Raw genomic sequence first — 144,179 nt, 5'->3', positions numbered from 1 at the left:
GTATGTTTGGTTTGTATGTTAGTAAGTTTGGTTTGTATGCTAGATACGTTTGGTTTGTATGTAAGTATGTTTGGTTTGTATGTTAGTATGTTTGGTTTGTATGCTAGATACGTTTGGTTTGTATGTAAGTATGTTTGGTTTGTATGTTAGTATGTTTGGTTTGTATGCTAGATACGTTTGGTTTGTATGTAAGTATGTTTGGTTTGTATGTTCGTATGTTTGGTTTGTATGTTAGTATGTTTGGTTTGTATGTTAGTATGTTTGGTTTGTATGTGAGCATGTTTGGTTTGTATGTGAGCATGTTTGGTTTGTATGTGAGTATGTTTGGTTTGTATGTTAGTATGTTTGGTTTGTATGCTAGGTATGTTTGGTTTGTATGTGCGTATGTTTGGTTTTTCATCCTTGTGTAATAAACCAAGAAATTGTTGGAGGTGTTTTGCTACTAGAAATTCCAATCTGCTTGAATTTCTAATGTTCTCTATGTGTCGCAATACGGGATTAGAAGACATCTTACAGGAATAAATCACAATGACACTCAAGAGAAGTTGAAAATTATAACTGAAAGAAATGTGTCAATAACGGATTTTCGTCAACCATCAACTTAAAGTTCAACTATTTTCTGATGGGACTCATCTATACGTAATCGTTATGTAGCAATACAAATGACTTCTTTCAGATCAATATGATATTTTCGTCCATCATGAACGGCTCGGACGGGCTTCTAGATCTGCACGTGTATCCTGCTGCAGTCGTATATCCGGGGGTATTGTCAACGTTTTGTGATGACAATTAAACTTAACATATCAAACCATATGCTAATTATATATTTAACATTTCTATGTTACTTTTGCTACACAGTCGAAACTTGCTATGTCGAATTCTTTTATCTCGAATTTCTGGTTCTGTCTTACTTTTTTCGAATGCGTTTGGTTTAGTTGTCCATGTTTGTGTTTAGTTTATATCGAACGTGCGTTATCTCGAAGTATTTCCCGAAGTCCAAACTATTTCGATATAGCGAGTTTCGACTGTATAACTAAAAAAAGTCTTTGATTCCAGTTTCAGTTAAACTACCCCTGGTCGGAGCTTCACCACGACGGTACAAATCTAAACTTCGGGCCAGCCTCTAGTGGCAATTTGCAGTATGTGGTCAACAGTGGTATTATCCAAGCGCAGTGGGACTTTGCAATCGTGGTTACTGGGTATGTTTTGTTCGCGATATTGCCACATCACAGTTGTATTTTATAGTCGTGGTCACTGGATATGATTGGTTTGCGATATTGTCACAACGCAGTTGGATTTTTGCCATCGCTGCTACTGGGTATGTTTGATAAGCGATATTATCACAGCGCAGTGGGAATTTGTAATCGTGGTAACTGGGTAGGTCTGATTAGCGATAATATCACAGCGCAGTGTGAATTTGTAATCGTGGTAACTGGGTAGGTCTGATTAGCGATAATATCACAGCGCAGTGGGAATTTGTAATCGTGGTAACTGGGTAGGTCTGATTAGCGATATTATCACAGGGCAGTGGGAATTTGTAATCGTGGTAACTGGGTAGGTCTGATTAGCGATAATATCACAGCGCAGTGGGACAGTGGGCCATCGCTGTTACTGGGTATGTGCCGGTATTCATCAAAGATCTTAAATCATTTCTTACCTTATATCGATTTACTAAATTTTCAAATTTAAAGTAAAGTACAAGTGTTTTTAACAAAAATATATGTTTATTACATAAAACTAAAGCGTTTTATGCATTACTAAGTTATTATATCATATGACTTATAAGACACCTAATTAGGACATGGCTTGAATAAGGGAATGACTTAAGATCTTATATGAATACCTGCCCACTTTTTAATGTCTACATCTATTTACAACTTTCATACACTTTATTATAAATGAAGCTCCATTTTATTCAGTCAACTCCTTTGTGAACGTGTCCGACTGAATTGACAATGCAAAATGAAGTTTGATTTAAAAACGCTCCTCCATCTTAAGTGTTTGTTAAGGGGTCCCGTGTGACAGTGCTATACACTGCTGCACATTTAAGAACCAGGGTAGCTCTAACAAGGGTTACATTCTGTTTTTGCACTATGCTCCAAAACCTAATACCCGAATGGGCCTTGCTCGAGTGCGAGTATATTAAATAAACTCACACACACACACACGCACGCACGCACGCACGTACGTACGTGCTTGTTTTATCGCGCTGTCGAAATACAGGCAAGTGTAAACGACACTATTTCAAAAGCAAATACCCGTTTCAGTACTAGATAAATTCTGTGAAATATTCAGGTTTATATATACTTGACTAATAATAAGAACATCTTTTTTTAGTAAAATAGCAAATTTAAGTTTAAAATACGGAATACAATTTGTAAAAGAATTTGAAGAATCATGGTACGTACGTATATATTTCAGATTCCGGTTGAACAAGCGCTTTGGATCGCCCCAAGGTTTTGTAAAAGGTAAGACATCAAGATTTGTTTTAAAATATATATATGTGCCTTTTTAGCTCATGTGTTTTTCGAAGCAAACTGTTGTGGTACTGTTGATAGACTTGGTCGGTGACGTCATCATAGCCTTGGTGTAGGTGACGTCAACATAGTGCAACAAGTTTAACCCTAGTCATAATACAATCCCCGTTCCTTATATTCAAATATTTACATTAACACTTCATTCCTTAACGATGGTTGTTGTTTATCAATTTCACATTATTTCTGTATCAAGTGCAATGGCATTTCCCATCGAAATCGCGTGCATTTGTTCTATACTTCTGTCCTGTCATTGGGCGCAATAATACTAATGGGCGGGGCATATTTACTACGGAACTATTTTTTTCAATGAAATCTTAGTAAGATTATTGGCAACATGCAAAACTGTAATCTGCAGTAAAGCAGTTAAAACAAAATAAGCAACGATAATTTGATTGATTTTAATGTAGATGATTTCATGATGGATGGAACAGTTGAAAAAATATTAAATGACAATGATGACGACTTATTTCGGAATTGGGAATTGACATTTGGTAAAAATAAAGCATCTGACAAAACATGAAATCGAGAAAATGAAACAATAACATATTGTAGTGCACCCAGCAACGTCCAGAAGAAAGAGCTCAGTTCAAAACTAAGTCTTCTCGCATCCTCTGGCTTTCCTTCCGCGAAAGTTCACGTTACCCCACCCACCGCCACTGTCGTTTCATCCAAATTGAATGTTAACTTCCAAAGAAATGACAATGCACTTGCTGATTTGTCCAACACCGTATTCCAACATGATTCATACACCAACTGTTTCTTCAAAATAACGCTTAACAAGTAAATTGACTGGAATTTCTCTCCAATTTTAAAACTCGTGACTAAACAAACGCTAGTATCGCGTATTATCGCGAGATATAATGAGAACTTTGTAGGTTGCGATATTTTTGTTGTTTTCTTGTTATTGTTAATTTTTCATAACTCAAGTTGTATTTTTCTAGTTGTAATACAGTTATAATAGGTATTTTTAATATACTTGACCTTGAAAATATAGAAAATAAACATATAAATAAGGAACTATTTTATCTGCGCATTCATTTGGCATAGTTCAAATTGCTAAACAGCCCCATTGCATACCATACCCCAATAAAATGCAACATGTCGAATTTTAATCCTTAATTGAACCCTAGTACGCATGTTGCCGAAGACAATATATTGCAAGGAACCAAGGCCAATAGCGTTTAGAATACAACCTATATTTACTGCCAATGAAATTGCAGATAGGCAATCATTACGAATTAGGTTCAATCATAAAGAATTTCAACTTTTGCGGGTCCGCCCACTGCCACTCATCCGATACACAATCCCTTTTTCACATTTTGTGCTGACAATGCGTCAGCTAATGAGGTTGTATTCTAAGTCAGTTAAATGACCTGAATTAAAATCTAAATGATTAAGAAGAGCTCGTTCGCATAGCTCACTCCGCCTATTCATAATGATTAAGATTGTAATTCATGCCATCTAACTATAACTTATACTTGTATAAGTATGCCCTTCCTTTGATGAAAAAAGAAAGACGATCGTAGGCGTTGGCTCTGCAGCCCCCTTTGTAATCCCAAATGTAGAACACTATCACATATAAACAATATAACGAATACTTGTTAGTTCAACATATCATATTGTTACTGTACGCCATTCATTTCGCGGTACGCTCGCATTGAATATCGATCATATCTTTTGCAGGTTTTACGTTCGACGACGTAGTATGTACGTCGTCCGAAACGCGGTACGCTTTGATTGAGTATCGGGAGACGAATCCTGCTCGTCTAGCGAGTCATCTTCTAGGACACGCGTATGTAGTTCGTTATTTTAAGGGCCTTCCACAGTGCATAAGTGGGTGGAGAAGGCCAAAAATTAAGTCGTTCCAAATGTACATGCTTTATTTAGTTTTGAGGAACAACCTACATAGGGAGTAAAACGTACATCATTTGTGACATGTTCTGAGGTATTTGCATTATTCCGGAAAAGTATGTCGACAATATAACTATGTTTTTGTGTCAAAATGCCAAAGACTACATAATTGTTTTTGTGTCAAAATGCCAAAGACTACATAATCAACAATGTCTTGTAAGTTCTTGGTGATATCTTTTTAAATAAGATAGATATTCAATAAAATAATGAAAAATAAAGGATTGAATTCATTTCCTGGTTACAAACATGCAAATATCTGAAATGAATGCATTGGCAAATTTGGAGTATACTGCCTTCTGATTGGACAAAATATAATATTGACTACTAATGCGTATTCTTGGTTATACTGCATTGCAATATCGCCCTTGTTTGATGCCCTGGCTGTATTTGCAGGTTAGGAGCAACTCATGACGGAAACAACAACGCATGCGCAGACGATACAAACGTGATGTCAAGCTCGTATTTTGCGGCCACCTCTGCTACTGTCGCAACATTTCTGAAGTTTTCCAAATGTAGCGCTGTTGACATAAACAATCACCTACTATCGTGAGTTATTTAGTATTTATAGTACAAATTGATACAAGGTAATAAGGAAGAATAAACAATGTCACTTACTTGATGTCAAGTATTCAGACCATGAATTAGAAAGTGTTAACCGAAAAAAACTACAGTTAAGGGAACCAATCGGAAAAAAATCGGCCATTTTCCATCGAAACAACCTCAGATGTATGGACCCTTTACAATGTCAGAATTATTGACATTTAATTACGCTGCAAGTAGATCGCGTAGTGATTTCAAAATGGCTTAGTTCGACTACAGTTGTTAACGTTCTTTGCTACAAAGAATTGACATTCAAAATAGTCACCTGTCTGACACTTTACATAATATATATATACAACGTATAGACAGACACCATCTTTGAAGGCATCGCCGCCATTTTATTTTTACGAACTACTTTACTAATGCACCGGCATACACACGAGGCTTGTCGTATGGCGGAGATGGCCGAGGTGTTTCGGTTGAGAAGTGATCGTAGAATAGATGTTGTTAAATACAATTTGGACCATTAGCGGCATTTGTCTGACTTTATTCATCTCACATACCCCGTGTTATTATTTATAGACAGCATGTGTCATGTATTGCAAATATTTTTTCTACTATTTTAATAATTACATGTAAGAATGGCATTGAATTTTTAGGTGTTCGTTTGGTGATTTATAGAAGTTTGTAACGGATATTACAACAACATATTAATATGTTTTCAGTGGGTATTTAAGATATTTCATTTTTTCAATAACAAAACATGATTAGGACCTATTCATAGATTGATTGTTTGTTCGCCCCACTGGCGCGTGCGGGTTTACTTAATAGTTATTTTGAGTTCCAACTATTAAATGATTATGAATCACATTTGAAGTTCAAATATTAATTTGCTTACTGTTTGCAGACAACCTGACTGTCTGGGAAGTACAAATAGTGGATTTACGGACGAGGAGTTCGTGGAGTTCTACTGTGGTGGACGTCCTGGAGGGTACACCGCGTCCCTGGACCTCCAGTGTCAAAGACTTACACAATACACTGGCAGTGTGGCGTGCGATGTAAGAACTATTTTATGTGTTCAATTTCTTTTATTGAAGAATAATACGTTTAAATGTTCAAAGTCCCTATGATGTGTATAAACTAGTACTTATGTGGTTGTACCAAATTAAAATAAATACGTGTCGTCTGTGCTTTGTGGCTATTGTAAGTTTGGGCCCATACCGACTTGCATACCTAGCATGGGTGTCACTACACAAATGTCTTGTGCAACTCAAAATTGGTTATCTTTTTCATATTCGTACATTTGTATGATTAATAAAAAAAGCTCTTTGCGTGGTAATAACATGTTAATATCGGTTCACACAGGTTATCACATACAAGCGCGACATTTCATTTATAGACTCTACTTAAGAATTTAAAGGTCATTTTTTCGTAGAATGTGCTCAGGTTTCTAAACATATGAGAGAGATATTGATTTAAATATTTATGTCATTCAAATGATATTTGTATCGTTTTACTCGGCGGAATCGGGCTTTAAAATTAAGTTTTTAGGCTCCTGCTCGTTTCTGGAATTAAATTTAGTGTGGCAAAGACACCGGATTGTAACACTATATGTTTCTGTCTTAAAATGTTTGATTTCTCATCCATACTGTTGTTTTTCCAGAACGCGACAGCAACAAGCTGCTACAAGGCCGGGATAGTGAGATGCACTAACAGTGAGGATACTTGTGGTCAAACACTGGACTTCGTCTGGTCAGGCACACCCTGTGGAACAGGAAAGGTGGGTAAAAGTAAAGGCGGGTTGTAGCAACCTCCCACGCAGTGATCTCCCCTTACATACAGAATAGATCTATGTTACCATGAGCGAGTATAACAGGAAAACAGCTATAAAAAAACTAAACAATCCTTCTTTCTTTTTTATACTTTTATATATTTTTATTTATCAAGTTTTAATTATTCAAGGTGCATTGAGGTTAAAACAGAAGAAAAAACAAACATTTAAAATTAATTAAATAAAATAAAAAACAGCAATGTTCATGTGATTGGTAGTGGTTATTGTGCTATAAGAGAAGACGCCCTGTTTGGAGTTAGGGTCGAAGGAGCGAGTTTTACCGTTTGTATATGTAAACTATAACTTTGTGTTGCTAATTTGTAAGCATGCCAGCTGTTATCTTAAGAGCGCTACGTATAATGTTCTTAGAAATTGTTTAAAATACAAGCAGTATCCACTTCGAGTCAGAATTGTTACGTCCATTTTCTGATTCTAGATCTGCTATCAAGGCCAGTGTGTCGACACGTTCAACTTATGCACAAAATCTACGACAACTACGACTATGTCTTCAACTACAACGATGGCATCTACTACGAGTGCGACAACTCCCAGTACTACAACATCGCCGACAACATTCCCGACAACACCAACTTCGCCAACATCGACAACCTCCATCACAACAACCACTACGACAACATCGACAACGTCAACAACAGGTTCCACTACGTCGTTTCAGACAACTGATCCTACGAAACAGACGACAGCAACAACAGCGACATCAACGACGACAGCACCACCTGTATCATGTAGCTGCTGTAGCTTTCGTCTCGATAAATCAAGGAAACGAAAGTGTTGTAAGCGGAAAAGGAAGAGGTTCAATGTCACTTGCAATTGTTGTGGTTCGTTAAAGAAAACTTCGACAACCCCTACAGCGCCCACGGCAACAACAACTGTGTCAACAACGACGGCTTCCTTTACGTCGCCATCGACTACTGATCCAGCGGAACAGACAACAACAACATCACCGACACAAATGACAACGTCGAAAGCATCATCCGCAGGATGTAGCTGTTGTAGCTTCCTTCCGGATAAGGGGAAGAAAGGGTGTTGTGAACGAAAAAGGAAGAGGTTAAAGGTCGATTGCTATTGTTGTGGTTCGTTAAGGGGCGAGTTTCCACCATCAACCACGGTAGAAAATATAACTGCGTAAGAATCTTAAGAGTGTGAACCTGTAGCTAAACTTATGTGTACTTTGGCAAAACCAGACATTTAAGTAGTTATAGTGAAGTGTTTTTTTTAATTACAGATGTTCCTGGATTAGTCGAAAAGCAACATTTTGCATCGAACCGAAGACTTTAAACGACGATAACTTTACAATTTCTGTCGTCGGGGTTTGTTCTGAAAGTGCTATATTTCGTTGGCGTTTACGTTTTTTTGATCATATTTGTGTTGATGAATCCATCGAAAAATGGTTGTCGAAACTCATAGCAATAAACTAAGCCCATCATCTCGATCATGCTTTCTAGTAGAACTCAGTAGAAAGTTTCTACTGAGTTTGTGAACGTTGTCGATATTCTTGTTTCATTTATGATATCACATAATACTGGCGTTTAGGAAATATAGAGAATAATTGTTCGTTTCATTGTTAGATCGCATTATTGGTATACTTAAGATCAGAGGCAGAGCAGCAACAAGGGGGAGCACGTAGTGGATATTCTATTACCCATCATTACATTCAAGAAAAGCATAGCCCTTTCAATATTTATTTCATTTTTATTATCTTTATCTTATGTTTGGGAAATAATGGGCAAGGCTCGGACGAAATGTCGGTAAAATATCAACGGTTCTGTCACGGTATATCTATGATCAGATCCAACCAATCTATATAAATACCACAAATTGTCCATTAAATGTTATTTGAGAGTTGCCAATCGCCGAGCAACGAATATGCTGAGAAAGCGGTATACTACTCCCTCTGAATACTTAGCTGCTAGGTATGATTGCTATTTAATCGTCAGAGCCTTACCAGTGAAAAAAAACACAACACAAACCAACATCGAAATAATGGAATGTTAAAAAAAACAACAACAAATTAACACAATAGGTTTGCAGCACATCTAGTATTGACATCATCAGCTGGACTTCGGCGTGAGGTGGAAAGCCTAATGGTTAGCGAGATGTGCAGAACGATTGGATCGTAACCTCGAGTCAATCTCCGGATTTACTGAAAATATATATAGGAAGCAAGCAGAACACATGTATCGAAACCAGTATCATTCATAAAGTATATATGCCTGTATGTAGACGAAGTTTGGGGTTTTGGGAGGGTGGGAAGAATAAAACAAAAAATAATAGAGCTGCAAAAGGCTGACCTTTCTCATACGATGGTCGGAGCAAAGAGGCCTGTATAACCATGTGCTTTGTAGAGGGCGCGCACTGCGGCCAATCAGATCAGTATAATATGTTACGTCATGCAATTGCTCGCAATATGGTTATAGAGCACCATTAATTAAATGCATTACAAAGATACCAATAACGAAAGTTATCCTTAAAGGAATAACTTGAATTATTGGTATACTTAAGATCAGAGGCAGAGCAGCAACAAGGGGGAGCACGTAGTGGATATTCTATTACCCATCGTTACATTCAAGAAAAGCATAGCCCTTTCATTATTTATTTCATTTTTATTATCTTTATCTTATGTTTGGGAAATAATGGGCAAGGCTCGGACGAAATGTCGGTAAAATATCAACGGTTCTGTCACGGTATATCTATGATCAGATCCAACCAATCTATATAAATACCACAAATTGTCCATTAAATGTTATTTGAGAGTTGCCAATCGCCAATGAGAGGCTGAGGTAGCGGAAGCCGATCTGCCCAAAAAAAAAACACGCAGAAAATAATAAACCTAAATGAGATGGTCAAATATTTTGGATTTTTATATTTTCAATTTTTTTTTTTTTTTTTTGGCTTGGCAACACGAAATGTTACAAAAAAGAACTTGCAGTTATCAAATGCGCCAATCAATGTGTTATGCACATAATAAAATGACTTTATGACGGCTTTTCCAAGACGAGCATAGCAATTAGCAAACATATATGAATATATGATAGCATATATGAATCTAATTTACGTTATGAAGCATTTTGTAAGATTTAAGGCTGAATTTCGCATTTCTATTATGTGCCAATCGTTATCATACATTGCAATTCGTGAGCAAGGGCCGGACCAATGTAGCCTCAGGAAAGTTTTACTAAATGTTTCACCTGCCAATAATGTGGTTGGTGTTTTCATGGTAAAGCGATATATACGCAGTAATATTATTTATAACATATACAAATGTAGCGTTCAATGGGTGTTGTTGCAATACATAGCATGGCAAACATAGCATAGCGTACTGAATTTCGCATTTCTGTTTTACACCCATCTTCATCACATATTGCAAAGAGCTAAGGCCGGGCCAAAGTAGCCTTAGAATTTTTTTAGTAAATGTGTCACCTGCCAATAATTTGGTTGGCGTTTTCATGGCGACGCGATAGATTTGCAGCAATATGATTTATTACATATACAAATATAGCGAATAGTGGTTGTTGTTGCATAGCATAGCATAGCAAACATAGCATAGCGTACTGAATTTCGCATTTCTGTTTTACACCCATCTTCATCATATATTGCAAAGAGCTAAAGCCGGGCCAAAGTAGCTTTAGAATTTATTTAGTAAATGTGTCACCTGCCAATAATTTGGTTGGCGTTTTCATGGCGACGCGATAGATTTGCAGCAATATGATTTATTACATATACAAATATAGCGAATAGTGGTTGTTGTTGCATAGCATAGCATGACAAACCTAGCATAGCGTATATAATGACAATTCAAGTCTTGAAGCTTTCCGGCATGCAAACATAGCATTGCATTCTGAATTTAGCATTTCTGCTTTATACCCAACTTCATCATATATTGCAAAGAGCTAAGGCACTGCTAATGTAGCGTCAGAAAAGTTATAAGTTTTAATTTGGTTGGCGTTTTCATGGCGACGCGATAGATTTGCAGCAATATGATTTATTACTTATACAAATATATCGTACATTGGTTGTTGACATAGCATAGCACGACAAACCTTGCATAGTGTATATAGTGACAATACAAGTCTTGAAGCGTTTCGGCCTTAATAATTACCATTGTATATATGTAGTTAAAACAACTAGTATTTTATTGATTTCAAATCTGTTTTTTGCATGATTATTATTGTGTTTGTTTCTTGCACAAAAGTGTTTCAATACAAGGCACTTTAAAGTAAAATAATTCAATCATGGCTATAGTATAAATATATGAAGCTGGCGTCACAGTAAGTAATTTGCAACACGCAATATAATGTACTACGTAGTTGATGATATATGTCTATAAGTTGGTACATGGTAAAATTCCCAGGAAGAAATTCCGATTGATTTTAAAAATAGGTTTGTTTCTTACTAAATGGTTACAAATATACTTGAGTACTGTCCGTTCTTAAACAGCATATTAATGATCTTGATCTGTAGTTGGATGCCGTTGATTTGTCTTGAATTCGGAGTATTTCTTAATATAAAGTGGCTTATTTCAATCTCGTTCAGCTGCTTTTTTACATCTAGATTACTGAATTTATCGGTTATATCTGGTTCTGTTATTTTGGAATTGCTAACAGTTTCAGCAGACCATAATTCGAACGGAGGTAACCCCACTTCATTTAATTTTGTCAATTGTTAAATTATGCCAAATATTCATTAGGGGCTTATCTTCATCGGTAAATAATAAATAATTTGAGATATTTTGTCGTAATTGTCAAAGTGATTTTATTATATCTAGTTAAGACATTTCATTCAAAGTACCGACTATTACTAATCGTGAGGAAATTTCAAGGGCTCTTTATAGGCTGGTTTCAAATATGTCCCGAAATGTTATCCCACCAGAGAAGATGTTTTTCAGTTTAGTCTAAAACTTCATTTGAAAGCTGGGTTTCAGTAAAACATGATACATGTATATTAATCTCCTTTTTGTTCATTAATGCATTAATGTCTTTTAGTTTATTTCGTATACTGCGAATATTTTGAACCACTTCCTTCTTCAGATATCGGCCAAGGATCCTGTACAACTCGTTAAAACGATAAATAATATAGTAACGAACATATACTTATGGATACCTAATATCGACAAAGTACTGTCTACCCAATAAGTTCTTCTACTAAAATACGTTTCTTTGAAGTCACTCGAGATTTGTATAAAAGAAATAATTAGAAAAAACTGTTGAAACAAGACAATTTGGTCAACAATACGCACAGCTTTTTGACAACGATTTAAGATAGATAAATTAATAAAGGAATGAATAGGTAGAAAACAAGTAATAAACTAGTCATAAATAAACTAAATATCAGATATGTAGTGTTGCATTATCATAGATGTATAACGATTTAAAGACACTCGTAATTTGATGAAGACATAATTAGTCCATCTACATAATTATTTAGATACCATGACAAGTATTTTAGGAGCAGAACATTTATCATATCGACAATTTTCAAACAGCTTACATTTGTGATTAATATGAAAAGTACAACAGTGCTATTCTCTAAAAAAAAAGACAAATCATGTCAATACCAACTTTTAAAGTTTTAGGAACATTAACATGTGTGGGTTTGTCTAAACCTTTGAAAAATGTTGAATCCTTTTTTAATGAACCATCTGTTAACACCCTCAGTTTACCCCAACTGTTCTGATTTTGAAATTTAAAAAGATCGTGCAAATCGCTTTTTACAAGTTTTGTTAGGTAGTTCGTGTTTTGACAAAAACAATGAGAAAGTGTATCAGATGTCAAGATGGATTAACTGGAATGTGCATATCGATTATAACTTTAAGTTCAATACAGACACATATATACATGAATAATAATAAATAACTGTACTTTGCGTATGTACGTTGATATTGAAACGGTGCCGGGTTGTTTACATAATTGTTTACAACAAGAATGATACTAGATATTCAATATTATTTATAGTGTGGTATGTTATTACTTAACCAAAGAAGAGTTTAAAGTGTGCTATATTGCAAATAAACTCTTTCTTGGATAACATTAAATGACGGATATATATTAACAAACTGGACTATATATAAAAAGGTAATTTTTCATTATTATTGTAAAATACGAGTTAACACTATATGCTTTAGTACGCAGATCACTGACCTAACAATATGGTTTCATCGTATCATAATTACATATTTAATTCTTGTATTAACGAGTGAATATGCTGGACTAATATAACACAGTCATTGGTGTTTCTACATAAGAGTCACTCGACACTAGCTGTTAAACTGAGTTACAAATCAAGCACGTAGTTGCAATGATATCGTGTGCACTGTTTAAAAATAAACTAATTGCATTTTTGGGCAAGGTTCTCGCTAATTATTTGCTGATGACTGATTCATAATCGATTTTTGAGAAGCCCCAAGCCGAATGTCTCTGCCATTTCAAGTATATCTTGCGTTATATCTGGATGGGTAACTAAAAAGATAGCCGCGTAATTAAAGATAGCGTCAGTCGATGACCCTTGAGGGGATATTTTAATGATTGACGGACATTATTTTGTTTTCATTAAACGCTACGTAGCATAATTGGCACATTAAAACAGAAACAAAGATAAACATTTAATACACTTAAAACAATGGAGGAATAAATAAGTTCATTTTGTTAAAGTCTAGAATTTGAAGCAAAAGAGCTACTACCAGTACGCGAAAAAAATACACTTTCTGTACTAAAATTCAATTGCATGATGACTCGTAATAAAGTATTTATTATCGCTGACTATAAGATAAAAGTGCCACTATAAAACTAAATTATGTATTTGCCAGATTGTTAAAGATGAAATTCAAAACAAATAAAAATAAAACAAAAAATAATAGAGCTGCAAAAGGCTGACCTTTCTCATACGATGGTCGGAGCAAAGAGGCCTGTATAACCATGTGCTTTGTAGAGGGCGCGCACTGCGGCCAATCAGATCAGTATAATATGTTACGTCATGCAATTGCTCGCAATATGGTTATAGAGCACCATTAATTAAATGCATTACAAAGATACCAATAACGAAAGTTATCCTTAAAGGAATAACTTGAATTATATTTTACCCATATGCAGCAGTTGCGTTGACATGACCCACCCTATGGCCACACCCCTCCTTAAAAATCAATCAAGTTTTATATTCTCTCTTTTTAAGCGGCATAGACTCTCCTTTGTTTCATTTGAAATGGTAAAGAAAAAGAAAAGTTATCTTTGTTTTAAGTCTTCAATTTAAGAAAACTGTTGCCTTCCGATGAAGCATAACTATATGACGTCATTTATCACGTGGTATATACACACACTGAGGAAGGAACAGCACGATGCGCCTAGAAATTAACAAGGCAAACAGAGAGTGACCTCTGCTAAAATATACCATTGGAAACTAATCAGGCCCCTCGGTTTTACACGATCCTAGTATACGGCAGGTTCTTGAACGACCAGACAGAACAGCGAGGCACCAGTTGACCAATGAGAAACAAGGAAAGCGACAGCAACAGGACAGCGTAGAAGACATGTATAGCGTTTAGTAAAGTTAAGTCAGTGTTCAAGGACTTTAAGGGGAAATTAACAATAAAATAAGATTAACCTGAAAAAGAAGGGTTTGGTCAATAATAATTTCATTTGCTACACACATTAAAAACTGCCAATAATAGAATGAAAACTACCGGGACTAATCGTCACCTTAGTGTAAGAACTCAATATCTGCTTCTATTTCTATATGCAGTAATTGAGTTATTGCACTAAGGTGACGTAATCTAGCCTATTACTTAATGGTTGCCTATCTGCAATTTCATTGGCTGTAAATGTAGGTTCTATTCTAAGTAGTTTTAATTTTACATTGACTATATTTAATTTAGTCATATAAGTATGTTTGTCAACATTATGTACTCAACGACATTTTGCCTTGATGTTTTTGTAAATAAACTATGAAAAAATACCTCCAAGGGCAAATTATTTTCTAATTAAAATAACAATTATTATAAAGCGATATTGGCGACGCAGTAACACGACATTCTGACCTTATCCAATAGACTTACAGAGCACTGTTAATTGGCCGATGCATATCTTTAAAATCGTCATAAATTGGATAAACAACAATGATAAAATAACAAATAATGTCAACATGTTTTAAAAAGGCTAACATTGTTTCACCATTAACACTTAAACAATCTTAGAATTTCACTTACTCTAAATGCAAACTATATTATTTTCGATGCCTTTTTCGCGCCTGTTTGTGATAATTTTTGTCTCGTTTTTGAAGCTATGTGACTCAAAGGACGGATTCATGGGTGAGTTTTCCTTCAGTTGTTGACCATCGTTCGTAAGCCCGGTAATTCTGTTTACACAATACTTGTTCCATGTAAAAATAACTGAAAAAGTGCTAAACTTTATGTACTAATTGAATACAGGAGATAACTGCCCTCCCAATAAAATGGCATGCTACAAGGAGATATTTCTGTTATAAGTTCAATCATTGCGTATACAGGGGTTTTGTTACGAAATATAGAAAAGAACGACGCTATTTCATTGGCTAAGGCTCCAAAGAGGTCCCATTCGGTACTAAGGAAACTGCGTCATGTATTATTTATAATTACGAGATAAGTGTACTTGGGATAAGAGTGTACCGGGGAATACTGTACCGGTGGTATAATGCACCGTGGGTAACAGTGTACCGGGATATAGTGTACCGGGGGTATAGTATACCGGGTGTAAAATTGTACCGGGGATATAATGTACCGGGGGCTTAGTGTTCCGGGGGTAATAATGTACCGGGGAAAATAGGGTACCGAGAGTTTAGTGAACAGGGGTTAATAGTGTACCGGGGGGAATAAATAGTGTACGGGGGATAAAGTGTACTGTAGATAAAATTGTACCGGAGGTATTCGATGAAGGTTTCACAGTGCTTCAAAACAAGTTTAGAGGACCTAAACACAAAATCACAAAATAATTTGTCTCTTTTAGATTCTGTTTTCAACAAGCAATATACATGTGTCCTTTTATACTTGTGATTCTGTTTACAGAGCTTAGCATATTTTACGAAAAAAGGATTTTTATCAGAGTTCGGATTAAATAGCATTTACATTTTAACGCAAAAAAAGGTAACACGATTAGTAATTATACTATTTTTAGGTTTAATCACTGCTGCTGGAATCGATACAAAACCATATCTGAAAGTGTGATAAAACTGTTGAATTTTCTTTTTAGATATTTACCAAATATAATGTGTATCTGCCTTACATTTTCACTTCACAAAACTTGCATTTAAGATTTTATATTGGCGATGATTCATTTCCAAACGACAACTAATAGATACGAATTAAAACTGAATTTTGTAAAACCAAGCCTGCGAATATTCATTTTCCCATGGCATTGCTTACACATTCTAGAATTTTTTGTCTCATTTTTAGCAGCAATTAATTAAAATGGAGCTCCAATTTAATTATGCTTCAACATTTAAAAAAACATCTTGTTCACCTTTTAATAAATTCTTCTTTTTTTTCGATTTCTGACCCCATAAAAGCAGCACTCTCACAGATTTACCGTTTTGACAACTTTTTAATGATATTGTCTTGGATTGAGCCATTTTTCGCGTAAATATCTGCAAACCAGTGATATAAGACTGCTGACAAAAGATCAGATCGCAGTTTTTCAAATTTCCGTTCGAAAAATAATGTTTTATGGCAAAAAGCGGTTTACAGTTAACGGTTTATGAAAAATGCAAAAAAAACAAACATCAATGTATGAACTTAAAAGAAACTATGCTATTTGATCTCTTATATCACTGGTTTCCATGCATTTTCCCATAAATTGGCTCATTCTAAGACAAAAAATAAATAAACAATGTCAAAACGATCCATCTGTGAGAGTGCACCTTTTCAAACAAGTATCTTGTTCACATTTTAAACAATTATGTTTGTTCTCGATTTCTTACCCTATAAAACATGACTAATTCCCCTTAAACACGAGTTCATTTCATAACTGCTGTTATTGATATTAGTAATTGATTCCAGGGACACCTCGAGCATTCTCTATTCAACCAATCAACCCTCACATCCGATTCAGCAGTACCAGCTCCATTCCAAAGGAGCTTGATTATACAATTGAAGTCGAAAATGGCGGGAAAACCAACGTTCATTTAGTGCGGAACACAAGACAAGAGATCCCGCAGGCTTTTATACAACACCAAGACGGAACTCTTATACAGCAGCACTTGCCACACCAGGTTAAATTAAATTAAATAGTTATTGTAAACTTCTTTAAGCTATTGCGATTATGAGATTATAACATTTTCGCGCCTAATTTTACGGACAGTCAACACTAGCAGCCCCAGGGGAGGGGGGTGCATCTGGCGCACCCCCCCCCTCTCCCTAAAATCGCCGTAGATTACTTTTTAATTCATTTAGAAAACGAGTAATCTAATACGCCAAAAATGCACTAATTCGGATTTGATATTGTTTAAATTTTCTTGGGAGAGTAACCCAAAACCCCTGTGTCAACACTTCAATTTCGATTCTGAGGGAGGGGCGTTGGGCAAATATTTACGCCCTTAAGTTACGCCCCCTCTAATATCAAAAACTTGATCCGCCCCTGGCCATTAGTGGCGTACCAAGGCAACCTCAAGAACTCCCCAGCATTTTTCATCAAAATGGCAACGGCTTAAATATCAAAATCAGTAATAAAAAAGAGGGCTAAGATTTGTTAATACTTGTAACTTATTTGTTAAAAGATTGTCGTAATTCTAAAGATTGTTGGCGTATTGAATTCTTGGATGTGGTTCTTTTGTCTGTATTCTTAACACTCTTCCTTGGACGCTCCTTACGCTTACACCCCGTTTAAAATATTGAAACTATACTATAGAAAGGCCTTAACATATCGATGGCTCGCGTATTTGTACGTGCGTTAAATTAAAAATAATTGGTTTTATCATGTGACACCCTTGACATCACATGATGGTCATTAAAGGATTTCATTGGATATATTTAGCGAAGAGCTTGTCAGTCAAGAGTTTATAAAGACAAAGATTTTGAACAAGGACAACCCCTCCTCTGGTGTTTGGTAAACAAGGTGCTTAAGTTCTTTTTCGGACAGTATATTACCCATGCCCGACAAGCTTGACCTAGGTCAAAGTATATTGATCCTCTTTTATAAGTATACAATATACCAGAAATATCTTAAATTTGGATGTTTCTGTCCATCTTAAAGGGATTCGCAGATGTTTTTGGACCAAAATTAGTTTTCCAAGAAATGCATATGAAAACAATCTTCTTTTATCATTATTTACTCTATGATATCGAAAAAGCAAAATCAAATATAATTAAAGCATATATTTTTATTTGGTATTTGTTGGATAGCGAACCAACTCCGGTAAAGTCAAGCAAAAATAGAAAACCGATGCCAACACCCTTAGGCCATAAAGACTTTTAAAAACAGAAATAGATAGATAAACCTTTCAACAATAAATTGATAACATCACGAAATAATGTCAATCCACCATTTACACAACAACGAAATCGTTGAAAGCCATATTAAGGAACGCAATAGAAAATTGTGCTCTTCAAGGCGATATTTGAGCAAATATCCACATTTGTTTAGTTTAAGCACTCATAATGTATTGCTACACTTTATTTCGAAATAAAAAGTGCATTTTACAAACAATGAGTGAGTCCCGTTTAGAATGTCTACCTAGCATTGGAACGTTCGGGAGGTAATTGTTTCAGTGTTGCATTGATATGAATGTGAAAAAAGTTATATATCTTCCCCGTTTAATATTTAATGTCATCCATTTCATTCATTCCACTAAGGGCGTTTTTGTTGATACCAAACTAGTTTTACTCTTGGCTTCAAGGGTTTAAGTGGTTTGGAAACCTTTTTCGAAAGATTTTGTCGAAGTAAAATGTATGATATTTTGTACAGCTTTAACAACATTATGGAGCACTGTATGTAGCCATTATTTCAAAATTTCTTCAAAGAAATGATACCGTAGATGGTCGCATGCATGTTTTTAAATAAATGGTGTTTTAACATGTCCGCCATGGTTTTGTTTTTCAAAGATAGTTTTGGGATGCAACGAACCGAAGAAACCGCAGGTTAAAACGATAAAACTGGTTTTATTGTAGTTAATGAAACCAATATAAAACCAAAACTAAATTATTACCAACAAAGAACACCCAGCCTAGTATACAATTTATGAACTACCCAATACAAATGTTATTTCTTGTTGATATTCTCAAAATAACTTTCAGAATGTTACGTTTTACACTGATGTAAATGGTCTTGCGGCTGCAGCCTGTATGCTTTCTTCAGACGGTCATGTGATATTTTCCAACGCCGTGGTTCAAACTTCCGGCGAGACATGCGTGATTGGTGAAGCTTCTGGTTTTGCCGACTGCATTCCAGATACCGGATACAGTGTCGCAGATATTGTCGGTATGCTAGTGTAGCCCAAGCATGCGAATATCTATTTTTCATTGTTGTTTAAAAAAAATATTTGGCTTTCAATAAATATCATATTATTTTTTATCATTTACAACATTAATGGAAACACGTGCCTTTTTGTTTTAAGTTGAGCGAAGCGTGAACACTTCGGACGGCGGGCGCTACAGGCGACAGACGTCAATCGAGAAATACGTAGAGCTTGCTTTCCTCCTAGACGCTAAAATCACTAGCATGTATGTCACCCCATGTTTAAATATTATAACATGTCGATATAACTATTTCCATTTTGAACAATACATTTGGATGCTACCAGCCACTAGCGGATACAGTGGGCGCACTCGGCGACCCCCAGGGGAAAAAGTTATATAATACGTCCAAAAAGTACCATTTTGGACTAGAATAATTTAATTTTCCCTTGGTGCATGTGCAATTAAATAAGAAGGAAGGAACTATTTAAAGGCCTATTTTAATCCTTCTATAAGTGACACCCCACCCCGCCCCAAAACCTTCAAAACAACCGTGTATAGCAAACAACCTCTGTGTATTGATCTTAATGTAATTGTCTAATTGTCTTATCAGATCTCTGATCTGAGAATCCTGCTGTGCAATTTTGGAGGTTTTATATTAGAAATGGACCCTAAATGGCCCTGAGCCAATAAACAAATACACAGGAAATTGGCCTATACTGTGACATTAGTGAAATTAGCAGGAGATGCACAGCAGGGGATTGTCATGCCAAACATTCATTAAACTAGGCTTTAAAGATGCTGTTCACGAATCTGAGTCCATTGCTGAATTTTATACCGCTACAATTATAGCCCACCTATAATATATTTCACGTTTTACTTTCTATAGATTTTATGCCCGACACCCGAGTGATAACGCGGCGGCCGAAGCGGAGATGGTTGTTGTGTTCACTCTGATTGCAAATGAGGTACATGTATATGCTTACAACACTTTACATTGTGGATCCGACAGCTTTGTACACTCTCACAGATTGACCGTTTTGACATTTTTTTGTCTTGGAATGTTTGCGCAAATGTCTGGAAACAGGTGATCAGATCGCAGTTTTTTCATATTAACGTTCGAAAATTGTTGTTTTTATGGCTAAAAGCTATACCAACGCCAGCGGCGTAGCTAGACCTCTATTCATGTGGATTCATAATTGTGCTATGGGTTTCCTGGGGCATGCTCCCTCGGAAAATTTTGAAGACCATGGTGCAATCTGACGCATTCTGTGCGTTCTGAGGTGCTTTATTTAGAACTGGAAAATGAACATACTGCAACTTTGGCTGATCTTTTTTGTCAGTCATGAGGATTCAGCCGCTTACTACCGTATGGGCAGATACGCACCTGAACGCTGTTGGTAAAAAATATTTTTCCAAACAATTGAGATATGTTCTATTATGAGTAATTTTATATGACTGAATTGACTCACTGATGATTTCAAAATCAGCTGATTCTGAGACAAAAAATAATTGAAAAGTAAAAAAATGTCAATCTGTGAGAGTGCAGCTTTAATAAATATATTGACAAAAACAACAAAACTTATCATTTAATGATTTTCATGAGCTAAGACATTCGATTTGCGGACAATTTTTACATATCATTTGTATAATTTTTTATGATCTCGTCAATTCTACACTGACACTGTTTTGCAGATGAATGTTATATTTTCGTCCATCAAGACCGCATCCGGAAACCTTCTAGATATGTATGTGTATCCTTCCGCTGTCATCTTCCCGGGGGTAGGGACCTATTTTCTCTATATATACACATTTTAAAGCAGTTTTCATTTTTCAAAATTGCCGCTAATTTTCAACAAATCATTACTAACATCAAAATCTACATCAAAAGAGATTTGAATATGTTTGTGACGTAGAAATTTCATTGAAAGAACGATCCCGTCACTAAATACTGTCATACTTATGCACCAGTCAATTGTAACCACGCCCCCCATGTCCCCGCTATTCGCCGGACCTAGGGGCCGTGGTTACAATTGACTGGTGCATTACATATATGTTTTACTGGGATTTTTTTTTCTGTTTCAGTACCAGTTAAATTACCCTTGGTCGGAATCTTACAACGATGGTACGGACCTCAATTTTGAGTGGGACGCTTATGATAATTTGCTGTTTGTGGTCAACAGTGGTATCATAACACAGCAATGGGACTTCGCTATCGCGGTGACTGGGTAAGAGTTGTTTTCGGGTTATATTTTTGGATCCAGGAGTCTGTCTGCCTTTTATGTTACATTTTAAGCATGGCATACACAGTTTGTGTATACAAAGGGATAAATTACGTCATATATGCTACGTCAGAAGGAAACATTTTAATTAAAATGAACACTTAAAACAAATATCACTTTTTTTTTATTCGCTTTCGTTTTAAAGCTGCATTCTCACAGATTTACCATTTTAACAACTTTTTAATTTTTTGTCTTGGAAAGAGCATTTTTGCGTAAATATCTGCAAACAAATAATATAAGATTGCTGACAAAAAAACAGATCGTAGATTTTCACATTTCCGTTCGAAAATTAATGTTTTATGGTTTAAACCGTTGAAAATCCGGTGCCAGTGGTTTCAAACTAAAAAAAAACATTCCCGTGTTTAAGTTAATTTGTGTGTGCACTACTTCATCTTTGTCCCAGCATTTACCAATAATTGCAAAATTAAAACTACTTCAAATGTTTAGATATTACGTGTTTAAATTATTTTGCTTGTTTTTGTTTGTACAATATTAATTGTATCGCTATCTCACTTTTAATCAAAATTTTATTCAATACTATAATTATTTTCAGGTTTCGGATCAAACTGTTCGGATCTGCCACATATACCAAAGGTGAGGTTTTTTTCATGTCATCGACAATAATTTAATTATATTTATGCTTAATGTTTATCAGATGGTCATCCGGTAACTTGTATTTGTCATTTAAACATTTAGCGAAACATATGATTATAACGTCATATGGCCGAGAATTGTAGCCCATTTATTTACTCCTAATAATAATAATATTACTAACTTCACACGTTGTTGTTTTTGTGAATCCTTATACATTTCATAAAAATGAATTTCAGACAAAACCCCAGAAAGAACATACAAGCTTTATAAACTTTTAAGGTTCCGAAAAAAATATTTTAATCACGTGATTTAACTCCTCTACTATTTGTTTACTTGGCCAAATTTCAATTGACTGGCGTACTTACGAACTGTGACGTCGTTTTAGAAAATGAGTTGCGCATTCAACATGTTCAAGCTACCAGCAAACCCATTTGTTTTATATTTCATGAAAATTTTAAGCTAGATTATAAATAACATTTACTCAAAATGTTTTTTATTCAAAGATGCAATCACGTTCTTAAAATATTTTGAAAAACTGTAAACGTTTGTACTACCTGGAACTCTAAAACATCGTTATAGGCCTAGTTTAAGCCATCTTTACGTGACCCCCACCCCCTACCCCCCCCCCCCAGACCTGAGTATTCTGCTGTGCAGTTTTGGAGGTTTTATTATAGAAATGGTCCCTAAAATGCCCTGAGCCAGTAAACAAATACACAGGACATTGACCCACAGATGCACAGCAGGGGATTATCATACCAAACATTTTTTAAACTAGGCCTTGAATACGATTTTTGAAAGCTGGAGAGCTTATCTATTGAATAACCCGGAAGTATCCCTTTTTAACCTTTCAGCCAAGTAACAAGATTACAACAAGACTCGAACGTCACAAGTGTTTGGACATTTACAGGGGAATTCGTTGTGGTGTCTTTCTAAAAAATCGAGTTCAAATTTTACTGTCTTTGCAGGCTTCACGTTCCAAGACGTGGTTTGTAAGTCGGTCAACACTCGCTTCGCTCTGATGGAGTACCGGGAGACGAATCCCGCCCGCTTAGCGAGCCATCTCCTAGGACATGCGTGAGTATTGATTATCCCCCCGCGCGCGCATAGCGAGCCATCTCCTAGGATATGCGTGGGTATTGACCCCCCCCCCCGCGCGCATAGCGAGCTACTCCTAGGATATGCGTGGGTATTGATCCCCCGCGCGCGCATAGCGAGCTATCTCCTACGATATGCGTGAGTATTGATTCCGCCCCCCCCCCCGCGCGCATAGCGAGCCATCTCCTAGGATATGCGTGGGTATTGATCCCCCCCGCGCGCGCATAGCGAGCCATCTCCTAGGATATGCGTGGGTATTGATCCCCCCGTGCGCGCATAGCGAGCAATCTCCTAGGAAATGCGTGGGTATTGATCCCCCCCCCCCCGCGCGCATAGCGAGCCATCTCCTAGGATATGCGTGGGTATTGATCCCCCGCGCGCGCATAGCGAGCCATCTCCTAGGATATGCGTGGGTATTGATCTCCCCACGCGCGCATAGCGAGCTATCTACTAGGATATGCGTGAGTATTGATTCCGCCCCCCCCCCCCCCCGCGCGCATAGCAAGCCTTTTCCAAGGGAGACGAACCTCGCCGGTTAAGCAAGCTATCTCGCAAGAAACGCGTGAGTAGTGATTTAATAAATTACGGGAGACGAACCCGCCCACAAAGCGAGCCATCGCCTAGGAAACGCGGGAGTAGTGTTTTAATAAAGAACAGGGTTATGTTTTGAAAGTTCGACTAATTGGCTTGTTCCTGTAGTTGCCATTGTAAAACACGTATATCTATAGCCTGTTTTCATTTGCAGGCTGGGAGCAGTACATGATGGTGACAACAACACATGCGCAGACAACACATTTATAATGGCTAGCTCGTATTTCTCCGCAACATCGTCTTCCGCAACAACTTTCCTCAGCTTTTCCAGCTGCAGCGCTTTAGCCATTAACACGTACCTTCAGTCGTAAGTAGTGTCGTTGAGTCAGAAAAGTATACGGTCAGCTTTGGGGGTTGATCCAGGGTCACCCTGCTTGCATGCCATGCACTATGTTTAGCTTATCGGTCCGGAAAACTTACACAGACTTCGACCCTGACATTAGCTTATCCCAAAGTTTACATCCATTTCGAACTGAGTTTACTGTTGAACAAAATTTCAAATTAACAATCAATTGATGAATATCGCTATCGTCAAATAATCGGTACCCGGAAATTCTCTTCATAAGGCCTCTGTCAATGAAGAAAGTACATTATAAATAAGACAAACCCATAATTTGCAGACAAGCGGACTGCACGGGCAGCGGTAATGGATTTTCGGAAGAGGATTTCTTGGAGTTTTACTGTGGCGGACTTCCAGGAAAGTACAACGCCTCCCTGGACCTTCAGTGTCAGAGCTATACTCATAACTACGCCAGTGTGGCCTGTGATGTAAGGAACTTATATACTTGCAGATAAATGACGAAAACACGATTGAATTCCAATTCACGATTTGGTTGATCCTGTAGTAAAAATAAATGTACATGGACGGATTTATTTACGATTTTTGATACGGAAAATCCGTCACGACGTTAGGGATTAGAATAATCCAGTATTGAACGTCTAGTATAATTTTATACTATTTGATTTGGTGCGTATTTTTTCGTGTTTACCACTTAATTTTCGCGATAATTATCTAGCTATCTAGTTCATATTACGTTAACCAGTAAGTGTGGTACTTATTTTGTGGAATTCGCAAACCATAACTAGATAACCTGTTAAAGTTGTACAGCTAAAAAAGGTAATAGGTGGCAGTTCTGGGCACTTTCAAGCCTGGTTTTAGTATTTTGATATTTATCTTACCAAAAAGGTAACACGAATATTAACTAGATAGCTAGATAATTATCCCGAAAATTAAGTGGTTAACACGAAACAATCCGCGAACATTAAAAGGTTATCTTACGGCAGTTATATGCGCCACAACTTGATCCTCTAAATTCATTTCGAGAAGTTCTCATCTATTTTCTTATTGTTCTGCAGAATGCGACTATAGCAAGTTGCTACGAGGCTGGGGTAGTGCGATGTACCAGCAGCGGGGGAGCTTGTGATCAGACACTCGACTCTGTTTGGTCAGGCACAACTTGTGATACTGGAAAAGTAGGGAAGTTTTACGTTCTCATCGTTAGACCTTGTTTCTTTTTTTTGTGTGAAAGTGACACTCATATTCAAGATCAATACATAAACATGTATAACACAAATAACATTTTGAGTGACAAACCTTCAACTACTTACTAATGCATTCATGGAACATATTAATTACTGATAACAAGATTGTAGCCGTGTATTTAATAGCTGAAAACGCAAAAATATTAAATGATTGGTGAATGCTAAAATATTTACTGTGATCAACTATCACCTCATAAGGTAGAAATACCGTGTTTTCTGCACATTTCTTTTAAATCAAACACAGTTTCCTTCATAAGAACCATTTTCGACATTTATTAATCCTTTTTGGTAAATTAAAACAATTGTGTTAAATATGGTAAATCTTATTTGGGAGTCATAGAGCATCTTTAAAGATCCATCAATAGGGCCATTGCCGTGTGCCCTTAAACAGGGACTATTTTTTTTAATTTTCGACTACTTGGCTTGTCCCATCATGTTTATTGTATTATAGAAGTTATTTTTACCTAAATTCCATATCAGAAACAAAATCTTAGACTGCTTCACCTCAAGAGCAAATTGAACATTTCAGATCTGTTATAAAGGCAGTTGCGTAGATAGTTTTTCACTTTGTACAACAACCTCGACAACTTCGACTTCGACTACAACGTCCACTACTTCAACTACAACATCCACTACTTCGACTACAACATCCACTACTTCGACTACAACATCTACTACTTCAACTACAACATCAACTACAACTTCGACTACAACATCGACAACTTCATCTACAACATCTACTTCATCAACGACAACTTCAACGACACCAACAACAACATCATCGACATCAACAACGACGACAGAAATGCCACTTGCACCATGTAACTGTTGCTTCTTTCTTCCAAATAAGAGTAAGAAAAGAAACTGTTGTGCACGAAAAAGGAAGAAGTTCAAGGCGGACTGTTACTGTTGTGGTTCATTAAGAGGTGTTTATCCACCATCGAGAGTTTAATATTTGGACCGTTCGGAACACCTCGGCCATTTCCATCGAAAACAACCTCGGATGTATATGGACGGTTTACAGTGTCAGAAATCTATACAGTTTAACTACTAAACTGAAACTACTACGCGATCTACTTCCAGCGTAGTTAAATGTTAAGATTTCTGACATTGTAAACCGTCCATATACATCCGGCACCAATTTCTCGAAAGTTCTTAAGCGTAACCATTTTAAGTAGCTTATTTCATTTATCCAAAGTTCTTACTTCACCATGATTTTATAAAATATAAATTGATATATCATGATTATCATAGACATAGTTTCATTTAAATTGCAAAAACTCTTCAGAATGTAAATATAACACAAATTAAAGATGATAATATTCAGGTATGACCTCAACCTTTGAAACAATACTGTGAATGTTGTAATAGGTAATCCCTTCACATGCTGATGTTCTACAATTGTTTGAATTTTGATTGACAAAGTTACAGCTGAGACACAAATTATTACTTTGAAATCACTATTGAGTTCCATTGCCCTAAACTTTAATATGTGCGCACAAATTCTGTATATGACACAACATCCCATGACGTTATACAATTTTGTGAAGTTTGATTTAAATCTAAATTATATTGAAAAAGCTACATTCAATACACAAACTATAACTATGAAATCCCTACTGGGCGCCATTTGTAACTGTGACCTTGACCTTTAAAACAAGAGCCTGAATTCAAGACACATCCGCACAGTCATGCTCAGCACCACAACTTTATGAAGTTTGATCTGATTAATAGTGACAAAGATACAGCTGAGACAACAATAAATACTGCGAAATTCCTAGAAAGTTCCATTGACCTTTAAGTGTGACCCTGACCTTCAATTTTAAATCATTAATGCAATTATGTGACACACTTTCTCAGGTTTGTCTAAAATTCTTCAAAATTTGATGAAAATCTGATATATATATATCGAGGGCTCAACGCAATAGTGTCGTAACTCCATTTTTTTTCACAAAATGATGTTTTTGCATTTTTCACATGCTTTAACAGTTATAAAAATATTTTGATGGGGGAGTTGTTAATAGTTATGATGCTGATGTGGTTGTTGGCAATTCTGTTGATGGGATTGATGTAAATAGTTATGATGCTGATGGTGTTGATGGCAATGATGTTGATGGGGGAGGTGTTAAAGGTTATGATGCTGATGTGGTTGTTGGCAATTCTGTTGATGGGATTGATGTAAATAGTTATGATGCTGATGGTGTTGATGGCAATGATGTTGATGGGGGAGGTGTTAAAGGTTATGATGCTGATGTGGTTGTTGGCAATTCTGTTGATGGGATTGATGTAAATAGTTATGATGCTGATGGTGTTGATGGCAATGATGTTGATGGGGGAGGTGTTAAAGGTTATGATGCTGATGTGGTTGTTGGCAATTCTGTTGATGGGATTGATGTAAATAGTTATGATGCTGATGGTGTTGATGGCAGTGATGTTGATGGGGGAGGTGTTAAAGGTTATGATGCTGATGTGGTTGATGGCAATTCTGTTGATGGGATTGATGTAAATAGTTATGATGCTGATGTGGTTGTTGGCAATTCTGTTGATGGGATTGATGTAAATAGTTATGATGCTGATGGTGTTGATGGCAATGATGTTGATGGGGGAGGTGTTAAAGGTTATGATGCTGATGTGGTTGTTGGCAATTCTGTTGATGGGATTGATGTAAATAGTTATGATGCTGATGTGGTTGATGGCAATGATGTAAAGGGGGGAGATGTTAATGGTTATGATGCTGATGTGGTTGATGGCAATGATGTAAAGGGGGGAGATGTTAATGGTTATGATGCTGATGTGGTTGATGGCAATGATGTTGATGGGGGAGATGTAAATGGTTATGATGCTGATGTGGTTGTTGGCAATTCTGTTGATGGGATTGATGTAAATAGTTATGATGCTGATGTGGTTGATGGCAATGATGTAAAGGGGGAGATGTTAATGGTTATGATGCTGATGTGGTTGATGGCAATGATGTTGATGGGGGAGATGTAAATGGTTATGATGTTGATGTGGTTGTTGGCAATGCTGTTGATGGGATTGATGTAAATAGTTATGATGCTGATGTGGTTGATGGCAATGATGTAAAGGGGGGAGATGTTAATGGTTATGATGCTGATGTGGTTGATGGAAATGATGTTGATGGGGAAGATGGTAATGATCATGATGCTGATGTGGTTGATGGCAATGCTGTTGATGGGGAAATATGTTAATGGTTATGATGCTGACGTGTTTGGTGGGAATGCTGTTTATGGGGTTGATGGCAATGATGTTGATGGGGGGAGATGTTAATGGTTATGATGCTGATGTGGTCAATGGCAATGATGTTGAAGGGGGAGGTGATAATGGTCATGATTCTGATGGTGTTGATGGCAATGATGTTGAAGGGGGAGGTGATAATGGTTATGAAACTGATGTGGTTGGTAGCAATGCTGTTGATGGGGGAAATGTTAATGATTATGATGCTAATGTAGTTGATGGCATTATGCAGTTGCTGGGGAAATATGTTAATGGTTATGATGCTGATGTGGTTGGTGGGAATGCTGTTGATGGGGTTGATGGCAATGATGATGATGGGGGAGGTGTTAATGGTTATGATGCTGATGTGGTTGATGGCAATGATGTTGATTGGGGAGATGTTAATGGTTATGATGCTGATGTGGTGGTTGGTTGCAATGCTGTTGATGGGGGTGATGTTAATTATTTTGATGCTGATTGGGGTGATGGCAATGATGCTGATATTGATGATGATGGTGATCTTTCTGAGGAAGATGATGATATACCGTTGATTTATCTTGTTGACAAAGGGGAAATTTCATTAATTAATGAAAGTCAAAGCCCAATTTAAAAACCAACCAATGTAATAAACAGATTTATTAAGGTCGTTCATAACGCAGATCATTCCAGATGTCCACCACCCCTTTTTCCTCCTACTCCCACGTACATGACACTGCAGTGTCAAAGTTCAGGGTAGCCATCGCAAATAAGAAAACTTGATTGTTTTGTATTGATGCTTAAAACACATGCATTCAACACATTGTATAGTCTGAAAATAGTTTTTCAAAGTCATCCGAAAAAAAATGTGAAATTGTTTTTCTTGTTTTACTTGGTGTAATGCTGCTTTGACTAAAACATATTTTCTGGCAATGACCTAAAGTGTTTTTGAACCAGTTGAGTAGAGCTCATAGGACAAGTGAACGTGTGTATATTAATAAGAACTTTCCCTTTATGGAAACAAACCAAATATTTGAAAACAATATTGTCATTATTAGATTCCTTTGAAGGTCATTTTTATGATATTTTCAAAAACATTTTTGCTGATTTTTTTAAAAGATATTTTATTGGACAGTCAGATGGAATTATCAAGAAATTTGCCAATTTTTGTCAGTTATGTGGAAATGATTGTTATAAAGTAAAGCATATAAAATGAAAGTATTTTAAAATTGAATGACAGTATTGAAAGTGTGCTTAGCTTTGCGAAAATGATGTTAATTAGAGCTGCTTTTGAATTTATCTTTAAATCATGTATCTATTCTTTGTTAAAGCTTAAAATAAACATTGTTGTTAAATTTGAAATACAGGATGAACAAAATCTTGTTGTGAAAATTAAATACTTGAGTGATTAAATGTTTAAAAGTAATACAGTCATGATGTGTTATTTCCTGATTTATGCTTCATTGTTTTATGGCTCAAAGAGTCTGACCCTTTCCCATTATTTAAGTGTAAAGTTAGACCTCTATTCAACTCAAATAACGAGCATTTTCAATCATGATGCACTACGGGTTGTAATAATTATCATAATTATATAAAAGTTGTCCATTAGCGTTTAGTTATTAACCATATTTCTCATTGATAATGACAAAAATAAAAGTGCTACAGTGTTGCATAAATATATTTTCTCAAATTGAAATAATATCAGGTGGAAAACTGTCGTAAGTCAAGTTACGACACTGTTGCATAAATATATTCTTTGATGAAATCTGACTTTTGAGGTGGAAAACTGTAGTAAGTCAAATTTTCATCAAATTCATCTTTTGTGTTCAATGTTTGAAGATAATATATTTTTTGGTTTAAAACTATCATACAGTACAACATTGTTATGTTCAAATACTTTAAATATATCCAACACAAATAAATTAAGAAAGTTTTTTCCTTCTCCTGAACAATTTTGAAAAATTGAGTTACGACAGTATTGCGTTGACCCCTCGATATATTAAAAAAATTACAGCTGAGACACAAATTAATACAATGAAATCCATATAAAGCTCCATTGACCCCGACCTTTGAAATGAAATCATAAATGCTATTATGTGGCACACTTTCCCAGGTTTCTCTACAATTCTTTAAAGTTTGATAAAAATCTGAAAAATATCTAAAAAGTTGCAACTGCGACACAAATTAAAGTAATAGCTAAAAGGTTTGTGTTTTAATTCTTTCAATTCACTTTTGCACTGAGGAGATTCAAATCATATAATAGGTGGTGATTCATTCTGAATCAGAGAGTCCACCGTTCAAACCCTTACTCGGTGCCTCTGCAATGATAGTACTGGTTAAAGCCCAGGAATGGTGAATGGTTCTTTATCACATGTACATAGCCTGTTTTAAACACTGTACATACGTTCATCGCCAATAAGCTCTACAGAGCCAGTGGCGTAGCTACATATAGGCCTTGTAGGCTTGGGCCTACAACTTCTTTGAAAAATGACAAAATTTAAATAACCCAAAAATGCAATAAAACTAATAGCTACTCAAACACTTTCAACAACTGAAAAATTGTATATAACGTTATTATAACCAAAGCAAGTTATATCAACTACGTGCAGGGAGTATTGCTTGATTTTATTGTAATCATTGCATATATAATTAAGTTTGTGTAATTTACATATAAAATGGATGTAATTGTGCCTGTTGTTTTCTCCTGAAATCCTGAAATGCTCCCAAACTGCACTATTTTGCTTCTATTTAATAAAGAAATCTTGGGGGGGGGGGGGGGGGGGTCCACAAACTCACCTAGAACCATCGGGCCTACAAGATTTTTTAGGCCCCTGAGAGCTTATGTTACATGTTCTTGATTGTCAATGATTGCGACGTAAACATTTTAACAATATTTAAATAATAACAAAACTTGCTGATTGTATTTATTTGAAATATTATGAAAATCACATAATGAATACACAGACATATGGAATAGATAGTGGTATAAAATATCTCTTACCATATTAGCAAAACATAGCTTAAATCAATTTTAAATGGCGTTTAAGTATACATAATATATCTTTGAAATATATGCACACTTATAAATCTTTTCAGCATTACAACCTAATGTATACAATATAATTTAAGTAGATACAAGGTATATATGATAGTACCTGTTCAACTTTTAAAAAAGTATTTCAAACTTAAAAGTAAAATGAAATGTCTTTTGATCAACATAATCAATGCTTACAAAGCACATTAGCATCAAATAAATCCTAGGACATTTACATGAACACATTTAAACCACACAAATTTAACCTTTTGTTGAACATATTATGGTTGAAAAAAAATGAATAGAGATGGCGTTTTTGTTTTTACAAAAATACTATTTTCTCATTTAGTTTTAATACAGAAGTGGACGAAGCAAACATTCATTTTTTCAAACAAGAAATACTTGGAATGCCAAGGTTAAATAGTTATCGCATTTTAAAGTTATTTCAAACTTTAATTTTGTTAAAAGGTAATATATTAAGTACTGGTCTATTGCAGCTTTAAAGCTGCACTCTCACAGATTGAACAACTTTTTAATTTGTTGTCTTGGAACGAGCCAATTTTTGCGAAAATCCATGGAAACCATGCAGTTATATAAGACTGCTGACAAAAAAATAGATTGCAGATTTTTATATTTAAGTTCAAAAATTGATGTCTTATGCATTTTTCTTAAACCATTAGTAACGGTTTAAGCCATAAAACATTAATTTTCGAACGGAAATATCAAAATCTGCGATCTGATCTTTTGTCAGCAATTTTATAACATTGGTTTGAAGATATTTATGCAAAAAAATGCTCTTTCCAAGATAATTTTTTTTTAAAAAGTTGTAAAAATGGCCAATCTGTGAGAGTGCAGCTTTAACATTTTTATCATTCAGACTTTCTATTCCAGAATTCTTAGATGGTAATAAAAAGCAGCCTGTTATTATCATTATTTTTAAAAATAATAATATTTTTTTTATTATTAAAAAAAATTAGTCACAGTAAACCTGTCAAATAAAACATCAATTTTGTGTGGCCTAAGCATAAAACACTGTTGTAGCATCACTGTAATTGCATAGGTGAATAGCAGGTAATAATATGGTAAAGATACAACATTATGTACACAATATATAATACACAATATTTACATTAATGAATTAAATATGAAAAAGCTTACTGGCATGACATTTTTTATTTTGTTTTGGGGGCAATCTTTCCAATGCTCGAATGATAACTTTTAAAAATTAACATTTCTGAGTATTTGTTATAACTTTTCAGAAACAAAGGGCTTATTTGGTCAGTCAGGTAAAGTTAATTTGATTTTGTAGGTAAACTTTTCAGGGATGTGATTGATCTGGCAAAAAATGTGCTGAAGCAATTTCGGCGACCGGTTTTGGAGGCTTTTTGGACCCACAGCGGGGGTCATAGGAGTTGCAGCATCCTGCCACAGAAACAAAACAGGCTTTTTTAGAATCCCTTTTGATTGCTCTCTTGACTTCAAATGTGAATCAAACTGGAGTGTCGATACTTACAAAAAATAAAGTAACAACCAAAAAGCAACCGCATCCAGTTAACCTTTTTTAATCATATAAAAAAGATATTATTTCAATTTCATTTATTTTTATTTATTTTTTAGGGGGGCTGGGGGCTGGGGGAAGTCTCTGGAGCCATAAGTTCTGTGGAACCACAATTGCACTGACAAATCACATCCCTGCATTTTAATTTGATTCCCAACCTGTACCTAAAATTAAACTGAATTTCTTAGTCTCACAATATTTTATTGTACGATTATTCCTAAGATGCCCCCTTATACTTTGCAATAGTTGAATGACTACAAAAAACAGTTTGGTGCATTAGCTTTCAAGTGATTTAATATTTAATACAATTGTTAGCAAAAAGCTTAAGTTTTTAAAACTGTTGCAACAACATATATTATTACTTGGTACTTATGTTAACATATTGATTTAATTTTTTTTTCAAACTCATACATTTCTTAAAGCTGCACTCTCACAGATTGACCATTTTAACAACTTTTTTTTATTTTTTGTCTTGGAAAGAGCAATTTTTTGCAAAAAAATCTGCAAACCAATGACATAGGATTGCTGCCAACAATCAGATGGTAGATTTTCATATTTCTGTCCGAAAATTAATGTTTTATGGCTTAAACCGTTACTATGATAAATTTTTGAACTTATATATATATATATATATATAAATTTTGTCAGCAGTCTTTTATAACTGGTTTCCATGGATTTTCCCAAAAATTGGCTCGTTCCAAGAAAAAAAGAAAAGAAGTCAAAACGTTCAATCTGTGAGAGTGCAGCTTTAAACGATTTTGTTACTAATATTACAATGTAATACTTTAGCAACTTCTCAAAATGTTAACGATTTAGCCCAAATGTTATACTGTTATTGTAACAGCTCTTTGTATATAGTGTGTAATGTATGTTCTATAAAATAAATGAGTTTTCACGAACTGGCAATTCAAAATAATAAAGAAAAAATCTCAAAATGAATGAACTGGCATTATATATGTGGAACATTACATATATCGGTTTGAATCCTGTCACAAATCAAGTAGGCCAGCAATCTTACTTAAAACAATGTTTACAATGTATCAATGGCCTCCCTTCCAAATGCCGAAGCTACATTTTTACATCACTAAAATCACAATAGCAAGCTGCATCTTACTGCAAAATGCCGAGTAAATAGTCCGATGAGAAAATGGAGCTACATCATGTGATCAAAATGTGGAGCAATGATTGGACATCTCACAGAGAAGCAAAAATGCAGAACCTTCAGAAATTGTAACCACAAAAATTGTAACTACAGCATTTTTTAAAAAAAATGTGTGATCAAATTATCAAATTTAAATACTAACAACGGATTTTGTAGCTTCGACAATTGAAAGTGAGGCCATCGATATTCTTCCTTCTGATCAATTTTGTAAATCATAACTTTATATAAAATATTCTCAATACAAGAAGCTCTGTGTATTCCAAATCTTTTAAAAATCTTCATTTTATGATTTTTTGACACATATTGCAATGAACTGGGCCGTATTCAATACGATCCTTGTTCTTAGACACGCCTTAGTGAATCCATTCAGTTCATTGGCCAGTTATTTAAACTGACCAATCAAAAAACTTCTAATCTTAAAATAAAGTGAAATCTAAGGTGGTGACTGCATAAATACAGCCCCTGGTAGATTCTTTCATTCTCTGACCTAAAATGACTAACAATCTTATCTGCGCATTCGCTGAATGGGCAAGGCCCGAGTGCGAGTATAAATAAGCTTCAACACCTCCCTTCTTTGATTTGGTAGTGGCAAAGAAGTTTATAAATATTCGAACATAGTTTTAAATAAATGTGCAAAATTATAGCCATAGTTTAACAAGTAGCTATCATGTCCCATTTTATACAAAATCTCTCTAGCCCAAATTTCTCAAAATATTTTAAGGGCCCAAATTTCTCAAAATAATGTAAGCATATAACACATTGAAGGCTACAATAGACACACTTTCACATACTGCTAATCTTCACTTATGGGCCAAATTTATCCAAATCACTTGCGTAAACTTGATTTAATAAACCAAATAATTTTCATCATGACAATCTTAAAAAGATCATCCTTTAAAAGTCTCAAAAATAACTGAAAAGGGAAAACTACATGACTTGTACCAAAACAATAAAAAAGAGCTTAGATGTCTTCTCTTTTAAGGGAAAGAAGATTATTTACGACTTAAAAAAACAGAGGGGTGTTAAAGAAAATTTTATATAGTTTTATTTTTTTGCATATACATATTAAGGCAGAAATAAAATGTTAAGTTTTTCATGCACCGCCGCATTCCTGATATGTGTTTATGTTTTTAAGGAATGCTATTATTTGCGTAATAAAATTATACCGAAAGTTGGCTGTAGGTGCATTGCATCTTTGGTACTTTAACAAATATTTTGTCATATAATATAAAGGTAATTGTAGATGTTATTTAATTGTAATTTAATTATTTTATAGTAAGTAGGCAAGGAAAAAAATGATGGAATGAAACCTCCCTCATATGATTTTCAAAAAGGAGCTTATGAAAACTAAAATGATTTTTGGGGGGTACTTAAACTAATGTTCAAATAATTTACTTGTACATGTATAAGATAAGGATAAATAAATGAATTAATGCATATATATTTAAACATCTGATAATTATGATATATTATACATTTTTGTGTATAATCTTGTAAAAAATACACGACTACCAACATATTGCAACTCGTGAAAAGATATGAAATAAATAATCAATAATAACTATAAAATCCTACAAAAAGTCCTTAAAATGAGAATAATATAAAACTTACTTTACAGAAATACTGAGACATAGGTGCAGTTCAGGCTTTTATGAGCCCTGCACGCAACTTTTCTGATCATAATTAATATGACTCTAATTTTGTAGTTTAATTTTACAACCACCTTTACCTATTACCAAACCTTGAATAATTTATATTCTTATTGTATAATTATCCAGTCCCTTTGATCCAATACAAATCTTGGTTACAAATCTCAGATCTATACTTTGAATATTTGGTACATTCAATTTCATTGGTCAGTTCCATGGAAAAGTGGAATGTCATTGGTCAAGCACTCCTACACATCTACAGCACCATTCAAACACAGTCTTCCATCGACATCAGAAGTGGGTTCACATATTCAAATCCATCGAACTCTGACTGATCAATCTTCTCTATAATTTTTCTGAAAAAGGAACACAGAAACATTTATATTTATAATTCAGATTTTTGTTTCGTACTTATTTATTTTAGCTTGATTGTGACGAAAGCTGATATAATCATTCTCAAGCCTGTTTCCTGGGTGCTTTTTTTTAAATATTAGTCTTACTTGAATATAATAACGATGTAGCTAATCTGATTATGTGTTACAAATAGCGGACCTATACAGTGAATGGAACCAATGATATATGACCAAGAGATTTACTTAAGTGACATAATAAATTCCACCCTGGGGTCCTTTTTGAGACGCCATGAGGAAGTTCCTCAGGTGGGGATTAAACCCTCAACCTCTTTCATGAGAGGTGGACAATTGTACCACTAGAATTTTTTTTTCTCATGCCAAGATCATTTAAACACTAGCATCCAGTATACAACAAGGGTACCAGTAATAGGTACCATTACTTATCCATTTTACTCTGCCACTCATGATTGGAGGGATATAACTAAACAAATATTCTTACCAGAGTTATGGCACTTTATAGAATTATATTTGATGTGAATATCTCTGTTTTGGTAATGGCCAAGGTATATGTTTTGCACACAATGCTATCTCTGACAATACCAAGGCTTTTACAACATCAAAACTATTTTCCCTCAAAAAAAACAGCCGAGCTAAAAACTGCACAACCACCATTTTTTTTTCAATTCTAGAAATAACCAAAACATTACAGGGATATTTTTCTCTAGACTTACAATTTTAATCATATAAATGGCATTTGAATTGACTACATACGGGTCGTCTGGTGTAAGTTGCACAGGCTCGTTGGTAAATGCGGGGTCAAAATGTTCCAGGTCTCTCTCTCCCTTCAGCGAGGGTCTATAGGGTGGGGCGATCTGCTTGTTCTGTAGCATTTCCCAGTCAATGGTGCGGAAAAACGCGTGCGACTGGATGTCTGCGAAGCCACTTTGTGCGTGGCACCCAAGACGCTCCTTTTGATTCTAAAAATAGAATATGATTTCATGATGTGTTTTTACTTTTTAAGAATTTTAAGTTTACGTAACACAGCAATAAAAACAATTTAAAAACTTCTATAACTGGTAATTTTATAATTATAACTGATCTATGTTTTCAGAACATTCCAAGTATACAAGTGGTTTAAGGAATTGTTGGTTAAAATACCAAACACATGAATTTACCACTACAATAATAGCAGAAAGACCCAGGGCTGGTATTCTTAAAACACAAAAAGTCATTTATCAACTGAAAATTAATTTTTTATAGTTAAATCAAAAGAGAAGTAAAAGTGTTTTCAACATAAAAAAGAGTATACAGTAAAACTGCGATCGCTCGAGGTCACCGGGGATGAGCCTAAACCTCGAGGGAACCGATGTTTCGAACGACTCGATTTTCAATTTTCAAGTCTGTTATGAAATATATTTCAGTGTATTTTAAGTTTGAAGTAGTCTGTTTACTAAGACACCGATTATGTGTTGCGTTGTGGAAATCGCTCATATGTTCAAAGGCTGTCGTTAACTATATGTATACTTAATATAAAATGTAAAAGAAATATCAATAAATGAATAAATATATTTTTTTATTTTTGCAAAATTGCCATATTGCAAAGCAAAGTGACAAAAAGGAATTCTTTTCAGAGACTGCGATCTTGGATCGATATGATAGTGTTTATTCATATCTTTATTACTCATTTATCTTTCTCACAATTAACATAATTATCTTCTAAAATGCCCATATCAACTAATATCAGTCATGCGTTAACAGTGTTAAATGGTTTTTCACACCTTACCAAATTGCCTTTCAACTGTCAATGTAATTTTTACAACTTGCGAAAATTTTAATACCTAGCAATAGTTTGTTTATTTTGGAACACGCGTTCGGGAAAAAGTGTGAAATTATGACCTCGAGAGAGCCATAAGGTTTTGTGCATGATTTGTGTACTTGGGACCGAGAATAATGCTCGACTCCTCAACATAATAAGGTTTCGGTGTAGCATATATATATATTTTATATGAAAATAGAAGGAAACAAGAGCTGTCACAGTATGTGACGAATGCCCCCGAATGTGACATTGACCTACGAACAAGGTCAGTACATGAAAAGTGGATCTTGCCTTTACGTGTCAAATACATATGGCAAGTTATTTTAAATTGCCTCTGAACATAAAAAAATACCACCCATACTTGACAACCTACACTGTTATGTCCTTATATTCAGAATTCCCTTGTAAATAAACACTTAGTGTATCTTTCCCTTAGAGGTAGGGACATGGGTCTTGCACGCGACACATCGTCTTGGTATGTGGAACACATGTAGCAAGTGATTTTAAAATCTGTCATACAAGGGAAAGTAACAGCCCTGACACGACAACCTATACTCTATGTCCTTATATGCAGCACTCCATTGTGAATAAACACTAAGTGTGACCTTGACCTTTAAGGTAGGGACACGGGTCTTGCACGCGACACGTCGTCTTGGTATGTGGAACACATGTGGCAAGTTATTTTAAAATCTGTCCATACAAGGGAAAGTTACAGCCCAGACACGACAACCTACACTCTATGTCCTTATATGCAGCACTCCATTGTGAATAAATACAAAGTGTGACCTTGACCTTTGAGGTAGGGACATGGGTCTTGCACGCGACACGTCGTCTTGGTATGTGGTACACATGTGGCAAGTTATTTTAAAATCTGGCCATACAAGGGAAAGTTACAGCCCGGACACGACAACCTATACTCTATGTCCTTATATGCAGCACTCCATTGTGAATAAACACTAAGTGTGACCTTGAACTTTGAGGTAGGGACACGAGTCTTGGTGTCACACATCGTCTTGGTATGTGGAACACATGTGGCAAGTTATTTTAAAATCTGTCCATACAAGGGAAAGTTTCAGAGCCGGACGGACGGACAGACGGACGGTGCGATTTTAATATGCCCACCTTCGGGGGCATAAAAAATTCGGGACCAAGCTCCGATCTGGAGGGAACGCTGGTTCTCGAACGACCGCTTGTTCGAACGACCCAGTTTTTCTGTATTTTCAATGAAATCTATTATCAAGTATTTCATATAAAATTCAGTTAAAATATGATTTGTCCAGTGAGATACTCAACTTAGGAAAATGACTTAAAATGTTTTTATGAATACCCGCCTAGGGGACTGTTTCATCAAGGTCCCTAAGGTGTGGTTTCAAATACGTTTCAGAGAGGTTAACAACAGTAATATATCCCTTTTAAAGAACCTCTAGCTGGTATGAAATTGTTCCTACCATTTTTGATATAACAACCACCAGAAATCAAGGAAATACAGTACTGCCTACAATTGCAACCTTATAGAATCTGTTTCATTGAAGGCTTTGATATTGACTTGTACTAATTAATCATGTCAGATCTGCAAACAATAGTCATATTTCCAGTCGAACACATTCCAGAAAAGAAAATATTAATATACTGACCTTGTTCAGAAAACCTTTAAGAACTGATGCAGCTTTCACTGACAGTGACCTTGGAATTCGGATGGTCTTTTCCAGAATAACTGAAATGAAAAGAGCCGATTATTATTTGTGCTACCTAATCAAACAAATATTCAAGGATTTCATAGAAAGAACAATGGCATTTCAATAACATTTAGTGGTCAACAATATACTTTGTTCAATAAGAAGGTACTAATTCTCGAGATTTCCAATACACTTTATCTCAGTAAATTAATAGTCAGTTGTTATTGATTTTAATCAGATGAAGAGGTAGATATTAACAGTGGCTGGCCCTATTAGTGGGTAGTTTACACAATATATTGTAGACCACTAAAAACTTGATTGTTATTATGTACTTACACAAAGTAAATGGTAATGCAACTGTGTCGCATGAAACCATTTACTTTTGACTGTGGCACATCAAAATTTTATTTTTGGACTGCATCGCATCAAACCCTTTATTTTTTAAGTACATACTAACAAACTTTAACCATTACTATCAGACTGCTATGGGTAGAGCATTTTTGAAGTGTAGACGTGTTCTGAATAAGGTTTTCTGATTAGAAATACAGTGTACCACTAAATATATGGAAAACATACCAATCTGTTAAGAAACAGGGAATCTGCTTGCAGTCTTATCCAGGGTGAGGAATGACCCATGTGAGAACCCCTTTAAGTCACGTGATTCCTCACCCTGTTATCATGGAAGTCTTCTTGTGTAGTATTTATATATGTCTAAGTATGGAAATGTTACTATTGGGACTAAATGTGTGTTTTTTCTGTTCGTAGATTTTCGTTATTGTTAGACACGGAAATTCATGATATTAATTCACAAATTAATTCACTGTAACAATTATTATATTAATAAGCTGAAATATGGAAAAAGTTTTGGACAAAATTGTGCAAGGAAAGAACTTTATTACTGTTGGAACAAAAAAAGTTACGTAAAGAACAAGACTTCGAGGCAATCTGAATGCATTGTAAGATAACCTTGTTATCTTACCTGCACGAAATGGACCTTAGGGAAACTTAAAAGAAGTTTAAAAGTTTAACTTACCTGAATTATATGGACCTTAGTAAAGTTAAAAGAAATTTCATTTTTTTAACTTGCCTGAATAAAATGGACTTCTGGTAGGTAAAATTTAATGAAATGGAACTTAGTGAGGTTTAGAGAAATTTTAAAATTTTAACTTGCCTGAATAAAATGGACTTATGTGAAGTTTCAATTTTATCAAAGCATGTAATTTTTTGGATTGGAATGGTTCCACCAAGAGCTGCTTGTGCAAAGATGTAACTACACATTTGTAGCACATTAATTTCCAAGCGCGGTTATTATTTGAAAGTTTAGGAGATTAAATTATTATACTAAAGATCTGACAGAATTATGAACTTTGCTGTTAAGTTGTAAAACACAGGGTTTCCCTAGAATAATCAGATGGTGGTGCTAGGGCCATCATTGTGGAAAAATTGGTTGTCTCTGATAATTGTATGGGGTCCCAATGGTGTAAGTTACAGGGTCAATAGGTGACACGATACAAGATACACGGGGCAATGGAAAACACATCGAATATTGTTTCTTGCACCCATATATCCAATATGGGGTCACCTACTACCACGGTAATGTATACACTTTTATATTAAACAAATTATGGGAAATGTTTCATTTATTCAGAGAGTAGATAATTTCGTGACCCAATTTGGAAAAAATTTGTGTCAGAGCATGACCAGTCCTGGACCAGTGAGTGGTGTTGCGTCATTCATGTCAGAGTCGTGCTTTAACTGTTTATACTCCATAAAAGATTAATATGGGCTAGATATGCTTAGGAAGTTGGAAATGGAAGCCAGACTTAGCATCTGGTTCTCATGCATTCTGCGTCAGGGATATCCCTAGCTAACTATCTTGGTATACATACTCTGGAAGAGGTAGTCCTCTGTATTTTGGTCCGGATTGTCCTGGTTCCCGACGACATCGAAGGGTGATCTCCCCGCAAGCATCTCAAACATGAGCACACCCAATGCCCACCAGTCAACGCTGTAGTCTGTGGATACAAATTCAGGGGCCAAAGGTCAGACTTGGGGAATTTAGGATTTTTGCATAAAACTTGTCTTTTTCAAACATGCACCCATCAGTGGTTTGGTTTAAGCAACAGTGTATAGCATTGCCAGTTTTATATGCAAATATGACATGAAAGAAGTTTCTTGTATACATTATTTAGGGCAGGTATGAAAAAGGGTTCAATTTTGCTAGGTTGTTTTTATTATCAATTTCTTACTTTTTAACAAATTTGCCAGTTTAAAATTTGTATCTACCCAAATAGATATTTTGCTAGTCCTGATTTATTGGCAAGAAACATATATTGAACCCTCACAAAATTGCAGCAAGCTAATATTTAAACATGATACATTTGGTAGGAAATAATGATCAAACAGTGAATGATTTATAAAAGTCAAAATTTTCAACAGAAAGACAAAGATTGTTTGAATTGAGATTAAAATTCATTTTTCTATATCCCCCCTGGTCATAATGCACAATGCTAATGGGACCAAAAACCTGATAGGTGCAAATTTTAAGAAGGTAAAAAAAAATGATTTAAATAATTTTTAATTTGTTATTAATCAAAATTAGCAATAGTTTTATTGATAAATAGAAAACATGTTCACTAGTTAAAGCAGTTAAAGATGCATACAGAATTTTTCATAAATAACGACTGCATTTACTAAGTCCATACATTGCTCATAAATTGCTCTTATTTTTCAATGATTATTAATAATCATTGTACACAAGAAAGATGCTTCTAGTTTTTAAAATACATGTAGATAAGATAGCATGTACTCCAATGCAGCATCCATAAGACAACTTACCGGTAAGCTAACATAGACTTACATAAGCTTACAAAGACCAACATCATTTTACTTGACTAACATAAGCTAATATAAGTTGATAAGCAAACATTGATGTGAAATAATATTTATATGTATTAAGAAGGTAAGAGTTGTATATTCCTTACTAAGATTTGAAATCATAATAACATGGCATTCATATAATATTTCGGTTAAGAATGACTGTATAGATCACATTAACCATGGCCCTGTGAGTGTTCAAATACTTTTGACATTTAAAGTGACTTACTCACAGACTAAAAGTTGGCAACATTTTTTTCAAACTTGGTTGAAATTAAGCAATTTACTAACTTCTATAAACAACCAACTGACTGATTCTCATTTGTACAGAAATGTGTAAATTTATTAAGCTTATCAAAATAGTTCAGTTTTCAATAGCGTTAAAATGCTTTTGTAGTTTTTATCAATTAAGCTCTCTTATATAAATTTTCGATGATGTTTAATCATTGTAAAAGAGATTTCAATGACATATCACACTATTTTTTATATCTGACCGTACGAAACGTGGACAATGCGCTTCAAAATGCAACATGTTATTAGAATACATAAACAGGCCAACTCAAGGATCAAATGCAGTAACCACTGAAATATCATTTTTCTGCATTAAAAATATATAATGCACATTATAAAAATTAAGGTAAGCCATCCATCATTTGTGTGCAATGATTTGTAAGTGCATTTTACATATTAACATCAAGATTAATTCAATATTAAATTTATATTGATTAAACATGATATAATTTTTGTATGGATTATGTTTTTGAATAACACCATACTGACACTACCATTATGGGATGATACACCAAAGGGAGGTAATAAAAACAAAATTTTACTATGATTATAAAAAATTATAGCAAATTTATCAATTTTTTTTTTTTTTGATAAATTATGCTTATATGAAAAAAACCTTTGGTGAAAAAATTCAAGCATTTTGTAACTTTAAAATAAAAATTTACAAGTAGCAATTTTTTGTATCTATGAAGGATGGATTACCGGGTACCTTAAAACCATTACTAACAAACAGTAATGGGTGGTAAATTATACAGAAAAATTAATTAAAATCATGCAATAACTACATCATATTTCTATATCACACAATATATAATGTATGCCAAAATTTTAGAAATAAATTAAATGTAGTGGTTTGTAAACTTATAATAAGGAAAATCAAATACAATCTGATCAAACAAAAGCGATAAAAAAAATTGTGCTGCTACAGGTAGAAGATATGAAATAGGGTGACATTACTACAAAGTTATGCAATGTGTACGACTATGCAAATACATGGACCGCGGCAAGCAGAAATATGAGGTGTGATTAGAAAGACAGCGCCCATGGTGGTCTGTGTTTATAAGGTTTAGGAGCCAGTCTCAATAAAGGTCGACTTTACTCGTAAATTTTAATTTTCGGTATATTCCTTATTTTGCTACGTAATTTAGAGAAATCTACTTTAGCCAGTATCAAAAATGAACCCAAAGTTGAAGAAATAAAATATTGCCATTTGTGACGATGATACAGATTTTAAATTATCAAAGTTAGGACTACCAGTATATTTCAGAATACTTAACTTTATTTATCATTCCTGCTACAAATGATGTATGATGAAAGAATGGCTTTCTAATGAATATGGAATACTTTTTTGAATTATTTCAAGCCAAAGCTAACTTATGCTTATGTCTAAGGGTAAAAAAATACTAGCAATATTTTGGTGCTTTTTTAACTGGGAAATTTGTGGCATGAAAAAAAAACCCATCTACAAAGGCTTTTTTTTCTGTACTCATATCATATACTTTTTTCTCATTAAAATCAAATGAGTTAAACATGATAATGCATTACAATTAAATAACATCTTTTTGCATTAACCTTTATTGTGCCCCTCATAATAAAGCCATCGGGAAATTTTGTCCATTTATAGATGCAAAATTATGTTTAGTGGGGATTTCATCCAGAGTGCCTTTAAACATATATTAATAAAGAGAAACAATTACTTTATCATGCTTATTCAATATTAATTCCAAAGTAATGCAGTTAGCAATAAGCATTGTATTTCAAATATCAAAACTTGATTGAAAGAATTAAAGCACATATAAATTGATCAACCCTATCTTTGATTAAAATCCCATCAGTGTCCAACCAACTGTATAAACTGGTAAATTATTTGGTTTATTCAAAGTTAGCCAAAAAGCTTATTGATTGGTCAATATTTAGCCAATAATGACTATATAATCACTATTAACCAATCAAATTGTTAGCTATAAGATTAAATGTGGACACCTTATCAAAGTTTTTCTTGTGATGCAAAATAAGCAAGATGATTGGTTATACGTTGACAAAGTCCATAGATTCAGTCCCTTCAAAAACATCCCAATGTGCCGATTGATCAGAACTTTCTTAAAGTGAACAACATGGTTAATGTCTTCATTGTTAAATTTCAAACCATTACTGCTCAGGAAGTTTAATGGATACACTTATAATATGCTGTAATGTTAAATTCAGACAAGTGTATCGGCTAAACTTGTTTATATTTGAATATATTACGAGCACATCAAAAAATATATCACGATTGAAAGCAAACAATGATGTTGTTTGTTGCGTTGATATGTTTAACAAAGTTCGGAAAAAATCAGTCGAATGACTCCTTACAATAATGATAAGTTAACCATTAATGCGATGATAACAGTGGGGTATATGAGGGACAGCTACACGGATGAATGTACACATCTAGCTGTACAACACAAGCTTAGGTTACACACAGATTGGTTACCATGGCAACCAGAGATTATTCATGCCATCCATTTAAAATAAAAAGAAATTTTAATTTATACTGAAAATTTGCCAAAACCTTTAAATGTAAAAGACATTAAGGTTTCAAAATGTCATTTATTTATTGGAAGTTAGCTAATATTTTTTGTCATTTTTTCACAAATATAAAAAAAAAACTAAAATTCCTTAAAAAGCATTTGAATAATCTGAGACTATACAGCAAACTGGTTGCCATGGTAATGGGGGATACACTCCATTGACCAATGGGTGGCCAGCATTCAAATCAATACCATACTCTTCCCCACGTAAAACCTCGGGTGCAATATAATTAGGTGTCCCACAAAAAGTGTTCGTGAGATCTCCGGGCCAGAGATTTTCCTGTGGGATGAGAAAAACAAGAAAAAACACGTACATTTATTAAAGGATTGTATATATGTTTTGATATAGTTACTGCAGGAAAGGAAATTAGTAGCATATAACTATTGATGGCACCGAATGAAAAACCAGTAAATGCCAAAATGGTACTTTTCAGGAGAGACAAAAAACTTAAAAGTAAAAATCCCAAATGCATTTTTTGCATTATGTTGAGGGTTAGTGTAAAACTGAAATAACTCTGCCAATTTTATATGGAATTAAAACGGTCTTACAGTAAGCCTGCAGATACAGAGACTTCATTCATTCATTGCATTTATCACCCTCTGTCCCATTAGGAGTTTTTTGCTTTCTGATTGGCCACTGTAATGGGTGTTTTCTCGAAAGAAGCAAGAAAATCTGCATATTAAAAAAAAGAAAAAAAAGTTTAAGCGCCAAAATGCATATACTGGTTTTCATTCGTTGTCATCGCTATGTTAGTACAACAGAGAGATTGGGAAACAAGAGGTGTATGTGTACTTCTATGCGTACTTTTATATGTACTTGAAGCATTGTATGTGTAGTAAGCACATGTAAAATTGCAGATGCGTTGAAGTTGAGAAATTCATCTTCAAACTTTAACTTGAAGGCTCACTGATAGTCATTTATACAATTTTTTTTTGTACTTTCTTACTTGCCATTCTTAATATGTACAATGTGAACATACCTGAATAACGCAGCTCACAAAAAGTAGTCCGCACATACACGTACCCTTACAAGAAGTGTTCCACTACCCCTCTAATATATGGAGCCTGTTGGGTATCAGTGACAGTATGAGGATAATAATATAAGTCTTTCAAATGTGACTGAAAAAATATCTTTCAAACCATTGTCTGAAGGGTTCTTTTGTAAAGTTCAGGATCAGCAATAATTTCATTGAAATTAGCTTTGGATTTTTAGCCTCCCTATCAACCTTAGATACCAACAGGGGCCATTCTAGCTGAACTGGGTTGAAAATGCCTCATTGTATTTACCTTGTGACTGCAGCTTGCTGGCTACTGAAACGGCATCTTCATCCCTTATACAGGCATCTTATTGGACAAGACATGTTTTCTCCGATTTTTTTCAGTATCACGTTTTACCTTTCCTTTTTTTTTTTATCTTTTTGACTTCGATCTTTTGTTCCATTTCACTTATAATTAAAAGATTATTCAATGGTGATTAAGTGAAGCCGATATCAGTTCATCAACTTATTGCTTCAGTGTTCAATGAAAACATGTCTTGCCATCTAGAACTACCACAAAAAGGAGTAAACAGTATACAACCCTTGACCCAGAGTGGAAAGGTCTTGACCTTGACTTAAAAATAGGACTCCAAATGACCTTGACCCCTAAGTAGGTCAACTAGTTGGCCATTGACCTTGACCTACCATAGTCTTCTCCTCTCAGTATTTCTGGAGCTATATAGTTAGGCGTTCCGCAGAATGTGCTGGTAGAGTCCCCTGGCCAGAGTCCCTCCTAGATACGGGGGGTTGGAAATAGCAGCAGTCATGGGTTAGATCATAAAGCTTAAATTGTAGATTCAAGATCATATGGCTATAATTTGTAGACTCAAGGTCATACATCTACCTTATTTGTTGACTTAAGAACATATGACTTTATTTTATGTCAAGACAGGTTGGCTATTATTTGTCTAAAATATTATGCAGCTATTATTTGTAGACTCACGATTGTATTGCTATTATTTGTAGACTCAATATCATATTGCTATTATTTGTAGACACAATATCGTATTGCTATTATTTGTAGACTCAAGATCATATAGCTTTTATTTGTAGACTCAATATCGTATTGCTATTATTTGTAGACTCAAGATCGTATTGCTATTATTTGTAGACTCAAGATCGTATTGCTATTATTTGTAGACTCAATATCGTATTGCTATTATTTGTAGACTCAATATCATATTGCTATTATTTGTAGACTCAATATAGTATTGCTATTATTTGTAGACACAATATCGTATTGCTATTATTTGTAGACTCAATATAGTATTGCTATTATTTGTAGCCTCAATATCGTATTGCTATTATTTGTAGCCTCAATATCGTATTGCTATTATTTGTAGACTCAATATCGTATTGCTATTATTAGTAGACTCAATATCGTATTGCTATTATTTGTAGACTCAATATCGTATTGCTATTATTAGTAGACTCAATATCGTATTGCTATTATTTGTAGCCTCAATATGGTATTGCTATTATTTGTAGACCCAATATCGTATTGGTATTATTTGTAGACTCAATATAGTATTGCTATTATTTGTAGACACAATATCGTATTGCTATTATTTGTAGCCTCAATATCGTATTGCTATTATTTGTAGCCTCAATATCGTATTGCTATTATTTGTAGCCTCAATATCGTATTGCTATTATTTGTAGACTCAATATCGTATTGCTATTATTTGAAGACTCAATATCGTATTGCTATTATTTGTAGACTCAATATCGTATTGCTATTATTTGTAGCCTCAATATGGTATTGCTATTATTTGTAGACTCAATATCGTATTGCTATTATTTGTAGCCTCAATATCGTATTGCTATTATTTGTAGCCTCAATATTGTATTGCTATTATTTGTAGCCTCAATATCGTATTGCTATTATTTGTAGACTCAATATCGTATTGCTATTATTTGTAGCCTCAATATCCTATTGCTATTATTTGTAGACTCAATATCCTATTGCTATTATTTGTAGACTCAATATCGTATTGCTATTATTTGTAGACTCAATATCGTATTGCTATTATTTGTAGCCTCAATATGGTATTGCTATCATTTGTAGCCTCAATATGGTATTGCTATCATTTGTAGCCTCAATATCGTATTGCTATTATTTGTAGCCTCAATATCGTATTGCTATTATTTGTAGCCTCAATATCGTATTGCTATTATTTGTAGACTCAATATCGTATTGCTATTATTTGTAGACTCAATATCGTATTGCTATTATTTGTAGACTCAATATCGTATTGCTATTATTTGTAGACTCAATATCGTATTGCTATTATTTGTAGACACAATATCGTATTGCTATTATTTGTAGACTCAATAATATATTGCTATTATTTGTAGACTCAATAGCCATATATATAACAGCCATATATATAACTGTACTTTTATGCAATTAATTTCGACCCCTGGGATATGTAGTCGTATTTATAAGCAGTTACAAACAACCACCAGCCAAGATAATACACAAAGCCTTTAGCATGTAACAGATTTCAGGATTATTTTTTTCTTCGAATAATCAAAACATCCACTGAAAGCGCAGACACCCAGAATGAGGCCACTGACACAGAATTTTATCAGTAGATAATAATCAACTCCTTTCTCTGTTCTTGGGTATATAATTATCATAAATAGTCATGTGTAGGTTAATTAAAGATACAAACATAGCAATGCAACAGTAAATAAAGAAAAATAGTTTCTTTTTTTTATGCAATAATCAGAGACTTATACTCATAATAGTTGTACACAATCAAATGAAATGTCAAAACTTTGTTAAATAGTTAATAATAATAATAAATAAATTTAAACAATGGTTCATGGGAAAACCACAAAGAGAAAATGTGAGATTTGTCTAGTGGTATAGGCATCTGTCGCCAGCACCACAGGGTGAACAACAATGCTTGTCTGTTTATTTTATACTTAAAAAGGGACTTAACTTGACAATCTTTAAGGTAAGAGTTCTGTGCCTTGCAATGCATGTGTGTTATGTCACTGTCAACATGTGTACCAAGTATTATTTCAATATCTTGAATGTTTTTTTGGATTATTGCCAAGTTTTTGCACTACGTCTGTAGTCCTTGCAGGTGAACTTTCTCAAAATGGACCCAAGAACTGGTTTCCAAATTCAAAATGAACATGTTTTTAAAAAATGATAACTAATCCAGTGAAACAAGTTCACATTGTCATACATAAACTTTCAAAGTTTTAATTTATTTCTTTGAATAGTTATCAAGTTAAGGTCTGGACTAAAGTTTATATTATAAAAAACAAACTAGGGGAGATAACTTTACAACAAAGTTCCCCAGAATTATAAGGTGCATAACTTTACATCAACATATATCTATGATCCAAGTTTCAAACAATTCCTTCAAGTAGACACCAAGTTCTGTTCTGGACAACAGTTGGTCGAAGAAAATAAGAGTGAAGATTACCGACACAATCAAAATGTCCCCTTCAGTTCCTAATAGCCCCTACCTTTTACAAAATGGCCAAGCTTAAAGTTTTTGCACTTCACAGATGACAACCTCAAGGCTAACACAATACTTTTTTTTCCAAACTAAATAGTTGAGGGGTCAAGTTCCAACAGGTTCAATTTCTCAAAGCCTCCCAAAGATTACGAATACTGACAAAAACAGTATGTCTCGTATTAGTCCTTGACCTTCATAGCCCTTACCTTGCACATTCCATAATCTGTAAGTTTGATGTGACCTTCAGAATCCAAGAGAACATTGTCCAGCTTTAAATCTCTGTACACAATACCTGTAGATCAAAACATAAACAATTCAGGCCACTATTGATAAAAATCATGTTTTGCTTTACCTAATCAACAAACATACCTGCAACACAAAAGTTTCAAGCTTCTCAAGTCAACTGGTCATATTTTTTTCCATTAAGTTTATTATGATGGAATATTAAATAACCTTATCACCTTAAGCATAATTCTTTAAACATTCAGGTTATGTCAAAATAAACCAAAAGAACTTAGTATAAACTAACCTCTTTTTGTCAAAATAAACCAAAAGAACTTAGTATGAACTAACCTCTTTTTGTCAAAATAAACCAAAAGAACTTAGTATGAACTAACCTCTTTTTGTCAAAATAAACCAAAAGAACTTAGTATGAACTAACCTCTTTTGTGTAGGAAGCTGAGGGCAAGACTAATCTCGGCTGAGTAGAACCTCGCGTGTTCCTCGGGTAACCGTCGTTGTCTCTGCATGTGGAACATCAGATCCCCGCCATTCACAAACTCTATCACGAAAAACAGCCTGAAATAAGGGGAGCTTGTATTAAAGTAAAAGCTGAGATAATTTTTCAGAGCACTCTCTTCTCACCTAGATGACCCGTGTTCGATTCCCAGTCTAGGCACATGTGAGTTTGGTTTGTAGTCACCAAGCCGGACAAGTGGGTTTTCTCTGGGTACTCCAGTTTCCACCACAACATAAGACCACACTCTTGTGTAATATCGATTCAACGAAAGTGATTAAATTTATGATGTAATAAAAGGGCTATTAATATATACCAACGAGTTAAACACGACAAATTATAGCCATTATCATGTAACTTAGAGAAATAGCTAACCTGCTAGGAGTCTGGAAGCATGAATGAAGGCCCACAAGGAATGGGTAATTGGTGGCGGTCTCAAATACATGCTTTTCTGTCTGAACCCAGTCTATGTCCTGAAAGCAATAAATCAAAGCATATTCATTATACCTCTTTAATACCACCACAAAGATTTGAATGGCAACAAGCAAAAATGGGTCTTATCAATAATTTTAAAAGCATCATTTTTTAGCATCATGCATACATGCCATGAAAAAATCCCCTGGAAGTTTTAATCATCCTCTGGTCTCCTGGCAGGGGGATGAATATTAGTTATAGTCAGGGTTGAAGTTATTGTATAACCAGTCGACCAATTGGCATAACACCATATCTATAACAGACAGAGTAATGTGTCCAAATGTGTACTATTTTTTTTCTATTTAAAACAATAATCAAACCTCATCATCATTGACCAGCTCCTTTTTGATCACTTTCATGGCGTAGAGACGCTTGGAACGTTTCTGCTCGACCAATATCACCTTGGCGTAGCTGCCTCGACCAATCACACGCAAGATGTTGAAGTCGTGCATGGTTACCATCTTAGCAGTGTCACTAGAAGATTCAGCCTTAATAACAGGGAAAATACATGATTATTTTTTTTCGAAAATACACCTTTTTACTTAAAGCTGCACTCTCACAGATTAAACCAATTGACAACCTTTTATTTTTTATCTTGGAATGAGCCAATTTTTGCGACAATCCATGGAAACCAGTTATATAAGTCTGCTGACAAAAAATTTGATCGCAGATTTTTATATTTAAGTTCAAAAATTGATCTTTTATGCATTTTTCTTAAACCGTTAGTAACGGTTTAAGCTATAAAACATTATTTTTCGAATGGAAATATGAAAATCTATGATCTAATTTTTTGTCAACAATCTTACATCATTGGGTTGCAGATATTTACGCAAAAATTTGCTCTTTCCAAGACAAAAAATAAAAAAGTTGCAAAAATGGTAAATCTGTGAGAGTGCAGCTTTAAAAAATTCCATTAACCTGCCACCGCTCCATCTATGCAGAGTGCTAAAAATAGTTGTACCCAATATTCCACAGTTAAATATTCCTGGTTTCAATAAGTATAACAATAAAAAAGTTAGATTTTTCCACCCTTCAAGTAAAGACTTAATTAAATTTAATAATGAGCGTTCAATAAAAAACTAAAAGAAGCTATAATTGTCTTTCAAAACTATTGGACATACCAGAAAAATAAATGAAACACATAAGAACAATTCATGTGGTAACAATCTTCAACTTGAATATTTCCATATAAATCTTCCTCCGAGTTTATTTCCTATCCAATATGCATTGTAACAACATTACCATCACTATTAAGAGTATTTTCAGCATGGGCTAATTGTTTTATCAGAAATAAGTATGATCTGAATCATTTCACTCATTATTTAATTAACATAATTAACTTATCTTCTTGCCATTCATTTCTTATTAAGCTTTTTTATCATAAAACATTTGGTACTATTTAAAAAGGGTTTCAAGTAACAAATTTGGACACTATTCCAAAATTCACCCTCTAGCATCTTTGAATATGGTAGAAAATATGCACAAACATTTTAATAGGTAAAGAAATATAATAAAAAGTGAACTAAGTGGATATAACTCTTCTTTTAAGATCAATGGCCGGTTTATATTGCACAAATAATGACCATCAGCTAAATTTACAAGATAAAACCTGGCACACGCTTTTGATTTAGTATAACATGTATTAAAAGAATGTTAAACATGTACATGTTTGTGAAAAGAGATTAAGATAAGCTACCTGTACATGTATGTGTATACATATGTGAAGACAGGCTAAGAAATGCTACTTGTACTTGCATGTGTATGTGTGAAGAGAGAAGTGCTACTTGTATGTGTATGTGTGAAGAGAGAAGTGCTACTAGTATGTGTATGTGTGAAGAGAGAAGTGCTACTTGTATGTGTATGTGTGAAGAGAGAAGTGCTACTTGTATGTGTATGTGTGAAGAGAGAAGTGCTACTTGTATGTGTATGTGTGAAGAGAGAAGTGCTACTTGTATGTGTATGTGTGAAGAGAGAAGTGCTACTTGTATGTGTATGTGTGAAGAGAGAAGTGCTACTTGTATGTGTATATGTGAAGAGATAACTGCTACTTGTATGTGTATGTGTGAAGAGAGAAGTGCTACTTGTATGTGTGTGTGTATGTGTGAAGAGAGAAGTGCTACTTGTATGTGTATGTGTGAAGAGAGAAGTGCTACTTGTATGTATATGTGTATGTGTGAAGAGAGAAGTGCTACTTGTATGTGTATGTGTATGTGTGAAGAGAGAAGTGCTACTTGTATGTGTATGTATATGTGTGAAGAGAGAAGTGCTACTTGTATGTATATGTGTATGTGTGAAGAGAGAAGTGCTACTTGTATGTATATGTGTATGTGTGAAGAGAGAAGTGCTACTTGTATGTATATGTGTATGTGTGAAGAGAGAAGTGCTACTTGTATGTATATGTGTATGTGTGAAGAGAGAAGTGCTACTTGTATGTATATGTGTATGTGTGAAGAGAGAAGTGCTACTTGTATGTGTATGTGTGAAGAGAGAAGTGCAACTTGTATGTATATGTGTATGTGTGAAGAGAGAAGTGCTACTTGTATGTATATGTGTATGTGTGAAGAGAGAAGTGCTACTTGTATGTGTATGTGTGAAGAGAGAAGTGCTACTTGCATGTATATGTGTATGTGTGAAGATAGAAGTGCTACTTGTATGTATATGTGTATGTGTGAAGATAGAAGTGCTACTTGCATGTGTATGTGTGAAGAGAGAAGTGCTACTTGTATGTGTATGTGTATGTGTGAAGAGAGAAGTGCTACTAGTATGTGTATGAGTATGTGTGAAGAGAGAAGTGCTACTTGTATGTATATGTGTATGTGTGAAGAGCTACTTGTATGTATATGTGTATGTGTGAAGAGAGAAGTGCTACTTGTATGTATATGTGTGAAGAGAGAAGTGCAACTTGTATGTATATGTGTATGTGTGAAGAGAGAAGTGCTACTAGTATGTGTATGAGTATGTGTGAAGAGAGAAGTGCTACTTGTATGTATATGTGTATGTGTGAAGAGAGAAGTGCTACTTGTATGTGTATGTGTATGTGTGAAGAGAGAAGTGCTACTTGTATGTGTATGTGTGAAGAGAGAAGTGCTACTTGTATGTGTATGTGTATGTGTGAAGAGAGAAGTGCTACTTGTATGTGTATATGTGAAGAGAGAACTGCTACTTGTATGTGTATGTGTGAAGAGAGAAGTGCTACTTGTATGTGTATGTGTATGTGTGAAGAGAGAAGTGCTACTTGTATGTGTATGTGTATGTGTGAAGAGAGAAGTGCTACTAGTATGTGTATGAGTATGTGTGAAGAGAGAAGTGCTACTTGTATGTGTATGTATATGTGTGAAGAGAGAAGTGCTACTTGTATGTATATGTGTATGTGTGAAGAGAGAAGTGCTACTAGTATGTGTATGAGTATGTGTGAAGAGAGAAGTGCTACTTGTATGTATATGTGTATGTGTGAAGAGAGAAGTGCTACTTGTATGTATATGTGTATGTGTGAAGAGAGAAGTGCTACTTGTATGTGTATGTGTACGTGTGAAGAGAGAAGTGCTACTTGTATGTGTATGTGTATGTGTGAAGAGAGAAGTGCTACTAGTATGTGTATGAGTATGTGTGAAGAGAGAAGTGCTACTTGTATGTATATGTGTATGTGTGAAGAGAGAAGTGCTACTTGTATGTATATGTGTATGTGTGAAGAGAGAAGTGCTACTTGTATGTGTATGTGTACGTGTGAAGAGAGAAGTGCTACTTGTATGTGTATGTGTACGTGTGAAGAGAGAAGTGCTACTAGTATGTGTATGAGTATGTGTGAAGAGAGAAGTGCTACTTGTATGTATATGTGTATGTGTGAAGAGAGAAGTGCTACTTGTATGTATATGTGTATGTGTGAAGAGAGAAGTGCTACTTGTATGTATATGTGTATGTGTGAAGAGAGAAGTGCTACTTGTATGTGTATGTGTATGTGTGAAGAGAGAAGTGCTACTAGTATGTGTATGAGTATGTGTGAAGAGAGAAGTGCTACTTGTATGTATATGTGTATGTGTGAAGAGAGAAGTGCTACTTGTATGTGTATGTGTACGTGTGAAAGTTCAGAAGTGCTACCTGTATGCGTATGTGTATATGTGAAGAGAGGTTCAGAAGTGCTACTTGTATGTGTATGTGTAAAGAGAGTTTCAGAAATGTGGTACGTGTACCTGAAAACTACTTTTTGAGTGCTTTGTCGCCCAGGAATGTATTACTGATGAATTTAGCCTCCAGGACACATGTTAAGTTTGTGATAAATGTCATACAGTATATGCAAGGACTGTGCAATATATAAAGAAATGACATCTCACAACGGAAATAGAGAGGAAAGCACTTTGTGTTAGTGTGAGTCAGCCTTCTCGTTCATGAGGAAAGAGACATATCGGTTAGGACTTTAACACCAGGGCCGTGTTTCATTAAAATTCAGAACTTTTTAGACCAAATGATGTTTGGGGGCATGAACTGCTTTTAAATAAAATAGTGTAAGAAAATTTATCATATAGCTTTTGTGTGTAACTTTACAAGTGTACCTAAGCACTATTCAGTGTCATCAGGTTTTTCGAATAAGATCTCTTGTTGAAAAAGAGCTCTGTAATGCAACTATTACTTTTGCAATATGTACAAGAAGTGTTTCTCTATAACTATTCCTATACAAGTAGTAACGGCAGAAAAGTGGGTCAATAAGGACAAAAAGAATTACCTTTATGGAATTTCCACGTAAAAAAAGGCTGACTTTAAAGAGATGAGCTAATCAAGCAAGTGAGATATTTGAATACTATATGTATTTTAATTTTTAAGTACAAAGTAAAAGTAGAAATAATGTTATTTCATGTCTGTAGGAACAAATACTTTACACAAAGCCCTATTTAGGGCACAAACTTGGCTGAAGTGCATTCTTGGGTGTGTTGCATTGGCAGAGGGTGTAGCACAGTGCTCTGTTAGAGCCTTATTTATATAACGCAACAACTTGAATCAAAATACCTCTTTCTGGTTAAAAAAGGAAAAGTTAACCAATTGAATAAGAGCGAGAAAGTTTAAGCCCCACCACCAAAAGTCCACATGGTCTTTAGCATGACGATTTCTATGCAACGATCTGAACCAAAAATAGCTCTATCTGGTTGACCTGCATCAAAATAGTTCATTCTGATTAAAAATAGAGAAAAGTTAACCAGCAGAAAAAGAGCGGGAAAGTTTAAGCTCCACCCCAAAAAGATGGCATAGCTTTTAACAGGTTGTTTTTTAATGCAAAAACCATAGTCGGAATAAAGCAATCTGAAAGGTAGCAAATTTCTAGCCATCTGGACCTAGGTGGAAATCTATGCTAACTTATCCTTGCAAAGGCTTTGGCTGCAGAGCGCTTGAAAGAAAACAATGCAATGCACCCAAGGCCAAAAAAACAATATTTGGTTCGGGTTACCTGTCCATACCTACCATTTTTGTAGTCAGTTAAAATAGAAAAAAAAGTTGTGTATTTTAATATGTTGATTAAAATCTTTAAAGCTTTAGTAAGAAGATTACTTTAACACAATTCTCCAATAATGACAATAACGTTCTTACAAAAAGCCTAATAGAAAATAAAACAAGAGGCCCAAAAGGGCCTATGCTCTACTGGCATGGCTTTTGTGGTCATATCAATCCAGAGCATGTATGTATGGGTAAAAGGCAACAGACATATGGTTTATGTTTTGTGTTTGGCTTACCTGAAAACGTAGCATGTTCAACATCTGAGACCAGAAAGTATTGTAAGCAGATTAGTTCCATGAACTATTTTAATATGTGCCAAGTAAAAGTCATCTGGCAAAAAAAAAAATGCTTTCAAAACTGTACTCATAGTAAAAATTTCTGTAGTTTTAAAAGTTAAAAAAAGTTGGTCAAAAGATCAAAGTCAAAGGCATCCTAGGACAACATTGATCAATTTAAACAAACATTCACAATCAATTGTGCTGAGATGGATGCACGAACACACAAAAAGATTTTCAAACCTTTCCAGATTTATGTTTACCAAACCTGTGAACCCTGGGTGTGGCCAGTAATGACACCAGGTGCATAACTTAAACATTCACAACCAATTTTGTTAAGATGAATGTGCAAACTACAGAACTTAAAGCTAAAAAATGGCCTTTGGGCTTTCAACAAGAACAAGGCAGAGTAATTCACAAAATCAGCTGCAGAAGCAAAAAGCAAATTGTCTCTCAAAATCCTAGACTTGCAAATTGTCTCCCTTAACTCTAGACTTGAATTTACATGTACATGTAAACTTGGCTAAAAATAGAATTCGCTCATGCAGACCTGGCTAAAAATAGAGAGCATTTCTTTAAAACTTTCATGGCCCATAATCTAGGCATTCATGGGCGGATCTGGCTGGTTTTCGAAAGGAACCGAGCTCTATTGGATATCTAGATGCTGTACAAGTTTCATTGAGATACAATCAAAACTGAAGACTGTATCGTGTTCACAACCAATTGTTTACAACCAATTGTTTACACAATAGCATTTTTTTATACTATCAAGGGCCATAATCTAGGCATGCATGGGCGGATCTGGCTGGTTTTCGAAAGGAACCTAGCTCTAATGGATATCTAAATACTGTACAAGTTTCATCGAGATACAATCAAAACTGAAGACTGTATCGTGTTCACAAGCAATTGTTTACAGACGCACGAACGCACGGACGCACGGATGCACATACTACGTACACATTACCATCGCATAAGCTCTTCTGGCCTTTGGCCAGTAGAGCTAATAACAAAATAAAAAGCTACGCTACCTGTTCTTGAAAAGGATTTAACCCTAACCAAACCAATTTTTTTTTGGCCCTAGGGCAAAAAAAACAACAATTTTTGGGTGAAGGTTTGGAACAAGTGCTAAAGCAAAAACATGTCATACGAAGGAGTATGGCAGACGTGAGGGGAAACACAATACGTGGACAGCAACACAAAAATACAGTCTAACGCACAGAGCAACTGAGAATACCTCTTTTAAATCATCTGCCACTTCAACACATTGTTCCTGTGGACGAATATAGCTACATGTAATTACTGGAATATATACATGTGTCATTGTACCATGTTAATGGCTATGTGCAAAACCCATCCAATCTAGGAATAAATTGATGACAGACTTAAAAGATTTTTTATGTTTATCATTAAAATTTGTACCTAGATCAATGAGGAATAGACTGTGCACATTGCTTTTGATACTTCGTTTAACCAATGAATATCTGGTGTTAAAACTGCACTCTCACAGATAGTCTGTTTCGACAACTTTTTTATTTTTGTCTTAGAATCACTCATTTTATGCGTTTATGTCTGTACACCAGTGATATAAGACTGCTGAAAAAAAAACATAATTAGATTGCAGGTTTCCATGTTTACTGTTTTTTTATGCACCAAAACACTCATTTTCCTAAAGCTTTTAGATATAAACCATTAATTTTTTAACCTAAATATAAAAACTGTGATCTGATCTTTTGTCAGCAGTCTTATATCAATGGTTTCTACAGATTAACGAAATATGGGGCTCAATTCAAGACCAAAAATGAAAAAGTTGTCAAAATGGTCCATTTGTGAGCGATCAGCTTTAAGTATGATTAATAATATTCACAAAATGTGGCACAAAAAACATAAATGTGGCGCTTCTTCTACGTCATGCATGATATATTGACAAAGTCTATACATAGGTTAGGTTTCAAGGATATCAGCTGAAAAAATCAGGCACAAAACCTCCCAGTGTGTACCTCTTTTCCTATGTCAATCTGCGTGGTATTTCTAGCCTCCCCATTCGGCTCTCCAAGGGCCTGACCTTGACCTTGATTTCTGTCGATGTATGGGGGCGGGGCCTCTCCCGACGGTTCCCGGGATGGCATTTGCTGTAACAGATATAAGGAGTTAAGATAATACTTATTTATGGTAGTTGTTATGAAAATTTTCACTTATTTTTTTCAATCTTTAAATTTGACCATTTCTTTCCAACACTGAAGATTTTATGCACTGATATTAGAGCCAATATCTAATTTTTCGTAATTCAGAAAAAAGTCCAAGAACAAAGCAGAAAAAAGCCCTATATAAAGTTGTTGCTTTTTTAAACTACTGTGTAAGCATACTTACCAAAGGCTGTCTTGTAGTACCGCATGTGATTTTGACAAGTTTGTGACACCGTTTATGGACAAGGAGTTTACACTGTATACATTTGTAGCCCTGTCTGCCGAGACCCCAGATACGATCCTGGCAAAACTCACACACAGCTTTCTGTAAAATAAATGTATGTACAAGGTTAAGCATTGTCGGATACCCCTGGTGCTCTATTATGCTCTGCTTCATTGAGTACTGTAGGACATTTGGCTAGGAAAATGTCTTAATCAGAAATAACAATAATGAGACAGTTTGATTGGTGCAGAGTTGGGACCTCTTTGGAATCTAAGCCAATGAAATTATATTGTATGTTCTTTTTTCTATTTCGTTATGAATCCCCTGTATGACATCATGGAAAATCTTGTGTCAAAAAGTATTAAACATGTAACATGAAATATACATTGGAAGAAAAATTTCCTCTCCTACCTAATTCATATTCATTTTGTCAGTCAATTTTCCAATGGTACCGATGTTAATAAAGTACAGGGGCTGCTAATGAAGGGTTCTCAAAAAGAAACAAGCTGGTGGCCAAAATGGACAGTTCAAATTATTTTTTGGTTGTCCGGTTAGCACAGTGGTTAGCACACTCGCTTCACACCAAGGCGACCCAGGTTTGATTCCCGGCCTGGGCACATGTGAGTCTGGTTAGTGGTCACCAAGCGGGACAAGTTGGTTTTCTTCTGGTACTCCGGATTCCCTCACACTTCAAGACCACATTCTCGTGCAATATTGTGCCAACGATAGTGACTTACATGTAGTATAAGCTATCATAGCTTTCTTCACAATCGTAAAATATATAACGTTTAAATAAAATTATTTTTTGGACAGGTAAAAATTTACCATTTCTTTTTGAAATATTTTCAAAACCTTTCTTTTTTGAATGGCCCAGTCAAAATTAATAGAGGACCCTGCCTTTGTGCTCCAAACAGGTACATAAATGGATTGCTATGATGAACATGTATTATATTTTTTCAAACATATAGGGCATAAATCAGAATTTGTCAGAATTTAGTACCTCTCAGATAAATCTACCTACCCTTGAGAATCTCTTGGCCTGGAAGAGATGTCCATTGACCCTGTAAAGTTTCCTCCATCTACGAGCTCCACGTCGGTACATGTTTTTGTCTTCACCGATACAGGGCAAGCCAGGCTCGCGAGGTACATTTGGGAACACTGAAAATACAGTGATCAAACTTAACATAAACCTGTCAGCCAGGGAAAGTAAATACATCAAAGCTCTGTTTGTGTTTAAATTTTAGTAATAGAAAAATAATACTATAGTAGTCTGGCTTGTTCAAAAACATCTTAATTTCAATAAATGAGAAGTGGCATTGTAACAGCAGGGCTTCCATTAAGAATTTGAAACTGGAAGTATGAACTTCCTGTCAATCAATTTTGGAAGTTTTTCACTGAAATATGGAAGTTTAAGTCTCCCGAATTCAATATATCTTTCAAATATTTTTTAAAAAGCATGTTAAAAATCAAATAATTTGCAACTTTAATTTGCCAATTTCACATACTTTTATTAAAATAATTCATTTAACTTTAAGACTAATTGAAATTGTGACCAAAAAAAAAATATTGACAAAATGTTTTGATATTTTGGACTTCCAAGCATTCAGTTTTCTTCAAGATTATGGAAGTTTTTGTACTCTCAAGGAATCAATTTTGGAAGTTTTAACCCATTTTTAGGTAGTAATATACTTCCAAACTTCCTTTAACGGAAGCCCTGTTAACAGTACTATAAATTTGGTGAGACATGTTGGTGTACTTTTGAAGTGTGTATAAAACTAAGTGTGTACTTATTACATACATGTGTAAACTTGTAAACAGCAAGTCTTTACCATTTTCTGACATGTTCGGTACAGAATGGCTATTTTTCAGTCATTTAAGCATTGCATTTTATTTACCGGCAAATCATTTTTTAAGCTCAAATCGCCAATAAACAAATATATCTTTTTCATTTGTTTAAATTATCCAGCAATCAATTGAATACAATAGGTACATACAAGTTATAGTTTATCCATCACAAAACTTTAAAATATATGACTTTTATAAATTGCATTTTTTTTTGTTTTCATTGAGAGCCATTCCATTTAAACATACACCTCACCACAAGAAGGGACTTTAAAGTTACTCCTTCCCAATTAAGCTTCCTTAACAAATAACGAACTGGAACTTTCACCCATAGAATTTGTTTATTTTGTTTTTCTGCAGTGTGTTGAATGTGTAAATGGGATAACCTTTAAATACTACAGTGTTCAGTTAAAAATCCAAATAAAAACTTATGCAGGAGTCCAAACAAAAGCTGATTCAGTTCGTGATGAAATAAAGCATTTTTGTTTTATTAAGTAAAAAAACTCACCATGCATATTAATCTCAGAGTCCTTATTAAGTTCATACAGTCGTATAGCCTCATTCAGCTCTATCTGTGAGGAAATGGTACAGGGGTCTCCATCCTCATCCACCCATTTAACGGTGAATGGCTGTTGATCATCAAACTTGCATATATCCTTAACCTCGGCACAGAAGTCCGGGTAAGTGATCTCGTGACTCACAGAGGTTATCAGGATGTCTCTGGGAAAAATAATGTCCATAAATTGCTGTATGAATATGCATTTTTTTGTGATTATTTGACAATAACGACGTTGAGAGAAAGCCAACACTTGGCTGTTATTTTACTTTCGAAAAAAGAACAAAAGGTTAAAACTATTAAAGCCTTGCTTCACATGTGTATATTGTCTCTGACAACATGCCATGTCTACCAACTTTCATTGGATTGTCTTGAACAGTTTTTGAATTATGGCCAAGGTAAATGTTTATCTGCAAAATGCTGCTGGAGCCACCAAAGCTATGATACTACCTGTACTAATTCTCTTTGAAAAACATACAAAATTAATAGAAACATATAAAGTTGTGCCTAAAGCATAGCATGATACCATAAGACAGCTGCATATTTATATAATACATATATCTTCGTGACAAGTAACTAATTTTTAGTAAAGAAAGATCAAAATAGTTTTTATGCAGGCCAAAAGCTAGAAAATATAAATATCATTAAATTGATATGTTATTTTTTGGATTCAGTTTAAGATTAAATACATAATTTGGATTGCGATAATCATCTGAAAAAGTAACAATAAAATCCTACAACAACATGCTAAATGTGAAGAATGAGTTAGTAACCATACCCATTATATCCAACACGCATCCTGATGTCACTGTCATCATAATGTTGGATCGGCATTTTGGCTTTTATAACATGTATACAGCTAGGCTGAAAAAAAAAACAAGACAGAAAGCTATCATACAGTATAACACACAACTGCAATGCCAACTGGAAACAATTTCAGACATCTATCAGATGTATTTAACAGTGTCAATGAGGCAAAGTAGGAATTTAGCCAGACTTTAAATAGGACAGGGGGCTGCTGAACAAGGGCAGGGTACTTTAGCTACTAAATAATCTTTCATTAGGTTGAAGACTATTGCTATATGTCTGGACTGACTTTCAACCTATTTTTAAAGTCAATTCAGATTGTAATGTGCATGGTTAAGAACCAGTCACTAGGTAAGCTCAGATGGTAGAGCCTAGTTATTCCCTAGTCCTGGGCTTGAGCCTCAAACTGAGAGCACTTTTCCAGATTCTGACATCAGCAAAGTTATTCAGATGAGAAAACAAAAAACACTTGCAGGACTCGACATCCCGACTGAGCAGCTGGTTCTTAACCCCACACACTACAGAACATTCCTGACGAAAAGTGGAACTTTTAATGATAACAGTATTTTTAAAGATGGCAAAAATCATTGACCTACATACAATTGCTGAAAAGGATATTGGACAAGTCTTAAGAAATGTAAGTTGAATGGATCTTTTTTTACCATTTTTGTTATGGCAAAAATCTTCACTATGGGATTAGAAAATTCCTAAAATAGAGTCTGATTATTTAGACCAGATTACTGACAAGAGTCTCTTTCTTGTCTATTCTTTTGTCTTACACCAGGCTCACAGACACAGCTTCTTTATTATAAACTGTCTCTTTAAGGATCCAGCAAATTCAAACAGTGGTTTCCCACCCCCTTACCAATCACCCACACACACGATATACACCCCTCCTTCACATAAGAGTATGAGCCCAAGCTTTTCCCACACCCCTTGCATACAAACCTGTTTATGATAGGGATAATGAATGTTATATGTTAATTAGTTGAAGCATTTGAAACCTCTTTAACCCCCCCCCCCCTCCAGCTTTCCCATCCCTCTATGATCCCCAGCCTCTACCCACTCCTTCTCCATCACCTCACATTGTATTGTATATATTTAGTGTTAAACAGTTTTTCAGTTTTCTGGTAATTCCACCAACCTCTTTACATGAACAGAAGGTGGTTTGAATCATACTTATAGATACTGATAGATGCCCCACCCATTTCGCATCAAGATGAAATTAGAAATATGCTAAATAAATTCTTACTTGACATTGTTTTCAAATATTTTTTAACAAATATTAATATAATAGCAAGATAAAACTATATCGTGTAAATACATTTAAAATTTATCTTTTGAATTTAAGTGATGTGAATTTTGATTCCCGTGTTTACAAAATACAGGAAGTGACGTGATCTGCTGGAATTTAGGATTGATTAAGGCTATGAACAGATCTTATCACACGATGATGTTTAAACAATACCTTAATTAATAAAATAAAGGAATGGTTAAGCTCAATTTCCACTCATGTGTCGATTTAAATTAAAATTTCCTGTTATGAACTTTTCTCACCTGTATGGTCGCTTCGATTGGAGCAATCGGGATTGGATCGATTACACGGCTACATTAGACCATTACTCTACGCGATTCGTGCAAAATGATAGTCAACAATACATATGTTACATCAATAAAACCAATATCACGGATCGTAATAGCATGATACTTAGAAACATAATAATATAATATCACAGAAAGTAAACATATACTAAATTATACTAATAGAATATATATATAGGTGAGAAAAGTTCATATAAAATATAATATTTTTAAGATATTTGAAGGTAAGTTGTAATATTTTTAAGATATTTGAATCATAATGAATGAATATTTAAAGGTAAGTTATAATATTTCTAAGATATTTGTATTTATATTTGAAGGTAAGTTGTAATATTTTTAAGATATATTGCATTTACATAATTGCTTATCAAACACTAGCATTTGGTGATAATTAAAGTGTTAAAATAAAAAAATAAAAATTTGCACATATTAAAGATTTATTAATTAGAGAAGATAGGGCATCTAAATTATCAGACAGACAGACAGACAGACATTTTTATTTAGACTTGTACAATGTACATCATCTACATAAACATATATATTTTCATAAAACATGTCAAAGTGTATATACAACATGTAATGGTAAATACGTTTTTGTTTTATATAACACAACATACTATGTGTAACAAAGCAACATACTATTATTTACTATGTGTAACAAAAAATGGAGGCTGAACTTAATATTTATCTTTCAACATTCAACAAATTATTTCGAATAACAAGAGCATATTTAATATATAGCACTAATGAAACAATATCAAGACAAGTATTTATAAATGAACACGATGACCCTTTTCCTTTTCGTTGCAAAGGTTTACACGTTGCGTGCTTGAATATCCAACATTTATTGCCAAAGTTTGATGAAATCAAATATTATTTGATGTCATCGCGCAAAACTTTTGATATTTTTGGGTTCAGTGAAACATTTTTGACTGACAGAATATCAGACAAAATAATAAACGTTCCTGGTTATATTTTTGAACGTAAAGATAGAAAAACTAAAAAGGGCGGTGGAATATTGGTGTACATTAGGGAAAATATACCATTTATTCGCAGAAAAGAACTTAATTGAGTCTGAACACTTTGAAGCAATGTGGATTGAAGTATCTTTTTGCAATACCAAACCATTTCTAATGTGTTTCATTTATCGACCACCTGATAGTAAGTCAGAATGGATTAATATGTTCAATAATCAGTTAAAGAATGTTGAGGACTTAAATTTAGAGTATCATATCGTCGGAGATATTAATATAAATTATAATGCCGAATGTAAGACATTTAAAATTACTGCATGGCAGGATTGTATTATGAAATACGGATTAAATCAGCTTATGATTTCCTACAAGAGTATCAGAGAAAACATCTTCTATTATAGATCATGTATATACGAACTCAGTGGATCGAGTATGTGAAGCATTCGTATCAAATTTAAGTATAGATAAGTGACCACTTTCCTGTTTGTTTCACTAGAGCTGCCCGTTTACAAAAGATTTCAGAAAACACGCATCGACATCATACATTAAAATATAGGTCGTTCAGAAACTTTAATGAATTTCCTTCTGCATTGATCTTAACAAGGTAAATATAATGAGGTTGAACAAATTCAAGACCCTAATGAAGCCATGGAAGTTTTATATAAGCGACTGAATGAGGTGTTGTCGCACCATGCGCCACTGAAAGAAAAACGAATAAAATTTGAAACACAACCAACCTGGTTTACTGACGAAATAAGGTTGGCTATAAAAGAAAGAAATCGATTCAAAAAACGTCAACATTGGTCGGAATATAGACTTTCAAGAAATAAAGTTACTCGATTAGTACGGCAAACCAAGAAAGATTATTACAATAAAGCTGTTAAAAACTGTAAAGATTCTAGGGTGTTATGGAAGAACCTCAGAGAGTTGAATGATAATAATAATGACACTACAAACAATAATAGTATAATATTACCACAATACCTTCATTCAAACGGAATAAATGTTGTTGGCGATGCACAAATATTAGACGTGTTCAATAAGCATTTTACTGACATATCCGATTGTATCAGTAAATCAGTGTTCGATGAAACACATTTTTCAAAACTTGGTACTAAATTAAATAGTTTGCTAAAGGGTCAGTACTTTGATATATCTTACATCACCCCATTAGAGGTAAAAATGTGTATTGATAAGCTTAATACGGCGAAAGCTACAGGATTAGATGGAATAGGGCCTAATATCCTAAAACAATGTGGTGATTGTATTGTTATACCACTAACGTCCATTATAAATAATAGCATACGGCTAGGAATATTCCCAGACTCATTTAAAGAGGCTAAGGTTTTGCCTATATATAAATCTTCTGGTCGCAATGATCCAAATAATTATAGACCAATTTTTATCCTTCCAACACTGTCAAAGGTGTTTGAACGACACATGGCAGATCAAATCAAAACATTTTTAAAAAATACGAATATCATACATGAATTTCAATCTGGGTTTCGAGAAAATCATTCTTGTCACACAGCGTTGATAAGAATAATTGATGATTGGATTGATGGAATTGACAATGGAAACTATGTAGGTGCTCTCTTCCTTGATTTACGAAAGGCTTTTGATCTAGTAGATCACCAAATACTTTTACATAAATTGAAATTATACAATTTCAGTGATAATACCGTTCAACTGATAACTTCGTATTTGAAAGATAGACACCAAATTGTAAAGTTTGGGGGTTTCCAATCTTCACGAAGATGTATAAGGTCTGGAGTTCCTCAAGGATCCATTCTTGGACCTATTCTTTTTCTTATATATATTAATGACATTACCTTTGAAATAGAAAATTCCTTGATTGACTTATATGCTGATGATACTACACTATATGCAAAAAGTTCAAATACGCAGGAAATTGAACGTACGTTGCAAATAAATTTAGATATAATATCGGAGTGGTGCAAAATAAACAACATGGCAATACATCCATTGAAAACGAATTGCATGTTGCTGGGTTCAAATGCAAAGTTAAGAAATGCATGTGCACTCAAATTATTCGTAGACAATGTACTTATTGAAAATGTAACTTCGAAGAAATTGCTTGGAATTGTTATTGATTCATCATTGTCATGGAACCTGCAAGTTGACTTTGTCTGCAAGAAAGTAACTGCAAAGATAGCTCTTTTAAAAATACTTAATTACTTTTTAACGGATCAAATGAGACATTTGTTTTAAAAATCGTATATACTTCCTATGTTTGACTATTGTTGTAGTGTTTGGGGGGAAAGCAGCAAACGCATACGAAACGAATAACCATGCTTCAAAAAAGAGCTGCTAAAATTATTCTCTTTAAGCCTATTAGAACGCCATCGCATGAATAATTTAAACAATTAGAATGGCTTCAATTTGAATACCGTTGCAAATATCAAACGGCTGTTATGGTATATAAATCTATTAACAATCTTACACCGAGTTATATAAGAGACATTATAAAGTTATCAAACAATACAAGATATGGATTACGATCTTCTACGCGACAAGACATTGCCCACATTCGACATAAAACTCAATACAAGAAACACTCGTTTGCATGCTACAGCGGGACAGTTTGGAACTCTTTACCAGAACGAATACGTAAATCGAACACGGAAAATACATTTAAAGCCTGCTGCAAGAATTTCTTTTTACATCATCAATTGCAAAAACCGTTGTAAGAATTGTACGCATAATTCCATGACTATTGTTTTTACATTATATATATCTCGATTAAGGTGTTAAATACATGTGTGACTGTCCTACTTACTCAGTTAATCAATTTTAATGATACGATTTGTTAACCTTTAGGTACAAATTGATGTATTGTTCGGCATTGATCTTATAATTAATGTATTATATTCATGTTTCTTTATGTTTTCGTATAACATTTTAATACGTACCCTTTTGAAATAACATAAATTTATGCTTGCGTTTTCATTCTAAGCGTTTATGTGTGTGTGCGTGTGTATGTTCTTTCAGAAGGCCACATTGTAAATAAGTCGTGTGTTATGTTTGTTTATAATATGATGCCTATGTCTTAATGTGTTACCTTCTTTAAATAAAGTTATTATTATTATACAAAGCTAGTTTAATTAATTCATTTCTATCATTTGATTTCAATAATCGTAGAAATTTGTATATAGAAGGGTGCATATAGTAACAACGTTTTAAATATTTCTATTTTATATATATTTATTGTGCAATAATCCTTTGAAGAAAGATTAAAGTGGGTTCACACTTAGTTTTATAACTGACTTCAAATATCCAGTTATATAAGACTGCTGACAAAAAATAAGATCGCAGATTTTTATATTTAAGTTCAAAAATTGTTAATGCATTTTACTTAAACCGTTAGTAACAATAAAATGACAATATCCGGTGTACGAGGACAAATAATGCGGACGGTGAAAATATAATATAAACAATAAAAAATAGATCAAGTAGATCGAGCATGTTCAGCCTGTTTTTGAAATCACAAACCATTCATCTTCGAAACATATAGATACGGATTGTAGCCAAAGGTCTGAGATGGCATAACCATGTTTTAATTCACTGCTATGTAGTAATTAAAAGAAATACGGCATGGAACAATAAGTAGGCACTTCCGAATTGGTGTGATTTGCCCTATATATTGGTATTATTGATCGTAATACAATGTTATATATGCTATATGCTACATTTTATATACATATTTTTGACGCCAGTAAAACTAATTTCGTTGATATAATTGATATAGTTTACGCTTTTAAGTTTGTAATCAAACTATGTTACTGAATTTCAAATATCACTACGTTCTGATGAAATGCCTAATGGTTGTTAAATTATATTTTAGCATTGAAAATAATGTATGATCCAACAGACAGCAAAAAGACTTGCTCCCCGACGGGGAATCGAACCCCGGTCTCCCGCGTGACAGGCGGGGATACCTACCACTATACTATCGAGGAAGCGATGCTCTCTACCGGATGTATCAGGAATAATGGACAAGTTCTCATCAGGGATATAGAACATATTGTTTGAATAGTGCTAACACAAAAACATGTAGTAATAATACTCTATAACACTTGATCAAATAGGAGCTTTCCCAAGTGGTCTAGTGGTTAGGATTCCGCGCTCTCACCGCGGCGGCCGGGGTTCGATTCCCCACTTGGGAAGTATTTTTAATTTAAGTTTTATGTTTACACATATACTTGACACAAATGCATAGAACTCTTGTAACCACTGTGAATTCAATAAAATGACCATATCCGGTGTACGATGACAAATAATGCGGTGAAAATATTAACAATAAAAATCAGATCAAGTAGATCCAGGATGTTCAGCCTGTTTTTGAAATCACAAACCATTCATCTTCGAAACATATAGATACGGATTGTAGCCAAAGGTCTGAGATGGCATAACCATGTTTTAATTCACTGCTATGTAGTAATTAAAAGAAATACGGCATGGAACAATAAGTAGGCACTTCCGAATTGGTGTGATTTGCCCTATATATTGGTATTATTGATCGTAATACAATGTTATATATGCTATATGCTACATTTTATATACATATTTTGACGCCAGTAAAACTAATTTCGTTGATATAATTGATATAGTTTACGCTTTTAAGTTTTGTAATCAAACTATGTTACTGAATTTCAAATATCACTACGTTCTGATGAAATGCCTAATGGTTGTTAAATTATATTTTAGCATTGAAAATAATGTATGATCCAACAGACAGCAAAATGACTTGCTCCCCGACGGGGAATCGAACCCCGGTCTCCCGCGTGACAGGCGGGGATACTTACCACTATACTATCGAGGAAGCGATGCCCTCTACCGGATGTATCAGGAATAATGGACAAGTTCTCATCAGGGATATAGAACATATTGTTTGAATAGTGCTAACACAAAAGCATGGAGTAATAATACTCTATAACACTTGCTCAAATAGGAGCTTTCCCAAGTGGTCTAGTGTTTAGGATTCCGCGCTCTCACCGCGGCGGCCGGGGTTCGATTCCCCGCTTGGGAAGTATTTTTAATTAAGTTTTATGTTTACACATATACTTGACACAAATGCATAGAACTCTTGTAACCACTGTGAATTCAATAAAATGACCATATCCGGTGTGCGAGGACAAATAATGCGGTGAAAATATCAACAATAAAAATCAGATCAAGTACATCCAGCATGTTCAGCCTGTTTTTGAAATCACAAACCATTCATCTTCGAAACATATAGATACGGATTGTAGCCAAAGGTCTGAGATGGTATAACCATGTTTTAATTCACTGCTATGTAGTAATTAAAAGAAATACGGCATGGAACAATCAGTTGGCACTTCCGAATTGGTGTGATTTGCCCTATATATTGGTATTATTGATCGTAATACAATGTTATATATGCTCGAGCCAACGAGTTTCGACTGTACATATTTTTGACGCCATAAAACTCATTTCGTTGATATAATTGATATAGTTTACGCTTTTAAGTTTTGTAATCAAACTATGTTACTGAATTTCAAATATCACTACGTTCTGATGAAATGCCTAATGGTTGTTAAATTATATTTTAGCATTGAAAATAATGTATGATCCAACAGACAGAAAAAGGACTTGCTCCCCGACGGGGAATCGAACCCGGTCTCCCGCGTGACAGGGGGGATACTTACCACTATACTATCGAGGAAGCGCTGCTTTCTACCGGATGTATCAGGAATAATGGACAAGTTCTTATCAGGGATATAGAACATATTGTTTGAATAGTGCTAACACAAAAGGGAGTAATAATACTCTATAACACTTGCTCAATAGGAGCTTTCCCAAGTGGTCTAGTGGTTAGGATTCCGCGCTCTCACCGCGGCGGCCGGGTTCGATTCCCGCTTGGGAAGTATTTTTTTAATTAAGTTTTATGTTTACACATATACTTGACACAAATGCATATAACTCTTGTAACCACTATGAATTCAATAAAATGACCATATCCGGTGTACGAGGACAAATAATGCGGTGAAAATATTAACAATAAAAATTCGACCAAGTAGATCCAGCATGTTCAGCCTGTTTTTGAAATCACAAACCATTCATCTTCGAAACATATAGATACGGATTGTAGCCAAAGGTCTGAGATGGTATAACCATGTTTTTTCTTCACTGCTATGTAGTAATTAAAAGAAATACGGCATGGAACAAATAAGTAGGCACTTCCGAATTGGTGTGATTTGCCCTATATATTGGTATTATTGATCGTAATTCAATGTTATTTATGCTATATGCTACATTTTATATACATATTTTTGACGCCATAAAACTCATTTCGTTGATATAATTGATATAGTTTACGCTTTTAAGTTTTGTAATCAAACTATGTTACTGAATTTCAAATATCACTACGTTCTGATGAAATGCCTAATGGTTGTTAAATTATATTTTAGCATTGAAAATAATGTATGATCCAACAGACAGCAAAAGGACATGCTCCCCGACGGGGAATCGAACCCCGGTCTCCCGCGTGACAGGCGGGGATACTTACCACTATACTATCGAGGAAGCGATGCCCTCTACCGGATGTATCAGGAATAATGGACAAGTTCTCATCAGGGATATAGAACATATTGTTTGAATAGTGCTAACACAAAAACATTTAGTAATAATACTCTATAACACTTGCTAAATAGGAGCTTTCCCAAGTGGTCTAGTGGTTAGGATTCCGCGCTCTCACCGCGGCGGCCGGGGTTCGATTCCCCGCTTGGGAAGTATTTTTAATTAAGTTTTATGTTTACACATATACTTGACACAAATGCATAGAACTCTTGTAACCACTGTGAATTCAATAAAATGACCATATCCGGTGTACGAGGACAAATAATGCGGTGAAAATATTAACAATAAAAATTAGATCAAGTACATCCAGCATGTTCAGCCTGTTTTTGAAATCACAAACCATTCATCTTCGAAACATATAGATACGGATTGTAGCCAAAGGTCTGAGATGGTATAACCATGTTTTAATTCACTGCTATGTAGTAATTAAAAGAAATACGGCATGGAACAATAAGTAGGCACTTCCGAATTGGTGTGATTTGCCCTATATATTGGTATTATTGATCGTAATACAATGTTATATATGCAATATGCTACATTTTATATACAGTCGAAACTCGATGGCTCGATATTCTAGGGACCGGCCAAAGTACTTCGAGCCTCGAGAATATCGAGCCAAGCGGGATTGCTTACAGAATGTTATTTTTTCACTTGTTACATAAAGTCTTATTTACCTCGTTCGCTATTGGCTACGCTATCTCCGCAAGAGAAGGAAGAGTATTTATTGGGCATAGTTACGCACCCTAAATTTCGTAATATGACTTATTCGATTATTAGAAAATATCATTTTATTATTTTATTTATAATAAAAATACATTTATGCGAAAACAAGCAACTATAAACAGTGGGTAACACAAAGATAGCTTAAAAGTTATATCAAAATGCATAGTAATTTAGGGATGGATAACAATTAGAGACAGAACTTAAAGTGATGGCATGTTTATTCAAACTGTTAAAACATTTAAATTCGATAATAATTATAATATCAGTCAAGCAATTTTAATCGATTAGCGGCTTGTGCTCAATGAAGCCAATCAAATAAATCAAGGTGTGGAATTCTTAACTGAACCCGCGAAAATTACATCGACCGAAGCAAACAAATCAAAGAGTGAAATTCTTGTTTGGGACCGCAAAAACGACTTCGAGCGTGGAGAAATATCGACCCTCAAGGTATCGAGCCATCCGATCGAAATTTATATGAACAAAGAGTAAATAAAATTCGGTCCTTTTAATTTGGTTCGAGCCAACGCGGATATCGAGCCATTAGATATCGAGCCAACGAGTTTCGACTGTACATATTTTTGACGCCATAAAACTAATTTCGTTGATATAATTGATATAGTTTACGCTTTTAAGTTTTGTAATCAAACTATGTTACTGAATTTCAAATATCACTACGTTCTGATGAAATGCCTAATGGTTGTTAAATTATATTTTAGCATTGAAAATAATGTATGATCCAACAGACAGAAAAAGGACTTGCTCCCCGACGGGGAATCGAACCCCGGTCTCCCGCGTGACAGGCGGGGATACTTACCACTATACTATCGAGGAAGCGCTGCTTTCTACCGGATGTATCAGGAATAATGGACAAGTTCTTATCAGGGATATAGAACATATTGTTTGAATAGTGCTAACACAAAAGCATGGAGTAATAATACTCTATAACACTTGCTCAAATAGGAGCTTTCCCAAGTGGTCTAGTGGTTAGGATTCCGCGCTCTCACCGCGGCGGCCGGGGTTCGATTCCCCGCTTGGGAAGTATTTTTAATTTAAGTTTTATGTTTACACATATACTTGACACAAATGCATATAACTCTTGTAACCACTATGAATTCAATAAAATGACCATATCCGGTGTACGAGGACAAATAATGCGGTGAAAATATTAACAATAAAAATTCGACCAAGTAGATCCAGCATGTTCAGCCTGTTTTTGAAATCACAAACCATTCATCTTCGAAACATATAGATACGGATTGTAGCCAAAGGTCTGAGATGGTATAACCATGTTTTAATTCACTGCTATGTAGTAATTAAAAGAAATACGGCATGGAACAATAAGTAGGCACTTCCGAATTGGTGTGATTTGCCCTATATATTGGTATTATTGATCGTAATTCAATGTTATTTATGCTATATGCTACATTTTATATACATATTTTTGACGCCATAAAACTCATTTCGTTGATATAATTGATATAGTTTACGCTTTTAAGTTTTGTAATCAAACTATGTTACTGAATTTCAAATATCACTACGTTCTGATGAAATGCCTAATGTTGTTAAATTATATTTTAGCATTGAAAATAATGTATGATCCAACAGACAGCAAAAGGACATGCTCCCCGACGGGGAATCGAAACCCCGGTCTCCCGCGTGACAGGCGGGGATACTTACCACTATACTATCGAGGAAGCGATGCCCTCTACCGGATGTATCAGGAATAATGGACAAGTTCTCATCAGGGATATAGAACATATTGTTTGAATAGTGCTAACACAAAAACATTTAGTAATAATACTCTATAACACTTGCTAAATAGGAGCTTTCCCAAGTGGTCTAGTGGTTAGGATTCCGCGCTCTCACCGCGGCGGCCGGGGGTTCGATTCCCCGCTTGGGAAGTATTTTTAATTAAGTTTTATGTTTACACATATACTTGACACAAATGCATAGAACTCTTGTAACCACTGTGAATTCAATAAAATGACCATATCCGGTGTACGAGGACAAATAATGCGGTGAAAATATTAACAATAAAAATTAGATCAAGTACATCCAGCAGTTCAGCCTGTTTTTGAAATCACAAACCATTCATCTTCGAAACATATAGATACGGATTGTAGCCAAAGGTCTGAGATGGTATAACCATGTTTTAATTCACTGCTATGTAGTAATTAAAAGAAATACGGCATGGAACAATAAGTAGGCACTTCCGATTTGGTGTGATTTGCCCTATATATTGGTATTATTGATCGTAATACAATGTTATATATGCAATATGCTACATTTTATATACAGTCGAAACTCGATGGCTCGATATTCTAGGGACCGGCCAAAGTACTTCGAGCCTCGAGAATATCGAGCCAAGCGGGATTGCTTACAGAATGTTATTTTTTCACTTGTTACATAAAGTCTTATTTACCTCGTTCGCTATTGGCTACGCTATCTCCGCAAGAGAAGGAAGAGTATTTATTGGGCATAGTTACGCACCCTAAATTTCGTAATATGACTTATTCGATTATTAGAAAATATCATTTTATTATTTTATTTATAATAAAAATACATTTATGCGAAAACAAGCAACTATAAACAGTGGGTAACACAAAGATAGCTTAAAAGTTATATCAAAATGCATAGTAATTTAGGGATGGATAACAATTAGAGACAGAACTTAAAGTGATGGCATGTTTATTCAAACTGTTAAAACATTTAAATTCGATAATAATTATAATATCAGTCAAGCAATTTTAATCGATTAGCGGCTTGTGCTCAATGAAGCCAATCAAATAAATCAAGGTGTGGAATTCTTAACTGAACCCGCGAAAATTACATCGACCGAAGCAAACAAATCAAAGAGTGAAATTCTTGTTTGGGACCGCAAAAAACGACTTCGAGCGTGGAGAAATATCGACCCTCAAGGTATCGAGCCATCCGATCGAAATTTATATGAACAAAGAGTAAATAAAATTCGGTCCTTTTAATTTGGTTCGAGCCAACGCGGATATCGAGCCATTAGATATCGAGCCAACGAGTTTCGACTGTACATATTTTTGACGCCATAAAACTAATTTCGTTGATATAATTGATATAGTTTACGCTTTTAAGTTTTGTAATCAAACTATGTTACTGAATTTCAAATATCACTACGTTCTGATGAAATGCCTAATGGTTGTTAAATTATATTTTAGCATTGAAAATAATGTATGATCCAACAGACAGCAAAAGGACATGCTCCCCGACGGGGAATCGAACCCCGGTCTCCCGCGTGACAGGCGGGGATACTTACCACTATACTATCGAGGAAGCGATGCCCTCTACCGGATGTATCAGGAATAATGGACAAGTTCTCATCAGGGATATAGAACATATTGTTTGAATAGTGCTAACACAAAAACATTTAGTAATAATACTCTATAACACTTGCTAAATAGGAGCTTTCCCAAGTGGTCTAGTGGTTAGGATTCCGCGCTCTCACCGCGGCGGCCGGGGTTCGATTCCCCGCTTGGGAAGTATTTTTAATTAAGTTTTATGTTTACACATATACTTGACACAAATGCATAGAACTCTTGTAACCACTGTGAATTCAATAAAATGACCATATCCGGTGTACGAGGACAAATAATGCGGTGAAAATATTAACAATAAAAATTAGATCAAGTACATCCAGCATGTTCAGCCTGTTTTTGAAATCACAAACCATTCATCTTCGAAACATATAGATACGGATTGTAGCCAAAGGTCTGAGATGGTATAACCATGTTTTAATTCACTGCTATGTAGTAATTAAAAGAAATACGGCATGGAACAATAAGTAGGCACTTCCGAATTGGTGTGATTTGCCCTATATATTGGTATTATTGATCGTAATACAATGTTATATATGCAATATGCTACATTTTATATACAGTCGAAACTCGATGGCTCGATATTCTAGGGACCGGCCAAAGTACTTCGAGCCTCGAGAATATCGAGCCAAGCGGGATTGCTTACAGAATGTTATTTTTTCACTTGTTACATAAAGTCTTATTTACCTCGTTCGCTATTGGCTACGCTATCTCCGCAAGAGAAGGAAGAGTATTTATTGGGCATAGTTACGCACCCTAAATTTCGTAATATGACTTATTCGATTATTAGAAAATATCATTTTATTATTTTATTTATAATAAAAATACATTTATGCGAAAACAAGCAACTATAAACAGTGGGTAACACAAAGATAGCTTAAAAGTTATATCAAAATGCATAGTAATTTAGGGATGGATAACAATTAGAGACAGAACTTAAAGTGATGGCATGTTTATTCAAACTGTTAAAACATTTAAATTCGATAATAATTATAATATCAGTCAAGCAATTTTAATCGATTAGCGGCTTGTGCTCAATGAAGCCAATCAAATAAATCAAGGTGTGGAATTCTTAACTGAACCCGCGAAAATTACATCGACCGAAGCAAACAAATCAAAGAGTGAAATTCTTGTTTGGGACCGCAAAAACGACTTCGAGCGTGGAGAAATATCGACCCTCAAGGTATCGAGCCATCCGATCGAAATTTATATGAACAAAGAGTAAATAAAATTCGGTCCTTTTAATTTGGTTCGAGCCAACGCGGATATCGAGCCATTAGATATCGAGCCAACGAGTTTCGACTGTACATATTTTTGACGCCATAAAACTAATTTCGTTGATATAATTGATATAGTTTACGCTTTTAAGTTTTGTAATCAAACTATGTTACTGAATTTCAAATATCACTACGTTCTGATGAAATGCCTAATGGTTGTTAAATTATATTTTAGCATTGAAAATAATGTATGATCCAACAGACAGAAAAAGGACTTGCTCCCCGACGGGGAATCGAACCCCGGTCTCCCGCGTGACAGGCGGGGATACTTACCACTATACTATCGAGGAAGCGCTGCTTTCTACCGGATGTATCAGGAATAATGGACAAGTTCTTATCAGGGATATAGAACATATTGTTTGAATAGTGCTAACACAAAAGCATGGAGTAATAATACTCTATAACACTTGCTCAAATAGGAGCTTTCCCAAGTGGTCTAGTGGTTAGGATTCCGCGCTCTCACCGCGGCGGCCGGGGTTGACTCCCCACTTGGGAAGTATTTTTAATTTAAGTTTTATGTTTACACATATACTTGACACAAATTCATAGAACTCTTGTAACCACTGTGAATTCAATAAAATGACCATATCCGGTGTACGAGGACAAATAATGCGGTGAAAATATTAACAATAAAAATTAGATCAAGTACATCCAGCATGTTCAGCCTGTTTTTGAAATCACAAACCATTCATCTTCGAAACATATAGATACGGATTGTAGCCAAAGGTCTGAGATGGCATAACCATGTTTTAATTCACTGCTATGTAGTAATTAAAAGAAATACGACATGGAACAATAAGTAGGCACTTCCGAATTGGTGTGATTTGCCCTATAAGTTGGTATTATTGATCGTAATACAATGTTATTTATGCAATATGCTACGTTTTATATACATATTTTGACGCCAGTAAAACTTATTTCGTTGATATAATTTATATAGTTTAGGCTTTTAAGTTTTGTAATCAAACTATGTTGCTGAATTTCAAATATCACTACGTTTATAAGTACGTTCTGAAAAAAATGCCTAATGGTTGTAGAATAATATGTTAGCATTGAAAATAATGAATGATCCAACAGACAGCAAAAGGACTTGCTCCCCGACGGGGAATCGAACCCCGGTCTCCCGCGTGACAGGCGGGGATACTTACCACTATACTATCGAGGAAGCGATGCCCTCTGCCGGATGTATCAGGAATAAGTGACAAGTTCTCATCAGGGATATAGAAGATATTGTTGGAATAGTCCCTAACACAAAAATATGAAAAAAACTATTAAATATTCTGTAACACTTGCTGATAAAGGAGCTTTCCCATGTGGTCTTGAGGTTAGGATTCCGCGCTCTCGACGCGGCGGTAAAAGAGACGTCTAATCAATTATTCCATGATTTAAATATCAAAAGAAAACTATAAAAACGCAACTTACTTATACAGACGACAATACTCTGTACGTATAACATTAAAACCTACGCCCTACTGTACTTACCAGAAATGTTTATTTACCGGGCTCCAGCCATGATTACAAATGTATAAACGGTTTGGTTTCGATTTTCGATCTTAATATACCAGTGTATGTGCATGAGAACACGTGTTCTCCCATCCAAGTAGATAAAAGTATTTGGCCATGCTAGAAATCATTATCTTGCCCACGGGTAAACATTAAAAGTACCCATACGGAACTACATTTTTCACTGCGCACAAACGAGTTCCAGCGAATTTGTTTCTAGTATATGTTGTTTAACTGAGGTGGTAGAAAGGGCATCTGCCATGGCTGCTCGTGTAAGATGGTTCACCAACCCTCGCGCAGGGTTATATGCGGAGACTCGTTTCTTCAGAAAAGAACATACGCTCGTGTTGGGATAAACCTATCTTACACTTCCACGTCATGGAAGATACTTATAATCGTCCTGCTACTTTTTTTATCGAGGTTTCTCCCTCTGCATGTTTTTGTTTCATTTTACACATTTGTCTATACATATGCTTGTGTATAATCAGGGGTCAGTACTGGATCCTAATTTCGGCAAATTCATTTACAATTTGAAATGCCGATTCGATAGTCATATCTAATAACACTATTGGACACACTCTTTTAGTGTGTTAATAATAAGGATGCAAAAGTTATTAAAGGGACAAACTTGATGGTAACTGGTTAAAGCTGCATTCTTACAGATTGAACGTTTTGACAACTTTTTTTATTTTTTGTCTTTGAACGAGCAAATTTTTGCGTAAATATCTGCAAACAAGTAATAAAAGACTGCTGACAAAAGATCGGATCACAGCTTTACATATTTCCGTCCCAAAATGAATGTTTTATGCATATTTCTTAAACCTTTAGTAACGGTTTAAGCCATAAAACATTAAATTTGTAATTGAAATATGAACATCTGCGATCTGATCTTTTGTCAGCAGTCTTTTTTCACTGGTTGGCAGATATTTACGCAGAAAATTTCTAATTCCAAGACAAAAAACAAACAAGAGGGCCCTGAAGGCCATGCATCGCTCACCTGATCCAATTCAAGTGTGAAATAAGTGTTTTCAGGGCGAGGCCAATTGTGACAGGGAGAGGGAATAAGTGTTTTTTCAGGGCGATGGAAAGGGCAACGAGAGCGGACTTAATTAAAACAAATTTAGGACTAGTTTTCAATGCTACATGTTAAATATTAAAGTTGAGGGTATTACAGTTTTAGAGAATTTAAAATGTCAGTCTGGTGGTCTGTTACCTTAGAAAGGATGCGTACTTGTCTTTGTTTGTACATTTTTATTTTCTGTTCTTGTTATGGTTGGAGTATAAACATGAAAATTGTTTCATTTAATTCAGAATGTATTTTAACAGTGAGTGTGATTTAAACACTTGTTCTACATGAACATGCACGAAACATTGAAAACTTATTATACATACTTTTGACTACATCATGGAAGGACTTTTTTTATTAAATTACAGAGTATATTTTCAATAAATCTTCACGAGGTATGGAATCAAAACAATACACAGGGAATGTTGGTTGTCTGCAATTTGCTCTTCACCTTTCAGCTTCTTTGCCAAAATTTGAAGCATTCAGTTTTTGCGTTTGGCCCTACTTTAACAGAAAAGTCTGTACTGTTTTCGTTCTTGTTCACGAAGATTCTAATAGTCTGGTCTGTTCCAGATTTCCGTATTTTATTTATCTTATAAAATTGACGTCCTCCGGACTGGAACCAGCTTGACCTTCTTGGAAGGATGGCTGAAGTAGATGCTTACAGTAGTAAGTATTTTTCGTCGTCATATTTTCCTTCCAGGATACTATAGGGAGTTTTAAAGTCGAGTCTTCCGTCTGGATGTCTTTCGTTTTGTTTATTTGAGTTTATCAAGGTCTGCCCGCGCCCATTGGCTGCATTATGGCTTGACCCCGCCGTGACGCCATCACGACTTAAATTGTGTTTAAATGCCATAAGTGACATGAGATAGAAGTGACAGCAATTCGCAGTCAAATCCAGGCATTGGAAGACTTGAAGAAACAGAGTGAGATACAAGAAATCCGGGTGCGATACCCTAGCTCTTTGCGAAGAGACCTCTTGGTTCTTTAACGTGCTCGGTGTAAAGCACCGATACACGGGATACAACTTTCCTAGGTTGAGCCAGTACTGAGTACACCACTTTTCCAAGCACTACCCTTTAAATGCCGAACGCCAGGCAAGGGAGCTACTTGTACCAGCTTTTAACGTCTTTCGGTATGACGCGGCCTGGGATCGAACCCACGACCTCCCGCTCCGTAAGCGGACGCTTAACCACAAGGCCACGGAGACGGTTTGGATGTCTTTCGGACTGTGTAAACATAAATATAGTCACAGCGCCACCGAGTGTTATGATTAGACCAATCATTATGAAAAACTTATAAACCACATGATATCGGGAGTATTTGTTCAGTCAAGCACATTTGACATCCCTTCGAGCAGTTTTTCCGCAGTAACGTATCAGCGATATCAGTACGCGTATAACAGCGCCAATAATTATGATGCTTGCCTTAACAAGCTGAAAGTAACTGATAGCCTCCTCACGGCAGGCAACTATTAAAACGTTAATAGTTATTTGCGGAACGTCCTCGATCCAGATTATGATGGCCATCAGGAGATCAACATCCACCCATGGATTGGAACGAAATATCTCCCACCCGTAGTTGCTTATTTCAAATATATACGTGAACGTTCCTATGATCGAAAATGCAAGCAGCAAGTATTTAAGTGTATCCTCGACTGGTCCGAACACTAGACCTTCTTCTGTAGAAATCACGTCTCGAAATAGCAACCAATCACTGACCAAGTCAATGAGATCGGTAGAAACGAGTATCAAATACAGGGCGATTTTGAATCCTAGTTTGTACTTGATGCGATGGCAGCATGGTAGACTGTCAATTATGTTGATCTGTCTGGGTTCGAATGAACACTCTTTTTCCAGTTCCATTTCCGTCGTTGGTCGAATGTAACTATTGTTTCTTCGCCCCATCTTGGTGATATTTTCGAATTCTGCAATTAAAAGAGTATGATTTGTTATCGCCTGAAAATTATTTTTATTAGTCAAAATGCATTTTGAATGTCTTTAAAGTGGCTCACTTTAGTTTGAATAATAAATTTAAAGATTATTCAAGCTTTTACTTTTGTGAAACGTATGCATCAATAAAACTCCATGTAATCATGTCATGTGTAATAGCAATATGTTTTACTAACCGTGTACATTTTGATTTTGATTGTTTTTTTCTAAATCAAAAGAACTCAGGAATTGTATTATTAACCGAGATTCCTATTACCACATGGGGCCTGTTACAGTACAGGATCTTAGGCCAAAAAAAGTTTGGTTAGGGTTACATCCTTTTCAAAAACAGGTAGGATAGTTAAGTTTTTAAAAAATATATATTTTTTATAAGGTTTTATTTTATATAAGAACGTTATTGTCATCATTGTAGAATGGTGTTTAAGAATCTTCTGTATAAACTTAAGCTTTAACGGTTTTTAACTACATATTAAAACACACACTTGTCTAGTGTTTTTTTTGTTGTTTTTTTTTGTTGTTTTTTAACATTTGACTATAAAAACGGTGCCTATTTCATAGGTAGGGTCGGTTAACCGAACCAAATGCGTTGTTTTTTTAGGCCTTTTAGTTGTAACTTTAATAACCTTAAATCAGTAGAATTGTCACAAAAGTCAACAAGTTTATCTTTTTTATCTAATAAACTTCAGCTTAGTATATAAGTTAAATTCACATAAATATAAGCAAAAAAACATATATATGACACTTACCATACATCATTTTAATTTACGACTATAACCCACTAAGATCATACTTGAAACCTCTACTCACAGTCAGGGTATAAATAGATTGAGGAAAAATTCACCTGTCCCACTTGTTTAAGTGCAGCTACCTGACTCAAACATTCCACAATTTAACTATCAATTTCTACATTTTTTGTTACTTGATACCTTTTTGCATTGTTAAAAAATTCTGACACTCACTTCTTAATGGTTTAAATCTGCACTCTCACAGATTTACTGTTTTGACATTATTTTTTTTGTCTTGGAATTAGAATTTTTTACGTAAATATCTGCTAACCAGTGATGAAAGACTGCTGACAAAAGATCCGATCGCAGATTTTCATATTTACATTCCAAATTTAATGTTTTATGGTTTACTAACGGTTTAAGAAAAAATGCATAAAACATCATTTTTGGGACGGAAATATGAAAAGCTGCGATCTGATCTTTTGTCAGCAGTCTTTTATCAATGGTTTGCAGATATTTACTCAAAATTTTGCTCCTTCCAAGACAAAAACTTAAAAAGTTGTCAAAACGTTCAATCTGTGAGAGTGCAGCTTTAATCGTTTAAGAACAATATTAGTTGGTAAATTTATAATGTAGAAAAAACTCTTTAAATATTAACACAGACTTATCTAGTTTCACTCCTAATATCTGCCTTGATAAATGGCCTCTTTATAGAATTGAATGATCGTGTTAGAAATGTTATCTTTTCCTTCTTGGTGAGTTACAAAGCTATCAATATTAACATGGTATAGTATAATTGGACATTCTAGATAAGTTGTTATGGATACAGTATTATGATTCCTTCTTATATTACAACAAATAATCACGTCAAGATCATAATGTGATATAAGCATGCTGCATATGCCTATTTTTTCAGTATTTATTCTACTCAATTGTTTTATGTGCTGTCAAGTCCTCTCAGAAATCATTTTATAACATTGATCAGTTCTTGAGTTGAAAAAGCCTATTCTTTCCTAATTTAAAGACACATTTTTCCAAAGGGAAGGAAAGAGGAAAGAAAAAAAACCCCTACCTTCCTACCTTCACCTTAAAAATGTGGGAAGAGAAACATTGGGCTGTAGCTAATGAATTTTGGAAGTGCCCTCTTGGAGGCTCTTTGGCCATTATAAAATGAAATGCTTAGTTTCAGACTGTCAAATACTTTTTATGTTTTGATTGAAATTCGCAGTTGAAACCTTTTTTTACTTCAACTAAAGTAAAACACAAATTCTATCATATTCTGTGAAATTCATTATGTTTAACGAAGTTCATTAAAGCCTGGTTCAACATGTACTTTTTTCTTTCAAAGCACCCTGTTCCTCTTTTGTAGCCCTTTTTCAGGGATGTGATTTGTCCGCGGATTCACTGAATTCCGCAGATCTAATGGCCCCAGAGACCCCCCCCCCCCCAAAAAAAAAAAAAAAAAAAAAATAAATAGAAAAAATAAATAAATAAATAAATAAATAAATATTTTTTTTTTAAAGCATCCCTCTTTATGTATTTATAATAGTCCTAAGATTTCCAAAACTAGATGTCTTAATGCTCAAGAGACACATTATGCCACAAACTCAGAGACAGAATTATGACTCAGTTCTTTGCTGAGAATTGATTTTCCTGACATTTCCACATATATTGATGACACTATACACAGTGCATCAGATTCAGATGTGATATGTGATATTTTAGAGAAGTCTAAAGTCTGTTCAAAGTATTTGCATCTGTTGTTTTTAGCCTTAAGTGAATATTTATCTATTTGACTAACTATAAGCCTTGGGCATAAATGTGAATCACATTTGAATGGTGATTTATGCAAATTATGTAATATTTGAATAATAATTAAGGATATATTCTCTTAATAAGCATGATGCAGTAAGTCAAGTCTGCATTTCTTTCTGTATTGTCTTATCTGATAAACGGTAATTTGCATTTAATTACGGTAATTAAGTAAGACAATCCTGCAAAAGCTTGTTTTTAAGGGACTCATTTGTGTTTTAAAGGGACAGACATCAATTTGTGTGAAATACGAAAACAAAAAGCTCTTTGTTACACTGATAAAACATCCTTAGAAGTTCAAATAAGAGCTCTTTAAAGCTGCACTCTCACAGATTTACCAATTTTTACAACTTTTTTTTTATTTTTTGTCTTGGAACGAGCAAATTTTAGCGTAAATATCTGCAAACCAATGATATACGATTGCTGACAAAAAATCAAATCACAGATTTTCATATTTTCATTCGAAAATTAATGTTTTATGGCCTAAAACTAACCGTTTAAAAAAATGCATAAAACATCATTTTTTTTACTTAAATATAAAAATCTACGATCTTATTTTTTGTCAGCAGTCTTATACAACTGGTTTCAATGGGCTTTCGCAAACATTGGCTCGTTCCAAGACAAAGAATAAAAAAGTTGTCAGAACGACAATCTGTGAGAGTGCAGCTTTAAATTAACATTTTCTTAAAAACTGTCAAATTTTTAGAATGCTTTTTTGATCTGCTGATAGGATATTCCAATTAATGTATGCATGGTTATGAACGTCTGCAGGTCAAGTGTCCTACAGCCTAAAAACTGTTACCTCGGCCATGAGTCGAAAACTAGCCCCCTGATTTTAGAAAACGGAAAAAAGAATTTAGTGCCATTCTTTAATAAGCTAATTATTTTGTTATTGAGTCGCCTGAAAAGACGACATATAGGGGTTACTTTTGTCGGCGGCGGCGCCCGCGTCCCATTTTCGCTTGTCCGGGGTATATCTCCTAAACTATTAGTGGTATCAACTTGAAATTTCATATGTAGATAGATCTAATTGAGGGCAAGTGCAGTGCACAAGAACTGTTACTCTTGCTTCCATATTTTTAGAGTTATTGCCCTTTGTTATTTTTCATGCTTAAAGTTTTGTCCGGGGCATATCTTGTAGAATATAAGAGTTATCAACTTTAATCTAACAATTATACCTGCTGGAATTAAAAAATATATTACTTAGATCCTTCCTAGTGACATTTTTTTGTAATATCACGGATGATTTTTTTAATATCACGGATGACCAAGTTGCAAACCTTTCAATTGCCGTATTGAGTACATTCTGACCAGGTTTCATATAGATAAAGTAGAACATATGGCATCAACAGTGTTTTAACAATGTTTTTTATGATTTGACTTCGTGACCTAGTTATTGAACTCAGGTTACCCAGTTTCAAACTTAACATAAAACTTTATAAACACAAACATTCTGACATAGTTTCATGATGATCAAAGAGAGAATGTAACCTCTACAGTGTTCACAGTTTTCTATGATTTGACCTAGTGGCCTGGTTTTTGACCTCTGATTACCCTGTTTCAAACTCTACCTAAAGATCATCAAGAATAACATTCTGATCAAGTTCCATGAACATATGGTCACAAATGTGGCCTCTAGTGTTAACATACTTTTCCTATTATTTGACCTGGTGACCTAGTTTTTGACCGCACATAACCCAGATTCGAACTTGACCTAGAGATCATTAATATTAACATTCTGACCAAGTTTCCTGAAGATACAGTCGTAAATGTGACCTCTATAGTGTTAACAAGCTTTTCCTTTAATTTGACCTCGTGACCTAGTTTTTAACCCCAGATGACCCAATATCGAACTCGTCCAAGATTTTATTGAGGGTAACATTCTGACCAAGTTTCATTAAGATTGTGGCAAAATTGTGACCTCTCGAGTGTTAACAGTCAAATTGTTGACGACGGACGACTACGATGGAGACAGGTCAATCACAATAGCTCACCTTGAGCACTTCGTGTTGGAAAAACGGTAAATATGCGAGAGTGCAGCTTTTACATAATTTTTATCTAATTTCCCTCCATTTTTGCACATAAGACAAATCTTGTCCCTAAATTGTGCCCTGTACAACATGTAATTGGATCTCCCCTTCTTTATTGTAAGGAAAAACAAATCACTTGTTCAGACAATTCCACGAGTAGATGCATCAAACTATCCACTGAATATCCCTTGAACGGGAAAGACCAAGTCGAAAGGTGAGGAGTAGGTGTGCCAAATAAGTTCAACATAACGTTAATGTACTCAAATACGTCCAAATACACACATCAAATAAAGAAAATAATTCATGAGCATTTCATCATTTATTGGCAAATACAATGTATATATATCATCTTTAACAAACCAGAGATGCATGATGTTCAATAACAAAAACAATAAATTATCTGATATATGTAAACCTCTGTAATAAATTAACAAACAGTAACAATCATATATCATAACAGTGTTTTACTTAACGTCAGCACCAAGTTTAAAGGCAACTATCCCTGTGTGATATTTTTCTCTTCTACAATGAAAACAGTGTTTACATAACTTTTCAAAGTTAGATGTTTCATTATAAAAATTGGGGCATACTACTTTGTGAAGGTCTAATTAAATATATCTGTTAATAAACTTGTATAAAAGTCAAAATGATATTTGAATAAATCAACTATGAGGGCCTTGAATATATAAAATATAATACCACTAATGCATGACACTGTTCAAGTCCTGGTAACAAAGGGGTAATTGTCTTGAGTGGTCAACATTATATTTTGTCCCATGAGAAGGCAATATTTCTCAAGTTTTCCAATACACTTTATCTCAGTAGATCAGAAATCAGCCTTTACTGATCTTAATCTGGTGAAGTGGTATATATAAACAGTGGCTGGTCTAGTTAGTGGGTAGTTTACACAATGTAGACCACGATAAAGCTTAAAGACTGCTAGAACGTACTGTGTCTCATTAACCTACATGTTTTGTTACAGTAAGAACATATAATCTATAGTCATGAATTAATAAGATTTCAACAAACAATCTTGAAGTTTTATCGCTGTTAAATGCATATATTCTCCATAAAAATTGTGCAAAATAATTATAAAGCTCATGTTAAATGGTTTAGAATGGTGAACGTCGTCATGTAAGCATATTGCTCCAATTAATACTGTAGGCGGCAGTTAAAGTCAGATGGTTATGGTCATAATCATTTGATTGGATGAACTACTTGCAAAAGCATTAACCTAAAAATGGGGTAAAAAGTTGTCTCAAAAAAGTTTTCAGCATTTTCATTCAGCTCTTAAAGGCAAATACAAGTTAATGCCCTTTCATATTGTTATATTACTGAACATATTCCAGGTTTACTGGACAAGGAGTGTAAACCATCTTGGAGACCTTTTATTCATGTATTTAACTATATAATTATAAAACAATGTTTTCTACTTCACAGACGAATACTGCCACAAATGATGAATAAAATATCAGCAGTTAACATGTATGTGCTATAAGCATGTGCATTTTAATTATAGTCACTGATATACAAAATGCGACTTAAATGAAAGCAAAACACTTATATCAAGTGCCTTTTTCGACATTGTTTTCAACAAGAACATTTTTTTTTAGAGAGGAATAAGAAAAAGTAAGGTGTGGGTAATCAAAGGTGGATTTATTGATTGATTTTTAAATGGGTGGTTAATTTTAGGTGGATTGATTGATTGGTTGATTTTTAAATGGGTGGTTAATTTAAGGTGGATTGATTGATTGGTTGATTAATTGATTGATTGTTAAATGGATGTATAATTTAAGGTGGATTGATTGATTGATTAATTGATTGTTAAATGGGTGTATAATTTAAGGTGGATTGATTGACTGATTGATTGACTGATTGATTGATTGATTAATTGATTGATTGTAAAGTGGGTGTGAAAGACAGAGACTAAAATCATCAATAAAGAAAAGAATAAGCACTTACCAGTATAAAATGAAACATGATAAATATAATTCATGTGTTACCGTGACCAAACAAACAATAGCAATAAATATCATTTTCACAAAACAGTAAATAATAATAATGTAATTTCAAACTGTGATTGTAAAAGTGACTACTGCACTATTTTGAATGTGTCTATATCATGATTGTTATAGGCTTTCTGGTAGTTTGTAGAGATTTTTAATAAAAAATGATATTTTATTGTTTCAAACAGTGAAAATATCACTTTGATATATTTACTGTTAGGAAATTTAAGCATGTTCAAATCAAGCCCTAGCACCCACAGGGCTGTGACATAAATACAGTGATATTATTTTCAAAATGATGTCATGTTATCATAAAAGTTGGCATGCTTTTGTGAAGGACTACAATTACATGTCATTTCATATAATTTTTATGCATTTAATAGATAGAACAAGAGGCCCATGAGAGCCTATGCTCTACTGGCATGGCACTTGTGGTCATTTTCAATCCAGAGCATGAATGTATGAGTAATAGGTAACAAACATATAGTTCACGTTTTGTGTTTGAGTTAGCTCAAAACGTCTATTGTAAAAAGAATCAGTTGAACAAAAGGCATATCCTGGCAATTATTAAAGCTAGAGTTATGGGCCCTGCTTCACGTGAAGCACCTTGCGTTTTGAGTACACAATACAGCAACCTTCTTTTGAATACAATGTCTATCCAAGTTACATTTAGTTTAAACAAAATCACCTCTTGAAATAACTCAAACATTGACAGTTAGTTATATATATTATATATATTTACCCAGCAAGTGTTAAACTTAACAAAGGACTATTTGTAGAACATCAAAAAAAGTATTATTTCTAACATGAAAATTACGCTGAAAACAATAGAGACAAGCCCATATTGTAACTGTTTTAAGCAAAAAGCCTGTTAATAAAATATACTAGTAATAACAATTAAATGAATATCACAGAAATTAATATAGAAAGCATTATTGGTGGTATATTTTAAAATATGACAACAAATCATCAATATCATTTTATGAATAACTCGTTCAACCATAGCTACTAACTAATAATTTCAACTTCATTATTAACTAAGAATAAAGTGGGGTTTTTAAATGAACTGTAAAATGACAAAAAAGAAGAGATATTTCTTTAAAAAATTTAACAAGCTAAATCAACAGTTAACATACGATTGTTGTGTTCTGATCTTGAAATATAACAGGGTTATTTAGTTTTTAGAGGTGTTTTTTCAAGCATGTGGTTGTATTCAAGTTGTTGTGGATTTTGACAGATTATTATTAAATGAGGCGCTTGCTGCTTACAACCTCCTCGATAAAAAAACAGTACTAATCACCCTATTATTATATACATTTTATTGGTTAAAGGATCAGTTATAAACAATAAATGGAATTTAAATTAAGCACAATTTTGTTTTCTACATCATTTAAACATCACACAATAACACATGTTTTGATGTATCGTCAGCGGATACAGATACAGCATTAAAGCTGCACTCTCACAGATTGACCATTTTAACAACTTTTTTTATTTTTTGTCTTGGAACTAGCATTTTTTTGCGTAAATATCTGCAAACCAATGATATAAGATTACTGACAAAAAGTCAGATTGTAGATTTTTATATTTCAGTTCGAAAATTAATGTTTTATGGCTTAAACCGTTACTAATGTTACTAACGGTTTAAGAGAAATGCATAAAACATTTTTTTTTAACTTAAATATCAAAGTGCGATCTGATTTTTTTGTCAGCTGTCTTTTATAACCAGTTTCCATGGATTTTCGCAAAAATTGGCTTGTTCCAAGACAAAAAATAAATAATTTGTCAAAATGTTCAATCTGTGAGAGTGCAGCTTTAATGCATTTAGTGGAATATGGACAAGTGTATTTTGTTATATTTATGACTTGCAGATTTATGATGTGTATATAATAAAATCAAACACATTGGTGAACAAAGCCAACAGGAATTGCATTTTAAATGAATATACAATGTACAATAATACACCACTCACCGGAATGTATAAATACAGATTTAAACAATTCTGAGTATTATGCCTATTCAACCATAACACCAAATCGCCAGATCATTAATTTATAGCTTATCATTTATTATATCTAGTAAACAATTTCAATTTACCATATCTAACAAGTGTTAGAATACAATCTATATTTTTAGCCAATAAAATTGCAGAAAGGCAATCATGAAGTACCGGTACTAGGCTTAATCATTAAAAGTGTTTAAAGGTTCGCCTATTGCTACTCATTCGATACACACTTCCTGTGCATATCTTACATTGACAATGCGTCAGCCAATGAGGTAGTATTCTAAGACAGTTAGATGACCTGAAATAATATTTTAACGATCAAGAAGGGCTCGTTCGCTATGCTCACTCCGCCCATTCTTAATCATTAAAATGTTACTTCATCAAATCTAACTATTACAAAAATCCATAATGGACTGAATAATAACTTTTTTTTTATAAAATTATTGGGTCTTAATAATTTTGGCTGTATTTGGCGTAAGGTCATTTTAAACAGTTTTCTTTCAATATCACACTCTTATTTCTGGCCCCTTAGCAGGGCAGTTGTTTCATCCCCTTTCTGATCCCCTCCAAATTTGGCCCTGCGATTATCTGATATCTCATGGTTCCCTGCCATCACATGGCCATGTTTGACCTCTATGCTGTCATCTAATTGGTCACCAACGACCTGCGCTGTTCCATTCTCCCAGATGACCGGGGCGTCAGACACATGACGTGGCATGCCCTCAACGCTGTGCCACATACCGTAGGCAAAATAGATCAGAAACCCTGTAATAAAATGTTAAGTTACTTTTTGTTTATCTTAGAAGCAGTTAAAGCTGCACTCTCACAAACGGACAATTTTGACATCTTTTTTTGTCTAAAAATAAGCCAATTTTTGCGTAAATGTCTGAGAATCAGTGATTTAAGACTGCTGACAAAGGATCAATCAGATTGCATATTTTTCAAAATTTACGTTTGAAAATTAATGTTTTATGCTGAAAAACTCATTTTTATTAAAGCATATGAAACAGTTTTAGCCACAAAACTTTAATTTTTGAACATAAAATATTAATAACTGATATTTTGTCACCAGTATTATATCACTGGTTTCCATATATTTACTTAAAGATTGATTTATTCCAAGACAAAATATGATTATTTTTTTTGCTAAAACGGTCAATCTGTGAGAGTGCAGCATTAAGGTTTTGAACTAAACCTTCAACTGTTATGACATTTATAGATTGTATAACAACACTTTTAGACTTTAAAATATCTATGAATTATTAAATGGTACACATATACATTTTGAAATTTTAATCGTTTACTGATTGTTGTCATAAGTGTCAGCTTTTTAAATTATTTCCACGGTTACCATTAATCACTTTAAACATGATAAGTCCTGATGCAGTCACTTTAATTTCATAAATACATGTTAGACATAACTAACCCGACAAGTGTTAGAAATATTTTTTCTACTGGCCCAGCCTCAATTTAAATCAACAGATGTTATTAAACTATAATGGCTGACTGCTGGTTTTCCAAATTAAATGTATAGTGAATATCAAAAATACTACCATCCAATTGGACAAAATATAATTTTAAACACTAATCCAGGAGTCTAAATTGTTTTCTGAGTATTGCCATGATAAAGGGAAGTTAAAAAGTTATCATCGACAGCATGACAATTCACATAAATATTAATTCAAAATACCAAGACCAGTATTTAGAAATTGTTGAGCAAAAGCAGTAAAGAAAAGTGATCCTTTGGCCATAACAGTGCAGTGTTTATACCTGTCCTTTTTGGGGCGAAATTCAGCCTCTTTCCCACCTTTTTTTGAGGTGCTTTTAGCACTTTATAATTAGCAACTGTAGCAATACAGTGCCATTCCAAAATATTACCATAGTGTTATGAATAAAAGGTTTGAAAATAAGTCTAACTTTTTACAAATCTGATGATGTGAGTATTATTCCCCTTTGTGCCAAATGACTCTATTTTTCCCCTATCAAAGGGCCCCCAACACCATTCTCTTAAAAGTGGAGAAAAAACACACTGCAGTGTTAAGATACAATGTTATTTGAAACCAAGTATTTATTTTCCTTTGAATGTCAAGCGCCTGTCCTTGTTTTTAAATGCACATGTTTACTATTGTTTGAATATGAACTTCGAACATTTTGCACAAAAGAGATGGTCAATTTGTACCGCCCCAACAGCGGCTCTGACAGTTAGTTTCAGCACTTCAATGGGTTTTGTTTGTCAAAGCGCCATTCATGGAGCATAATTTAAAGCTACATTTTGAAATGGTCAGTTGAATTGAAAACATTGTAAACTGTACCTAATTATATGCTTTGCATGTATGACTCAGTCATTTGTTTCAATTTATGGTGATACATCAAAGTATAAGCGAAATCAAAGATAGTTGCAGATGGCTCCTTTACGGCCGAAGGTCCATCGACAGGCTAAAGAAGTTGCACTTGATTTGAAATGGACTTCATTGAAAGAAAGGAGATAAAGCCATGATCATACAATGCTCTAAAAACTTGAAATGCTAAGTTCATTCGGAAACAGTAGTAACATTAAATTTCAAGATTATTTTTTCCCATCACAATATAAGAAATAGTTATTGATTAAATACAGTTTTCCTTCCATATCATGAAATAAGAATTGCAACAAGGAGAAATAAATCTTGTGTTTTTTTTTGTTTTTGTTCTTTAAAATTGTAGTTTTTAGTTATCATGTTTAATAAGTATTATATAACATGAATGGTAAATAACCTAAAAAGTATCATTGACTTTGAACAGACATAGTTCACTGTCATCTTGGTCCTTGCCTTGTGTTTCTAAACAGGGTTTATTTTTGAATTTCCGACTACAGGGCTATGGTTTTAATTTTATCATTGGAAATGTGTGCCACCATCTTGTTTGCAATAACGCTGTTACTATGAAGTCGTCTTTTTCCACTTATGTCATATTTACAATAAAACCTATTTCTGGGCGTTGCCGTTACAAACCAACAGCTTAAATCATCATAAATGGAAACAATTTTCAAAAATGTTTATTTTTACCATGAACTTCAACCTACAATATACATAGACCAATGTCATCTATAATCGTGTTCCAGAAATGCTTTGGTTTCCAGCTCCGTCTCTGTATCCCAATCATCGTCGTCAAACAACTCGTCAACGTCGGCCGTGGGTTTGGGTTTCAGTGTTGCCAAGGCAAGGTTGTCATGGCAACTGGACTCGGCACTGTGCCATATTCCATAGCAGAAGTATATTAAGAAGCCTGTGGAAAAGGAAGGGTTGTGTGTCTGTGTAAGGGTGTGGTATAGATATTGGGCCAATTGTTCAGAACTTTGTTTTTATTAACAACGTTGTTAACTTTATTGTTGTTCACTTTTAAATTGATACTGCTTTTAACGCTTTATGGATAAACTTGTGATCTGAGATATTTATAACAAGATTTGAGACAACTGTTTCAGACATATTTGTTTCAATTTAAATATGTGAACCTGTCATCAAATATTTTACATTTAAAAATTAACAACGATGTCGTTAACCTTGTGGTTAAATTTAACATAGTTCTGAACAATCTGGCTATTCTGTGTATGGGTCTGGGGGTTTCAGGATAAAAAGTTCAATTTTCAACCTGCAAGTTTAGATAAACATTTCAAGATTTTGCATTAGAATAGTATGTTGAGACGAAGTACTGTAGCGTGTTTGAATTTCACAAGGGTTCAATATTTGCATTTTCTAACAAATCAATCAGGTTGCTGATTGAAAACCTATCAAAATTTTGAAATTAATGCTGCTTTCTGGTAACCAAATAATGACATCACCAAATTTTAACTTCACGGATATTGGACAAAATAAAAAATATTGCAAAAACAACACCTTGTGAAATTTAAACATTCTGCAGATCAAAAAGTTGAATTGCGACCAAGAATTAGTCTAATCAGTCAATTTAAGAATAAGATATGACAGAAATATTTTATGACAAAAAACAAAAATACAGAAATATTTTATTTGCAGACTGGCAGAATTTTTATCAAATTATCAGGCTTAAGCTGCACAGGATAGGTAACAGGTATTGGCTGGTATAACCATGAAACAATATGAGCAAAGATTTCAATATTCTGATGATAACAAATCATATTGTTTACATTTATTCAATATTGTCACAAAATTACAGGAAATCTTTGAATTTGAATGCAGTAAACACAGTAAATAACCAATGCTGTCTTAAGACAGCACCCTCAACTATCACTGTCATTGAGATAAAAAAAACACCTTATAACCATGTATGACACAAATCATCCAAAGCTCATAAGTTTCTTAATAGACAAATTACCTGCTGAGCTATGGACTTGACGGAAACTGCATGCACAATTTCTAACAAGGGACTTAATTTGGCATAATTTACCCTAGAGTTACACAACTTGCTGAATTAAGCAGGTCTGTTGACTGTGAACAGTTGTTTCAAATTTTAATCAAACACATTGAGTGATTGGTGAGATAATTGGACCTTATGGTACTTGCACGCAAAACTCTAAACCATTATTTCTCAGTCCAACACAGGCCATTATAAATTTGCAATAAATCATGCAAGTGTTACTCATCTTGTTTAATGACAAGGTCTGTTGACTGTGAAGAGTTGTTTTAAGTTTCAATCATAAACACTAAGTGGTTGGTGAGATAACAAAACCTTCACCCAAAACTTAAGACAAACAAGGGACATAATTTGCATTATATTCAACCAAGAGTTGTCTAATTTGATTGTTTTAGTAGGTGTGATGTTTGATAAGACTTGTACGAAGTATTAATCCAATACATAAAGTAATTACTGATGTATGCACTTAAATACTACACGAAAACCCTTTTTTAAGTCAAACAAGGGACATAATTTACATTACATTCCACCAAGATTTGTCTTATTTGATTATTTAAGTAGGTGTGATGACAGATAAGACTTGCACAAAGCATTTATTTAATACATCAAGTGATTACAGAGATATGCACGGTTAGACTACACGAAAACCTTTTTTTAAGACAGACAAGGGCAATAATTTACATAACATTCAACCCACAGTTGCCTTATTTGATTATTTAAGAAGGTGTGATGATTGGTAAGACTTGAACAAAGTTTTATTCCGAAACATCAAGTGGTTACTTAGGTATGCACTTATATACTACACGAAAAACTTTGATCAGAATGTTTTAGACAAACAAGGGACATAATTTACATTACATTCAACCCAGAGTTGTCTTGATGATTTATATGACTCGAACAAAGTTTAAATCCAAAACATCAAGTGGTTACTTAGGTATACACTAATATACTGGACCCAAAACTTTGACCAGAATTTATAAGCCAAACAAGGGCCATAATTTACAAAACATTCAACCCAGAGTTGTCTTATTTAATTTTTTTAGTAAGTGTGATGACTGGGAAGCCTTATACATCAAATACATCACATGTTTTTTGAGAAATGGCCTTGATAGAAACTTGCATGCAAAAATGCTAACCAAGATATGATGCCAATGCCAGGGTGAGTAGCATAGCTCTCCTTATTTTTCAAATGGTTAAGCTGAAAATTGTTCATTTATATATAAATAATTACCTAATTGATCAATTCCTGACAAGATTTTACTCAAGTTGTTTCATGAATAAACCAGCCAGATTGTTTGAAGTTTACATGCATATAATATTGACATAGGTTACCTAAAACCATCCAGACGGCAAATCTAATCCATGTAGCCTCGGGAAGACGTAACATCAAGAATATGTTTACAAACACGCTGATTCCTGGTAAAACTGGCACCCATGGAACCTGGAGATATAACATCAAGAATATGTTTACAAACACGCTGATTCCTGGTAAAACTGGCACCCATGGAACCTGGAGATATAACATCAAGAATATGTTTACAAATACGCTAATTCCTGGTAAAACTGGCACCCATGGAACCTGGAGATATAACATCAAGAATATGTTTACAAACACACTGATTCCTGGTAAAACTGGCACCCATGGAACCTGGAGATATAACATCAAGAATATGTTTACAAACACGCTGATTCCTGGTAAAACTGGCACCCATGGAACCTGGAGATATAACATCAAGAATATGTTTACAAATACGCTAATCCTGGTAAAACTGGCACCCATGGAACATGAAGATATAACATCAAGAATATGTTTACAAACACGCTAATTCCTGGTAAAACTGGCACCCATGGAACCTGGAGATATAACATCAAGAATATGTTTACAAACACGCTAATTCCTAGTAAAACTGGGACCCATGGAACCTGGAGATATAGCATCAAGAATATGTTTACAAACACGCTAATTCCTGGTAAAACTGGCACCCATGGAACCTGGAGATATAACATCAAGAATATGTTTACAAACACGCTAATTCCTGGTAAAACTGGCACCCATGGAACCTGGAGATATCACATCAAGAATATGTTTACAAACACGCTGATTCCTGGTAAAACTGGCACCCATGGAACCTGGAGATATAACATCAAGAATATGTTTACAAATACGCTAATCCTGGTAAAACTGGCACCCATGGAACATGAAGATATAACATCAAGAATATGTTTACAAACACGCTAATTCCTGGTAAAACTGGCACCCATGGAACCTGGAGATATCACATCAAGAATATGTTTACAAACACGCTGATTCCTGGTAAAACTGGCACCCATGGAACCTGGAGATATAACATCAAGAATATGTTTACAAATACGCTAATCCTGGCACCCATGGAACCTGGAGATATAACATCAAGAATATGTTTACAAACACGCTAATTCCTGGTAAAACTGGCACCCATGGAACCTGGAGATATAACATCAAGAATATGTTTACAAACACGCTGATTCCTGGTAAAACTGGCACCCATGGAACCTGGAGATATAACATCAAGAATATGTTTACAAACACGCTGATTCCTGGTAAAACTGGCACCCATGGAACCTGGAGATATAACATCAAGAATATGTTTACAAACACGCTGATTCCTGGTAAAACTGGCACCCATGGAACCTGGAGATATAACATCAAGAATATGTTTACAAACACGCTAATTCCTAGTAAAACTGGGACCCATGGAACCTGGAGATATAACATCAAGAATATGTTTACAAACACGCTAATTCCTGGTAAAACTGGCACCCATGGAACCTGGAGATATAACATCAAGAATATGTTTACAAACACGCTAATTCCTGGTAAAACTGGCACCCATGGAACCTGGAGATATAACATCAAGAATATGTTTACAAACACGCTGATTCCTGGTAAAACTGGCACCCATGGAACCTGGAGATATAACATCAAGAATATGTTTACAAATACACTAATCCTGGTAAAACTGGCACCCATGGAACCTGGAGATATAACATCAAGAATATGTTTACAAATACACTAATCCTGGTAAAACTGGCACCCATGGAACATGAAGATATCACATCAAGAATATGTTTACAAACACTAGTGTTGGGAATCGGTTCCAATTTTACTATCAATAACCAGTTCAACTCAAGACCGATTATCGATAGTACAATCATTTTATTTTTTTTAATTTGAAAAGACACTTTGATGCAACAAGTATTGCACCATGTTTGAGGGTAATTCCACAAGTGTGCAGATCAATTATAACACTTTTCACTTATACTGCACTTGTTATTGAACGTTGTCCTTAACAACATGGTCAATAAACACTACATCACCCAGTATTAAGTGAATTGAATGACGGGTATTGAAGGTTAAGTGAAAATGTCAACTTGCCCTAAAACTTTTACTCGGAGATTGCAGCCGGAGTGAGTAGTATAGCCCTTCTTATTCTTCAAATAGTTGAGCTAATAAAAGTAATGCTGTATATATTTCTGTCTGGTTCAGTTTCACAAAATGATATATTGTATATTTCCAATGATTTTTTATCTATGAGAAAAAAGGAGTTATTTCAATATTGCAAAAAACATGCTAATTTGACAACATACCTTGAACGATAGTTTGGCTTTATTCTGCGGTTGGCACCCTATGGAAACTATCAGGACAAGTAAAATCAGAGTAAACACAGCCGTCACAATAACTGGAAAAACCTTCCCAGCTCCGATATTGTTTTCTTCGTACTTCAGGAAAACAGAAAACCCTATGCATACAAAACCTGAAATCGGGAATATATCATCAACATTTACGATCATCATTGTGTATAAAGTAAGAGCTCAGATTGCCAAAAAAATATTGTACTCCGATACCGCATTCAAAAACCTATGGTAGTTGATTTCACTTTATTGTAAGAGTAAATTTTGGGAGTTTTGATTGGACGTTAATTGGCCAATAGATGGGTATGTCTAAGGATAGAGAATTATATCACACTTCCTACATAAATAATGCAACGCCATTTGTCCAGGACTGGTCCAGGTTAAATATATTGATATTTTACACTAAAACAGACAATCTTCTTTTTATTATATGCCTAAAATTGGAGTTAAAAGTCATTTAAATACGCTTTTTTAGAAACATGCGGAAATAGTATGCGCACATAACATCATTTCGGAAATGACGATGTTGAAATTGTGTCCCAGCCCTGTGCGCACTGACATTTGATATAGAACTGAGAGCAGGCTGAAATTTCAAAACAGTGAAACATATCAATTTGATATTTTCACTGTTTCAAAACAGTGGAATATTTATTTTATTTCACTGATAAATCTTTATAAACCACCGGAAAGCATATAATAAAAACATTTCATACACACTGGATAAAAATTAACTTACAGAATATTGTTACATTGTATGCTGCAACCTTTTCAGTGAGAGCGGATGGGTCTTTGTTTCTGTAGTTGAACAAGGTGGAGAGAATTGATTGTTCCGTCTCCATCTGTAACAATCGCTGCTTGTCACTGTGAGACTCTGCCCCACCAAGATCAGCCTCTGTGTCATTCTGAGGCCTGCAAAATAATGTTAAAGCAATAAAAAAACCTGTTAAAATTTTAATTCATTTTTATAAAGTGACAAGAGGTGTATTATAGCTTTCAAATTAAAAGAAAAGTACCAGTGTTTTTAACACTAAAGTATTTTTTTTCAATGAAGTCAATGAATATCTGTATTTTGGAAATTCTAAAGTTTTGTTTCATATGTCTATTAAAGAATATACTAAAATAAGGACAGTGACTTATGTGAAAGGATGAAACTCAATAATTATTAAAGCAAGAGTTATAGACTTTGCAATACATGTGTATATTGTATCTGGCAATGTGCATACCAAGTTTCATTTGAAAACTTTAAATGTTTTTGAGTTATGGCAAAGCTCAAGTTTTTGTAAGGCAAGGCCACCAAGTTCCATTTGAATATCTTGAATTGTTTTTGAGGTATGACCAAGTTCAATTTTTGTACAACTACGCCACAAAGTTTCATTTTAAAATCTGGAATGGTTTTTGTGTTAAGGTCAAGTTCCAGTTTTTTACAACGACGCCACCAAGTTTCATTTGAATATCTTGAATGGGTTTTGAGTTATCGCCAATTCAAGTTTTTGTAAGACAACACCACCAAGGCAAACGCAATATCTCGATTTCTATCCTTCGAAAACAGAACAGCTAAAAAGAGTCTTACACTTTGGTATATGCGCTGTAGGAATGTGTTGCTTCCCCAATATTGTGTTCCTTGTATCTGAAATAAAGGTCAAGCTTGTTTTAAAAACAGGATTAATATATTAATTATTATGTTACTTATTAAGTGGAATTCACAAACTAGTTAACCCATTAATGTTGTACAGCTTAAAAAGGTAGCAGGTGGCAGTTTTGGATATTTTCAGGCCTGTTTTAAGTCTTATTATATTCATCTTAACGAAAAAGTTTGGTGAATATTGACTAGATAGCTAGAAAATTATCACAAAAATTAAGTTGCTAACACAAAACAATTTGAAAACGTTAACAGACTATCTTACAGCAGTAATATGCCACTGTAATTATCTATCCTTTTGCATCAACTTTCCATATCTAGCCTTTCATCTATCTAGCCTATTATCTATCCTAAAGTACTTTGTATTCTAGTATATTCAGGGTTGCCAGCACTTTGGTGAAATAAAATTCCCTGACTTTTCCCTGACTTTTCACTGACCAATTCATGTTTTTCACTGACCAAAATCGTCAAACACATAAACGGCCTCCTGACCTCCCCTATAGCCGTCCAATCCTCCCATTATATTTTTGCATGTAAACTTCTATTTATTTTCCAAAATATAAAACATTTACATTATACATCAAAGTAATGATTCAAACATAGTGTTCTACTATTCTTAACTATTTCTATTCAAACACAGTGTGACTGTTGGTCAGTGAAACATGTGAAACATTAGCATGAAAACAAGAACATAGGGCTCATTTTGGCATATCATGAAATAATCACTATAAAATTAAAGACTTTGAATGAGTATGGTAAGTAAGTGTGAAAAAAAGTTAGTGTGAAAAACATAGCATTGCATAATTTAACCAGTTTCCATCATGTTTGCAAGACAAATCCTCTTGTACAATTTCTTAGTGTCAAAGCAAAAAGCAAAGCAGGTTATATGCCAATATGGTAGTTTGGTATACATGTATACTGACTAGATTTTGTTAGTAATTAAAAGCCCTTCTAGTGATCATGCACAGAAATAGCTAGACCAATACAGAATACAATGAGAGGCATGACTGTAACATTACATTTGTTTCAGTTTCTTCTCTAGATGTTTAGCTGTCTTAATTTCACACTCCATCTCCTTTCTCTTTCCATGGGACTTTTCCCGCAGGGCATTAGATTTGACCAGTAACTGCAGATTGTTTTTGGTTTCAGCTTGTTTGGCCAGTTCATCAGCTTCAACAACCAATTTATCTGCCATCTTCCTCAGACTTGCCGTTTTCTTCTTTGCATCATCCTAGTTGCCTTTGAGTTTCTTCCCTTTCTTTGTCTTTCTGCTTCTTTTCATCCTCTACCTTTGTTTCCTGTGCATGAGTCCTGTACCTATGGTAAGCATGCCTACAGCTCTGAAGTAACTCCTTGCTGACACACTCGGAGAGTGGCTTGTCCTGGGATTTGAGGCCATCATAAGCCTGTCTGTACGTAATAAGGGTATGCTTATTCATGTTCCCTTTCAATAGCTCCTTATTGTCAGAGAACCCCCTCTCAACAGATGACTGGCCATGGGACAGAATAAGCATGTCTTTCACCACTGTGAAAAGTTCTTGGTATTCAGCCTTCCCACCAATATCCTTGTAGAATAGTGTGTCAATGCCTTCATTGCTATCCATGCTGTAAGACTTATACACTTCCTTCTTCTCACATTCAATGTCGGCCAACCATTTCCTGTACTGCTGCATAACAATATCACAATATTTGGCGTCTCTTATTCTGTTGTCAATTAGGCACTGAAGCAATTTGCTGAACATTTCCTTTGATGACTCAGGATGTTTGGCCATTTGCTGGGGGTTCAAAGATACCAAATATCTCACAACCGAATACTTCAGAGGGCATCGTTCCAGTAACTTCATGCACAATTTCTGGAGAAACAGGGTGCATTCCTTCCTGAAAGTCAGAACTTGTAAATCGCTGACTGTTTTCTCTCTTTCTGCTTTTCTCAGATGCTGCACTGTGGCAAATCCTAATTCCACACACTTTGGATGAACCACATTTTCAGCAGCCATCACATCTATGTTGGCTAATTTTGCTTTGGTGTTTGCTTTGTTTAGGACTTCTGGCTTTATAAACCTTTCGAGAACTAATTTCAGCAATGAGTACAATTCTTCTGCTAACAATGGCAGCAGTGGATTGTCACCTTGGAATCTCTTTAGGAATGGTTGCAAGGTTTCTGCCACATTGATGAAGAACTTCAACTTCGCAATAGTAAGGGGATCTTGAACATGTTTCACAAGCCTTTGGAATGAGCTTATAGATGGAATTTTGCTCTTTAGTCCTGTTGAGATCTTTCGTACATATTTAACGATTGCTGGCCAAATCTCAATGGCACGCTCAGCTACAGGAATGTCTTCTAGCCATCTTGTTGAACAGAAACGTAATGGAAACACTCCTGTTCCACCAATACTTTCATAATCTTCTCTTCTGGCTGGAGAATCTTCAAACACATACCAAAGTGATCGCAGCAAACTGTCAAGTTCCCAACCAGTGGCAGAGGTACCAGTCTTGAAACTCCCATGGACAACATGAAGTCCACATGAACCCAAGTTCAGAAGACCAGGCATATTTGGGTCCTCTATTTTTCGATCCTTCACAATCTCATCAAAGAATTTCCAGTTAGTAGCTGGTCCATCCATTGAAATTTGCAGTAGGTTGGAGTATCTCAACGCTTGTATTCCACTTTTGAAGTTAGTTACAAGGTCCGATGCTCTTGTGTGGCCAAGAAACTTGGAATTGAAGTACCTAGTTTGCACCTTATTAATGTTGCAATCCCATATCCGAACCAGCATATCCATTTGCTCCTGTTGCAGAGTTTTGTTCAGTGATTCATCAAATGAGACAACATACCTCTGTTCAGGTTCCTGCAATTGTTGGACAAGTTTGTCATGGTAGAATGGGGCTAGACCATAACTTATTAGATATGAACACTTAGTTTTGCTGCACTGGAATTGTTTGGCAATCTCACTATCTGGGAACATAGCACAGAACAGCTCATTATTGCCTTGACAGGAATTGGTGGAATATTTGGAAGTAAGTGTTTTCATAGCCCATAATACTTCAGCTTTCAATGTATCTTCTTTAAGAGTCCACTGGGATATTGGCCTTGTACTGGTGATTGGCTGCTCTGTTGGCGGTGGTGGAATTTCAAGCATTTGTGGGACTGTTTCCTCTGGTACCAGTATCTCCTCATTTGTTGAAGTTGTTAGATTGGACCCTTCTGAGCTTGATGTTGCTGCTGAAGTTGTGCTTTCAACCTTGACAAGATGGGACATCATTGTATTTTCTTTCTTAATCCTTGTTACTAATGCAAGTTTTTCAGTATGCTTCTTTCCTTTTGCATGGCTTCTTAGGGCTTGCTTGCCCATGTTTCCTAAGAAGAATGACCCTCCACCACAAATAACACATCTGGCCTTATTCACATTGTTTGGGTCTTTTCCTACCCAACACTTAAACTCTGTGTCCGTAAGCCAGTTATTATTGAAAGATGTCTGTTTTGAACTCATATTTGTTAATTTGTCATGCTAACAAGGAAGAGCCTGAAACAGAGTAATTTAATTATATTATCTGCCATCAAATCCCTTTATTAGATGAGATAAAGAAACCGCAACACCTGAAACAAGGATAATAATCTATAGATTAGAATATAATGTCAGGTAAATTCTCTTTTCTGGTGTTATATTCCTACAATACAACAGAAATTACGTATTAGTCAGCTCTGGAGGCAAGGGTTGCAAAGCCTTTCAGTCTTTAGGCTGAATGATGTTCTAAATAATGGGTATTATAATCACTAAGTTAACATATAATGCTTCTTAATATCACAGTTTACTGTTATTTGAATTTAATGCTTAACTGTGAGAGTGATAAAGTCAAATATTAAATGCCTAAAGACTGCCATAGCCAAGAAAGACCTTCAATGCGTATATTTTTCGACCTTTGAAATATTTTTTCCCTGACTTTTCCCTGACTTTTCAGGATTTTCATTTTTCACTGACCAAATTTCAAAATTCCCTGACAATTCCCTGACCTTGAAAAAATACCCAATTTCCCTGACTTTTCAAGTCCGCTGGCAACCCTGATATTAAATAGCCTTGCTTATTATCTACCCGTTTATCTATCCTAGAGTACTATATATTCTAGTATATTAAATAGCCTTGCTTATTATCTACCCGTTTATCTATCCTAGAGTACTATATATTCTAGTATACTAAATAGCCTTGCTTATTATCTACCCGTTTATCTATCCTATAGTACTATATATATTCTAGTATATTAAATAGCCTTGCTTATTATCTACCCGTTTATCTATCCTATAGTACTAAATATCATAGAGTATTATCCGTCCTAGCCAATCAATTATTATATTATCCTTTCATCTATCCTAGAACATTATCTGTCCTAAAGTATTACATATCTTAAGAGTACAATATATCTTAGCATATTATCTATCCTAGCTTATTATCTTTCCTAGAGCATTTTTTGTCCTAGAGTTTTACATATATTAAAGTACTATACATCCTACAATATCATCTATTCTAGCGAGTTATCAACAGTAAAATTCAGTAAATTGTGCTACAATTCCATACCTTAGGATAAGAACAGACACAGCTACTAGTGTATAGGCCAGCAGTGTGCCAATTGACATCATGTCCACAAGTTCCTTCAAGTCAAACAGCATCGCCATCAAACCTGAAATATTAGGGCATACATGATAATTGTAATAGATTTTACATTCTGTAATACGATATTACCACAAATGATTCAAAATCATAGCAAATTGAATGATCTCTCTTTTTGTACTCTTGAGTTCATATAAATTAGTTTAAACTCCCAGTAGTCTTGTTTTCCAGTGAACAAGAGTTTTACTGACTGCAAGTATACATTAGCTTTATTTGAATTTGAAAACTTTCATCTGATATCTGACACTTGCCTAGTAGGCATTCAAACTTCTAGATCTTAACAGTATTTTTGTTTTACGCTTAATGATTAGATGGCCTCTGATTATAAATTGAACAGGGTTCAGAATATTAAGCAGGAATTCATTGTTTAAGACATTAAAAAATATCTGAAAACAAAAAGGTAGAACACAAACTTATAAGGGCATTGTAATAAGAATAGATAAGGTCATACCTGCAAATAATCCTGACAATAATGTAGCTAGTAGCGGCGTCTTAAACCGCTCACTGACAGTGGCAAGTCCTTTAAACAGGAGACCATCGCTGGAGATAGCGTATATCACCCGTGGTAGGGGGAACATGGCACCTAGCAGACTGGAATATGAAGTGAATTATATTTTAAAATAGATGGTCAGGCTAACTTGAATAGTTTTGTACTCAGTGTGGTGTATACTTGCAAACTGAACTAATAAGTGTGGTCCAAATAGTAATTAATGTGGTCAAATGAAGACAAACATTAAGTTTGGTTTTTAACTTTGATGTACATTGGAACTTTGAAATACATGTAATATTGAAATACTTTTCTGAGAAAACATATTGAAAACGTTCCTTATTTTCATAATGTTTAGAAATTAAAGTCACGGAATGATGATTTTATCTTCTGATAGTAAGCAAAGACAGTAACTTAAAGAATAGCCTAACATGATCGTTAAAAGCATTTTAATAAAAAAAAATCATTAAAAGAAACCGCACAAAAATTCTCAAAACTGAAGCATACAAGTCCTTTTAATCTGCCATTAAATAGCGTAATATCAAACTCCTGCCATTACCTCGTGGAAAGTCCACAAACGGCTCCAACAGCTATTATGTACCGAGCAACATGCCAGCCGACCCGATCAAACACCGCAGGCAATGGAGCATTCCCGTCAAGCAGGTAGTACGGACACATGAGTGTGATCACTACAGAGATCCCCGAATACGCAACAAAACATGTGAGAAGGGAGATTACTATGCTTATTGGAATGGCTTTCTGTGGGTTTTTGACTTCCTCCCCTGAAAGAAGAAATTGTGTTTTAGCACATTGCAATATTACAAAGGGCACATAACATGACAATTTACGAAGCCAAAGTTATGGGTCTTGTTGAACATATCCATAATGATACTGGAAAAAAAAATGTACCAAGTTTCATGAGAATAATTTTATCAATTTTTTAGTAAAGGTTAAAGCATAACATTTTTTCACAATGACATCTCCAACGACACCAAGGCTGTGACAATACTTAAAACATATCTAAAAACAGTCGTAAGACAGCGCGCTCTACTACGCCGCTTTGACTTGGAAGTGAATACAATAATGATGTAATATTACCAAGTTTGGTGGTCTCTTTATGTCAAACCTAACTAAAATTATTCGATACAAGGTCACTTTGATGCTGCCCTCCCACCAGCCCACCCAAACAATGACGCAAGTCATTCTAATTACTTGTTTTTCCTTGGTAAAAAACTGGTTAAGAATATAAAAATGTGTGTGTCAAAAGAAATTAAAAAAACAACAGAAAAAAAACAACAAGGGACATTTTTTTTGTATTTAGGGTCAAAATGGAGTTATGTTTCTTGTTGTAAGATGGTCGTAAATAATTTTGAATTTTATTAAGTGCATTGAATGAAAGGTATAGAAGTTTTTTTTATTAAAATCCCAACTTGCCCTTAACTTTTACTTGCCTAAAACTTTAACCTAAGTCAATCAGGGGCCATAACTTGTATTAAGGATATGGAGTTATGTAACCTCATTGTGTGATGGTCCTGAACAACTGTGTGAAGTATTAAGTCAATTGAACAAAGTGTATAGAAGTTATTAATAAATATCCCAACCTGCCCTAAAACTTTAACCTAAGTTTCATAGTCAATCAGGGGCCATAATCTGTGTAAAGAATAATATGGAGTTATCTAACCTCATCATGTGATGGCGCTGAACAACCATGTGAAGTATTAAGCCAATTGAATGAAGGGTATTGGACTTATAAGTGAAAATCCCAACTTGCCCCGACACTGGGGCGAGTAGTATAGCCCACCTTTTCATCGATTAGTCGAGCTAAAAAACAGGAAGCTAAAAAAACTGCTTTCAAAAAACTTCATAAATCATAGGTTCAACAAAATCGTTTTCCAAAATGATTTCACCAACGACACTAATGCTGTGAAAATACTTTGACATATGTCAAAACATATCTTAAAAAATAGACAAGAAAAAGAAACAGTAACTGCTTTCTGAAACCTTGATAAATCATCTGAGCATAACCATTTAAGGCCACAATGAAAAGTTTGTTTGGTGTTACCCATCCAACATTCATAGGTGTGGGAAGGTAGGTTGTTTTTTCCCGGGTTTTTTTGTGAGTGTTTTTGTTACTTCCTAATTACATAATTTAAAAAGCAAAAAAAAGAAAAAAAAGCCCAAACAGCCTTAAAAACTTTTGGGCCACGGCTATTTTTGTGAATCACTGGATTAATGACAAACAATCTTTTTATTAATTGTGGCCTTACTTTTTCATTTTCAATTTGAAAAAGCTACAAGTAAAATACAGAGCTATTAATACGATTTAAAGTTGATTTCTCATAATTGGTAGAGTGCATAAGGGGCGTACCTGAAGCATTTTAAATTGTACACTCGTACAGTTCAGTGTGGATTTTGTTAGTGCCAATATCTTTTAAATTGTAGGAACGTGAGGGGTGTGATTTTAAAAGAATACAGTTATGAAAGAACCATCTTCATGCGCTCTGAACGAGAGCATTGCGTATAATTTCGCCAAACGTTAATGAGTAAAACGATACATGTAGGTTATACTCCATCCCCTTCAATCTTGCTGAGTTCAGAATTTAAGCACTGGCTATGAAGTGAATGAACCAAAACTGATGTGTACACACGGGAGTACTCGATTATGCCATGGTATGCCCTTAAGTCCATATAAACAGCCCCTTCAGTCTTTGATGATTTTTGTTTTGGCGACTCTATGTGGCGTTAAGGAAACATAATGAATGTCTGAATGTTTAAAAAAGTTCCCTTAAAGGGCATTAGTGTGGCTTCAGTACGCCCCTGTGTATGCATAATAAAGAAATCCAACACTTGACTCCTAATTGTTACCTGTGGTTGCTATGGCATCAAACCCCACAAAGGCATAGAAGCAAGTGGCGGCCCCGGAAAACATCCCTGAAAACCCAAATGGCATGAACCCTCCGGACCCAACATCTGTGCTGTTGAAATCCTTGACCTGAAAGTGAAATATAATCAGCATAAATTTCAGTGGTCAAAATTAACACAAGCCCGCAAAGCCCTGCACTGGTAAAATGTCTTTCGGGCTTGCTAAAATTCTTAATTTTATATAGCAGGGCTTGTTAAATTATTTTTATGTAGCAGAGCTTGTTCAAATTCTGACATAGACCTAGTAATTTGGGAGATGTTACCCAAAGTAAACAAACATGATTTTTTAGGCCTAATGAAGGCCATTTATTCATAAATAATTTAGCCAACTTTCCCAATAATTAAGACCCTTTATAGTACCAGCATGTTACAACATTCCAATTTATTATAATTATATCATTGTCTCATGAATGTCACTTGTTATTGCTAAGGGATTGGATGGATTCACTTAAAGCTGCACTCTCACAGAATAAACATTTGACAACCTTTTTTTTGTCTTTTCAACGTGATGAGCCAATTTTTGCCAAAATGCATTTACAAGACTTGCTGCTGAAAAAAAATCAGATCGCAGGTTTTCATATTGATGTTGTATGCATTTTACTAAGGTGTTAGTAACGCTTTTAGCCTTAAAAAATCAATTTTCGAACATAAGTATGAAAAACTGCCATCTAATCTTTTTTTTAGCAGTCTTATTATATCGCTGGTTTCCATGCATTTTTGCAATAATTGACTTGTTCAAAGACAAAAAATTAAAACAGTTGTCAAAATGGTTAATCTGTGAGAGTGCAGCTTTAACTACTATTTCAAATAAATAATGTGTTAATACAGGCCACAATAAACTCTAAGCCAAGATTACTCTAAGCCAAGAGTCGTCTGCTCCATCAATTTAGAGCAGTCTTGCATGCAGTTTCTGATAACGCTCTCTGCTGTTGAATCAGGGCAAAATAAACCATCTGGGTTAAGTATATTTTCTCAGACACTAACACTCATGTACAAATATTATATCTCTTGTATCACAGGATATTCTGATTTATTTAACATTTAGCCTTTGAGCGGAGTGTGGTGTCTAGCTTAGCTTAATGGATGTGCATATTTTCACATCACCAATTAGCTATCGGGTCATATACTGAGTCGCTAAATGTTTAATTGAACATTGTTTGAACACATATGGGACTAGCTTTCTTTGTGTTTAAGATTTTTATTTGTGCTTTGTTGGACTAGACTGAAGTTTCTTATATTGTTTTAAACGTAAGTATTTGTGTTAGCTTTTCGGGGATTTTCCCATGATAGAAATATGTGTCAGAACTGTAAATGTTTTGAAGTGACTCTTCGGGTTGACACTCACAGATTTTATGTTGACGTCTTCTTTTTATAACTTTACTGAAATGGATTAATTTTACTTACTTTCATGATCAAAACCCATAACTAATATAAATTTTTAAAATTACCTTTTTCTCTAGCGCTTTTATGCAAGATATATAGCATTTACGTCATTTTTTTGAGAAATTATAAGTATAGAGCTCTTTTGAACTTTTGATTCACCTTCAATGCTGTTCTTTGTTCTCTGTCATGCTTCACCTAGCCCCCCCCCCCCCCCAAAAAAAAGGATTTGGTTAGGGTAGGTAAGCTTTTTTTAATCATATTTTTTTTTTATTAAGCCTTGGAGACTTTTGGTAAAGTAATCTTCTGTATAAAGCTTTAAAGGTTTTAAACTTAATATTGAAACATACACTTACTTTTTTTTTTTTAAACATTTCTTCTTTTCTTTCCAACTGACTATAAAATGTTAGGGTTGGGGCTTATTTCGTAGGAAGGGTCAGGTTACCCAAACCAGATTTTTTTAGGCTCACATGACAGTGACCTTCATCGCCAATATCAAAAATTAGACAACAATGCTACCTCCAGCCAGCAAATCATAGGCCTGCAAAAGTGTTTGATAAATCTCACACACAATTGTTTTTCTGTCGGATATTTCAACTGGTAAATCTCGTGCAAATCGTGCACCTACTTATGTTACAAGGACGTTCTTAATACTACAGAAATGTTTGTTTCCTGTGCTTTCCTGACATTTTTCTCATACAAATGTATGGTATTGGACTGAGAAACAAGCAATACACTTTCTGTTGTCTAAGTCGGATAGATCACGAGTAGCCGTTTGATATGGAATTATCAACTCACGACGCTCGCTGATAAATTCCATATCAAACGGCTACTGTGATCTATCCTATACATGACCAAATGTGAAACTGAAAGTAAACAACAGACAGAATGATGACTCAGTTCTTTGCAGGGAAATGATTTTCTGAAAATCAATATTCACCAATGTACTAAGCCATCAATCAGTCTCTGTGCTGCATTATTGGCATCATGTTTCTCTTAAATGTTTGACGTCTTGTTTTGGAAATCTTAGGGAATACCATGAATATAATATTTTTTAAGAGGTCATTGCTTTAAATTTGCAACACAAATTGTTTGAATACAAGAAGTGAGTACATTGATAATAACAAAATAATTAGCTTATTAGAGAATGGCAGTTAAGACTTTTTTCCGTTTTCTAAAATCAGGGTGCTAGTTTTTGACTCATGGCCGAGGTAACAGTTTTTAGGCTTTAGGACACATGGCCTGCAGACTTTCATAAGCATGCATACATCAATTGGAATATTCTATCAGCAGATCAAAAAAGCATTCTTAACATTTGACATGTTTTTAGAAATTGTTAATTTAAAGCTGCACTCTCACAGATTATCGTTTTGACAACTTTTTTATTTTTTGTCTTGGAACGAGCCAAATTTTGCAAAAGACCATTGAAACAAGTTATGTAAGATTTTTATATTTATGTTAAAAAATTGTTTTATGCATTTTCCTTAAACCGTTAGTAACGGTTTAGGCCATAAAACATTAATTTTCAAACGGAAATATGAAAATCTGCGATCTGATTTTCTGTCAGCAATCTTAATATATCATTGGTTTGAAAATATTAACACAAAAATTTGCTCTTTTCAGACAAAAAATTAAAAAGTTGTAAAAATGGTAAATCTGTGAGAGTGCGGCTTTAAAGAGCTCTTATTTGAACTTTTGAGGATGTTTTATCAGTGTAACTTAGAGTTGTTTTTTTCGTATTTCACACAAATTGATGTCTGTCCCTTTAAAACACAAATGAGTCCCTTAAAATCAAGCTTTTGCAGGATTGTCTTACTTAATTACCGTAATTAAATGCAAATTACCGTATATCAGATAAGACAATACAGAAAGAAATGCAGACTTGACTTACTGCAGTGTGCTAATTAAGAGAAGATATCCTTAATTATTATTCAAATATTACATAATTTGCATAAATCACCATTCAAATGTGATTCACATTTATGCCCAAGGCTTAGTTAGTCAAATAGATAAAATATTCACTTAAGGCTAAAAACAACAGATGCAAATACTTTGAACATGCTTTAAACTTCTCTTAATATCAGTTGTAAATCTGATGCACTGCCTTTCTGTCATCAATACAATACATGTGGAAATGTCAGGAAAATCAATTCTCAGCAAAGAACTGAGTCACCATTCTGTCTCTGAGTTTATGGCAAATTTTGTTTCTCTTGAAGTTAAGACATCTAGTTTTGGAAATCTTAGGACTATTTGAATACATAAAGAGGAATGCTTTAAATTTGGAATACAAATAGTAAGTACATTAATACTAATAACATTTTTAGGTTATTTAAGAATGACCCTATAGAGGGATGCTTTATATTTTGGAATACAAATAGTAAGTACATTAATACTAATAACATTTTTAGGTTATTTAAGAATGACCCTAGTCTGTTGTTTTTTTTCCGTTACAGTCCATGTAAAAAGCCGCTTCAGAGTCTTTTACGATTTTTGTTTTGGCGTCTCATTATAGGGACATAATGAATGTCCAAATGATAAAAAAGTTCCCTTAACGCGCTTTATTGTTGCTATTTTTTTGCATTGTCTAAAAACAAGGGGCATTTCTCAACAATTGTAAAAGCTTTTAGAGATCTTCCCCTTGTTAAACTGTAATACATGTGTGTATTGTCTCTGACATCATGCATACCAAGTTGAATATCTACAACGTTTTTCAAGTTATGGCCAATTCAGGGTTCCCTCTGGGTTCTAAAAAGTTGTCGCCACTTTTTCACCGGGGGTTAAGGGGGCTATGAAAGGGCAGCGCCCTTGTGGGGTTCAGAGGGGGCTAAGTTTAAACTTTTTTCACAATGCCAATGATGAAAAAAGCTTTGACAATACATGTATTAATTTTTATTCTTCGAAAAACAGACAAATCAAATATATTAACATTATTTTATATGTTATAAATGATGACAAAAGCTAGTTTCACAGACAGAATATTTCTTTCATTACCATAAATCTCTGTCTTTATACATGTGAAATGCAATGTTAGAAAATGTAAAATCATATCAACTATTTCTTGTACACATCTGTCAAACAGCCTTTATGTTTAAGATGAACCACTGGAGTCTTGATGAATGATGTAACATTTAAAAGATCAAGGAATAACATGTTAACAAGAATACTACTATATATTTAGAATACAACCAACATTTTCGGCCAATAAAATTGCAAACAGGCAATAATTAAGTAAGTAGTAGACTAAATCTTTAAGAATTAAAACTTTGGAGTGCGCCTACTGCCACTACCGGGGTAATCCAATACACACCCCCTGTGTCAGATTTTGCATGAACAGTGTATCAGCTGATGATGAAGTAATTTCTAAATGACTTTTAGGCTTGTTTGATACGCTTACTCCAACCATTCTTAATCAGTAAAAATTTACTTCATGTCATCTAACTATTATATAGAATGGCAAATGTGCATAAATAAATGGGGCCTAAAAAAAATACACTTGGTTCGGGTTAAATACCCGATCCTACCTACGGAATAGGCGCCGACCCTAATTTTTATAGTCAGTTTGAAAAAAAAATGAAAAATAGATAGATCCCATAAGTAATATTAAGGCGTTTCCTAGGGTTTCAAAAAGTGCTGCAAAAGAGGAACAGGGTGCTTTGAAAGGAAAAAAGTACATGTTGAACCAGGCTTTAATGAACTTCGTTAAACATAATGAATTTCACAGAATATGATAGAAATTGTGTTTTACTTTAGTTGAAGTACCGTATTTTCTCGACTATAAGGCAATTCGCTTATAAGACGGCCCCCTAACTTTGCCCATGAAATCTGGTGCTTTTTGTTTCGACTCGCTTATAAGACGGGGTCAATTTTTAAGCAAATCTAAAATGCTAAAATTCTTCCTAATGTGTAAAAATGTTCAAGCTCAACGGACAATTATCGACTTTCGCGGTAACTGTTTTTGTTTTACTCAAAGAAAATGGCGGTCAACTGCGAGCTCTCTATTTGGAGATAGGTTAAAAATGAGTACATGGTTACGCGTTTAAGTTTGCAGGTCGTTACTTATCGGAATTGTAATAATTGATCAATAACAACATATGTTTGTTTTAGTTTATTTTTTTATTGAAGACACCAATGAAGTTCTTCGGCAAAATAAATGGCTTCAATAACATAACTGCGAAAAGCCGAGGCATGAATAGGTGTTTGTTTAGCAATAATGCTTTAGGCAATATTGTCCATTGATTGGCGACGAACATAAAGGATTCATATTCGCATTGTCATTTGTTTGCTTAATAAAATTGACAGTTAGATACCTACATCATATTAAGATTCCAATTGATTGATTTGATATATCTGTCAAACTAATTATACTGACACGCTCCATGAGAATAAATGCAGATATAACGGTACACTGTGTGTGACGTCAGAGCACGCGCGGTGAAGAGATTTCGTGTTGTTGTTTACTTAAGTAAATTGCCCCATACTTGTATCAGCAGACGATATACTGGATAGACGAATACCCTATGTAAAATTTTACTGATTTTGACTTGAATCTTTTTTTAATATTTTATCGACTCGCTTATAAGACGAGTCCCCTACTTTTGGGGTAAAAATCGGGACCCAATTTCCCCGTCTTATAGTCGAGAAAATACGGTAATAAAAGGTTTAAACTGCAAATTTCAATCAAAACATAAAAAGTATTTTACACTCATAAGCATTTCATTTTATAATGGCCAAAGGGCCTCCAAGAGGGCACTTCCAAAATTCATTAGCTACAGCCCAATGTTTCTCTTCCCACATATTTAAGGTGTAGGTAGGAAACTAGGGTTTTTTCTTCCCTCTTTCCTTCCCTTTGGAAAAATGTGTGTTTAAATTAGGATAGAAGAGTTTTTTTCAACTCAAGAACTGATCAATGTTATAAAATGATTTCTGAGAGGACTTAATTTGACAGCACATATAACAATTGAGTAGAATTAAAACTGAAAAATAGGCATATTTGCAGCATGCTTATATCACATTAATTATGATCTTGTGATTATTGGATGTAATATAAGGAGAAATCATAATACTGTATCCATAACAACTTATCTAGAATGTTTAATAATAATATACCATGTTAATATCGATAGCTTAGTAACTCACCAAGAGGGAAAAGATAACATTTCTAACATTCAATTTTATAAAGAGGCCATTTATCAAGGTGGATATTAGGAGTGAAAGTAGATAAGTCTGTGTTAATTTAATTAATAAAGAGTTTTTTACATTTACAAACTATGTTCTTAAAGCTGCACCCTCACAGATTGAACGTTTTGAACAACTTCTTTATTTTTTGTCTTGGAAGGAGCAAATTTTTGCGTAAATATCTGCTAACCAGTGATAAAAGACTGCTGACAAAAGATCAGATTGCAGCTTTTCATATTTCCGTCCCAAAAATGATGTTTTATGCTCTTTTTTTTAAGCCATAAAACATTAAATTTGGAATGGAAATATGAAAAACTGCGATCTGATCTTTTGTCAGCAGTCTTTCATCACTGCATGGTTAGCAGATATTTACGTAAAAAAAAATTCTAATTCCAAGAAAAAAAAATAAAAAAATTGGCGAAACAGTAAATCTGTGTGAGTGCAGCTTTAAACCATTAAGAAGTGTGTGTCAGAATTTTTTAAGCATGCAAAAAGGTATCAAGTAACAAAAATGTAGAAATCAATACTTTAATTGTGGAATGTTTGAGTCAGGTAGCTGTACTTAAACAGGTGGGACAGGTGAATTTTTCCTCAATCTATTATACCCTGACTGTGAGTGAAGTTTCAATAAAGATCATAGTGGATTATAGTCATAAATTAAAATGATGTATGGTAAGTGTCATATATATGTTATTTTGCTTATATTTATGTGAATTTAACTTAAATACTAAGCTGAAGTTTATTAAATAAAAAAGATTAACTTGTTGACTTTTGTGACAATTCTACTGATTTAAGATTATTAAAGTTACAACTAAGGCCTAAAAAAACAACGCATTTGGTTCGGTTTAACCGACCCTACCTATGAAAAAGGCACCGTTTTTATAGTCAGATGTTAAAAAAAAAAAAAAAAAAACACCACTAGTGTGTGTTTTAATATTTAGTTAAAAACCATTAAAGCTTAAGTTTATACAGAAGATTCTTAAACACCATTCTCCAATGATGACTATAAGTTCTTATATATAATAAAACCTTATAATTTTTTTTTTTTTAAAAACCTAACTACCCTACCTGTTTTTGAAAAGGATGAAACACTAACCAAACCAAAATTTTTTTTGGCCTATCATCCTATACTGTCACAGGCCCCATGTTGTAATCTCTGTTAATAATACGATTTCTGAGTTCTTTTGATTTAGAAAAAACAATCAAAATTAAAATGTACACGGTCAGCAAAACATATTGCTATTACATATGGCTGATTTATTTGGAGTTTTATTGATGCATATGTTCACAAAATAAAAGCTTGAATATTCTTTAAATTTATTATTCAAACTAATGCGGGCCCCTTGAAAGAGATTCAAAATGCATTTTGACTTATGAAAAGAATTTTCAGGCGATAACAAATCATACTCTTTTTATTGCAGAATTCGAAAATATCACCAAGATGGGGCGAAGAAACAATAGTTACATTCGACCAACGACGGAAATGGAACTAGAAAAAGAGTGTTCGTTCGAACCCAGACAGATCAACATAATTGACAGTCTACCATGCTGCCACAGCATCAAGAACAAACTAGGATTCAAAATCGCCCTGTATTTGATACTCGTTTCTACCGATCTCATTGACGTTCTCAGTGATTGGTTGCTATTTCGAGACGTGATTTCTACAGAAGAAGGTCTAGTGTTCGGACCAGTCGAGGATATACTTAAATATTTACTGCTCGCGTTTTCGGTCATAGGAACTTTCACGTATATATTTGAAATGAGCAACTACTGGTGGGAGATATTTCGTTCCAATCCATGGGTGGATGTTGATCTCCTGATGGCCATCATAATCTGGATCGAGGACGTTCCGCAAATAACTATTAATGTTTTAATAGTTGCCTGCCGTGAGGAGGCTATCAGTTACTTTCAGCTTGTTAAGGCAAGCATCATAATTATTGGCGCTGTTATTCGCGTACTGATATCGCTGATACGTTACTGCGGAAAAACTGCTCGAAGGGATGTCAAATGCGCTAGACTGAACAAATACTCCCGATATCATGTGGTTTATAGGTTCTTCATAATGATTGGTCTAATCCTAACACTAGGTGGCGCTGTGACTATATTTATGTTTACACAGTCCGAAAGACATCCAGACGGAAGACTCGACTTTAAAACTCCCCATAGTATCCTGGAAGGAAAATATGACGACGAAAAATACTTCAAGAATGTTAGCATCTACTTCAGCCATCCATCTTTACAAGAAGGTCAAGCTAGTTCTAGTCCGGAGGACGTCAATTTTATAAGACTTCTTAAGATAAATGAAATACGGAAATCTGAAACAGACCAGACTGTTAAAATCTTCGTGAACAAAAATGAAAACAGTACAGACTTTTCTGTCATAGTAGGGCCAAACGCAAAAACTGAATGCTTCAAATTTTGGCACAGTAGCGGAAAGGTGGACAGCGAGTTTCTGACGACCAACATTACCTGTGCTGAGTCATTGTCTTCACCAGATGAACAATGGACATTCATTTTCCATTACAAGAAGCCATCAGCACCAAGACTTATTTTTGGAGACATCAAATACAACATAAAAACCAACACCAGTATGTCACAATGTGGGGAGCCTCAATTTGAAATCAACACCATGACTACAAGGCAGAGTAAAACAACAAAAACAGCTGCCCTACGATACTTCAGAACAAAGGGAGCAACTCCAGAAACTGATCACATCCTTGTTGCTTCCCCTGATAAAGGAACCAGGTTTTATCGTACTAAGGACCTAGTCAATATAGCTGATGTGTGGAGAACCGGATTTGCCCTCTGCAAAAGTTCGGGCAGTATGGCCCCTAATAGGGACACAAGCATTTCTGTACCATGTGACTTGTGGACATAAATTGCAAAAACAACAATGGAAAAAGAGGCTGTTTTTGACCCCATAATATGGTAAACCATCAACCTATGTCATAATTGAGTTCTAATATCAAAGCATAATATTCTCACATAACAAGAAGAGGCATTTATAGTATAAAAAAAAAAGAACATTTACAAGCGCAAGGACACATAGTGCTTCATTGCATTAAGAAATAAGATATCCCTGATATGAGTGCATGATTGTGTTTTATGATTATTATCGTATATGTCTCAACGTTTACAAAGATTTGTACATTGTTTTTCCTTTGTTTGTCATTGGATAGGTTTTGAACTTGGAGCCGGAATATGAACATTAGAAAAAAGTTAATATGTTCCTGGAATAGATATGCGCCTTTTAAGATCAAATCTCTTTCACGTGCAAACTTCTGCCAAAAACATATTATTTCTTTACTTATATTTTATAAGCATAGTAATTGTTTGATTCACAATACAAACGCATTAGATACTCAAGTTTCAAATTTGATGAAAAAATTGCGGCTTTAAAAAATCAATTTTGAATACTATGATTATGTGATTCAATTGTGGAAACAATTGTCTATCTTCTTTTTTATGACTTAAAGCTGCACTCTCACAGATTTACCATTTTGACAACTTTTTAAATTTTTGTCTTGGAAAGAGCAAATTTTTGCGTAAATATCTGCAAACCAATGAAATAAGATTGCTGACAAAAGATCAGATCGCAGATTTTCATATTTCCGTTCGAAAATTAATAATCATTTTTTTAACTTAAATATAAAAAACTGGGATCTAATTTTTTGTCAGCAGTCTTATATAACTGATTTCCATGAATTTTCGCCAAAATTGGCTAGTTCCAAGACAAAAAAATAAAAAATTGTCAATATGTTCAGTCGGTGAGAGTGCAGCTTTAATTTAAGAACATTATGTAATCATGTCCATCAAAATATTGGTATTGGCTGGTATTCAATATGCGACTTAAGTCTATCTTATGGTCATGCATCATTGACTTCATTCACTCGTTTCGTCAATAACAAGTAATCCTATTAGCTACATCATTCTAAGATCCAATTAAGACCAATATTGGTTTAAACAGTATTTATTCATATGTTGTTAATATATCAGCATATTACAAGTATACAGGGAAATGGATTGAAGAGATAGCTTAGAGCTAATATTAACTTTTCTCTTTATTGAATACCAGCCCTTACCTCCAAGTGGATACAAAAATGATATACACTGTTTAGATTTTAAAGGTTAATTAATGTATTGATTTTGTTATGTACATGTGTATGAATGGCATACATGTTTATTGTATTTTGTTTTGAACAATATTGTCATTATTCTATATGTAGTACTTTTGTTCAACATGTCATGAACATAAACCTTTTAAAAAACAAGCTCGAATTCTTCCACTAATGTTTGGCATCAACAAATTTAAGAAGCTCTGCTATACCATATAAAATCCAGAATTTGAGCAAGCCCGAAAAAAAGTGAGCTTTCACTTATTGCAACAACAGCGATGTATTAGTCAGTTAATTGCTACAACTTTGAGATGACAGTGTTTTTCCCCCAATTTTTAAGGGACCAGAATTCAGCCTTATATTTTCTTTGCTAAAACATTAAAACCATCCCTAATCTAAAAATAAAATTTCCAATTTCATGTTGTATGGAGTCATTTTGTGTATTATTAAAGAAACAAAATTCATCTCATTCTCTTGTTTTTCTTTTCTGTTTTTGTAACATTTGGTCCAAATGACACATTTTTTCCAATCAGAAAGTTCTCTGCCCCTGATACCGAAAGTGGTGGAAAAAATCCCTGCATTAAAAGCAGGTTGGCTATCAGTTTCTATGAAACACTCAACATTTTTAAAAATCAAATATTCATGTAACTAAAAAAAAATCTTCCATATAGTTTACAGAAAAATAGTCTGTGGTATCTGTGGTAATTACTTCCGCTTTTTAAGTGACTGATACTTGATAAAGATTAACTAGAAGTGTAGGAGCAGAAACAATGCACAAGAGATTTCATGATACAAGGAACTTAAACATATATATATATTTTTTCTTAATAATGACCGCTCCAAATTAAAACTTGAAACATTTCCGGCAATTGTAATTTCACATACTTTGTTGAAAATATACTTCCGGTGTAAATTGTCTAAGTACATTATCATGACAAAAGATACTGTGGTATCAAGTTGCACAATTTAGCAGCAGTAGTAGAACTAAGCATAGGTTAAAGATTATTAACATTTTCATGTACTTAAAAAAATGGTTTGATGCAACACAGTTTTTAGTGGTCTGCATTATATTTTGTAAAGAACCCAACAAGTGGGCCAGCCACTGTTAACATCTTCTGCTTCACTTGATTTAAGACAATAATGACTGACTGCTGATTTACTGAAATAAATGTTACAGAAAGCTTGATAAATACTGCCTTCTCATTTGACAAAATATAATAATGACCACTTATACCCTTTAAAAGTTCTTCTTGTTAAGCATCACAGTTTGGTATATTAATTTTAGTGAACTGTTTTATTGACTGAATTTAAATTGTAAAATTTTAGGAAACTGTTTTATTGATTGAATTGAAATTGTAAAATGTTAGGAAACTGTTTTCATTGATTAAAATAAATTGTATAATATTTGGAAACTGCTTTCATTGATTGAATTTAAATTGAATTATTTTAGGAAACTGTTTTATTGAGTGAATTTAAATTGTATAATTTTAGGAAACTGTTTTATTGATTGAATTTAAATTGTATAATTTAAGGAAACTGTTTATTGATTGAATTTAAATTGTATAATTTAAGGAAACTGTTTTATTGATTGAATTTAAATTGTATAATTTAAGGAAACTGTTTATTGATTTAATTTAAATTGTATAATTTAAGGAAACTGTTTTATTGATTGAATTTAAATTGTATAATTTAAGGAAACTGTTTATTGATTGAATTTAAATTGTAAAATGTTAGGAAACTGTTTTATTGATTGAATTTAAATTGTAAAATGTTAGGAAACTGTTTTATTGATTTGATTTGAATTGTTTGATTATTTTCTGCTGTTTTTGCTCTTTTCTAAGTCTGTTGTATTAATCAGATATTACACAATACACTACTGACATGTTTTCCTTGCTTATGTTTCCTTGTGTTCATTTGAATAAATGTCAAAACGATAAAATTTTGGTCCAAATTCAAACTTTTCATAAAAAATTTCTTCCAATGAAAATCAGCAAAGATTGGCAATCCTTTACACATGAATTATTCATTTTTTGCCAATTTTCTAAAATATTTTCTAGCTGTACTGTTTACTTCCCATAACTTTATAAGACCCAATAATGCACCAGTCAATTGTAACCACGCCCCCCTCCCCACCCCCCAGTCCAGGGCCAAACCAGGAATAGCCGGGAAAATGGGCCATGGTTTGACATTCCAGGTGGCCCGCAGTGCCGGGTGAATGCCGTGGTTTTGTCTTCACGCCAAATATAATGGGGACATGGGCCTAATTTTAAATGAAATTCTAAAATATATAAAACTTAAACATTGATGATGATGATGATGCATTGTTTTTAAGTAATATTCATACAAAACTATGCTTGGGACTTTGAAGATTTTTTCTATCTTAGAATATAACCTACATTTACAGACAATGAAATTGCAGATAGGAAGTCATTAAGTACTAGGCTTTATTATTAAAATTTCGACTATCGAGGGTGTATAAAGGTTCGCCTACTGTTACTCATCTGATAAACAATACCTGCGTTAGATTTTGAGCTGACAATGTGTCAGCCAATGAGTTTGTATTCTACGTCTGTTAGATGACTTGAAATAAATCTTGATGATTAAGAAGGGCTTGTTCGCTATGCTCACACCACCCATTCTTAATCATTAAGATTTTAATTCATGTCATCTAACTATGACATTGTTTCGAGGAATGCAGTAAACCGTAAACACTCTTCTCCTGCAACAGACCAAATTCCGCACAAACCAGCAAATACTTCACTCGCATCCCTACCTGTTTAGGGTCAATATTCCAGTTAGCTGAATCGGCCTTGAACGCGCCGCAGATGATGATGTAGGTTACCACAAGTAGATTGACAACAGTGAACAGATTGTTGAAACGTGAAGACTCCTTTACTCCCACAGCAAGGATCACTGGAAACATGATTTATACTTTATTTCAAATAATAACTTTAATCACACAAACAGGCATGATTTTTTTAGTTTTTTCAGATAATAGTTTCAGCGTAATGCCTTCAAAGGTCCTTACAAAACAATCATATTCAAGTGACATCTAAACAAGAGATATAGAGATAAGGGGACATATTCATAAAACACATTTTCTAACATGAGTAAATTATCTCTGTACTTAATAAATTTTAGGAAATTGACTTAAGCTAAGAAATGACTGTTTTATGAGTATCGCTTAGGTACATATTCGCTTAGGTACATATTCACTTAGGTACATATTCGCTTAGGTACATATTCGCTTAGGTACATATTCGCTTAAATATGCAATAATAATCAAAGAAACCCAAATATTTACAAAATCTGCGAGTAACAAAACACGTAAGAATAAGGCAGAATACACAAATATATATATATAAAAAGACGCGTAATGAATTAAAAATAAAAGTTTGTCTAATTCAATTTGTCTAATTCAGTGAAATTAATTGGTTAAACTTATTTATCCTCAGTTAAAAATAAATCATCATTTCTGTGATTGGCTGATCATTTTCCGAAAGGACATTGAAAATAAACAGTTACTACGGTGTTTGACAATAAAAGCTTTTTGTTGATTGCCGAGGAAATACAATGCAATACGATCAAAGACAGACGGAGACCGAAACACTCGATCAATCGTTTTGACAAATAATTCAAATCCACCATGATCTGAGATGATAATTGGCGAATCTTGGATGGATTTATTATTAAGTTTGTACATATATTGTGTCCTATCACACTTATAACAGTCAGTTTTTCATAGTTGATACCGAATTTTCTCGACTATAAGGCGGTTCGCTTATAAGGCGGGCCCCCAACTTTGCCCATGAAATCTGGTGCTTTTTGTTTCGACTCGCTTATAAGACGGGGTCAATTTTTTAGCAAATCTGAAATGCTTAAATTCCTCCGAATGTGTAAAAATGTTCAAGCTCAATGGACAATTATCGACTTTCGCGGTAACTGTTTTTGTTTTACTCAAAGAAAATGGCGGTCAACTGTGAGCTCTCTATTTGGAGGTAGGTTAAAAATTAGTACATGGTTACGAGTTTGCAGGACAGGTCGTTACTTATCGGAATTGTAATAATTAATCAATAACAACTTATGTTTGTTTTTGTTTATTATTTTTAGTGAAGACACCAATGAAGTTTTTCGGCATCAATAAATATTATAAAAGAATTACGTTTATGTTCTTAATACACAATGCACATATACAAATATATACACACATACAGAACAATGTAGCACCGTCATATAACTTTTTGTCACTAAATAGCACTTAGAATCCCTCAAACTCCTCATCGTCACTTTCACCGAAGAGGTTGTCGAACTGCTCTTCATTCATGCACTCGTCATAAAGTCCATAGTCGACGTCAACATCGTCGGCCTGAAATTCCGAGGAGGAATCTTGGCGACTTCCCCCGGTGCTAACAACATCGCTGAAGAGCTCGTCATCCTCCGTACCGTCTAATGAGTTTGAGATTCCACATTTCAGGAACGATCTCATTACCATTTCCGTTGGGATTTCGGCCCATGAGTCTATCACCCATTGACAAACGTTTGCGATGGTTGGCTTCCGCAAGTTCCCAGCCTTAGTGAGTTCCTTGGTCCCGTTTACCATCCAGTCGTTCCACTTGGTTCGCATGTTGGACTTGAAGGGCTTGTTCAGACAGACATCAAGGGGCTGGAGTACTGAAGTGCACCCTCCGGGGATAACGGCCTGATACGTCCTACGTCCCTTCAGCTTCGCTGTAACCGCATCCACTAGATGGGCACGGAACATGTCCCATACCATCATTGACTTCTTGTTCAAAAGAGCCCCCGGCCTCTTAAACCACACGTCATTCAGCCACTCCAAAAGAACTCGTTCATCCACCCAACCTTTCTCCTGTGCGTATACAATGACACCCTGGGGGAGTTTCTCCTTCGGTAGTGTCTTCCTCTTGAAGACGATTGCAGGCTTAAGTTTTGTACCATCTGCAAGACACGACAGTATAACTGTGAAGTGGGCCTTTTCATCCCTAGCAGTTTTCACCGACACGGTTTTGCTGCCTTTCAAGTCAATTGTCCTGTTCCCTGGCATGTCGAAGAACATGGGTGTTTCATCCATGTTGCTGATGGCACCAAGTTCGAATTCGTGATCCTTCCTTGCGTCGATCACAAACCTCTGGAACGCCGTCAACTTTGTGTCCAGATCTTTCGGCAACTTCTGTGCGATGTGCGTTCGCTGCCGTAAACAGAGCCCATGGCGATCGAGGAACCGAGTACACCATCTGTTCGATGACTTGAACTCAGGATGACCCAAGTCTTTTGCCAACTTGAGTGCGCGCAACCGTATTGTAGGGTGTGTGACAATGTAGGCATTGCTCCGCTGCTGTACAAGCCATTCTTTCAACTTTTGCTCAAGCGCATCATATGGGGAAATGACCATTCGCAGTTTCTTCAAGTTATTTGAGGATGCCCCACGAAGCTTCTCTTCCTTTAAACGCCAGTCCTGGACCATTTTTTCGGTTACACCGAACTCTCGCTCTGCACCGCAGTTTGATGATTGCTTTGCAAATTCTATGACCTTGAGCTTAAACTTAACGTCGTAGTTATTTCTTTTACGTTTCTGAGACATGTTGTTAATTAATGTGAGCTAATAAGATAATAAGAAAGATTGATTGTTTTTTTTAGTCTTTAATACATTTTAAACAATGAAGATATATCTAGCCAATCAAATGTACTGTCTTATGTAAACTCCGCCTAAGTTTGCCTATCTTTACATATTTGATTGGTCGACCCAATTAAAATCAAAAGATTGACCATTTTGTTGTGATCAATAAACTGCAAATAACACCATGAAAATAAATGGCTTCAATAACATAACTGCGAAATGCCGAGGAAGTGCATGAATAGGTGTTAGCAATAATGCTTAATAGGCAATATTGTCCCTTGATTGGCGACGAACATAAAGGATTCATATTAGCATTGTCATTTGTTTGCTTAATCAAATTGACAGTTAGGTACATCATATTAAGATTCCAATTTATTGATTTGATATATCTGTCAAACTAATTATACTGACACGCTCCATGAGAAAAAATGCAGATATAACGGTACACTGTGTGACGTCAGAGCTCGCGCGGTGAAGAGATTTCGTGTTGTTGTTTACTTCAGTAAATTGCCCCATACTTGTATCAGCAGACGATATACTGGATAGACGAATACCCTATGTAAAATTTTACTGATTTTGACTTGAATCTTTTTTAAATATTTTATCGACTCGCTTATAAGACGGGTCCCCTACTGTGGGGGTCAAAATTGGGACCCAATATCCCCGTCTTATAGTCGAGAAAATACGGTACTCAATTTAAATTGAAATGATGGGGTAAAGGAGCCCCTGAATACCCATTTTCGATGTGAGATACACAATTTATTTAAAAAGTATTTAAACAACGGAACATCTTTTAGTGACCAACAAAACATCAATTATAATGGATAGGTGGTGATACAATTTTAAGCCTAAATACATTAAGCACATCAAACTATGAATCAGAAGATCCTTGGTTTGATACCCAGACGGTGCCTTAAAATACCAATGAACCACCTTTCATGTTAATCATACTGTACCAGGGTTCTCTATAAGTTTCGGTTGAACTGTCTAAAAGTCCTGGTAATTACCAGATTTAAAGGCAATCATGCATTTTAGATTCTCCAGGATAGTCTATTACAAATGAAATTAATGATATAATTATGTCTAATTTTCGCCGATGATGTTGCTAGCTGTGCTAAAACGCTGAATAAATCACAGCAACAGCTGAATGTTATTGAGCAATCTTGTGCGAATACTGGCATGGAAGTTAATTTAGACAAAAATGAAATAATCATTTTCAGACATGGAAGAGCACTAAGAAACCCAATTTTTATTTGAACCGTCCATTTTGGCCAGCAGCCGGGTATTATTGAAAACATTGCTGTACAACATACCTGTTAGTAACAATGTTATCCCGAGGGCAAAGAAATCTGGATATGGGGACAGTCCATTCAGGTTCATGGGGATGTTTTCCTTGAAGTAATCTTGGATTTTGTTGTTTACCAGTGAGTCAAAATATGAGCTCCAAGCCCGCGCAACACTTGCTGTTCCTGTTGGTGAAATAAGAGCGTGAAAAATGGTATGATATGTCTGTATCAGTGTGTGTATACCATGTGATAACTAATGTCATAAATGCTATCAGGAAGCAGTTTTGTGACAAGGATTGTCTAAATTATACTCTAAATCAAATTCTGGTTAGAAACCTTGTCAATTGAGTCAATGCTTAAAAACAATGAGTTGTACTCCATTACCTTTTTGTTCTTCAAAATAACTTTTACTCATATTAAAATAAAATTCATAATCAACATATTGTATGATTCCTGTATATTATGAAAACCATGCTCTTTTTAAAGTTGTTTTTTTTCAAAAATTCAATAACTTTCATGTTATGTATTTAAATGAGTTGATGTTGAGATTTGACATCATTAGGGTCTGGTATTTTAACTTAAATTAAGTTAGACGTAAGTGCTTGGAATTGGGCTTGTTCTGATTGTTTCATACAATTTCAAATCAACAATCACCACTACATACCTATGACATATTCCAGTATAAGATTCCAACCAATCACAAAGGCCATGAGCTCCCCGATTGTAACATAGCTGTAAACATAGGCTGAACCCGTTCGAGGAACTCGTGCTCCGAACTCCGCGTAACACAGACCTGAAAAAGAGAATATGATTTCAGTACACCTTATGAACATTGGCTGAACTATTCGAGGAACTCCTGCTCCAAACTTGGCATAACACAGACCTGAAATATAAAATATGATTTTAGTACACTTTTTGAACATAGACTTTATACTTTCGAGGAACTCATGCTCCAAACTCAGCATAGCACAGACCTGAAGTACAGAATATGATTTAAGTACACTTTATATACATAAGCCTACTACATTCGAGCAACTCTCAGCATAGCACAGACCTGAAGTACATATAGTACACTTTATATACATAAGCCTACTACATTCGAGCAACTCTCAGCATAACACAGTGGGACCGGCATTCACAGACCTGAAATAAAGACATACATAAACTCCTTGATAGTAATTTTACATAATTTCAGGACACATTAAACACAGGCCAAGCTCATGCGAGGGACCAGCGTGTTCCCTTTCTGCATTACATGAGCCTGAAACAAAGACACTCATTCATTCCTTGATAGGAATTTTACTATCAATTCAAACTGATATATAGTGACATGCATGTAGCAGAATACAAAGGACACCCCAATAGGTACATGTGGTATAAAACAAAGGCTGCCCAGTTTATGGTACATGTGGTCCAAACCTTGCGTAACAACGACCTAAAATAAAGACAGACACTGCTGATTTCAAAAGTGCCTGGATTGAACTGCATCTGTAAACATATAGTTGGTCTCTATCCATTGTACATCTACTTAAACCAAATGACTTCAGTGATTAAATAATTAATGGACACATATTTTGATAATAAGAGGTTGTTTAAAGCTGCACTCTCACAGATATACCGTTTTTACATTTTTTTTATTTTTTGTCTTGGAAAGAGCAAATCTTTGCGTAAATATCGGTAAACCAATGATTTTAGGTTGCTGACAAAAAATCAGATCGTAGCTTTAAAGTAATTGTTGTCAAAGAGGTCAATATCAGGACTTATTCCACCATGCAAAGAGTATAAAAACCTGCAGGCAGATAGAAAATGAAATTAAACAATTAATAGTAATAGTTAGGTTTAATTAGATACTGTGAGTAATAAAATTAATGAAATCATGTCTTATTCGGACATCCACTTAAAAACAATGACACTTAGGCAATGTCACGATATCTTTACTTGATTCTTGACAAATGGGCCAGCTAAACAATCAAATAGCTTGAGATATCACAAGCAATTTAATGTTAAACTGAATAATGAATTTAACATTAAAAAAAGTTTTAATGATTACTTTACCTGCAAGTATGGATGCCATTGCAGCAATGAGAAATGACAGGAAGACAGACGGTCCGGAGGTTTGCTTCGCCACTTGACCTGCAACAACATAAATACCCGCCCCTAGGGTGCTGCCGACACCTGTAGTAGAAAAAGACAATCATTTGAGGGCTTAACGCAAGACTGTTTAACGTTTTCTTTTTCTATACAGAGTTACAACTAAAGTTTAAAAATCGGATCACATTTGCTATCGATAATCAACTCAAATCAGAATTAGCATTTTGATTAAATTTCAGGCAATAATCGAAGGCTCATAATATGTTTTGTAAATTCGTTTTACATTGCATAATCATGATCATCTAAAATATTCAAACTGGAATCAGTATTTGTAATACTACATGTATAGTTAAGCTTTTTGGAAACAGTGAGTAAATTTCCATGAACTTATACGGTCTTTAATAGCTTAAAGAAAGAATAACAAAACACATACATAATAATTACACATCAGTTGCAAAATGATGCACACCACATACATGTAAAATACATGCAAGTAACAACATTACAAAAAAATGCATAACTTCCATAAGTTACAGTAGCTACATCAAATTTAGACAACCACTATCGATTGTCCGCATCAATTTATCGATTGTACTTGATAATAGTTTCATCACTATTAGTTACAACTGCTTTGCACTAGACCAGCAAGTTGTAGATAAATGGGGGTATGCTGAACATCTTCTTACCATTTTAGCCTCATTATATTACAAATACCTGTGTCAAAATGTTTATAGTTAATGTCATTATGGGACTGCATTCAATAACCGACTTAGATCTAACTTAAGTTTAAAAAATAGAATCTGAGTGTTTTGGTTGGAATGTAAAAATAGCTGGCTAATAGATGGAATTGAATCACTGAAGCATATCTAAGGATAAGGAAAAGTATCATATTGAATGCTGCCACATTATCCATCGAGCTCCAGTGTGGGAAATTAACCCTTTTTTCAGGTAGCCAAAGGGGTTACAGACTTTGAGATTTCTATCGCCTGAGCCAGATTTCCAAAGCTCATTGTTAACAGAAAAAAGCATCTTGAGTACCTTATATGGTTAAAAAACAAGGAATGATATGACAACTGTACAATATCAGTATTTTTGGGGAACAAGCCCTATGATTTCATTGGCAGTCAGGCGATCTTTTTCGTAGCCTGGGTCATTTTTTGTAGCCACGGGAGATCGGGCTACCCTTGATGTTGCACGCTGGAGCTCCAAATGGAGTATTATGGTATTTTTTATCAATTTTATGAAAGTTGTACAAATCTGACATTATCTTGTTTCAATGATATCATTTATCATCTCTAAACAAGTTTTTCTGGCTCACTCAAATTTTCATTACAGTACATGACATTCATTGATAACAATTATTCTTTTGCCAGCTAAAAGCCTAAAACAATCACTCATAGCCAAGCTTTTTCGCAATCTAAAGTAAGATCGAGTAAACTAGTAACATACTAAAGAAAGCCTTACCCAGTGCTGTTAGGTCTACTGTATTCAAACATCGCGCCAACTGTGTGCTTTCTACTGTGTCTGCTGAGATGAACTTCCGGCGAGTTAACTTGTGTAGCAAACCCATCGTGGAATACTGACCCTCACTTGACCCTTCAATTATGGATGAACTAGTCCTGAAATGACAAGAACATAATGTTGCAAATCATAAGTTGGTTTTGTTGCTTTTAACCCTTTTCATGAAGGTTATATTTACTATCAACAAGGAAAGTCACATGAATGTGACAAAAAACATGGCCTTATTGGAGTGATAGCCAATTGACCTTAGAGTGTGACCTTAACCTTTTAGCGAGAGCACTAATGCTACGGGCCACACAAATTTCGACGCTGATGTGAAGTTTGATCAAAATTCCAATAAAATTTGAGTAAATTACTGCTTAAACATGAGTGTTATGAATGAACTGACACACCCTGCATTGACAAAGAAAGAGACGCTGGGACAGCTATATGCCTCCCAAAAAAAAATCACTGTTAAAATGAATATTTTTATTTGTTAAAAAAAATAAATATGACAAATTCAACAATACTGTACATTTATCAAAAATATGTAACAACCAAGAAATACATAGGAAATATATAATATATATATCATAACAATGCCCTCACCAAAACACAGAATATAAGTTGTAATGTTGTAGTTATAATAATAAATTTAATGCAAATAATATATAGTTATAATATATTTATGCAAGTAGGATTATAATACTAACTCCACATAAAAAATTCTCACCAGAATCATTTATCTATATTAAATGTCATTACAAAGTCAAAATAATTTCCTTGTTAGACCATTAACAGTAATACTATAACTATACATACTTTGTTAATGTATAATAACGATCCTTAGCTGTTTACAACTTATAGCCTCAACTATAATGCATGATTAACTTTCATTATTATATCTTTGCAAATTATGATGTCACATATTAATGTTCTATAAAATAATTCAGACAGACATATGATACGGACAGAGGGTTATGATTTAATTATACATGTTACTATGTTATCATGGTTTAAATGAGTATGGGCACTTGAAAAGATTAAATATCACGAAAATGCCACGCTTCAGCCATATCAAAATACAGCTATAAAAACTGGTATTTGTATACCTTTAACTGTCTCATTTACCCTATATTATCCCTTATCAACAAACCTATTTAGGCCACAATCAATAAATAGTTTTTTTGGCCTTACCATACCCATATCTTTAGCAGGGATGTGATTGACCTGGCAGCTGGAGGGCTGAAACCATTTCGGCCATGGCACTTTTGGGGTCAAAAGCACACTGCCGTAAAAGAAAAACTGCTTTTTAAGAAGCTCTTTTGAGGGCTCTCCTCACTTCAAATTTGATATCAACTCTAACAACCAAAAGCAACCAAATAACTTTTTTAATCTTTAAAAAAACAAAACATTTTCTTGGGGGGGGGGGATGGAGGGTCCCTGGGGCTATTGATATTTTACTCCATTGACTTAATTGTTTGAAAAAATACTCTCAAAACTAATAAACATGTTTTTTTCCTATCACAAACAGGGCTATGGTGTCTTTCTTGTAAAAGGCTCTGATAGGTTTTTGTTTTTTCACTTTAAAACAGTTAAATTTTGTAACAAATTATAACAAATATAAAAAAAGACCAATTAAGAGAGGCTTACTTAAAGTTTGGGTAGTGGTATACATATCAGTAATTAAAAATGTATTTTTTGCTACAAAATTTGGAAGAGGTATAATGCTTATTTTTTTTTTTATTTGAGTTAATACAGGTCTGTCTGTGCCTATTCAGCTATTGGCTGCATAATGGCTTGACCCTATTGTGATGCCATCACAACTTAACTGTTTATGCCTTAAGTTACATGACATAAAAATGACTGAAATTCCCAGTCAAATCCGGATATACTGAAATACTCAAAGAGACAAGATGAGATACAAGAGATCCAGGTGCGATACCCTAGCTCTTTGCCAATGATTATTTATTGAAATGTTTTAACTTCTTTCACAAATATTGGAAATGACATTTCTACAATGCACAATACCAAAATTAGTTGTAGTTTTATTGGCTTTGAAGTTTAGGCAATATGCCATTATGAAAAATTTTCAAAGTCAAAACATTATTCAGATAACAACCTGGAAGACAAAAGGTTTACTTTACTGGTGTCAGAAGTAAAAGTCTGGATCCGCATTTAAAGTTGGAATGGGTGGAATGTCAAAGGTGAATGGAGTAAGTGAGCAAGAACCAGTCAGTTAGAGCATAGTGCGAGTGTTCTTGCCGTCATGGGTTTCAAATGTATGCCAACACCAGGTGTACTTTTCTTCCCAGATTTAGTAAGTACTGTACTTGTCTAGTTTGAGTTATACGGTAGTCCAATTATTGGTACATTAAGTGCTTCCGTTTACAATTTTAAGCCTAGATTAGGCAGTTATAGCCACAATAATGCACATTTAGGGAACTTTATTTACATTTGGATATTCATTTTGTTCCCTAAACGCCACAAGTTCACAATTCCATATCAATGTAAAATATATTCTTCAACTGTTACTCCACAATACTAAACACTTCACTATATAATAAAAACATCAAAGTTACACTTTAATTATTTTAGCCAATACCTTTTACTTATTACACATAAGTTTTTAATGAAACACAAATAATTAATTTAATTTAGATCGACTTCTGTTGAAACCATCTAGCAGGTGCCCATTATCTTTCTGCTCAATATACTTAGCGTTGGGACCTGTCATTCTTGGCTAGGAAAACAACAAGTGGGATATGGACGCGTAGAGTCGCCAAATAAAAAATCGTCAAAGACTCTGAAGCGGGTGTTTATATGGACTAGCTCTCCCACAGCACTTCTAGAACACCTCCCTCCATAGATATATGCCAGAAGTGGCCCTTCTACATATTTGAACAGATACAGAACTGATTGACAAACACGATTCATTAGTTTCAAAAGCATATATATATGCAAAAACTTCAAGAAGTTTGTTCAGAAAACTGAACAGCCTGAGATCTACTCTGGTCGTTTAGCAATGAATTGTCTATTTGAGTGGAACTTTAATAACAACATACGCTATAGCTTAAATGAAAGTAACTTACTAAAATAGCATAAATCATCACACAACTGGTGAAAGTATTACTTTTTGACGTGTCATGTGTTTTGATTTTGAAGCGGATGTTCTAATTTGGCGAGCTTGATTACAACGTTAATCGATCAAAGGCAACAGTCAACTATTATAATTTGACACGGAGCTCAGTCAGCAGATACGAGACTGTTCCGATTAAAGGCCGGTGTTACAAAAAGACAGCAGTATTCATAGAATACTGACTCCCATAGAAACTAGACCCAGGTATCATAATTCTAAAAAATGGCATACTCTGAAGAAAGCATTACAGGCATACAAGTGGTCACGGATACAACATAGTAATAAAATATATATAAACATTTATGGCATTGTGAATAAATGCCCTTTTTTCATTCAATCAACGCGTTTGTTTTCCCTTCACCCTTACTAGTTCGCCTTAGACAGATTTCGTTCTACCTATCCATAAAAACACCACCAATTGGCTAACCGTGATTTATTGAGAGCTATTTCAAAAAGTGGGTCCAAAATAATAATTAATAATGATTTAAGAAATTATTAGACCCTGGGACAAATAACAAATCCTACTCCCAAGTTAACCCTTCGAATTAAAAAGTTAATAAAATTGATGCCTTCCGGTTATTAAAAATATATAAACAAACGGTAAGCCATTTGTATCCCTTTGCAGGGGCGGATCCAGGAATTGCCGGAGCGTATCTTAGGGGCGGCAACCTTTCGACACCCTCCCCAGAATCGATTTTTATGGAGTGAGATACTCCCCTATCATGAACATTTTAACAATTTCTATGCAAAAATGGTGTAGTATACTACTTTTTTATGTACATGTATTAAACTAACTTACTAAACTTGGACGATTTTAGGAGTGGGATATAGTGATTAGGATCAAGCACTAAATAATTGCTTCATATGAATAGCCTTATACTGCGCTTTCGACATATTTCATATGCATGTCCATCTAGTGCAGAGATTATAAGTACAGTGGAAACTCACTAAACCGGATCTCCACAAAACCGGAATTCTCGGAATACCGGACTTTTTTCAGAGTCCCGGTTTTCCCCTTCTATTTTCAATGTAAAAAGATCCCTACAAAACCGGAACCCCGGAATTCCGGATACCGGACAAAAAAATCGAGAAAGTTTGTTAGTTGTCAACTTAATTTTACCTCACAAAACCGGACGTTTATTTGTTCAAACATGTCAAAATGATGGTGTGTATTAGGAATTCGCGAATCGCGTGTCACTGTTGGGCCATCACTGTTTTTGACAGCCGGTGCGTTGTTAAATATTGCACCCGTGATGTTTTGTTAACTCGATAAACGATAATGATGATTGCGCTGTGGATTTACTGTCGCGCGATAATCAAACGATAATCAAACTTGTGAAAAAAATAAAATAATTGAACCATTAATTTGTTTGTTGCAGAAAATAAAGAACTAGAAACGGTTATTAAGTGATCATTTTAGAGAGTTGTTTTATCTAAAGACTTCTATGATTGAATCAAATTAGAGTGCGTTAATCAAACATACTTTACAAGCATTAAATTACGTGTTAATTACGTTAAATTATGTGTTTTAATTTAATTACAGTTTTCAACTTCCCTTTAAAGGTTCACTCAGTTTAAAATTTGAGTAAACTTACTCCGTACATCAAATCCTCACTAAACCGGAATCCTCACTAAACCGGAAATTTTGCCCAGTCCGGACCTTGTCCGGTTTAGTGAGTTTCCACTGTATCTTCCATGGCCGAGCGTGTAAGATAGGTTCATCCCAACCCGAGCGTAGGGTGTTTTGCGGAAACGAGGTTTACCGAGTTTCCGCAAAATACCCTGCGCGAGGGTCGGGATGAACCTATCTTACACGAGCGGCTATGGTAGATGCCTTTTCTCCCACCTCAGTTAAACAAAAATACGTAAAAATGTATTTTTTGCTGGAATTCTTTTGTGCTTAGTGAAAATAATTGCGTAAGGATATGCGATAGCACGTGGTTGTCATGGATATGCGCGCAGTGATCGAGTTAATGTTAATAGTCAAATCGTTTTTTTTAAATAGTTCTAAGGAGAATGAAGCATTATTTCTTAAATGGTGCGTGAAAACTGTTTTATGGTCACAGTTGAAGCGAGAAATAATTAATAAGCGTTCTAAATATTACCATAAGACAAGATTTCCTTGATGCTACTGACGACAGTCTTCAACAAGGGAGGTAATTACAATGTGATGACCATTAAAACGAAGTTCCATACGGGCATTTTATCTTCGCCCGTGGGCAAGATAAGAATATCTAGCATGGTTAAATTATTGAATCTACATATCTGAGGTGGGAGAAACTTATATTCTAGCATGGCTTAATTATTGGATCTACTTATCTGAGGTGGGAGAAAACTTTATGTTTGATTACACTATGCACATGTATGGGCCGATTGTTCTGAAATTTGTTAAACGGCATCGTTGTTAGTTGAAATGTATCACGATGTGCTCATATATTTGCATAAAACAAGTACAGCTGAAACAGTTGTCTCAAATTTTGTTGGAAATACTTTAGATCATAAGTGTATCGAGTTATTAAACTTCCAGTGCAGTAATTTTTTTAAAGCTAACATAGAACACGTAAAAAAGGACTCTCTCATGTTTTTGTAAAATGTATAAAAAATGTAAGACGAAATAAGGTATGAGAAACCATTAGGAGTGTTAAAACTAAGATACCGACGGCTGGAACCTTCAACAAATATTGATACAATGTATTCTCATTGACGTTAACGTCACGGTATGAAAGGTTGACGTTTTAAAGCGTCAGACACTCCATAAAAAAGTCAGTCCGTTTGGAATGCAAACAAAATACTTGTTACAATGATACAACAACAAAAGCATTAATATGAGCTAAATTGCTATATAATAAATCTTAAACAGTAAGTCAGATCGAGAATGCTGTATTTTGCCGAAAAGCGTTAGTAACGCTTTTGGAAATTGAATGCATTTTGGGTTGGGTTTACAAAATTATGCTCAATTGTTTGGTGTTTGTCCATAAAAAAGGAAAAAAATAACTAAATTTGAAACAAGAGAAGTCACAGACTGCCATATACCACGCGGAATTGAAAACACTATCAACGTCACCTTACAAAAATAATTCAATTAAACAAAGGAACAAAATGCACCCAGATCTAGTTACAGTTCATGTCATGACACTGCACTTCTCCTGAATGCGATATATTTATGATAGTCGAAGTAAAGATCTAAAATAATTTGCAAGTTTTGCTCCGGACAAGATTGCCCTGACGCATGGATGTATGCACGCACGTACACACACCTACTATTAAAAAAACCCTTCGCATTTCGGCGGTGGATACAAAATTGTTACAAAAAACGACACTCTTAAAACTGATACGGTTGTCCTGTTCGCGCATTCGCTTCTCACCTAGACGACCAGGGTTTGATTCCCGGCCTGGGCGCATGTAAGTTTGGTTTGTGGTCATCAACACGAACAGTGTTAAATCAGATAAAGTCATAGTTCTTTTGAATTTCTCAAAGTCATTAAATCAGACTGTACAAATTAATTTACGGGGGTGGCACACATACCTCTTTAATTTGATCAAATCCTTTTATATCAAAGGTCTGTTATTTGCAGTTTCAGAGAAGATTTTCAATGATGTAATTATATACTATATAGAAAACCTGTCACCTCTTGTTCAGGGGAGCTTTAAACCACAGGGCCGTACTTTGAACAATCTTTGTAAAATACATCTACATTGTACACCTATGTCAGACTACACAATGCTATTAGGAAGTAGTTTTTATTTAAAAAGTGAAGAATTATTTTCTCCCTCTTAATTTGTGCTTGGTATTCAATTCATATAACATGTTACCATGCTATGTTAGTGCTGTTGATGAATACTAAGTACTGCCTTCTGTCTAATGCTATTCATATTACTGCTGCAGACTTTTGTACATAACAAAGCAAGTTGAGTAGACTAAGATGAGATGAATATCGTTTTTAAAGTATGAAATATTGAAATGTCTTTTAAATACTTTGACCATCAAATTTCATAACATGGTGTCAGTATTTAATCACACTGCTAGTGAGAATGGAATACCAATCATAATTTTTTTCTTTATTATATACCCATCATCAATCCACATGCAATACATATCACAAAATACTTTAACCCATATTTCGCTCCAGTGCAATACGGCCATATATACCACTCTTGCGACGTCACGTCATAACAAGAATGTTTCGCAATATTAAATTGACGTCATTTAAGCAATTAGTACATCCTTAAAATGAAATTTATTATGCAAAGATGTGCCTTCTTAGTGATCTAATCAGTAATGTATATAATAAAAGGGTTATTAGTACTGCGTTTTGATCCGGATATGGCCGAATGTCATATTTGATTCTGGTAGTTTTTTTGTAGATTTTGATTTTACTCGGCTTGTGCCTTGTGAAATCCAAATCTGCAAAAATCTATTGGAGTTGAATACAACCTCCTGGATCAAAATGCAGTACTTATAACCCTATTATGTACGAAACATGTTACCCCGTGGACAGATCATCTTTAACCCACAGGGCCATTGTAACTTTGAACAATCATTGTAATAGACAACTACATACAAGATGCTTAAGGAAGTAGTTTGGAAAAATTAAGAATGATTTTCTCCGTCTTAATTTGTATGCATTAGATAACTCAATAAATGCAGCAGTTGGTCATTCTTGTATTGTCCTCTGTCACTGTCCTGAACGCTCCCTTTCTCAATAGATGCAAAAGGTTGTAGGTTCATGATTCTCCTGGTCCAATATGTCACAGAAAGAAGATGTTGAATGTAGAATCAAAAAGCTTTCTTTTCAGGCACTCCAAATTGAATAGTACTGTAACATTGCAAGTGCCAAGCATTTGTTGGATTCCTAGGCAACAGGTATCAGGTGTTGCAGTACATTTGGCAAATACTTTTCCCCCGTCCTTGTAAATCTAAAAAAGCTGATTTCGCAAAAGTAGTTCATATAACTATATTAAGGTTGCTAAATCAGAGTTTGAATAATTCTGTAAACTAGATGTGCCTTTAACTGCAGCAATTTGAACTCCAACTCATAATGTCAATTAAGCTGGTTAAGCAATACTGCAGTTCCTTGGTGTGGGGATTGCTTTATTTACTTGAATAAACAAACAGTTCTTGCGTTGGAAAGTACAATGTATTAACATGCATTTTTCTTGCCCTGACTCCATCCAAGCCTTAAATCTTAGATCAACATGTACTTGGGGCTATGTGTAATATCAATGAGAAATATAAATTATGTTCAATTTAGTGCCACTTATGATATTTCATTCCACATACAAAAACACTAACATGTTCTTTAAAACCAATATCCTATGTTATGATAAAACCATTGCCAAGTTGGTAATTTGAAAAGACAAGAAATTATATCTGGTCAGGGTTTGACATAGTCTTTCTGGTATATCAAAGAACATTTGTGTGTATAATTTTGATGATATTTTGTGATTCATTTAATTTCATTCTTGTTTCATATAGTGTTCAATCCCAAGCTTTGACTTGTTCACATTTAAGTGCAAGAAAAGTCACTTAATTATGATCTGAATAAATTCATTATAATGTAAGGTCACATAAAGGATAATTATATTGTGCTTTTTAAAAATAACATTTTTTTTATCTGTTTAAAATTATGTCAAATGCAGTGCATTGAAATTTTATTATGAGTTTAAAGCTGCACTCTCACACATTGATCGTTTTGACAACTTTTTTATTTTTTGTCTTGGAACGAGCCAATTTTTGCGAAAATCCATGGACACCAGTTATATAAGACTGCTGACCAAAATTTAGATGGCAGATTTTTATATTAAAGTTAAAAAAATGATGTTTTAAGCATTATTCTTAAACTGTTAGTAACGGTTTAAGCCATAAAACATTAATTTTCGAAAGGAAATATGACAAACTACGAGCTGATTGTTTGTCAGCAATCTGATACCATTGTTTGAAGATGTTAACGCAAAAATTTGCTCTTTCCAAGACAAAAACAAAGGTGTAAAAACAGTAAATCTGTGAGAGTGCAGCTTTAAACTATGACAGGAATAATTCAAGGGAACGATTTTTTTGTGATTTCTAGCATTAAAATTGTCTGAATCGCATGCAAATTAGTAATTAAGTAAGGTATTCTCACATTAGTCACACTTTTTGAACTTTGTGCTGTCTTCTTTTTGTTTGTCTCAAATTAATACAGCATTGGCTTCACTTGTTGTTTATGAAAGGGACTGTACACCAGATTGGCACCAAAAATTTTTTTTGTTCCTGTAACGAGTCTATGGACACTTTTTTAATAAAATATTTTACTCTTTGATATCGTTATTGTAAATAAAATACCAAAATGAAAAAAAGTTGCAGTGAAGTGTCGTATCTACTATGCTATGAAGACTTACTTTTACAGGGTGGAATTTTCCATATGTATACCTAACACGCTAATATCATGTAATAACATCAACGGCAGATCACGCATAAGGAATGAATTCTACTCGGTAGACATACCTAGCAATCTTTTTTTAATGGAAAAACACGAAAAAACTGCTATTAATAAATCATTTGTAAACTATGGGGATCATCAGTTAGTAAGTTTCAATGCATTAATTGTACACATCGATACCAAGTTTATGTCAATTTTCTACAATTTTTTTTAAATTTTTGCTTTTTCATCATTAACTGAGTACAGCCCCTTTAAACTGTACCTTATAATGTCTTTGACTTATCAAATATTTAATAGTTATGGTCTACAACCAAGATTTGTTTTAATTATCCAGGTTTCAAACTGCATTGTGTATGCGATTGGAAAGGTAATCTTGAAAGCTCACTTGGTATAATTTTAACAAATAACATTCACCCTGCAAGGTACTCATATTTGGATGATACATAAAGATTTACACAGTCATTTATGTATACTTGCATTTATTGATACAGGATACCTTTTTCAAATCTTTGATTTAGATTGCAAAGTATAACTTATATAAATAAATATATTTTCTTAACTTTATCTGAATACACAAGCTAATGCATCAGTCAATTGTAACCATGCCCCCCCCCCCCCCGGTCCCGGAATAGCGAGGACTTTTACTTTCGGTCCAGCCAACCCCAGCTAAAATCCCCGCCCTATGGAGATAATCTGATGGTAAAGTCCCCACCAAATGCCCTCGCACCCAAGGGACATTAAGTTAAGCCCCATCCACACTGTATTTTCCGGGAAGACCCGGCACTGCGGGGCCACCTGAAAAGTAAAAACATGGCCTATTTCCCCGGTATATTCCCGGATGTAAGAGCCGTATTTACAATTGACTGCATAATGATCCATAATGATCCAATCTCATGCCAAGATGATTTCTGGTCTGACATCGCGAGGTTAGTTATTCTTAAGCATACAAAAGCCTGGACAGCATTTGAGAAAGACTGTTGTGAGGTTAAATCTTCATTACTTCACTATTCCATAACATTGGGTGATAAGGGAACTTTATTGAATATTTTGATTTTAATTTTGTTCCCTAAACGCCACAAGTCAACTGATTAATTAATACAAATTCAATTCTATCTGCACAATATTCGGCACTGCATTGTAAAATAAAACTCAAAAGTTACACTTAAACTAACTTAAATTATTTAGCTAAATACCTTTCCCTCAAATATTTCCCAAATTTATATTGATCTATCAACAACAATGCATCACCATACTGTATCTCTGACTGATTTTTGATTTTCATTCTTGGCTAGAAAACAAAAAGTGGGCACAAACCGTCTTCAGAAAAAGAACTTGTAAAGTATGCACCAGTCCATTGTAACCACGCCCCCAAGGAATAGCAGGTACTTTGACTTTCGGTCCAGCCAATCCCCGGTAAAATCCCTGCCCTGGGAGAACGAACTGGTGGTAAAATCCCGTGAATAACGTCCCCGCACCCAGAGGATCTAAGGTAAGAGCAATTCCCTGATATATTTTGAGGGAAGACAAAACCACCGCAATCACCTGGCATTGCGAGGACACTAGTTCTGGCTTCCATAACTTTAATGTGTTGATATTTATTTTTTGATGTTTATAACACGTCCAAGAAGGTAATATATAATGTGTTCGCTGAAGTTCTTTTATATAATAGCTACGAGGACACCTGAAAGGTAAAAACACAGCACTTTTCCCCGGAATATCCCCGAGGGGGCCGTGGTAGCAATTGACTGGTGCATTATAAGAGAGGAAATCAAAATTGAGCATGCAAGATTGTTTTATCAATGGCGATGGCTTATCACCATATCATTGAACAAAATGTATAAAGTAATTATGTACTTACACTGAGAGTGGCTCCAAGACTTTTCTATGCGCATAGGTAAACAATCATCTTATTCACAGATGCTGTGCACATATTCATACATTTGGCCTCATTTAGAATGAAACTTCATAAATAAGTATGCGCATATTTGATTTTTTTTATCTCCATTTTGCGAAATTGAAATAACATGATTTTTTCAAACGAACTTGTTTTGCTTGAAAATTTACGTGTCAAATTAAAAATGCTACCCACGGTTAGATGAAAATAAATCCGTTTGATGGTGGTAATCATTCAATGTCGGCTTTATTTCCTCAATAAAACACTATGAAATTCACATCATCAGCATCCGGAAGTAGTGATAACATACATGTCTGAATCATTCGGACGCTCTGATCAGAGTACATTTTGAGGTCAATAAGTAGACTGGTACCCTGATTTACTTTTCCTAAAAATATACAGTTATACAGGTACGCGGCATATGGTTTTTAGTTAACATTAATAGTATTTGAACAATAAATACCAAAAATCATGTTGTATTTAAAAAAGTGCTAAGTGCCATGCGATGATTAGTTAAAAAACTTTGTATCGAAAAGAAAATATCACGTAAACATGCAAATTATGTCGAAAAAAAGAACAGGGACCGACTTCGGAATACCAACATTCTATACAAAGGATAACAATACTTTTTTAAACCAACTTTCCTGGTTGTTTTCTACTTAGACCGCACGCTTTATTCGCTTTACGTATGAATTCACAAGACATTTCGAATGCGCGACGGGCGTCGCGGTTAGCTGATACTGGTTTCATTTCGGATAAAAGAGAAAGAGGGTACCAGTCTATCAATTCAGAGCATTGAACGGAAAATTTTTGATGCGTACTTTTCCAATATGTTCATATTCTTATTGCATATAATCTGACCGTATGCAAGAACATTCATGTACTTAACCCGATTAACTCACTCGCTACGTATGAATTTCTTGTGCTTCATTAAAAGAACATACAGTTAGCTAGAATTGTTAGGAGAACTATTTTTATTGGATGTTTTCATTGTAATCAGTTCTGGTATTACTTTGATTATTCAAATTCGCTAACCGCAATCCAATCAAAATACAGCGTATGAATACATTACGTCAGTGAATCCACAGATGCGGCTTGAGAATGCAGGTATCGCGTTTATGGCTATGAAGTAGGCCACAAGTGCCCTAGTCCAAAAACCAACAGCAAGAAGATCCACCACAACCACCACCACCACCACTACCACCATTCACTACCTCTACTACTACTACTACTACTACTACTACTACTACTACTACTACTACTACTACTACTACTACTACTACTACTACCACCACCACCACCACCACCACCTCTACTACTACTATACTACTACTACGACTACCACCACCACCACCACCACCACTACTACTACTACTACAACCACCACCACGTCTACCACCACCACCACTACCGCTACTACTACTACTACTACTACTACTACTACTACTACTACTACTACTACTACTACTACTACTACTACTACTACTACTACTACTACTACTACTACTACTACTACTACTACTACTACTACTACTACTACTAACACTACTACTACTACTACTACTACTACTACTACTACTACTACTAACACTACTACTACTACTACTACTACTACTACTACTACTACTACTACTACTACTACTACTACTACCACCACCATTCCAACCACCACCACTATAAGTACTACCTACTACTACTACTATTACTATTTCTACTATGACTACGACTAGTACTACCACCACCACCACCACTACAACAACTACTACTACTATTACTACTACTACTACTTCTTCTACTACTGCTGCTGCCTGTGGTGGTGTTGGTGGTAATGGTGCTGCTGCTGCTTAATTCTTCATAACATTCCACTTTTATGATGTGCGTTTTGGTGGGTTATAGAGATTTACCAGCTAGTGAACTAAAAAAAAAAAATTATGTAGCTTGCTCTCACGTCCAAATCAATCGTCAGTGCGAACAAGGTCGCGACGGTAATACTGTTTTACATGATTTTAATTTGATTAAATTCGTGATGATTAATATATAGATTGGCAAATTATTATTTTTTAGTAGCTACATTTGTTATTTTTACATGTACTGTAGATATATTTATGTTATTACAATAAATAGAAGCTATGGTATAATTTTTATAACAAAGAAATAAAGAATAACTAAGATCGTATAAAAAGTCACAAAATTATGATGATAATCCCAGTTTTAAAACTTATGTTAGTTTCCCGTTTCTAGATAAACGTCAAAATTCGCCATTAGCCAGACTATGTCACTAATTTTAAAGAAATCAAACAAACGGAGGTGCCACAGGACCGAACAGTTTGATGCGCGCCTGCACATCAAAATTCGTCCAGCTACGCCCCTGACTTTAAAATTTTTATTTTCAAAAACTCGGTTTAGTATCATAGATATTCAAAATAAGGTCAATTGGTTTAAATAATAAACCTAAAAAAAAACATTGGGTGAAAAACAAAGAAAATAAGTTTGCAAAAATTCCGGATTTGCAAACTTAATCCGGATTCTGTTGCAACACAATTATCACCCGGTATATGACACCCCACAAAGTAGCGGCACGTTTTTTGGGGGACAGTTTGGTATTATTGAAAGTGTGTTAATTTGGGTAAACCCTTTTCGGCTCTGTGACACGTGTTGAGTAAATACCATAATAATTACGCATTAAAGGACCGCATTACGTGTACATTTATAATTGCGGGTGATTTTCACACAAATTGACGGCTTCATTTGAAGATTCATAAATAACAATCGCGAATAAATAGGTAAGTTATTGCTGTAATTATTAAAGAAGTCCAAATTAATAGAACTTTACACTCTGAAATCATTAATGATGGATGAGTTTCCTTGTGCAATATGTGCTGTTGACTGTAGTAGTGATCAATGCATACATTGTTCTAATTGTAGGAATTGGGTTCATGCTAAATGTTCTGAATTGTCCGAGCAAGACCTTAAGTCATGGAGTGCCAAAAACCTCAAATTTGTTTGTAAATACTGTACATATAGTGGATTATCATATGATGCCGGAGCTGCACTTGCAAGGTAAGTACCTGTTATATTGAAGGAGTAGACATATCTTATTCCTAATAGAAACATATCAAGGCCGAAATATGAACAGTGTTTTAACATGAAATAATGTGGAAATATCCGTAACGAACATTATTTATTACATTTTACACAGTAATATAGGGTGTCTTCTCATTCATTTTGTTATTGCAATGATATGATATATCTATATATATGATATGAGAAGAAAATTCCGCCCGAAGTGTGGTGGTCCGGAAAGCCATGACAATAGTTGAAGACTCATTGTTGGAGAACAGTGGTCCCTGGAGATGACGTGTTGTTGTTGTTGTTGAGTTTATAAAGGTCTGATCGCGCCCTATAATGGCTGCATTATGACTTGACCCCGTCACATCCCCAAGTGTGACTTAAACATAATTTTGAAGCCAAAGGGGGAGTTTTTACTCCCATCGATTGATGGGATTTTCGC

General features: G+C 34.6%; 4 protein-coding genes and 14 non-coding genes across 29 annotated transcripts; 7 read left to right on the top strand and 11 right to left on the bottom strand.

Annotated features, from left to right (window-relative positions):
• Positions 1 to 31,473: 31,473 nt before the first annotated feature.
• On the bottom strand, positions 31,474 to 64,227 carry LOC128246719 (protein kinase C iota type-like). 5 transcript variants are annotated; one of them, XM_052965096.1, is made up of 16 exons: positions 64,203 to 64,227; positions 62,617 to 62,702; positions 61,791 to 62,002; positions 60,462 to 60,598; positions 59,402 to 59,542; positions 59,032 to 59,163; positions 58,269 to 58,304; positions 51,599 to 51,766; positions 51,180 to 51,277; positions 50,730 to 50,866; positions 50,275 to 50,360; positions 47,232 to 47,319; positions 41,701 to 41,826; positions 39,770 to 39,849; positions 37,091 to 37,296; positions 31,474 to 36,322 (listed from the first exon to the last, which is right to left on the bottom strand). In XM_052965096.1, exons 2-16 carry the CDS (start codon positions 62,670 to 62,672, stop codon positions 36,235 to 36,237), a joined length of 1,791 nt encoding a protein of 596 aa, XP_052821056.1. In that variant the 5' UTR covers positions 62,673 to 62,702; positions 64,203 to 64,227; the 3' UTR covers positions 31,474 to 36,234. The 5 variants fall into 5 exon arrangements, with proteins under 5 accessions (XP_052821056.1, XP_052821057.1, XP_052821058.1 ...); XM_052965097.1 differs by lacking the exon at positions 47,232 to 47,319 and adding an exon at positions 45,742 to 45,829; XM_052965098.1 differs by lacking the exon at positions 64,203 to 64,227 and adding an exon at positions 64,114 to 64,198.
• Positions 64,228 to 69,129: 4,902 nt separating this feature from the next.
• Trnad-guc (transfer RNA aspartic acid (anticodon GUC)) lies at positions 69,130 to 69,201 on the bottom strand. The gene has a single exon. It is a non-coding gene; the product is annotated as a tRNA-Asp (tRNA).
• Positions 69,202 to 69,336: 135 nt separating this feature from the next.
• Trnae-cuc (transfer RNA glutamic acid (anticodon CUC)) lies at positions 69,337 to 69,408 on the top strand. The gene has a single exon. It is a non-coding gene; the product is annotated as a tRNA-Glu (tRNA).
• A 584-nt stretch (positions 69,409 to 69,992) lies between these two features.
• On the bottom strand, positions 69,993 to 70,064 carry Trnad-guc (transfer RNA aspartic acid (anticodon GUC)). The gene has a single exon. It is a non-coding gene; the product is annotated as a tRNA-Asp (tRNA).
• Positions 70,065 to 70,199: 135 nt separating this feature from the next.
• Positions 70,200 to 70,271, top strand: Trnae-cuc (transfer RNA glutamic acid (anticodon CUC)). The gene has a single exon. It is a non-coding gene; the product is annotated as a tRNA-Glu (tRNA).
• Positions 70,272 to 71,716: 1,445 nt separating this feature from the next.
• Trnad-guc (transfer RNA aspartic acid (anticodon GUC)) lies at positions 71,717 to 71,788 on the bottom strand. The gene has a single exon. It is a non-coding gene; the product is annotated as a tRNA-Asp (tRNA).
• Positions 71,789 to 71,922: 134 nt separating this feature from the next.
• Trnae-cuc (transfer RNA glutamic acid (anticodon CUC)) lies at positions 71,923 to 71,994 on the top strand. The gene has a single exon. It is a non-coding gene; the product is annotated as a tRNA-Glu (tRNA).
• A 1,330-nt stretch (positions 71,995 to 73,324) lies between these two features.
• Positions 73,325 to 73,396, bottom strand: Trnad-guc (transfer RNA aspartic acid (anticodon GUC)). The gene has a single exon. It is a non-coding gene; the product is annotated as a tRNA-Asp (tRNA).
• A 135-nt stretch (positions 73,397 to 73,531) lies between these two features.
• On the top strand, positions 73,532 to 73,603 carry Trnae-cuc (transfer RNA glutamic acid (anticodon CUC)). Its single transcript has one exon. It is a non-coding gene; the product is annotated as a tRNA-Glu (tRNA).
• A 583-nt stretch (positions 73,604 to 74,186) lies between these two features.
• Trnad-guc (transfer RNA aspartic acid (anticodon GUC)) lies at positions 74,187 to 74,259 on the bottom strand. The gene has a single exon. It is a non-coding gene; the product is annotated as a tRNA-Asp (tRNA).
• Positions 74,260 to 74,393: 134 nt separating this feature from the next.
• Trnae-cuc (transfer RNA glutamic acid (anticodon CUC)) lies at positions 74,394 to 74,466 on the top strand. The gene has a single exon. It is a non-coding gene; the product is annotated as a tRNA-Glu (tRNA).
• Positions 74,467 to 75,796: 1,330 nt separating this feature from the next.
• On the bottom strand, positions 75,797 to 75,868 carry Trnad-guc (transfer RNA aspartic acid (anticodon GUC)). The gene has a single exon. It is a non-coding gene; the product is annotated as a tRNA-Asp (tRNA).
• Positions 75,869 to 76,002: 134 nt separating this feature from the next.
• Positions 76,003 to 76,074, top strand: Trnae-cuc (transfer RNA glutamic acid (anticodon CUC)). Its single transcript has one exon. It is a non-coding gene; the product is annotated as a tRNA-Glu (tRNA).
• Positions 76,075 to 77,404: 1,330 nt separating this feature from the next.
• Trnad-guc (transfer RNA aspartic acid (anticodon GUC)) lies at positions 77,405 to 77,476 on the bottom strand. Its single transcript has one exon. It is a non-coding gene; the product is annotated as a tRNA-Asp (tRNA).
• An 803-nt stretch (positions 77,477 to 78,279) lies between these two features.
• Trnad-guc (transfer RNA aspartic acid (anticodon GUC)) lies at positions 78,280 to 78,351 on the bottom strand. The gene has a single exon. It is a non-coding gene; the product is annotated as a tRNA-Asp (tRNA).
• Positions 78,352 to 81,021: 2,670 nt separating this feature from the next.
• LOC128245551 (uncharacterized) lies at positions 81,022 to 82,503 on the bottom strand. Its single transcript, XM_052963751.1, has 2 exons — positions 82,454 to 82,503; positions 81,022 to 81,682 (listed from the first exon to the last, which is right to left on the bottom strand). The coding sequence occupies exons 1-2, from the start codon at positions 82,461 to 82,463 to the stop codon at positions 81,087 to 81,089; spliced, it is 606 nt and encodes a 201-aa protein (XP_052819711.1). The 5' UTR covers positions 82,464 to 82,503; the 3' UTR covers positions 81,022 to 81,086.
• A 4,077-nt stretch (positions 82,504 to 86,580) lies between these two features.
• LOC128245472 (high affinity cationic amino acid transporter 1-like) lies at positions 86,581 to 132,400 on the bottom strand. 6 transcript variants are annotated; one of them, XM_052963650.1, is made up of 16 exons: positions 130,039 to 130,142; positions 129,181 to 129,335; positions 127,681 to 127,800; positions 126,290 to 126,418; positions 125,653 to 125,808; positions 121,478 to 121,617; positions 107,978 to 108,104; positions 105,672 to 105,894; positions 105,077 to 105,216; positions 104,533 to 104,635; positions 99,893 to 99,949; positions 99,059 to 99,231; positions 98,278 to 98,444; positions 95,983 to 96,091; positions 93,344 to 93,546; positions 90,917 to 91,050 (listed from the first exon to the last, which is right to left on the bottom strand). In XM_052963650.1, exons 2-15 carry the CDS (start codon positions 129,284 to 129,286, stop codon positions 93,362 to 93,364), a joined length of 1,935 nt encoding a protein of 644 aa, XP_052819610.1. In that variant the 5' UTR covers positions 129,287 to 129,335; positions 130,039 to 130,142; the 3' UTR covers positions 90,917 to 91,050; positions 93,344 to 93,361. The 6 variants fall into 6 exon arrangements, with proteins under 6 accessions (XP_052819607.1, XP_052819609.1, XP_052819606.1 ...); XM_052963651.1 differs by having other exon boundaries at positions 90,925 to 91,050; positions 93,327 to 93,546; XM_052963647.1 differs by lacking the exons at positions 93,344 to 93,546; positions 130,039 to 130,142 and adding an exon at positions 132,309 to 132,400 and having other exon boundaries at positions 86,581 to 91,050.
• Positions 109,028 to 120,286, top strand: LOC128245474 (uncharacterized). Of its 3 annotated transcripts, none has more exons than XM_052963655.1 (2): positions 109,028 to 109,282; positions 116,011 to 120,286. In XM_052963655.1, the coding sequence occupies exon 2, from the start codon at positions 116,031 to 116,033 to the stop codon at positions 117,465 to 117,467; it is 1,437 nt and encodes a 478-aa protein (XP_052819615.1). In that variant the 5' UTR covers positions 109,028 to 109,282; positions 116,011 to 116,030; the 3' UTR covers positions 117,468 to 120,286. The 3 variants fall into 3 exon arrangements, with proteins under 3 accessions (XP_052819615.1, XP_052819616.1, XP_052819614.1); XM_052963656.1 differs by lacking the exon at positions 109,028 to 109,282 and adding an exon at positions 111,418 to 111,707; XM_052963654.1 differs by lacking the exon at positions 109,028 to 109,282 and adding an exon at positions 115,131 to 115,261.
• Positions 132,401 to 144,179: the final 11,779 nt, after the last annotated feature.

The sequence above is a fragment of the Mya arenaria genome, chromosome 9 (assembly GCF_026914265.1).
Source record: "Mya arenaria isolate MELC-2E11 chromosome 9, ASM2691426v1".
In the NCBI taxonomy this organism is placed as follows: domain Eukaryota; kingdom Metazoa; phylum Mollusca; class Bivalvia; order Myida; family Myidae; genus Mya; species Mya arenaria.
The sequence above is the reverse complement of the archived record's forward strand: the minus strand, read 5'-3'. Positions and strand labels throughout refer to the sequence as shown.

What these genes read in the sequence shown, in the direction of transcription:
- LOC128246719 (XM_052965096.1), bottom strand. Translation starts at nt 62,672, where the DNA reads ATGCCGATCCAACATTATGATGACAGTGACATCAGGATGCGTGTTGGA. An exon ending in TTAAAGGTTTTCTGAACAAG is followed by an intron (nt 37,297 to 39,769) that starts GTCAGTATATTA and finishes TTCTATTTTTAG; the next exon opens with AATCAAAAGGAGCGTCTTGG. An exon ending in CAACTTACACCAGACGACCC is followed by an intron (nt 36,323 to 37,090) that starts GTATGTAGTCAA and finishes TTCCTTTTTCAG; the next exon opens with AAAAATTATAGAGAAGATTG.
- LOC128245472 (XM_052963647.1), bottom strand. Translation starts at nt 129,286, where the DNA reads ATGGGTTTGCTACACAAGTTAACTCGCCGGAAGTTCATCTCAGCAGAC. An exon ending in AGTAGACCTAACAGCACTGG is followed by an intron (nt 127,801 to 129,180) that starts GTAAGGCTTTCT and finishes TTTCTACTACAG; the next exon opens with GTGTCGGCAGCACCCTAGGG. An exon ending in GGAATATTGACCCTAAACAG is followed by an intron (nt 108,105 to 121,477) that starts GTAGGGATGCGA and finishes TTTCACTTTCAG; the next exon opens with GTCAAGGATTTCAACAGCAC.